Below are 144,179 nucleotides of genomic sequence, written 5' to 3' on the forward strand. Positions count from 1 at the left end.
CTGTACAGAGCCGGGGTCATACAGATGGTCACAGTGTCACTGTGCAGAACTAGGGTCATACAGGGGGTCACAGTGTCTCTGTGCAGAGCTGGGGTCATACAGGTGGTCACAGTGTCACTGTGCAGAGCTGGGATCATACAGCTGGTGACAGTGTCACTGTGCAGAGCTGGGATCATACAGCTGGTCACAGTGTCACTGTGCAGAGCTGGGGTCATGCAGGGCAGTCACAGTGTCCAGGGGAGAGCTGTCCTCATAAAGGTGGTCACAGTGTGTCTGTGTAGAGCTGGGGTCATGCAGGGCAGTCGGAGTGTCACTGTGCAGTGATGGGGTCATGCAGGGCAGTCATATTTTCTACTGTAGAGCTGGGGTCATGCAGGGCAGTCACAGTGTGACTGTGCAGAGCAGAGGAAATGCACTTCAGTCACATTGTCTCTGTATAGAGCTGGGGTCACACATGACAGTCACAGTGTCCTGGGGAGAGCTGGGGTTGTACATGACAGTCACACTGTGTCCGTGTAGAGCTGGGGTCATGCAGGGCAGTCAGCATGTCACTGCGCAGTGATGGGTTCATGCAGGGCAGCACAGTGTATCTGTGTAGAGCTGGGGTCAAGCAGGGCAGTCACAGTGTCACTGTGCAATGATGGGGTTATGCAGGGATGACACAGTGTATGTGTGTAGAGCTGGGGTCATGGAGGGCAGCCATAGTGTCACTGTGCAGAGCTGAAGTCATACAGGACAGTCACATTGTCTCTGGGTAGAGCTGGGGTCATTAAGGCCAGTGACAATGGCCCTGATTCACAAAAGTAATCTGAGACAAAATTCTAACTTTACGACTTTCGGTATTCACAAATGTCATTTAGTTGTAGTAAAGTTAGGATTTTGTCTCAGTTAAACTTAAGTTTTGGTCTTAAGTTAAACTGAAGACCAAAACTTAAACTTAAGACCAAAACTTTGTCTCAGTTAAACTTAAGTTTTGGTCTTCAGTTAAACTTAAGACCAAAACATAAACTTCAGACGAAAGGTTTGCCTCAGTTAAAGCTAGGTTTTGGTCTTAAATTATACTTAAGACCAAAACATAAACTTCAGACCAAAACATTGTCTCAGTTAAATCTAATAGTGTGGGCTTCAAGGCCTCCCATAAAACCAGTCTAGAAGGTGCCGTCTCAGCATTGAAGGATAGGTATTCAGTGACTGACCGATGAAGTGTGAACCTCTATGTTGGGTTACTCAGATGCCAGAGTGATATACGCCATCGTAATGAGGGTCGATTTGTAACGTGGGGCCACAGCAAAATAGCCTGACAACCCTTGTGGCGAAATCACATCCGCCAAGACCCTGTGAATATAGGGGCTGGAAAGAAAGAGATAATCTAATCGCAAGAAGGACCCATGAACCGCAGAGAAAAAGGTATAGCCAAGCTCCGCTGGATGGTAGGCCCGCCACGCGTCTGTCCACATCAAGGAGGATGTCAGTAGGTGTCGCTTAGAGTCACTAGAGCTCTGAACGGGGTCAGTTGTGCTCCATCTGTCCTCTCCCGGCACCATCACATCATTCCAGTCTCCCCCACCACCGATAGTCTGGCCAGCAGTTCCCCCCAAAGTCGTATGATATTATTGACAAATGCCTGGTTCAGGGGAGTGGGGGGGCGTATACACTGCTCAGCATCAGAGACTCCCCATGCAACATCCCTGTCACCAGTGTGTACCTTCCACCGGATCCATTCACAATCTAGTGGTCCTATGGGGAACCCTGCAGTACATGAGAATCATTGTGCTCCGTGAGTCCCACACAAACCGGAGGGGAAAATCTGAGCAAACCATGCCAGGCACGGCCCCCTCGTTCCCTCCTTGTGAGTTACTTGGAGCAGCAGAATGTCTGCCATAAGCCTTTTGGCCTATCGGTCGTAAAATCACCCCACGTTTGATTTTGTCTGCGGCTCATAGTGCATCTGTGTCTGTGCCAGGTAAAACACAACAACAAACCACATAGTAAACGTAACCCCCCAATCCACCAGCCCAGTCCTCAGCAAACAAGAAGTATCTTTTGTAGCGGGCGTGCCCCGGGACCCTAAGAAGAGTCCAGGGGGACCCAATGCCAATGGAGCCCGAACTTACAAACCCCTTACACATGTCCCTAGAAACTTCAGGAGCACACTTCCAAGGGGGCAGTCAGGCCTGGAAGTCCCATGAGAGTAAACCAGTTCATAGTCATGTGCCAAGCACAGAGGCCGAAAGCCAAAGCCAGAATCCATCCGGAGCCAAAAACGTCATCCAAGCTTGTATCTATGTTATGTATCTTCGCCCTGCGTCTGAAAACATCAGTTAGAGCGGGAGCAATGCCAACATTTCGGTGTAGACATCTTTGGACGGTGTCATCAGTCGCTTTGAGAGGAGTCGGACCCCAGCGGAGGTGGTGCATGAGGCCGGAGGTTCACTGTTTTGTCTGTCCTTGCAAAACCGCTTCAGGTGTATCGAAAAACAGGGACTGCCATTTGTATCTGACCCTCATTTGTCCAGGGTATAACAGCATGTACTGAATATTTAGTTCATACAATCTCTCCTTTGCCGCCACAAAGGATTGACGCTGTTGGTGAACTAACCTAGTGTATCCTGGGAAAATACGAATTGCATTCGAGCCACCTGTCAACTTGTCCTGGCCCCAGGAATATTTAAGGATGGTATCCCAGTCTCGATAATTCAGCAACTTAGTGATCACTGGTTAGGCTCTGGCAACTGGGGGGGCTTCTTCACAAGAGCTATGTGCGCCCACTCAACCACACAACACAGAGACAGGGAACCCTCAGGCATAATGGATCGCAGCCATTGTGACAGGATACTCCTCCACTGATGCAACCCTCCGGGATCCCAACAGAGCATAAATTGTTGTGACAGGCGCAAACCTCTGCGTATTCCACACACGCAGCTAACTCTTGTGTAACCACAGTCAATTGATTAACTGTCTGTTGGAGTGATACCAAAGAGTCTTCTACTGACACCCTGGTTTCTGCCTCTGTTATATGATCCACTGCCTCCCGGAGGTCCTGTCGAAGCCGGGAAACTTCTGATCCCACCACTCCGATCTTGGCATTGTGCATGTCATGTGATTAAGTGATGGCCACTAGTAACTTAGCATTATCTGGGGCCCACTGACATCACCGGTTCCAGCGGTCCTGTAATGATCCTTAGTCATGGTGACTCCAGGAGGGCACCTCCAGGCCAATTTGGTATATCCTTCCTGGGCAGGGCTATCCCTGCCGGACATGCCCCACGCTCAGTTCTGCCACTAGCTACTTGGGGCACAGCCCCCGGCGGCCACAGCCTCCATCTGACTCTTCTCCGCAGGTCTTGAACACTGCGTGGCTGGCCCACAGTCAGAGTTTGCTGTGGAGCACCCACAGTCCCGCCTCCATGCTCCGATGGGGCCGCACCTACCCGGTCACACCAGGATCCGACTAGGCCACACTCAAGCACCAGAGAACCTTCAATCCCCAGGGCAGCCATCCATGTAGTCTAGGGGTGACCAGAATTTTAAAGCAAAAAACTGGGACATTTCCCAAAAATAGAAGAAGGACTACAATTTTACTTCAACCCAGTGCACAGAAGGACAGTGCTCCTTAGCAGAAAATTACAGAAAAGGCAGTAAGAAAATACATAAAATGCCATTTTTAAAGCCAGTTTAGTGCCTTTTAATTACATTGTTTTCTTATAACAGCTGCTAACTAGCCATACTTTGTAAAGCAAAAAAAAATACCTCCTACCCTTTTCAGCCGACCCTCTCAATAAAACCTGGACATGGGCTTCATTTCCTGAAATCTGCTGGGACAGCTGTCGGAAAACCGGGACTATCCAGGAAAATCCGGGACGCCTGGTCACCCTAATATAGTCATGGTAAGGATGTCGGGTAGGGACCACCTCCGGCCCGAGAACCAGATTCTCCGGCTGCAGCTTCACCCGGGACTGCTACTCCTGCTCGGCCCACAAGGCGGCACACCGACAATCGCGTCACAGGCCCACACAGCAGAGGCCCCCTCACTGAGTCCACACCGGCACCTATGGCTGCCCTGGCTCCGTCAACCTATACAGGCAAGTCACACCGGTCCTGGGTTCCACTAGGTCTGAAGTGTGGAGAAGTGTGGCTCAAATGGTTAGAGGCTCAATTTCCTCGGACTTGATAATTCTCGCCTCGGTGACTATTCTAATCATGGGTCCCACTCTGCAACTCTGGGCAATAGCTTGCTTAATCTCCACAACGGCCCCAACAGCGCTGGGATGCCTTGCTTCACCTTGGGGGTGTCCAGGAGTGGACATTCCACAGGGAAAAACCAGGAAGGGTTCCTAACCTTTATACGGACAGCGCCGGGACACCTCCGTTGGAGGTAGCTGTGCGCTTTACAAATGGCATTTACATGTTTTAGGTCCATGGCTGATGGGTATAAATGCGGGTGGGCAGGATGATAGCGGATGATTTGGCCTGACTGCATGGAGCACTCTTAGTTAGCTTCCGCCATGCTGGCTCCCCAGGCCACGCCCTCGTCCTTCTTGTTTTCAACAGTTTTATTTATGTCAAATTTGACAAGTAAAGGGTTGACCGATGGACAAAGCAACTCTTAATTTACACAAAAGACAGAGAAGAACAATAAAATATTATGGCTTGGGGGGACTATTACTTCATATTTCACACTCAATACCAACCTCATGTGTATTTGAAACAATCTGCTAGAAATAGCTCAGCTGATACTACGTGGGCACAAAATGCCTCATACATACCTGCTTGAAAGCAAATGGATTTCCTCCTCCCATTCCACACAGCCTTTAACCCGCCCCCACTCTTCCTTCCATATCGTGATCTTGCTTGCGTTTGCTCCAAATTCGGTCCTGTGTGCCCACCCTGTCTATAACAATAGGCATCCATGAGGAGGCTTGGCGGCCACTCATGCAATTCTATTCTATTCTATTCTGTTCAGCTCTCAGTTCTTCTAAGGGCCTGTAGTAAAGGACAGCAGTCATAATGGACACTGCCTAGGGAACAATGACTGTCTAAGGGCCTGTGGTAAAGGGCAGCAGCCATCAAGAACACTGCCCAGGGACCAATGACTGCCTTAGAGCCTGTGTTAAAGGACAGGAGCCATCAAGGGCACTGACCAGGGGCCAATGACTGCATCAGGACCTGTGGTAAAGGACAACACCCATCAAAACACTGTCCAGGGATCAATAACAGCCTTGGATCCTATGCTGAAGGACAGCAGCAATCATGGACACTGCCCAGGGAACAATGACTGTGTCAGGACATGTGGTAAAAGACAACACCCATCAAGAACACTGCCCAGGGACCAATGACTGCCTTAGAGTCTGTGGTAAAGGACAGGAGACATCAAGGGCACTGTCCAAGGACCAATGACTGCATCAGGACCTGTGGTAAAGGACAGCAGCCATCAAGAACACTACACAGGGATCAATACCAGCCTTAGGCTTGTGGTAAAGGACAGCAGCCATCCATCAAGGACACTGCCCAAGGATTAATAACTGCTTTAGAGCCTGTGATGAAGGACAGAAGCAATCATGGATACTTCCCAGGAATAAATGACCGCCACAGGGGCTGTGGTAAACAGCAGTAACCGTCAAGGACACTGACCAGGGATCCATGACTGCCTCAGGGCCTGTGGTAATGAGCAGCAGCCATCAAGGACACAGCCCAGGGATCTATAACTGCCTCGGGACCTGTGAAAAAAAATACAGCAGCCATTAAGGACACTGCCCAGGGATCAATAACTGCTTTTGAGCCTGTTCTGAAGGACAGCAGCAATCATGGACATTACCCAGGGATCAATGACTGCCTCAGGGGCCGTGGTAAAGGGCATCAGCCATTAAGGACACTGCCGAAGGATCCTTAGCTGCCTCAGGGCCTGTGGTAAAGTTCAGCAGCCATCAAGAACACTGCCTGGGGATCAATAACTGCCTCAGGGCATGTGGTAAAGGTCAGCATCCATCAAGAACACTGCCTGGGGATCAATCACTGCCTCAGGGCATGTGGTAAAGGGCAGCAGCCATTAAGGACACTGCCGAAGGATCCATAGCTGCCTCAGGGCCTATGGTAAAGGTCAGCAGCCATCAAGGACACTGCCCGGGGATCAATGACTGCCTCAGGGCCTGTGGTAAAGGTCAGCAGCCAAAAAGGACAACGCCCAGGGACCCATAGCTGCCTCAGGGCATGTGGTAAAGGGCAGCATCCATCAAGGACACTGCCCAGGAATCAATGACTACCTCAGGGCATGTGGTAAAGGGCAGCAACCATCAAGGACAACGCCCAGGGATCCATAGCTGCCTCAGGGCCTGTGGTAAAGGGCTGTGATCTACACACGTACAGAGTGTAGACTCTGAGACAGGCGACCGCTCTTTGCACCTTGTCCGCTCCTCTCCCAGTGAACTTACAGATTACCTCTAGAAGCTTTTTACTTTTGCTCACATTGTAAGACAACAACTGTATATGTAAGTCCTATATATTATATACTACCAGGTTTCCATGATAACATTACATCAGTCAGCGAACAATCCCTGTAAATTCATTCATCTGTTTTTCAGTCATATCTCACCAAATGACAGGATGCTCAGTCTTTCCTCCAGAAGAGAAGACATTGGGGATTTAGTGTCAATTAAATCCATCATTAGCCTTGGGTCGGTGCTCATTGTGGTCATCAGAAGGTACTGGATCGTCAGGAGTTGTTCTGGGAGAAGTGATTAATTTGAGCCTGTGGTTTTAGGTGCTCAGCACCGGCACATAATCATCAACACCAACACTTTTCATGAGCTCCAGTTAAGGACACATTATCATTAATTCATGGTAGGCATGAGGAGATTAAGTGATTTACCCAGAATCACAGGATGTTGAGCCGATGCCCACACTCGAACTTTGGTCTGGTGGATCCGAAGTTGGCAGCTCTGGCTATTATGCCACATCTGCTCCCTTCTTTTATCGTTGGTAGTTAGTTCTTTTTGAGGCGGTTCTAACAGGAGTAATGGGTGGTGCAAGCTTCCGCCTGACGAGAGCCCCAGCATTTATTTTTTACAAAACCCCTTCGCTGCTGATGACGAGCTCAGCTCGTCATCAGCCACGGTGGTCGTGTGCGGATGACGAGCTGAGCTCGTCATGTAACGCCACTTTTGGAAAAAAAACGCACAGCAGAAAAATTACCGCCGCAGCAATGTGGTTAACCCCTGAATGGGAGAAACATGTCCAAGCACAGTATGGTAATACTTTGATTAAGCTAAGGTTTAGGGCAGTCTAACAGCACAGATGTCTGAGGACATTACATATTTTATCCCAGTCCAGCCCATCCAGTAATACTAAAGGGAGAATCTAAACAGGGCCTTAAGTAATCAATGGAAGGCTAAAAGGAGGTTGCGTAGAGTTCCTGAAGTATAACACCACTATCATTGTGGCAACACAAGTCAATTCAAGTCATTTATATAGCGCGCTACATACCCAGAGGGTCTCAAGGCGCTTGAGGAAGGGTGGGGAATTACTTGTCGAATATCCAGGTTTTAAGTTGCTTTCTGAATGTAAGGTGGTTCTGAGTGAGGCGAAGGTGAGTGGGAAGTGAGTTCCAGGTTTTAGCTGCCAGGTAGGAGAAGGATCTGCCTCCCATGGTGGTTTTGTTGATGCGAGGTACAGTTGCAAGGGCTTGGTTGGAGGATCGTAGGTGGCGGGAGGGGGTGTAGAAGGAAAGTCGTGAGTTGAGGCATTCGGGTCCAAGTTCGTAGAGTGCTTTGTGTGCATGGGTTAGGAGGCGGAAAGTAATCCTCTTGTTAACGGGGAGCCAGTGGAGGTTTTTCAGGTGTCCGGAGATGTGGTCTTTACGCGGGATGTCTAGTATGAGTCTGGCTGAGGCGTTCTGGATGCGTTGGAGTTTTTTCTGGAGTTTTGCGGTGGTACCAGTGTATAAGGTGTTTCCGTAGTCCAGGCGGCTCGTGACCAGTGCGTGGGTGACCGTTTTTCTAGTTTCGGTGGGGATCCAGCGAAATGTTTTTTTGAGCATGCGAAGAATATTGAAGCAAGAAGATGAGACGGCGTTGACTTGTCTGTTCATAGAGAGTGAGGAGTCCAGGATGACACCTAAGTTCCGTGAGTGGTCCGTCGGGATGGGTGCTTTTCCAAGGGCCTCTGGCCACCAAGAGTCATCCCAGGCGGAGGGGGAGGTACCAAGGATAAGGAGCAGCTGGGAATGTCCACCCAGGGTTACACACTTTTATTAATGCACAAATGCTATGGAAAAAATGTGTGTCATTGGAAGTGCCTCGAAAATGACTTGATCTGATCATCCTCCTTTATACTGAAACCTGGGAGCAGGTCACGCTGGGGGATGGAACCAGCAGGACACAGCGAATTAAAGCTGCCAATTAGAGCAGGGATGTGAGCCTGGGCCGGGTTTAATTCATCTGTTCATGGCGGATCTAAACCAGCATCTGGAAAATGTTAATGTACACCGCCCCAAATGTCATCAAAAATATCTACAAATCGCCGATGGCACTATATGACTCAGTCGGACCCCCAGAGGCTCTCAGCGATTAATAAAGGATTTTGATTAATACATTTCAATTCATCATCTTGAACTGAATATTAAGAAAACCAAAACAATTACAGTAGGGCATTCTATGGCTAGATATCAATCCTGGCATGTATGGAAAAAGCCTGTCAACTTGGGTAGGAGCTACAGATACTTAGGCATTTTATTTGATAATAACACTTCATTTAGAGGTCATTTTAATCTTTTAAGAGCTCAAATATCTTCCTACCTTGTTGTTTTAAAATGACTATGAGATAAATAGAGGTGCCCTACATATGAACATTTAGTGAAAATCATGGCCGCAAAAATGATCCCACCACTAGCCTCTGGTTTAGTCATGCAGAGGGAAGGACACCAAATTACTGGACCTAATGCAAATCAAGGCTAATAAATCTATTTTTATGATCCCTAAGAACATTTGTCATGCAGCAATTTCGGTTGGAGTTTGGTCTCCAAGGACAAGCTTTAGTGCGACAGGCCGCGTTTTTTAAATGTTTACACTCCTATTTATGGCACCTGGTTCCTTAGAAAATGTGTGCTGGCAAGAAATCAACAACTCTACTTATGCTGGTGCATTGAGAGCCGACCTATCCGTGTACTACTACACTTTCGATTTACAGCTACCCTGCTTCCAGAAACGTTTAGAGTCTGCTTTAAGCACTATCTGATTCGAACAACTAAACAACTCTTCTTTACGGTTGAAAAGTATGCTTAAGCAGCCAAGTTGCATGCTTGAACAGACATAAACTCCTAACAGAATTTGGAAATTCAGCCTTATAAAGTCTACCCCCTTTTCATCATCAAAGCATGTCTCAAGCTAAGATTTGGCAGGAACCCAACCAATTAGGGCACCTCAAAATGGCTGCAAAAATGGGCAACTATCAGCTGTAGACTCTGAGGGTATCTTCAATAAAACTCGACTGCATTTAGTTTGCGTCTGCCCCAACTTGCTATGTGCTCGCCAAATTCCTTTAAACCCATTATTTTTAAAGTAGAAGTGAAAACATATTGCCTAGTACTTATGCTATGTCTATCGGGCACGTCAATCCCCCACATTTGCTGGTTTGTTAGGTTTTTGAGTGAGGCGGGAACACATTTTTACATGTTCATCTTAATTGTCAAATAATTTGTATGTAGTTTACTTTTATTTGTTCTTATACACAATGTAAGTATGCCCTAGGGATGGACATTGATAGTTTATGAAGTTAAAAAAATGACAACTTAATGTTAAGCACTTTAAGCTTCTTACATTGACAGTTGAGAATCTATTGCAAATGCCTAATTAAGAGTTATCAAACGTTAAGTATTTCAGTATTGTTCTCAATGAATTAGTTAGAAGTTAAACACATTAGCATTACCTTGTACATGACCAATCTTGAATTACCTTATATAGGTAAAGTGGCTTAAGCGATTGTTTTATCCATTTGTCTTAATTCTAATGACTGTAATGATCAGACAAGAATTTGTGGCATTGTGCAAAATTAATGGGTTAGAAGTTAAGCATTTAGCCTCCCCTTGCATAGATCTTCCAATATGATTTGCACATGGCTATTCTTGAATTGCCATAAATGTAAAGTAGCTTAAATACTTATTTTACTAACGTGTCTTAATTCTAAAGGTTTAAATGAATCAGACAATAAACTTTAACTTGCAAACTTAATGCACAACACTTTACTAATATCTCAACCTAACAATCTATTTACAGTAACCATGGGAATCAAATAGTAAACAAGACATAAACCAAAATACACAGAATATAGTATTAAAGATTGATAACTTGAATAAGGGGGATGTTTTTCACTGAGGGTTTTGAGTGACGTACAATAGGCAGTGAAAGTGACAAACAAGTTGTCAATGAAGTGACTCAAACTCGAAGTCGAAAATATGCCCTTTATTCCAAGTTTTTCTGCCTATAATTTTATGGTGGATGTGGCCTCCACAAATCATCGGCTCCTGCTTCTGATGGAGCGCATTTATATTCTGGAAATTGTAGGGGTACATTATATTCATGCCGCTCGCAGCCGTGGTGTTTGCTTGCCTGCTGTCGGGACATTTATTGCTGGATACTGGGAGAATCTACCATCACTGAGGGTGAACGCTGACTGTGCATACTGCTTCATGGGACTGCGAGGACCAGCCTGCCTTGCGACGTGCGATTAGCTGCAGCTGGTCCTCTTCCCGCCACACCCCCCTGCAGCTCTTAACGGCTCGCGGCCCCCGCTCTGCGGGAGCCGCTCGCAGCCGTGGTGTTTGCTTGCCTGCTGTCGGGACATTTATCGCTGGATACTGGGAGAATATACCATCACTGAGGGTGAACGCTGACTGTGCCTACTGCTTCACGGGACTGCGAGGACCAGCCTCTCTTGCGGCGTGCGATCAGCCGCAGCTGGTCCTCTTCCCGCCACCCCCCCCTGCAGCTCTTAACGGCTAACGGCCCCCGCTCCGCGGGAGCCGCTCGCAGCCGTGGTGTTTGCTTGCCTGCTTTCGGGACATTTATTGCTGGATACTGGGAGAATCTACCATCACTGAGGGTGAGCGCTGACTGTGCCTACTGCTTCACAGGACTGCGAGGACCAGCCTGCCTTGCGGCGTGCGATCAGCCGCAGCTGGTCCTCTTCCCGCCACACCCCATTTTGACCTTCTATTTATTTACCTTACACTCCAGCGTCTCGCGGGAGAAGCCCAGGCGAAGCTCGGGCCAAGGGCGGGCCCGTTTAAGCCCCTTCAAGCTCGTACAAGGGCGAGGCGGGCCACCCCCTTATATCTCAGTAACGTGTGGTTCCCATTGTCAGTACTGTGTACCCCTGTTTTTGTATCATTGCCTTGTTATCATTGTAAATGGCAGCCAAGGAAGGTATTAGCAAGATGGCTAGTGCAAACTTAATAGGTTCTATGGACAAATTTATCACCAGGGTGAACTCCGCTATCGACCAGAGCATCTCAATAATGGAGAGGCGGGTTTCCCAGGATCTGGCACTTGCCAGAAGATCTTCAATGGGTCCAATAGCTAATGTCAGGACCCCGGCTAATCATTATAGCCCTATTAACCCCAATGTACTACCTCTCCTGGAATCTCTAATTCCCGATCCGGTGGTTTGTGACACTGATTATCTTTCTGAAGGGAACCAAACCACGGCCTCTGACTTGCTTTTGATAACCCCCTATATATTACCAATAGAGCCTAGACCCGCTATGGAGCACAATACCAGACAACTTCGGGAAAGGCGTCAAGGGGCTATCCCAAAATCCAGACAGCGTCTGGTCAGTGCTATTGAACAAAAGAAGGAAAAAGTGACCAAACGCAAGGGAAAAGCTCCTATTGAAAAAGGGCAGGCCCCCCAGAACACTAAGGCAATTGTACACACTCCTAAGGTAATCATGACCCCTGTGAGACTGCCATTGGAGGCTGAGGAGTCAGACAGTAGGGCACCTAATGGGTTGGATGTGGAGGACTCTCTTATAAACAAGATAGGAGATCTATTTAGACTTCTTCTCCGCCCAGTTGTTGAGAGGCTAACCAAGATCGAAGAAAAATTAGATAGGATTGGTATTGTGTCCTCTGATAAGGTTGATCCAATGAAAATGGCGAAAGTACCCAGGGTTGAAGTCCCTCCTACTAACTCTCCGGGAGTGGGAGCTGTCAATGATCATATAACCCCGCTACCCAATTCTTCAGATACACTGGTTGCAGCTGCTTTCTCATTTAAGGCGCAAGCAAAGGTCCCAGTTGCAATACAGAGTAAAATGTCTCGATCAAATCTGGGAGATGGGACCCTGAAGGAACTATCTGCCAGTGAAGGAATTAATATTGACCTTCTCCCGGAAGTAAGTCCTTATCTGGTAGTTCTAGCAGGAGTACTAGTTTTGGAAAAAGATGTTCATGAATCATACTCATCCCTACGGAATAAGGTTGTGGACTGGCTTAACAAATTTAGACCTCTACCTATGTATATCTTGAGTAGAATATTGATGGTTAAAAGGGTCTCATGGGTGGGACACTCAGACAAGGATATTAGGGGGGATTGTGTCTTAGTCAACTTTGACGACCCCAGGACAGTAGGACACATTTGTAATTGGAAAAGCCATGGTCTGGGAACTTCCATTCTAGCCCTCCCATTGTCCTATTTTTATCCCTCTGGTTTTCCTCCTCCTCCTCCAGATGATGATTGGACTTTAATACAGCGGAGAGGTGGGAGATTTAACATGGGGGGAAGTGTGAATCATGGGGGTTGGTTAGGCCCCCAGTTTGTTCCACCTTACATTCCTTGCCAAAACCGGTTCAGCGGATTGGAAGCTGTTGACTGACTTCCGCTACATGTAGGGGTTTCTCCTGTTATGATTGTCCCTCTGAGAACCATTGATGGGAGTCCCCTCAGGCTACCAGATCTCCACGGTATAGCACTCTCAACCCTGGTCATTCCAATACATGGGGGAAATAAGGAGAATGCCCAAGGTTTAGACCACCGATTAGGTATGGCGATTTCCCTGGACTCTACTGCTCTCGTAGGAAGTGGTAATGATTGGCTCATGGAGTCTACAGTGCCTGTACCGGCAGGTCCGCTGATCCCAACTTCGGGAGGTGACAAAGGATCTGGCCAGGGGTTAGTCTCGCTACACGATGATGTTGCTCCCTTTAATGGCTGTAACAAAAAGCTTAAAATCATCTCATGGAACGTAGCGGGCCTGCATAAAAAGTTACTACTCCCAGACTGGAATAACCTTCTTGATAAATATGATCTGTGATTTTTCCAAGAAACTTGGTGCCTTGAGCCAATGTATAAGTCTGGCTATTCTTCTTTTTATGTGCCAACTACCTCTTCTGGGCGGGGCCGCCCGTCCGGCGGATTGTTAATTTGGGTTAAAGTTGCGCTAAATTGTAAAATTATCCACCATCAAAGTGCATCAATGGACCTGATGAGGCTAATGATTGGGGATTCTAAGGCTAGTGTGACCCTGGAGCTTTTTAATATTTATGCCAGAGATCTGCAAGAGGGGCTAAATCTTCGACTATCTCTGCACTGTCAGAATTACTCTTATGCTGCCCTACGGAGTCTCTGCCCCTGATTGCCGGAGATTTTAACTGTACTTTCGAACCACTGGCTGTGGATGGTGCTGGTGGATTTTATGATGAGGATACTAGATGGGGCATACCGCAACTGACGATCGCGCCAATTAAGAAATGGACACCGATTGTCATACAAATGAATGCTTTATTAATGGAGCATGCCCTTGTAGCTGTTAATGGGCGTACGCCATCCGATTACTTGGGAGCCCATACATACAATAGGGTTTCCTGCCCCAGTAGAATAGATTATATCTTGGTTGACAAGAAGCTATGGAAATTTGTGAGTGACATGACTGTCATTCCATCTATCCATAGCGATCATAACCCCCTGTCCCTTTGCATGCGGAATCGGTTGCTTAATAGGGAACCTCAGCTTAGTAGCAGTCCGAGGATGCTGACCAGGGAAATTACACCTTCTAACTGTAAAAGATTTATTAAATGGCAAAAATTCATCTTAGATGAACAAAAAACTAGTGCCCTTGGGAAGATCGTAAGAGATCAGACTGTGAAGCTTTCTGCAATTTGCACCAATGAGCTGGGACCCTGTCAGGCGGATGTAATTTATGCTCAAACAATAGATATGATGGGCGCTCTCCTTCTTGATACTCGGGTTACAAGCCTGCCCAGGAGCAGGAAACCTGCAGTCAAGTGGTATAATCAGGAAGGCAGGGGGGCAAATTCAAAATTAATATCTGCCATTAAAACTCGCGATGCGGTTGAGGTTCGCTTAGCTCGACTCCAGTACAGGCGAGCATTATTGGTGGCAAAGAGGGCATGGGAGGACACTCATTGGGATGAGCTGAAGTTGGCTAGTCAGTCCAAGAACCGTGAGCTGTTTTGGGCACCGGTCAGAAGCTCAAATGGTGGCGACACTGATCCAATACCCAACCATATCACTGATGGGGAATGGTTTGACCACTTTAGGAGTCTGTATGAAGGGGCTGAGGTAACAGATAAAAGCGGGTCCCTTGAACACGATCCATCTCTCATGACAAATATTTTGCCCTCCGTTGACCCTGTAGGGCAAAAAGAGGTCGAGGCTGCCATTAACAAAATTGTATCTGGGAAGGCACCAGGCCAGGATGGCATTCCAGGCGATCTATTCCGTGCCAATATCGAGCAATGGGCTAAGTATTTTTCTCTCTTGATTAATGCCCTTCTTCAGGGTTCACCGGTTCCGAGCTCTTGGAAAGGGGCTGAAATGATCCCCATTTACAAGAAGGGACCAAGGGGAGACCCTGCCAACTATCGTCCAATCAGCCTTATTGATGCTGGTCAGAAGGTGGTTGGCAGGGTTCTTCTGGAGAGGATCCTTTCGTGGGCGGAAGAGAACAACATCATCTCCCAATTCCAGGCAGGCTTTAGGGCATGCACTAGCACTGTCGACCAGGCATTTAGACTGGTTATGTTGCACTGGAAGATAGTAACCATTGGCAAGGGCGGTCTCTATTTAGCCTTTATCGATTTAAAGACCGCGTTTGACTTAGTTACCCGAGAGCGCCTGTGGACGGTTCTGCGGTAGATGGGGTTTCCCTTGCCCATTTTGAATTTGTTGGCCCGTATGCATGATGGAAATTATGCACGTATCCGGTGGGGTACACAGGAACAGAAAACCGATAAAATCCCCGTAAATAGAGGTGTCCACCAGGGATGTGTCTTGGCGCCGACCCTCTTTTCGTTGTTTGTCAATGGGGTTGTCTAATTTTTGTCTGAAATTTACGCTGATGCCCCTACTCTAGCTGGTGTCAAAGTCCCGTCTATGCTTTTTGCGGATGATACGTTATTGGTATCTAAAACACCAGTGGGGCTCCAGAAGCTCTTAGATCGTTTCTGTCTATTTTGTAATCTGGGGTGCTTCGTCATCAATACAACTAAAACCAAGCTCCTTTATTTTAACCCTAGCAGGAAAGCCAAATCTACGCTCACACTTGACGAGGTGCCCATAGAGCGCGTCAAAACTTTTGACTATCTAGGGATAAGGCTATCAGATCAATTGAAATGGAACCCACACATTGAGAAAATGGCCTTAAACCACAGGCGCGTTTTGGGAGTCAATGAGAGGGAACATAGAGCTTTAATATCCAGACCCATTGCACCTGCACTGGAGATTTATGCTGCAAAAGCTGTAGGTTGTGCATTGTATGGAGCTGAGCTCTGGGGTTTTAACAATGTTGATATCCTTGTTACGGCAGAAAATACGTTTTTTAGAGAGCTCGTCTCATTACCTAGGGGTACTCCAACTAAGCCACTCCTGTGCGACATGGGTCGCCGATCAATCAAAGACCTAATCATTTTGCGCCCGCTTCTCTATTTGGCCCGCTTGTGGCGCACACCCGAGCAATCAAGTTATGCAGATGGCCTAAGAGAAATCATAAACATGCAGGGGTCCCACAAAATTGTCTGGCTTGCTAGGGTAAAAAAGTTTCTATTGGCTATTGGTTTTAACATTGCATGGGAGTCAGGTGTTTCGGTGTCAAAAACGGAAATTAAGAGAGCCTATTGGACATGGGTTGATGCCCAAGATCTCAGTTATACCAACATGGGCAGGTTGACAGATGAGTTCCGCTTACACAAGACAGTACATCGTCTTGAACCCTACCTGGACTTCATTAGGAGACCCAGAGATTGGGCACTTTACATTCAGTTAAGACTGGGAACCCTTCTGGTTCGTCAATGTACACGTAAGTGGAAACCACCCAACCAAACTCCTGTTGATTGTCCGTTTTGGACTGATGTACCCGAAACTATCCCGCATTTTTTCTTCGTATGTGGCGCTTATAACAAACCTAGGTCGAAATGGTTAAAACCTGTCTGCCGTCAGCTTGAGACCAAGAATTACTCTTCTGCACTCAGAATTTTGCAGACAGATCCTAACACCACCCTAGTTTGTGGGGTGGCAAAATTCCTTACTTGGGCGTGGGTGATCAGACTGAAAGACTTACGCTAACCTTATAAGGCGACCATTTATTAACTCTGTTCAAAGCTGTAATTGGTTTCATAGATTTTTACTACTGTTGTATTTTTGTTTAAGTGCTTTTTTAATGTACATCTTAAATGAATTGTGTTTTTAACTGTAAATGTGCTTTTTAAGATATTTCATATCGAAATAAAGCTTTGTACTACTACTAATATATTCATGAATAGTCCGTACCTGCATATATTCTTGTGAGTGTTAATTTTAGTTAGTAAATCGTGTTGTAATAATCAATAGTAAATGAAGTGTTAGAATGAGTCGTGCCAGTCGAGAAAAGTAAAATGGCATTTAGAGGGAATTGTGTAATTCTCGATGTTCATTGCAATTGCCTAACAAAGTAGCTCATATGTAACGTAATGCATTAGATTTAAATGTGCACCATATTAATGTCTGCACATGTAGAGATAATTGATTTTGCCTTAAAAGTGATGAAATGTAGTGCTTGCAGATGCAACATTTATAAATGTGTGTTTAAATTGATGTCAAAGGCCTAGATGGAGTATTTACTCTTTCGTGCTATGGAAGGCCTATTCGTATTTCTTATGTTCGCTTATTTGTCTAGGCCTGAAATGCATTTTCCCCTGGTAAAGCTCTCATTTGGAGGAAATCAGCGAAATTCATGTGCGTGCAAGGTTGTTCTGTTCTCATGTTTCTATTGCAGGTACAAGGACACCGTCTCCGTTAGTTAGACTAGCACCTTTTGTTTTAGGAGTTAGGTATGGAGGAGACCTGTTCAAAGTATGCAGGAATGCCGATAATTGGGAGCCGATATTTTTTTCTTGCTGAAGAAGTCTCAGACCCAAGGATACACCAAGCGTTGCTGGACCGAGTACAAGTTTTGGTGGAAAATTACCTACGAGAGCTGCCTGGCCAGAGGAGGTGTTTCAGGGGTGTGATATCAATTGTGCATTTTGTATTCGGGACAGTTTCCCGAGGGAAGAGTGAGCAGAAAGCAGTTAGAGGGCAGAAGCAGGGGATCGATTCTAGCAGGAGGAAGTCTTAGAATGAACTCTGTAGCTTTGGCTACTGACCTTTACAACGTGAGTGTACTTCTTAGGAAGTCTTCACGAGCTGACACCTTCTCTTGATCTTGCACGAAAATGCTAAGTAGGGATGCGTGTAGTGATAGATTAATAGCCACTAATGAAGACTAATATAGATGTTGGGGCAGTTATTGACTGTTTAGTATTTTTGAAGTTGCTCATTATTTTTATGCTCCACCGGATTAGGGGATTCGTAGGGTGGGCTTTGTATTAGTGCCTATGTATTTTTACAACCTTGTCATGAGATGCTTGTATATTCAGTTATTTTTGGCTTCGTATTAAAACCCCTAACTTGGAATTCGGAGTCTGTGATCCTTTCCGAGATTTAATTATTTTGTTCATGTTAAATTGTCATGAATGCATTGCTTCTCCCCTTTACACATCTCAGCAGGTAATAAAGGTCCAGTTGACCGAGGATTCCTAGTAAACTTTTATATTGGAATCCGACTTCATCACTACCAATGTGTACAGGGGCAGAGAAGTATTGGGGGAACCATATATAACTTGTAAAAAAATGTATAAAAGAAACCCGATGCAAAAACAAGAAGGTGATGGAAGAAATGCTTGCATAAATCTCAGCCACTGGTGATTGGTCTGAGATCCATTCTAGGCTATCGCTTTTTTGCTCACAGGGCCATTTTAAGCAGAGACCTGCCTTATGAAAATCGGTCGTGGTCCTTCTCTAATAGGAATAGTCCAGCGCGAACTGCCAAGCCAGGCCAAGTCCCCTCCAGATGGGAACACAAACAACCTCAGACCGCTTTCCACCTACTTAAGTCCCCTCAGTGAGGTATAGCTTGAGTTCTACGGCACAGTGAGCAAGGGACCTACATCCCATTTAAGGTGTCTACTGCAAAAAATAAACAAAGTGATGGAGGAAACGATTGAATTAATGTCAGCCACCTGCAAGCGCTCAGGGTTACATTCCAGACAATTGTGTTTTGCCCACTGTGCCACTCTAGACACCTTCAAGACACAGTCAACGCATACATAAAATCCATAAATAACAAATACATACATAAAATTTGATGACTTCAGTGAGATGAAAGAAGTAGAATAAGAGAAAATTAAAGTTTGCCAAGCAAAGTGCAGTTGGTCAAGTTATGCTGAGGTACAAAATATATCTTTGAACCATGTCTCATATCAAAAGAAGTGAAGAGGGGCCAACAGAGCAAGCCTTGACATCCTTCCTGGGAAAGTTCCAAAGATGACTATGGCAACATAGATCACTTTTTTTGAGCAGAAAGATATGTTAAAAATAAGATGAGGGTCTCAAATTTTTGAAGCAGTAGAAGAACCGATCAGGAGTATTTCAAGGGAAAGCAGGTTGCACAATTTCACAGCCATGTGTTGACATGCAGGTTTGCCTAAAGAAAGTGAATATTTAGATCCCAGATACAGGTTAGGTTGAACAAATCACCCTCAAAGGGCATTTAGTTTCTGAAGACTGTGCTTCTCTTGCTCTCCCAAAATGCACTCTGCCTCATGGCCTGTGTCTGTGTTTCACCAGAAGCACGTGCGGCACACCGGCTTGGCTTTGGACGGCTTTCATCCTCTCCGAATTGGTCTGCAAGAATCATGAGATGCCGGCCAGTAGTACATTACGGAGAATAACGCGAGTCTAGGTGGAAAAAATACCTAAATACGTCAAGGCAGGGAGGAGGCGTTGGCTGCTCTCAAGCCAAGCGTCATGATTTGGTTAAGGCCCTACTCTATTCTCGGTTCACTTGGCTGTGTTACCCTCTAAGCAATTCTAAGAGGATGGCAGTGACTCTTTCATGAGACTGCAGACACTGGAAAGGACCTCACTTCCTATAGCATAGACATAGCTACCAAGGTTTCAGACTGTGTATGTGTGACATTTCCATTGACTATGAGTGACACTTTCTTGCAGGCACAATCAAGCAGTGAAGACGAGGGAAACATATATAAATATCAGAAACTACACCCATTTGATCAACAGGAAACTCTAAGATCTTAAAATTGCTGCAAAGCACCCGAAATGGAAGGGCACAAGGCTAGTGCCCTTATGTAGGGGTGCTGCCTGGAGGCTGAGCATTGGTGTAGCCAGGCCACAGGTTAATGGGTTTTGAGGGAAGGGGGAGGTGTGAGAAAGCTCTATACACATAGCTGCCAGGTATTTAGATTGTGTGACATTTGCATGGTTTCAGTGCACTTATGAGTGACACTCAACTGCCAAATGTGTGACACTTAGTGTGACATTTTCTCACAATTAAAGCCAAGCAATGAAGTGCATGGAAAGAGATAAATATTAGAAATTACACCCGTTTGATCAATGAGAAGCCTTTAAATATCCTGAAACTGCTTTAAACCCCTTAAAATGGGAGGATAAGAAACTGAAACAAAACGCTTTTGTTCCCAGAAGATAAAGTAAATAAATCATCATAAAACGTCTCGCAACCTCGTGCCATTTTATTATGCCCTAACAGTCACACTCGCACGTCATTGCATTTTATTGCCTAACAGGTAAGCATATGCTATGGAGATCAAATGAACACGGGCCAGATATTGTACAAACATAAGCAAAATCACCAAGAGCAGAACAATATGTTTCCCTTTATCTGTACATACTTCAAACAACACGCATAAATAGAAAGCACTTTTAAATGTGTTCTAGAGCAGATCCATGACTAATACTTAAAGTAAACAAATACAGAAATGGCATGTTACAAATGAATAAATACATTTTGTTTTCTGTTCTATTTGGTTCACGTCCAAGCACTCGCAGACTTTTGAAACAACAAGTACACTTCTCTTAGAAAAGTGTCAACACTAGGCAGAGTACTTGACTAACCTAACTGCTGCCATTGCAGCTGATCCAGCGGGCCAGAGGAAATTCTGTCTCGTAAGCACATCTCTACACCACGATACTCACCATTATTCACAATTTCAACACTAGGCCCATAAATGACTGAGACATGAATTGACCAACTAAATCATGTGACCTAATTAATCAAACCACTTAATTGAACATTTAATTAAGACAAAACCTAGGCAATGGATTAACTGATGGTAACTTAATACGAAATAACTAAGACCATCTTCTCATTTCAAAATCTATTTATTATCTTTATTTATCAAGCAAAGAACATTATTCAAAGTATTAATTCTTTAATTTGCATATAATAAGCATAATTTTATTTAGCAAGGCACATTAGACTGTCAGTTCAAATCAAATTAGCACGAGAAATGTTTAAGCAAATTGAATCTCATTCCCTAAACCCTATTTCCCTGACTTAACTAAATGAAACCTAAGGGGAAAAATGTAAAGTTCAAAGTTGTCTTACGTGAGTCAGAAGTCCGACAGCATCTCACGAGTACAGGAACGAGCCAACAAAGCTCCCCCCAAGGGACCAAGTTTTATACCTTTTCTCTATCTAATACTAGCTAAAAGAATACAAATAACAGACCATCTCGCAAAATGATTGGTCGTCAAGCGTCAGTCCATGAAGTCATCGCCTTCTCATTCAAAATCATATTTTTTAAAAGCGGCCTTGTCCATTGTCTACGTGTGACACTAGCTCTTCTGAAGAGCTTCGCAACATTTAATTAAATAACAGTTTGTTGCTTCCTCAGCTCAAGCTTTTCTGCCGCTATGTCCTGTCCTTGGCAATGAAAGTTATACAATGCTAGGCACATCCTGCACAGTTCTGTTTCCACGTATTTGTTTTTAGAAGATTATGAACAAAACACTTTTCATTCATTCTTTGCTGTGCATGGCCCATCTCGACAGGACTTCGGGGACATCCATTTTAGAACAGGCCACAGGCCTCTTTTACCGAGACTCTAGTATGCAAGGAAACACAAGACATTAATTAATTCGAGTAATGATAATTATTCTGTTACCCACCCCCTTCACTAATGTTAACCCATTAGTCTATGTTACCTAGCTTTAAGCACAAGAAATAAACATACTCTGTCACATAAAAGACACAACAAGAACGAGAGCACATTTAAAAATAAGCACATGCTATTATTTTAATCAGCCGCAGTTAATGTTGACAAAACAAAAAGACAAAGTTAATATATTATTCCAACGTACTGACAAATGCAACAAGAACACATATTAATAATCCTGCATGTTTATGAAGGTGCACATTATTCTAGGTTGAATTAATACAAAAACATGCAACACTCATTAATATTATTATTTCATTATGGAAGTTGAAATCTGCGAACAAAAATACAATTAATTCTAAAAGTTCGCTTCATCAACTCCCTCATCTGGTGATTTCAAAATCACCAAACAAAACCCCAAAATTTTACCAAAATTTTAACTTTTGAAATCGTCACGTTATGAACACTCTCTGTGTTAGTAAATCTATACTCCTGTCTCAGCAGTTTGTCTAGAACTCTCATATTGAACCCTACGAAATTCTTCCATTTCTATATCCTTCTCCTGAGCTTTTCTGAGTTTATAAATTCTTCTTTTTTTCCTCATTTGCTTCTTTCTCTTGTGAATCATGCAACTGATTTTTAACAAAAGTGTTACTATAACAATGATTATTACAGGATAAAGTACCCAATGATTGAACTGTCAATTTCAGCAAACCATTTCCTAATTGCCTCAAATCTTTTGCTCAAACGTTGTGAGAAATTGTCACTTTCCATGGGTTCTATTTCTGAGTGAAATTCAGTAATATTCTTTATAAGCAACTCTATGTTCTGGCTTTTGTCTGGGATATAAGTGCAGCAATGCTGAACATGCAAAATCCCACAGACTCTTCCCTCTTTTGCTAGGAGAATGTCTAAAGCAAGACGGTTCTGCATAACCATGCTTCTGGTGGCAATGAGTTCAGTGTTAACTAATTGGAAACCACTTGCAGTATCAGTGGACAATCTGTCAACAATTGTGGAAACCTTTCTAATTTTAATTGCATTCATAGTTATTCCCACCATAGGAATTATTGCACCAAATATATTGCCCATGATTTTAGAGAAGCTTTCTCTCTTGTACCTGTTCAGATGCTTGCCAATTTCAAATGAACCTTCTCCATTTCTGTCCACATGAAAATATTTTGGAAAGACTAGACCAAGGGAGCATGTCCCATAACAATGGTCTGGGAGACTAAAATATGCTTTGTTCCCACAAACAAAATAAATTCCAGGGAAAATTGGATCCTTACCACCTTTAAATCCCCAACGCCCTACAATACGATAAGTGTCCTCACATTGGCTAGCACCGACAAAATAATTTGTTATAAAGCGTGTTGTCTCTTCTAATACAGAATTTCCCACTAACAGGATCATCTATGTGAATAGCAGCATATCTATTTTCACCATTGAGCTTCTCGTCCTCGAGCTGCCAAAACTTGGATTTAGTCTGTTTCAGCATCTCATTTCTTTTGTAAATCGCCCTTCTTTCCTCAACCTACTTGAGAAAAGACCTTTCTTCATCTCTCATTTTGCAGGTTAAATTGTTTTTGTAAGTATACTCGTAGGTGAGTTCATTAGTTACCAAAAAGAATTCCCTCATCTGTTTAGCAGGTCTAACTTTGTTTAGACTATGTACAACTTTCAGATTTGCAAAAATTTCATCAAAGTCTGAGTAATAGTACTCCAGACGAACTGTTTGATAGAACAAGCTAGCTATAACACTGCATGTTATTCCATAAGTAAGGGGAAGCATGTTATATTTGACCCCTTCTGAAACTGAAGTAGGAAGCTTTACACAAATATAACAGTCCTTGACATCCATGTCCCTTACATACTCTGACAAAAGTCTTGAAAAAGAATTAGTAGAAAAATCACCAACAGATCTATCTTGGTGGATCTCTGGCTTGTGATCAATAACCCTGTTAGTTTTGCCTGCAACATCATGAGCAGCTTGTTTAGATTCAGCTTTGCTTGTCATGTTTACCTTATAATCCTCCTTGTCTATACCAAGAGGAAAAATAACTGCCAAAATTAACCAAACTAAAATGATTAAAATCACACAAATAGAAGACATTTTACAACATCTCCTGAGGATAGCACATCTTGAATTGTCAGTATTAGGCATTTTTTTTTTTTTTTTACTCAAACAAAAATTTAAAAATAATTAAAAAATAGTAGTAGTACTAAAAACACCTCCCCTTTTTAAATTTTTCTTTTAGTAACCCTCTAACAGCTTTTCTTTGACCTTGCGTCTTACATAAAAGTGTTTCCACCTAACACAATTTCTTCGACCTTGTGTCACCTAACACAATTTCTTCAGCCTTATGCCAAAAATAAACCTCAACTTAAAGAAAATTAGTTCTAATCATTGTCACTGTTTTCTTCTAGATCTTCCTGACTACTACTACTAATCTCCACTACTGGTGGGATTATAATGTAGGCCCACTCAGGAGACTTGTACTTTTGATTTGGCCTCAATGGTCTTTTGCCCCTTCTTCTAATTACTTCAATTTTCTTTCCTGCTTGATCTTTTTTGTCTGATTCACTTTTCTGACTTGATATCTCATTAATCTGCTCCTTTGATTTGTTCACCAATTTGAACTTTAGATTTTCTTTCGCCCACATATCACCTTTTCTCAAGAGTTTCTTCTTAGGCTTGGTTTCGTTACATTCAGCTTTCCAAGCTCTTTTTCTGAATTTTCTTATTTCAGACTCTTCATCACTTTCGTCCGAGTCAGTTTCAGAGATTTCAATTCTATATCTAGGAACTTCTTTACTCAGCAGCTTCACTCCGTTAGGAACAACATCTCTGTAGCTGGTACTTGGTAATTCGTCCTCCTCCTCTTCTGGAATTACTTCTAACTTCCCAGTTTCAGAATTTTAATTCCTGCTTTCAGAGCTTTCAATCTGCTTTTCAATACTCTCCTGATCTTGATTCTCTTCTGACACAGTTTCTTTTTCAGTTTCTTTTTCTAGAACATTTTCATCATTTTCTGAATCTAGAATCACAATCTCTAGATCTTTTTCATTCGATGCCTGATTCGTATCAGAATCTTCCAGATGTCGACCTTCTTGTCGATCTTCAGAATCTGGATTTTCAGGTTCTTCTTCAGAGTCTGAATCAGTTGTTGTGTCGTCACTATCCTCATCAGGATTATCAGGAGGTGGTACACAAATGGTATGACTCGCATGCACCCACCTCTTCAGACCTTTGCATTTAACTGCATTTGTTGTGACTAGTATCACCTGTCTTGCTTTTTGCCACCTGGGTACTAAACAGTTTCTTCTCCGATGAACTTTTGTTCTGACCCAGTCTCCTGGCAATAGATCATGAGCCTGCTCCTTTTCTTTTGAAATCACATCTGTTCCCACCTGATGGAATACAGAAGTTACCACGTCAGATAACTGTTTGCAATACTCTATAATTGCACTTTCATTTATTGTTAACAATTTTGCAACTGGTATTAAAGCCTGTCTCATTACTCTTCCCATGAGTATATCATGAGGGCTAAGACCTGTCTTTTTATCTGGTGTGCTCCTCAAAGACATCAAAACAAGTGGAAGTGCATCTCTCCACTTCATCCCTGTAGCTAGGCACATTTTTCCAATTCTATTTTTAATTGTGCCATTATTTGCTCAACCACGCCTGATGCTTCTGGTCTGTATGCGCAATGTAACTTTTGCTTTATACTGAAGGCCTCACACATTAATTTTAGCACTCTGTTTTCAAAGTGTGTGCCACGATCACTTTCAATGGTTACTGGAAATCCGTACCTTGGTATGATCTCCCTTAAGAAAACTTTTGCCACAGTAACTGAGTCATTGTGACGAGTTGGGAACGCTTCCACCCATCTTGAAAACAGACAGACAATAACAAGGACATATCTTAGCTTGTTATGGGGCGGCATGTCAATGAAATCCATTTGCAACCTGGTAAAAGGACCACCCTCCCGTCCTATGGTTCCCATGCTCACAACTGTTTTTCTGTTTGGATTGATTTGCTGGCAGACCAAACATCTTTGGCAAAGTGACTCCGCAATAATCCTACATTTTGGATTATACCAAGTCTCCCTGAACATTCAAATCATTGAATCTCTACCTAAATGACCTGGACCATGGTACATCCGTGCCATGTCAGCAATCATGCAATTGGGCATAACAGGTCTGCCATCTTTGTAAACCCAAATGTAATCTTCCTCCCTCTGTCTGCAACCTTCTTTTAGCCATGTGTTCTTCTCCTCATCATTTGCCTCATCTTGTAAATCTTTTACTCCCTGCCATGTTTCAACCACAGATATTAGCATGAGAGAGTTCATAACATGATCATTGTCTTTTTCTCGATTATTTGAAAGATTGTTTTTTGCACAGTAATGTGCAGTTTCGTCTGCAAAGGTATTGCCTTTAGTAATATAGTCCTCACCCTTCTTGTGTGCTCCACATTTGACAACAGCTATTTTCTCAGGTAATTGAATGCCATCGATCAGTCTTTTGATCAATTTTTCATTTCTGATTGGTGTTCCCGCAGAAGTCAAATAACCTCTTTGAGACCAGAGCTGGCCATAGTCATGGACTACGCCATATCCATACTGACTATCAGTCACTATGGTAACCTTTTTTCCTTTTGCTCTTTCACATGCACAAATTAAACCAATTAATTCTGCCACTTGAGCTGAACGAATTCCTTCAAGAGTTGAACCTTCAACTATTTCTGCAACTGTGCAAACTGAATATGCTGCTCTCAGAATGCCTTCGTCTGTTCTTAGACAGGAGCCATCAACAAAGTAAACAATGTCTGACTCTGGTAAAGGCACATTTTTAATGTCTCCTCTAGGTTTAGTACAGTATTCCAAAACATCCAAGCACTCATGATCGACATCAGCTTCATTACCGATTTCAGTAACCACACTATCCGGCAAAAGTGTAAAGGGATTAAGATTAACACACCTTGCAATAGATACATTATCTAATCCCAAAATAACTTTTTCATATTTGGTCAATCTGTTACTCGACAGGTGCTGTGTTTTACTTCTGGTAAGAAGAGTTTCAACTGATTGAGGTACATATACTTTTACAGGAAACCCCATTATGATTCCTTCACTTTGCTCAAGGCTTACACTTGTCGCAGCCACTGCTTTTAAGCAACCTGGCAATGCTTTCGCAACAGGATCAAGAACAGCTGAAAAGTAAGCTATTGGCTTTCTCATTTTTCTATGTTTCTGAATTAGAACTGATAATGCACAACCTTCCCTTTCACTGCAGTACAGCTCAAACTCCTTATCATAGTCTGGCATCCCCAAAGCTGGAGCTTCACACAGACTTCTCTTTAGTTTTTCAAAAGCCTCTAATTCTGTTTTTGTCAAAGTAATTGGGTCTTTAATGTCTGTTTTTGTCAGCCTTTGTAGTGGTTTCGCAATTACTGAAAACCCACAAACCCATTGGCGACAATAACCAACCATTCCTAGAAACATTCTGATCTGTCTTTGTGTTGTTGGAGGTTGTATTGCTCGAATCATTTTTATTCTTTCAATTGTCACTTGTCTGATTCCTTTTGCAATTCTGTGACCAAGGTATTTTACCTCTTGTTTGCAAAACTGTAGTTTCGCAGGTGGCACTTTATGTCCCTCATCTGCTAATCGATTCAAAAGTGTAATGGTGTCTGTCACACAATTTTCTCGTGTTTTTGCAGCCACAAGGAGGTCATCAATGTACTGGACCAATGTTGACTTACCAGGCAATTCTAAATGTTCCAGGGACTTCTTTAACAACTGATTAAAGATAGATGGACTCTCAGTATACCCTTGAGGGATACAACACCATGCTAAAATGCGTTCCTGGAATCTGAATGCAAAAATTTGTTGGCTTTCTGGATGCAGTGGAACTGTAAAGAAGGCATTACATAGGTCAATGACCGTATACCATTCTGCATCATGTGGAATCTGATATAGAATTACCGCTGGGTTTGGTACAACTGGACAGCAAGGAACAACGATTTGGTTAACCTTTCTCAGGTCCTGAACTATTCTGTAAGTACCGTTTGGCTTTTTGATTCCCATAATGGGTGAATTACATGGGCTGCTCTCAATTTCACCCCCTTTTGTAACTCAATTTCTTTTAAAACACCTTGCTTAATGAATTTTTCAATCACAGAAATGACACCCTCAATAGTTTCAGCTTTCATTTTGTACTGGGGAATGTTTGGAAAATATATCCCTTGCTTTACAGTAATCTTTACTGGGTCCACATGTTTCATTAAACCCATTTCATCACCAGTTAAATCCCAAATATTCGGATTAACTGCCTCTTTCAATTCTTCAGGTAAATTGTTTTTATCAAAAGCAGGAAACATTGTGTTTTCTTCTTCAACCATTAGCATTGTTAATTTATACAGACCATCTTCTTCTAAGGTCTGAAGCTCAATACCATCCGGTGAGCAATATATTTTACAGTTCATTTTACACAACAAATCCCGACCTAATAGGTTAACGGGACTGCTGTTACAGACAACAAATCTGTGTTTGTCTTTGTAATTTCCAATTTCTAAATTAACTGGTTTTGTCAAATCTGTCTTTATTTATTGATTAGCTACACCTACAACCTGGATTGTCTCACCCGAGAGAGGAAGATGTTCAATTTCCACTGATCTAACAGTAGAACGGGTAGCACCAGTGTCCACAAGAAAAGTGACATCTACATCATTCACTTTACCATTTACAAATGGACCTGACTGATCTACCTCAAGAGTGGCTCCAAGCACACACTCTTCCTCCTCTCTCAGGCACTGTCATGAGTAATCTTCTGAATCACTGCTCTCATTTTCTTTTAGCCAAAATTGTTGAGAGACATTCAACACATTCACTCTTTGCGATCTGTTTACCTGCTCAGCTCCGCAGAATCCCGTCTCAGGACTGAATCTCTGTGCATTCATACAATTTGGTAGAGGTGGCTGTGGAATTTGGCTCTGCTGATTCAATTGGCTCTGCTGATTCACTAACTGTCGCTGTAGCTGTTGCTGCTGACTTATTTCATTTAACTGTCGCTGTAGCTGTTGCTGCTGATTTATCTCACTCTGCATCTGTGGATTTAATGATGAATTTTTTTAATTTCTGGGCGGATTCTTACACTCTCGCTTCCAGTGTCCAATCTCACAGCAATTAAAACATGGGAGCTTTTGTTTAATCTCTTCAATATTTACATTAAATTTTGGTTTATTTACAAAGTTTCCCTTGAATTTACCTTGATTCTGCTGGACATTTTTATTTTCTAAGGTTGCTATTTGCTGTTCAGCTACCTTCACTTGTGCCCATATTGCCTTTTCTTTAAGCTTCTTCTGCTTAGCATCTATCTCATCAATGCAGTATTTTGCTTTTCTCAGGATATCATCAACTGAAAGTGATTGCCAGCCGACAATTCCGTCTCTAATCATTTCTCCAATTTCAGGTCTTAAGCCATAAACAAATCTGTAAATGAAGTGGCTCGTATCCTTTTCACCTAATTTTTCATAGCCACTGTATTGTTTAAATACCAGGAGTAATCTTTCATAAAAGGAATGAACTGATTCTTTTGGTTCTTGGTTTGTTCTGTCTATTTTAACCCAATCAACTTCTTTTGGAGGAATCTTGTTTTTCAGACACACAATTACTTTGTCATAGAAATCCATGACATCAGCTGAAGGAGCACCTGTTATTTTATGTCGAGCTGGTTCTTCTCTGGGCCAACTAACAGAAATTTTACATTCTGTCCAAAGATCTGATGGAACAACAATGTCAAAGAAACCATCAAGATCAATCCACAGAACTTTTGAAACTTTTATAAATCTGTCTACCTGACGAGACCATTCTACTGGCTTTTCTCTCAGCCGAGGGAAATCATTCGTAAAGAGTAAAATGTCCTTTCTTGTCCATGGAACATGAACATACCCTCCGCTAGCTATTTCCCTCATAGGAAATTCATTTATGACTTCTCCTCTTTCTCTCTTTTCTTCCTCTCTTTTCTTTGTCCATTTAACTCTCCATTTACTTAATTCACCTAATCTTTTTAGAAACACAATTAACTCTTTTACATGGGTTATCCTGCCTGTGGTATTCAGGTTCTCAATGTCTTTCTCAGAAAAATCCACTCTGTAATGTTTTTGCAATTGCTTCTGTCGACTTAAATCAATATCTAATTCAGCAGCCACTTCTTCAAATTGATTAAGCAAAAGGGGGTGGTGATGGACAGAGTTTCTGAATTAAGCAGAATACTCTCACCCAGTCAAGAGATCAGGGCTAGATCCAACACCGTTTTTTAGCTCACTGCACCATCCCAGCTCAGTACCTGGCTATATGCAAATTAGTCTGTCCCTGGCCCAGTGCATCATGGGAACAGGGCAGACCAAACTACCAAGCCAATTCTTTCACTGGGAAGGAAACAAGCTTCCGGGGACCGGTTTCTGGCATTACAGCCGTCTTCGGCCCAGCTTGCTTGAATCCTGATGGTGCAATGAGCAAGGGACTCACGTCTGAGTATACCCTTCCAAGCTTATGGTGGACAAAACAATTAAGCAAAAGGGGGTGGTGATGGACAGAGTTACTGAATTAAGCAGAATACTCTCACCCAGTCAAGAGATCAGGGCTTGATCCAACACCGTTTTTTAGCTCACTGCACCATCCCAGCTCAGAACCTGGCTATATGCAAATTAGTCTGTCCCTGGCCCAGTGCATCATGGGAACAGGGCAGACCAAACTACCAAGCCAATTCTTTCACTGGGAAATAAACAAGCTTCCGGGGACCGGTTTCTGGCATTACAGCCGTCTTCGGCCCGGCTTGCTTTAATCCTGATGGTGCAATGAGCAAGGGACTCACGTGTGAGTATACCCTTCCACGCTTATGTCGGACAAAACAATTAAGCAAAAGGGGGTGGTGATGGACAGAGTTTCTGAATTAAGCAGAATTCTCTCACCCAGTCAAGAGATCAGGGCTTGATCCAACACCGTTTTTTAGCTCACTGCACCATCCCAGCTCAGAACCTGGCTATATGCAAATTAGTCTGTCCCTGGCTCAGTGCATCATGGGAACAGGGCAGACCAAAGTACCAAGCCAATTCTTTCACTGGGAAGGAAACAAGCTTCCGGGGACCGGTTCCTGGCATTACAGCCGTCTTCGGCCCGGCTTGCTTGAATCCTGATGGTGCAATGAGCAAGGGACTCACGTCTGAGTATACCCTTCCACGCTTATGGTAGACAAAACAATTAAGCAAAAGGGGGTGGTGATGGACAGAGTTTCTGAATTAAGCAGAATACTCTCACCCAGTCAAGAGATCAGGGCTTGATCCAACACTGTTTTTTAGCTCACTGCACCATCCCAGCTCAGAACCTGGCTATATGCAAATTAGTCTGTCCCTTGCCCAGTCCATCACGGGAACAGGGCAGACCAAACTACCAAGCCAATTCTTTCACTGGGAAGGAAACAAGCTTCCGGGGACCGGTTTCTGGCATTACAGCCATCTTCGGCCCGGCTTGCTTGAATCCTGATGGTTCAATGAGCAAGGGACTTACGTCTGAGTATACCCTTCCACGCTTATGGTGGACAAAACAATTAAGCAAAAGGGGGTGGTGAGGGACAGAGTTTCTGAATTAAGCAGAATACTCTCACCCAGTCAAGAGATCAGGGCTTGATCCAACACCGTTTTTTAGCTCACTGCACCATCCCAGCTCAGAACCTGGCTATATGCAAATTAGTCTGTCCCTGGACCAGTGCATCATGGGAACAGGGCAGACCAAACTACCAAGCCAATTCTTTCACTGGGAAGGAAACAAGCTTCCGAGGACCGGTTTCTGGCATTACAGCCGTCTTCGGCCCGGCTTGCTTGAATCCTGATGGTGCAATGAGCAAGGGACTCACGTCTGAGTGTACCCTTCCACGCTTATGGTGGACAAAACAATTAAGCAAAAGGGGGTGGTGATGGACAGAGTTTCTGAATTAAGCAGAATACTCTCACCCAGTCAAGAGATCAGGGCTTGATCCAACACTGTTTTTTTAGCTCACCACACCATCCCAGCTCAGAACCTGGCTATATGCAAATTAGTCTGTCCCTGGCCCAGTGCATCATGGGAACAGGGCAGACCAAACTACCAAGCCAATTCTTTCACTGGGAAGGAAACAAGCTTCCGGGGACCGGTTTCTGGCATTACAGCCGTCTTCGGCCCGGCTTGCTTGAATCCTGATGGTGCAATGAGCAAGGGACTCACTTCTGAGTATACCATTCCACGCTTATGGTGGACAAAACAATTAAGCAAAAGGGGTCAGTGCGCTTACTGTGACGTACGTTAACCAATCGCAGCGCGAACCCTTTGATGTATACTGCCGCTGCAGCTTAGCTGTCTCTGCTCCACAAACTCACCCCTCCTTCACAAAATATTTTCACAGCGCCATTTTAAAACAATTCTTTTCAATGAATTTCAGTTAATAACTACGGAAAAACAAACCATTTGTCTGTTTCGCTAAAGAAAGTGATAGTTTTACCAAACATTCAAGTTTTCACTCTTGTGAAATAGACGACGCTATTTTCACAAAATCAATTTTACGCATTCAAACGGAAAACCCTGTCCATGTATACATGAAATCTTTGGCAGGACTCAAACCAACCAGTAGAAATCCACAATCACCATGAAGAATAGACGACGCTACCTTACCCTTCACTCAAGCTCGGAAAAATCTGACTACTCTTTTCACAGCAAGTTTTAAAACGGGCTCCTAGTCCCTATACTCAGAGCTACAATTTCATAAGCAAACCTCACTATACATACAACCTGTCATACCTAAAAATCCCTAAACTTGTGCTGTACGTCCACAACACTAGTGATATATTAAATATCACCAATTTAAAACAGAACAAATCAACTGTGTAACTTCACCTTTCACACTACTCTGCCGGCACATAACCAGGATTTTTCTCACTGCTGGAAAAAACCTTTCGACAACATATAACAACTAGACAAACCTTAACATGTGTTAAACATGTATCCCATGTCAGTTACCATAGTTACCAAACTATGCTACCAAAGAATTGATCCAGCGGGCCAGAGGAAATTCTGTCTCGTAAGCACATCTCTACACAACGATACTCACCATTATTCACAATTTCAACACTATGCCCATAAATGACTGAGACATGAATTGACCAACTGAATCATGTGACCTAATTAATCAAACACGCTTTTGTTCCCAGAAGATAAAGTAAATAAATCATCATAAAACGTCTCGCAACCTCGTGCCATTTTATTATGCCCTAACAGTCACACCTGCATGTCATTGCATTTTATTGCCTAACAGGTAAGCATATGCTATGGAGATCAAATGAACACGGGCCAGATATTGTACAAACATAAGCAAAATCACCAAGAGCAGAACAATATTTTTCCCTTTATCTGTACATACTTCAAACAACACGTATATATAGAAAGCACTTTTAAATGTGTTCTAGAGCAGATCCATGACTAATACTTAAAGTAAACAAATACAGAAATGGCATGTTACAAATGAATAAATATGATTTTGTTTTCTGTTCTATTTGGTTCACGTCCAAGCATTCGCTGACTTTTGAAACAACAAGTACACTTCTCTTAGAAAAGTGTCAACACTAGGCAGAGTACTTGACTAACCTAACTGCTGCCATTGCAGCTGATCCAGCGGGCCAGAGGAAATTCTGTCTCGTAAGGACATCTCTACACCACGATACTCACCATTATTCACAATTTCAACACTAGGCCCATAAATGACTGAGACATGAATTGACCAACTGAATCATGTGACCTAATTAATCAAACTACTTAAATGAACATTTAATTAAGACAAAACCTAGGCAATGGATTAACTGATGGTAACTTTTAATACGAAATAACTAAGACCATCTTGTCATTTCAAAATCTATTTATTATATTTATTTATCAAGGAAAGAACATTATTCAAAGTATTAATTCTTTAATTTGCATTTAACAAGCATCATTTTATTTAGTAAGGCACATTAGACTGTCAGTTCAAATCAAATTAGCACGAGAAATGTTTAAGCAAATTGAATCTCATTCCCTAAACCCTATTTCCCTGACTTAACTAAATGAAACCTAAGGGGAAAATGTAAAGTTCAAAGTTGTCTTACGTGAGTCAGAAGTCCGACAGCATCTCACAAGTACAGGAACGAGCCAACAATGCTCCTCCCAAGGGACTACGTTTTATACCTTTTCTCTATCTAATACTAGCTAAAAGAATACAAATAACAGACCATCTTGCAAAATGATTGGTCGTCAAGCGTCAGTCCATGAAGTCATCGCCTTCTCATTCAAAATCATATTTTTTAAAAGAGGCCTTGTCCATTGTCTACGTGTGACACTAGCTCTTCCGAAGAGCTTTGCAACATTTTATTAAATAGCAGTTCGTTGCTTCCTCAGCTCAAGCTTTTCCGCTGCTATGTCCTGTCCTTGGCAATGAAAGTTATACAATGCTAGGCACATCCTGCACAGTTCTGTTTCAACGTATTTGTTCTTCGAAGATTATGAACACAACGCTTTTCATTCATTCTTTGCTGTGCATGGCCCATCTCGACAGGACATCCATTTTAGAACAGGCCACAGGCCTCTTTTACAGAGACTCTAATATGCAAGGAAACACAAGACATCAATTAATTTGAGGAATGATAATTATTCTGTTACCCACCACTTCACTAATGTTAACCCATTAGTCTATGTTACCTAGCTTTAAGCACAAGAAATGAACAAAACTCTGTCACATAAAAGACACAACAAGAACGAGAGCACATTTAAAAATAAGCACATGCTATTATTTTAATCAGCCGCAGTTAATGTTGACAAAACAAAAAGACAAAGTTAATATATTATTCCAACGTACTGACAAATGCAACAAGAGCACATATAATTAATCCTGCGTGTTTATGAAGGTGCACATTATTCTAGGTTGAATTAATACAAAAACATGCAACACTCATTAATATTATTATTTCATTATAGAAGTTGAAATCTGCGAACAAAAATACAATTAATTCTAAAAGTTCGCTTCATCACAGCGCTTAGGCATGTGTGAGCAGAGCGCTTTCCCAGCTAGCTTTATTTCCACAGAGCTGTGATATGTCTTTAGTATTTTTTCTGTGGAAAGGGGCCGATGGACTATAGCTGAAGTTTAAAGCTGGGTCACACAGAGGTCTCCTACAGAGTGTCCCACTCTGGCTGGTGGCTGTTTTTGATGAATAGAAAAGGCCTGCTATCAAGATACCCTTCCAAAGCAGTATTTAATTATTTATATTGAGTTTAAATGTGCAGCAACAGCAGTGGTGTAACACAGCCCCTTGCAGCACCCATGGTGCGGGGGCCCCCAAGCTTCAGGGGGCCCCCTTCAGCACAGTACAGCTCCTGATACATTGCAGGGGGGCCCCCTCAAATTTCGTTACACCAGTGGCAGGGGCGTAACACAGGCCCCCGCATCCCCAAAGGTGCGGGGACGCGGAGCTCTAGGGGGCCCCCTCAGCACAGTACTCCAGCCTGAGCGCTCCGGGTTAAATCCAGAGAAGGGCCCCTCCTGGTACATTGCAGGGGGGCCACTTAAACGTTTGAAATGCCTTTGGCCTGGTACGGAGCTCCTTAATTTGCTTATGCCATGGCCACCATCCAGGCCACGCCCCCATTATTCGATATGTTTAATGACAATGCTTTTGAGAGCAAACTATTTCCCATGTGTTTCTATACATATGATACATTATGATTTTTGTTACTACAATTCCCATAATGCATTTGCAAGTTAAAGCATCAATTCAAATAAAGTGACTTTTTTGATATACAATAATGTAAGATCTGTATTTCTTATACTATCATGATTTAATGAAAATCTTATTTAATCTTACCTTTCAAACTAGATTTTGAATTTGAGGTATCTAGGTTATAAACCCCAACAACACTCTCCGGCTGAATTGTTGCCTCAATCATGTGTGTTGGTGGTGGCTGCTGAGATGCTCCCCCACCTGTCCCACATGCCTCTGCCAAGCGACTTGCTACCTTCTCTTTTGTACATGATCTTAAGTTGTGACACATTTTCCTAATTTCTGGGATGGTATGTTATGTCACTTCAACTGAATTGATTTTCTCCAAGATGTCACTCCAGATTTTAGTTTTCGGGCTTTCTTGCACAGTGAAAGAGGTCTTACAAACAGCTCCTCATTATGGGCAACACTCTCCTTGATGAGGACCTCTAGCTCCTCTGGAAACCTCAGCTTCTGCTATCTAGCAGAAAGATGTTTATCTGCCTCTTTCCTGGAATAATTGTAGTTGTTTGCAGCCAAACATTCCCACAAAGGTCCGCAGATAAACTCCTGCAACAAAACTCACTTCCTCGGTTACAAAACATTAGAAGGGGCATGCATTTGAACACTTTCTCATAGTGATGTCATCATTCTGTTCCCAAAAAGCGACTGTACCTATCCCTGATTTCCTAAAACCAAATGGAAAATGTTGTGATTCATATTAGGGAATTGCAAAATAGCAAATATGATTCTTACAGATTCGTAAATTGTAGAAAGTGAACCTAGCAATTTTCTAATAGTGATTCAGACGGAATCACTATTTGGAAATCGCTAAGCCAAATGTACGTACATCTCGTCCAGAGTTATCGGAGTAGTAAGTTTGCCAGTAGTCTTCCTACAGAACAAAATAAGCCTTTTCCATCTAGAAATCTAGCATCTACAACAAGGTTTGTGTATCCATCTGGACTACCCAACGCTACTCCAATTTAGCAAAGTATTGAAGAATCGCCTCTTTAAATAACATTACATCATGATACAGTAACAGTCCATGTTGCATTTACCTTGCAAATCATTTGCTGACCGTATCCTTGCCTTTGACTATGTACTGTGTTCCACAGCCTTTTGGCAAGGTTCACCCAATACAAATTCTGTGTACATACACACATAGGGCCCGATTCACAGAACTAACTTAAGACAAAAGCCTAAACTTACTAATTTTGGTATTCACAGAAGTTAGGATTTTGTCTTAAGTTTGTCTTAAGACAGACTTAACACAGACTTAAGTTAGGATGTTGTCTTAAGTCTGTCTTAAGACAAACTTAAGACAAAATCCTAACTTCTGTGAATACCAAAAGTAGTAAGTTTAGGATTTTGTCTGAAGTTAGTTCTGTGAATCGGGCCCATACATTCCTGGTGCAGGCTCATAGGAGAGGTTTATACTTACCTTCTGCCCCTGCTTCAAGAAAGTTTGTCAGCTGTCTTCTCCATATGCAACTACCTCAGAGCCCAAGGAGGTGATTTACAGGCTTTGGGACCCCCTTGAAGACCTTGAGCAGGACAAAGACCTTGGAATCCAAACCCAACAGTCTGGGAGGTCCCTGGACCAGAATACTGACGGACAAGGAACTAGACTCGCCGGGCCTGGCCATGTTGTTGTTACATCTCATAATTAAGAAAGGTTTTTTTTTACTTTTTTGGCTGTTGCAGTTACTTGCTGCCTATCCTATGCACAAGTTGTCTGCTGTGGCGGAAGCAAAATTGCATTTTAAAAAGGAATACAGTGAAATCAGAGACATTTTGAAGACTATGTTTGGACTCAGATGTCATTTATTCAGTAACATTGTAGCAAATAAAATATTACACTTTTCAAACCCACAACACTGTAGTACATTGGAGCGGAGTATAATTTGGCCATATCTATTGTTAAGAGCTAATATTTTAAGTACACCACACATTATGTTGATAATTGTTGTGAAAAGTGGGCAACAAACGTCATCTGAGTTTTTCAAGCTAAGCTGTAGATTACAAATAGCCAACGAAACATGATCACTTGTATCAGGTATGTAACTAGATATGTAGTATTAGATACAATCAGGAGTATTGATGATATGAGCAGACACTGTGGTGCTGAAAGTTTAAATAGCTATGCTGCCACTGGAAAATGTTTGTATAAAACCACTAGTAATATTTATAAAACAATCAACAATCTGATAGCAAAAAATAAACAACAGAACATCAATACAAAAAAAGAGCGCCGGTATTAGATATGTGCTGTCATGCAAAAAGCACAGTAAAGTCAGGACTGGTATGGTTAGTTTTGGGGGGGCGCAGAGTGTAACTGCGTAAGTAAAGTTCTGCAAAAGGTACAGACGTCGCTACTTTATGAACCTGCAAAAGATTACATCTATGCACAAATTCGCCAAACAACCTTTACAACAAAAATTTTACAACACACTACCATTACGACGCAACCACTACAACGCAAACCATTACAACGCATTGCGCTGGGGGGCGCTCTAGGATAGGGAATAGATTTAATTTACTATCCAACACCTTCCCTACTATCCATGGGGACTGGAGTTGGAATAGTAAGTTAAACTATTCACTATCCAGCACCCCAAAGCGCTATGCGTTATAATGGTATGCGTTGTAAAAACTGCGTTGTAACGGCATGCGTGGTAAAAGCATGCGTTGTAACGTCATACATCCATTAAAAACATTCTGCCTTGCAAAGACTGCCCTACATAATCTGCCAGGCCTATTGACTTTTCTAATGCTTGTTTGGTACTACAATCTCTTGTTCCATTAAAGACCAGAGCAGCAAACTATATGAGGGTGTTGGGGGAAGACAAGTGTACGTGTACGGGGTAAAAACAAGGAAACAAACAGAATACAAAATCAAAGGGTAGAGTTGGTAGCAGGAAGAAATGTTGGCAGGAAGCCAGAGAAACAATGTGTTCAGTCACTGGGGCAGGTGGCGGAACAAAACAGAGGAATTCAGTGGTATCCTCCGGAAAAAGAAACACAATTTAAAAAGAATAAAGCTTATATAGGGTAGAGGTGATGCTACCTAACCTATGAAAAAATACAACTTCCTTTTGGAAATGATTTACATCCTGGAGGCTGGACTTAGGTGAAAGTAATTCATTTTTTACAATTTTGAGGGATAAGGTTTCTGAGCATCCGAGATCAAGCCCCCTCATCAGACGTCAGCGTTCACTGACATAGCAAGGGTGATATGGACTCTAATATAAGCTAGTGAAAGTGGTCTCGGTGTCCTCTGATTGGGTAGTACATGATGGCCATCATGAGGTGCAGTGTGTCCCTCACCTACCCGGGCCTCAGCGCTACTGCTGATGCAGGGCTATTACTAGCTATGCCCATCACTGTAAATCTTGCTAATTCACTTTAAGCTTGAGCTTCCGAATAATCAACAGTTCTTTAAGGTATCTGCGTTTATGCGGTGGAGATTAAAAGAAGTCTTTCAGCAGAACAACTCCAACAAGGACAGGGAGGAAGTAGCCATGTTGAAGAAGGATGGCTTCACTGCTGCACTGAATTTTCCCCATTATGGGCACGCCTGCAAAAATGCTAGAATCTTGATCTGCGATACACAAATTTTCAGTTGCACATCCACTCATGGCAATGGAGTACACACCAACATCTGAAAGGAGAAAATAACATGGAATTATATTTGCTGCGTATGATCCTGTATGTACAACCTGTAATTCTAATATCTTGACCTCTGTATCTGAACCCCATTTCATCATATCAATGGCACTCCATGGCATTCTGTTATCTGTACTGAGGAGATTCTGTATTCTTGACCTATTGTGGACCTATTTAGGGGTGGGCAGAACTCGTGGAGTTTTAATCCATAAACTTTCGCAGAGGTACAAAAAATTCTGTCAGATTCCGCAGAGTCCCGCCCACCGCTAATGCTAACGCTGATGTGGAGCTTCTAAGACATGATGCTTTACTAGTTCATTAATGTCCCTCTAAAACTTCATGATGTACTCACCCCTAGGTTGAGAGGAAGAGGAGACCTAATGTCACAAAGTAATAGGCTAATCTATTCTACTATGACTCAAGCTGTTCCTTCTCCACTGGCTCCCTGGAATACAATTATCAATTAGACATTCCCAGATGTGAGCGGATGAGGGCTGGTCACATTGGTTTCTGTGACTGGAGTGCCAGCTCGGTGCTCAACTTCTCTCACTTTTTATGTTTACAGTGTATTTATTATCCAAGTAGCTGGCAGCTTGAAATAGGTAATTGCACAATGCTCATCAACAAGTGAAATTATAAACTTCAATTTTTCAGATGTCAACATTAACAAGCGCACAACTGCAGAGAATGCATAAAATAACCACGCTCTTCTGCAGACATTTTGCTCATGCCGTTAATAATAACAATGTTTTAGCATAAGACAAAAGGCTATGAGCGACCAGACTGTACTCATGACAGCACTTCCAGTAGTGTCCCTAGATTGGTAATGACAGTATTAGAGGTCTCAGTGTAACAGAAACAGCACTGTTAGTGGTTAATAGATAATGAAAAATTGTCTGAAGAGATGTTACATTCTGCCATGCTGCCAGACGATGGGCAAAGGGCTAGGGGTGAGGAGACTGTACCATGGACAGGTTTAGAAATGGAGGAAGGGCTATTCCGGAATTAGTCCAAGATCTGTGCCATCGAAATATTTGATTGGGACTGTCAAACAGCTTGCAAGTGAAGGGCCATAGAAGACAGCGGCCATTGTTGGGAACGTTTTGTTCCAAGCGTCTGTAAGTAGTAAGATCCTAACTTCAGCTCTGGAAAGCCATGTGGCAGCAGCGCAACCTAACCTAGAGGCTGACCTGCGATGTACTGTTGCAGTCCTATCTGTAAGCGTGAGTAATATATATCTCAGGCGCACAGACTACCAATCAAGCACAGCGCACTCCAGACATGTGGGTTCTTGCTGACTGCCGGGGAAGAGTTGGACAAAGACACGTGTTGATACCACAGCGTTATACCACTACAGGATTTTGTGTCTTACACTAAGATTGGTGAAGGCGTATGGAATTATGTAATCGTAGGTCAGTTCAATTAACAATTAGCAGCACCCTCCCACCCCCAGATGACTCCCAGAATATGTTTAAGAGGTGGGATTGGTTGTAATGTAACCCGGAAGTTTCCAAATTACAAACAAATTACATCCGTTGAAAGATCAACAAAAGGCTATGCCGCTTACGGTAAATTCTAGGGGTGGGTGCAAGTAAACTCCCACACCCGGTGGTTGGTGGAGTTTTTACCAGAGTGGTGAAACCCTACAAGCGGAGTTTACCACCAACCCCTAGTCCTATATACAACACATATGAGTCTGTTCTCTACTCTCACTGAGGTCCATTAATCTGCACCTCAAGTTGTCCTGTTATCTGCAACTCGTGTGGGCCCATTATCTGAATCCATTGTGATCCTATTATGTGTACCTCATGTGGCCCTGTTATCTGTACCTCATGTGGTCTCATTGTCTGAATCCCATGTGATCCTATTTTATACACCTCATGTTGTCCTGTCATCAGTTCCTTTCATATTACTGTTCTCTGCATCCTCTGATTTGCACTCCGGTGGTCCAGTTACCTGTACCTCATGCAGTTCTCTTGATCATGCAGTCCTTCTATTTACAGTTATACACCTACTGTCCCGGATCAAACATTAGTTTACATTTACGGGGAGCTGAGGGAGAATATTTTTTCACGGGATATAGTATGCTGTCTCTCAAGTTATTGCATCATAGACATGGGTATCCTATAACCCTTCCTACAGATTCACACTTTTGTACCAGAGTGAAATACATGAAGAGCCCAAGAGAAACCTTTATGTGGGTATCCAATAACCGTTCTTAATGATTCACAGAGTGTTATCAAAGGAAAAAATCAAGGTTTTTCTTGGGTTCTTTATTTCACTCAGATAAAAATTAGTACATCAGAGACAAGTAGGTAACCAAGGCATTTGGCATCAGGAGATGTGAAGTGGCCACTAGACAGCATTCAATAGTGGAGATCAATGGGGCTAGTTGACAACATGAGATCATGTGCAAGAGGAAATGAGGTCCAATGTATACTATGGAGGCGACTCTGAAGTTACTACAATCCACCTGGTAACTGCATGAATCACAGGTTCTTTAAACAGGTTAACTCATAAAGAGACACAGTTTCTAAAGCTGCCCCCAATGCACCACATGAGCTGGAAGTCCTACGTCAATTCCCTAGCAAGAGCCGGAGGTCATCATGTCCGTGTAAAGCAGAAAGTCCTGTGCAAGAGAAGTGCCTAGGCTTTCCACATGAATGGTCTTCCTGGAGCCGGGGATCAATCATAAGAATGGAAAGAAAATCAACATGAAAAACTGATTAGCAACATTGTGGTCTGCTGTTAGTCGAAGGTAAAGATTCAGCAGGGCTTAGACCAGGTGCTCAGGATCATCAGACTGATTTGCAATGAAATCTGGCTAACGATCATTATCTTTTTGTTGTACTACTTTATTCGATATTTACATATCATAAAAGTACAAACAATACAAACATAAAAAAAATATTAAAAATCTACTATTCAATGCATTTCATACCATGATCTAAAAAGATAAATATCAGAATATTTACATTTAAAACAAAGGGTTCAATAATACATTAGCAGGAATCGATGTATACATCAGTTTTACAGCTCATCCTTTCTCTTGTCTTAAGCCAACAGTCTGGCACGGATGAACCACGCACTGGCTAAATATTTAGCGACCCCGCATACAACTAGCATAGATGTAACATCTGACAAGAGCATAGGCAAGGCAGTTCTGGTCTCTCTCACACCCAGCTCTCTACATACCGGTTTTAGCCATTTTGTTCTAGGTCTTTTATAAGCACTGCAAGCGAATAGAAAGTGTAGAAGTGATTCGCTTGTACATGGGCATCCTGGGCAGCTGGTTGAATGGGCATGTGCCCCCCTTCCTTTCCATCCCTCAGTAAAGTTTTTCAGGGGTAGGGTCCCGTATCTCATTTTTAGGAAGCGAGACCTGTCCCTAGGGTTTTGGATAAAATCTAGGAAGGGCTCAAGTTTTTTACTGGGTTTGAATTCCATGAAGTCAGTTGTTAATGCCCCCCCACTTAGCATGTTTTATTTCCTCCTCCTGGACCCAATCCCAATATAATTTTTTGATGATATGCTTGTGGGGAGGGGACTGGATGGTCCAGAATTCTCCCAAACCTAGCTTCAAAACCAGCTGCTTAAGTTTAGTTAACTACGGTATCTTGTTCGCACTGTTCAATGTGATCAGCTCGTCCAAGACCAGCGCATAATTTGCCAGTTCAGGCGTCCTCCGCAGGCGCACCCAGAACAGCAAAGGGCGAAGCCGCAACACATCAGCAGTGGAATGTTTTCCCATATCTAAATAGAGAGGTTTTAGAGGCATGGAGAGGGGGAGAGCAACCAGGCCCCTCACAAACTTGTTCTCTGCCCTTACCAGGTCAGTGGTGTTCTCACCTCCCCACAGCTCTGAACCATAGACTGCTGGAGGCAACAGCCTTGCCCTCATATGCTACCAGAGCAGGGGCTACAAGTCTGCTAGTAGATAGGCGCTGGTTTCTTAGGATCGCTCCTGAGGCTCTTTTGAGGTTTAGGAGCATCTTGGCCACATGGGCTTCCCATTTCATTTGGTTGTTGATCCTAACGCCCAAGTAGTCAAACTCCTCCACCACCTCAAGTGGGTACCCATTTAGTGCTATGTTCAATTTCCTTGCCTTTTTTTGAGCTGACAACACCATCAATTTCCTTTTAGATGTGTTGACAGTGAGCCCCCTCTCATCGCAAAACAGGGTAAATCTATCCAGTAGCGTCTGCAATCCCGAGGGGGTTTTGGACAGAAGGAGGGTGTCGTCTGCATAGAGTAGGGTTTGTGTTTTCTCCCCCGCCAGGACTGGGGCATCCGCAGAGTGCTCCCTCAAATGATCCACCACCCCATTAATAAAGAGGGAGAACAGTGTCAGAGTCATCACACAGCCCTGGCGGACCCCCCTCTGCACAGACACCCTCCCTGTTAATTGCCCTTGGTCTCCCCATCTGATCCTGGCATAATTTCCCTGGTGCATCCTTACAATCAGCTCCAAAAGGAAAGTTGGGAACCCCATGTCAACAAGCACCTTCCACAGCTTTTCACGTGGGACTATGTCGAATGCCGTTTTTAAATCGATGAAAGCCAGGTATAGGCTGCCCTTGGAAACAGACACCGTCTTCCAATATACAGCACAAAACCTAAAGACCTGGTCAATTGTTCCCATGTTCAGTCTAAAACCGGCCTGAAAATGGGAAAGTATCCTACCTTCCTCAGCCCAGGCTCCTATTCTTGTGACAATGACCCTGCCAACTACTTTCTGAATTACATCGATTAGACTTATTGGTCTATAGTTGGCAGGGTGCTCCCTGTTGCCCTTCTTGAATATGGTCACTGCCTCCGCGCCCTTCCACGACACTGGGATAGGATATCCCTGGAGTAACAAATTCATTAGGAGGGCGATGAAGTCCGACCATAATTCAGGTGCATGCAGGAGTAGGTCGCCAGGTAGCACGTCCGGGACAGCTGCTTTGCCCGGGGAAATGTTTAAGATGGCCTCTTGTAGGATATACTAGAGGGCTCTAGTGTAAGGGTGTTTGTTGGCGGTGTGCCTTGCCCTAAGGGTTCTGCCTCACAATACAATTTTGCGAAGTGCAACGATCAGCATTGCTCACCTCATATGGAGAATTATGTGGCAGGCTATAGACTTGAGATATAAGTGCACACAACAAGTTAGACGTGTAGGCCTGAGGGAAACATCCATTACAACGCGGATGTTTCAACGCGGAGCTGTTACGACGCGTCCGTAACAACGCAAGTCGTTACCACGACTTGCGCTGGAGGGCGCTAGAAGATTAAAAATAGTAAATTTACTATTCCAACACCTTCCCTAGTGTCCACGGGGACTGGTGTTAGAATAGTAAATTATACTATTCGATATCCGCGCCCCCAACGCAAGTCGTGGTAACGACTTGCGTTGTAAGGGTCGCGTTGTAACAGCACGCGTTGTGACGGTACGCATTGTACCGTCACCCATCCAGGCCTGAGCTTTATGTGCACATAGTGTGAACCTGCCCTGCCATATAACCTTGGGGAAAGGTATATATTGGTAAGAGATGTAATGACTGCCACATGCAAACAATGGCACAGCAATCTTAGCTCCAGTGTTTAGCAATGGCCTTCATACGACCACTCAACGCATAATTAACTGACAGGGTTTGATGCACAGATCTCGGCGGGATCAAGAATGCTCCTCAATGAACTTCGTACTAATGACTTGTTGCACCTGTTTGGAAGCGTATATGTTCAAAAGAGTTTACCTAGGAGTGACATAGGTCCGACTAGAAGCAGGAACTCACTGGAATGCACTGACTACAGGCAGCCAGGCTAATCACTCTATATTGGATCCTTGTAGCGGGATATTAATACCTCCAACCTGACACTGGCTTTCAATAAATGCCAGTTGCGCCCAGTCCTAAAGGTCACCCCGAAAATTATTTGTATTTATTGTTTATCAGTCCACCCCATTTGTGATTAATTTAATAATGAGTACAAAAGAAAGAAAAATGTGTGAAAGGTCAGAAAGTGCATCACGTAAGCGAAACCAAGGGAGCTGCTGGTAGGTACACACCAGTTCTCATGTTTTTCACCATCAGTGACTTTCTTGACCATGAAAAAGTTAAATCCAGGGTTTAATATATAATAAAGAGTGAAGAAAAAGAAAGATATGTGAAAAATTACACAAGAAGTGCTAGTGTTAAACTAGACCCCGTGGTATGGAGCACACTCTTGAAGTAGAGTGTGACCGTATGGGACGCAGAAATGTAGTAGAACCAGACTCTCATCTGAACATGGTATGGGTGTGCATGCAGACAGAATGGGCAGTGGGAGAGCCTTTATGTTTTACTCTACAAGAGATAAATACGGGCTGAGTCTGTTGGCGGATTCGAAGGGCGGTGAGAGAGCCCAGCTTTGACTCTGCACTAACGAAAATAAGATGAGTGGGTGATTATGGGGAAACGTGTCATGGCTGTCCTCATGCAAATAGAGGAGAGCGGATGCGTGTTAGCGTTTATCGCTTGACCTACAAACCGGTCAATACAAAAATGCAAACAGAGGGGAGCGAATGCGTGTTAGCGTTCATTGCTTCACTTACAAACTGGCCCATACAAATATCCGTACCTGAATGTCAGTATTTACGTACAGATTTGAACCCTTTTTACTTGAGGATTTTACTTGAGGATGTAACTAGTAAGATACTTATGTGCATATAACCACAGGTTTACGGGCGGCAACTGCATGTGCCTGCAGGGGATGTGCAACTTACGAGTGAACGACAGTCCCTAGAAGGTGGGATGCCGGTATGAATTTTGAGGGCAACCACCTGGTGAATATATTATGACTCTCATGCTATGTATGTTACCTTTCGCATCAGTAAGCCAATTGGCTTTTTGAAAGATGTCCTGACTGGTTGGTACCATTTGTCTGTTCTTTTGTTTATCAGTCTCCCTTGGCTTAGGTCGCAAGTCCAGTGAGGTGAAGATTGGCCTGAGTCCTGATGAAACTGCTGTAAAGTATTTTCGGCCATGAAACATGTTGGCTTAACCTAAAGTGGTCTGAAACATGTGTTTGTTTTTAATCTTAAGTCAGCTCACAACAATTAATAAAAATTGGAGCATGGGCATGTGAGTCTTAACTAATTTTTAGTTTGGAGAAACGTAGTTATTCTCTCTCGTACCACAGGGTCTAGCTTGACACTAGTACTTCTTGTGCAATTTTTCAAATATCTTTCTTTTTCTTCATTCTTTATTATATATTAAACACTGGATTTATCTTTTTCATGGTCAAGAAAGTCCCTGATGATGAAAAAGGTGAGCAAGCTGGTGAGTACCTACCAGCAGATCCTTTGGTGACGCTTATGTGAGATATTTTCTGACCTTTCACACATTTTTCTTTCCTTTGTACATATTATTAAATGGGGGTACAAATGGGGTGGACTGATAAAGAAAAAATAACTGCCATTTATTGAAAGCCAGTGTCAGGTTGGAGGTATTAGTATCCCGCCACCAGGATCCAAGAAAGTTGTTGTATGTCCACAACAGTCAGGTCTGTTCAGTATATTTTTTGCTTTTGAGTGGAGGGCGACCTGATTGTGTCATTCCCTCTTATTCTCCTTATTCTGGATAATCACTCTAAATCCCTTGGGGTGACAGAGGCCTACTCAGGAGATACAGAGAAACAACAAAAAGTAATGCAATGGTTATAGGCAGCCAAAGTTTAATCTCTCTAAGGCCCACCCAAGAGCAAAGAGAGAAACCTACAAGAACGTAGAATGTAGACAGCCCTGGTAAAAGCCCTTCAGAGTCCCCCTGGAGTAACAAAAGTCTACCCAGTAGTGACCAAGGCACAACTCATGAGTAGCACTATGGAATACATTGAGGACCGTCTGACGAACAAACCACAGGAATTCACTGGCTACCACCAGACAGGTTAGAAGCTCTATAGAGCAGATTGAGGACTGGCAGAGCAATAAAATGCATCCTCTTCAACGTGCGCTCCCTACACAGACATGCCGTAGAGATCTGGGACCTCCGCAACACCCTCTCACCTGATGTCGCCTTCTTCAAGGAAACCTGGACCAATGTCTTCTCCACCCCCGACATCACCACCGCCATTCCTGATAGCTACAAGATCCAGAGAAAGGACAGCCCCAACCACCCAGGAGGCGGACTCACCAATGCACACAAGAGCTCCCTCTGACTCTCCACCTCCACCACAAGCGACTCCTCCACCACCACTGAACACCTTCACTTCCAGATTCAGACCAGCCCTAGAACCACTCTTTGCTGCACCCTTGCCTACAGACCCTCCCTGGACGTTGCGCTTCATTTGACACTACAATTGCTGTCTTCACTGCACACCATCACCTCCATGGACTACATACTCATCGGAAACCTGAAGTTCCACCTCGACAACCTCAACGACCCCAGCTCCACTATCCTCCTGGACAACCACGCCAACATGTGACTGAAACAGCTTGTCAACACCCCCACCCACAAGGCAGAACACACCCTCGAACCCATCGTGGCAGGTGGGAACAACATCCGCATCAGCCACACCACAAAGCCCCTCTTCATGTACCACCACTGAATACACTTCTCTTTCAACACCGCCCCACTCTCAAACCCACTCCTCACCCTCTGTGAAGGAACTGGAGCAAGGTCACAGAGGAGCACTTCAACTCCACCCTCATTCACGACCCCCCACCTCGACTGACGCCAACTCTGCTGCCAAGGAACAACACTGCTGGATCACCAACTGCACGGACAAGCTCACACCCCTCCGCACCACGGACAGACACCTGTTGAAGGCCACCTGGTTTACCATCGTCCTCCAAGAAGCCAGACTCTCCTGCAGACGTCTCAAAAAATGATGGAGAAACAGCAAAACCATGGAAGACGTAACCACTTACAAGAAAGCCATGGCAGAATACCACCAACGCATAAGATCCACAAAGAAGTCTTTTATCCGGAACAAAATCATCACCAACTACAGCAACTCTAAGGAACGATTCAACATCATCCAACAATTCACCAAACCACTGCGAAGCCATGAATGTCGCCGCCTCCCAGAACCTCTACAACAAGTTCGGCTCCTACTTCCACCTGAAAATCAAGGCCCTCTAAGACAACTTCAGCGAGCAGACTCCAGAAACCACCCTTTCCTCTCTCAACGACAGCCAGCCCTCCATTACCACCGAAGATACCACCACAACCATGAAAAAAACTCACTCAGGACCCCCTACAGACCACTGCCCTCTGCACATCTTCCAGAGAGCCGCTTCCGCCATAGCACCCTAGCTACAATGAACCATCAACGCCTCCTTCGAATCCGGCACTTTCCTCGGTCTGGAAGCGTGCAGGACTCAAGCTCCTCCTCAAGAAACCCTCCGCAGACCCCGACGGACCTGAAGAACTACCGACCCATATCTCTCCTTCCCTTCACTTCCAAAGTCACTGAGAAGATCACCAACGCTCAGCTGACAAACTTCATCGAAGAGAACCACATCCTTGACTCCTCCCAATCTGGATTCGGCAGTAACAACAGCACCACGACCGCCCTTCTCGCTGCCACAGATGACATCTGCACGCTCCCCGACCAAGGCCACACCACAGCCCTCATCCTAGTCGACCTCTCTGTAGCCTTCAACACCTTCTTTCATTGCACTCTCGCAGCCAGACTCCACGACACCGGAATACGGGGAACCGCCCTCGACTGGCTCCGCTCCTTCCTCATTGGCAGAACCCAAAGGATCAGACTCCCGCCTTTCCTCACCGAACCCACAGAGATCAACTGCTGAGTACCACAAGGTTCATCACTCAGTCCCACGCTCTTCAACATCTACATAGCCCCCCTCGTCGCCATCGTCAGACAGCATGGACTCAGCAATGTATCCTACGCCGACTACACCCAGCTCATCCTCTCCCTCATGAAGTACCCCGAAACCATCAGCTTCCAAGAAGGAATAAAAGATGTTTCAGCTTGAAAGAGCAGCAGTTGTCTGAAATTCAACTCGGAGAAGACAGAAGTCCTTGTCCTTGGACCCACCCCCTCAGCTTGGCACAGAGGAACAAACCACAGGAATACATTGTTCACAACCGGACAGGGAAGGAGCACAATAGAGTACATTGAGAATCGTCAGAGGAAGAAACTGCAAGAATGTCCTGTTTACTACCGGACAGAGTAGAAGCTCTATAAAGCACATTGAGGAGTGTCAGGAGAACAAACCACAGGAATGCACTGGTTATCACCAGACAGGGTAGAAGCTCTATAGAGTAGATTGAGGAGCAACAGAGGAACAAACAGCAAGAATGCACTGGTTACTTCCAGACTGGGTTGAAGCTCTACAGAGTACATTGAGGAGCCTCAGAGGAACAAACCACATGCTTTGGTTACAACCTGACAGAGGTTGCACTGGCTGCCACCAGTCAGGGTGGAAGCTCTATAGAGTATATTGAGGAGTGCCAAAGGAACAAACCACAGGAATGCATTGGTTACCATGGGGCAGAGTAGAAGCTCAATAGCAGCAGCGGCCCTGCAGGTAAGAGCGGTGGGGCCAGGTTTGGGGGGGGGATTCAACAGAAGATCATGAGGGAAATTTAAATAAATAATTGATTTTCCCTTGTTGTTGTCTGTCGAAATCCCCACCCACCTGTCCCCGCAGGCCAACCACTCTTACCTGCACAGGCCGCTGCTGCGTTACAGTGTACAGTGAGGTGTGCTAAAGGAACTACAGGAATGCACTGGTTACCACCGGACAGGGTAGGAGCTCTATAGAGTTTATTGAGGAGCGGCAGAGGAACAACCTATTTTCCTCTGTGCTGAAAACTCATTTCTTCTCATATTGGGTACTTTTGACCTTTATTTCACCACGTTGATTCTTTTATTTTGCTCTCTGCTGACTGACTGATTTTTTCGTTGTTACCAACTTTGAGATTCTCCTCATAACTTTCCTGAAAGACTTCTTTTTGTACGTCTCTTCATGGCTACATCTCGAAATCCTTGAGGCACCTCTCTTTCCTCTAAACAAGCTGGTTTGGAAGACTTTAATCCGTTCAATATTCTTCAGGAGACTGTGGATGATTCCACCACAGATTCCCCAGTGTCTAAGGGTTCTGCATCTTCCTCTAGTTCTCGCACCAGCTCGAAACAAAATGCTAAAGCACTCTCGACGTCAACGAATGCATCTGGCAAAAGAGTGAAAGTTAACCTGCCATCCCCCACTAATTCCTCTTCCTCAATATCAATGGAGCTCCTTCTTGAGGAAATTTGTGCCCTTAAGCCACATATGGAAGAGACAAATCCCCGCCTACAAAATTTGGAGTCCTCATGGTCCCTTACTGAACAACGAGTTGGGGATTTGGAAAATCGTATGGACTCAGTTCAAGGACTTGTTACCCAGGTCCCTCATATGTCTAAGGAGATATCTCAGCTTAAACAGCAGATTGAGCAATTGGAAAACCGTAATAGGCGCAACAACCTGCGTATTTATGGTCTGGTTGAAGGTCTTGAAGGTCCGAACCCAATATCCTTTTTTCAGTCCTTCTTGCCAACTCATTTGGGTCTTCCTGATACTCCTCCTTTGAATATTCAACGTGCTCATCATCTTGGTTCAGCTTCTCCATCAGCTTCAGCATCTTCGAAACCCAGAGGTGTTATTCTTTATTTTTTGGAATACACGGAGTTACTCAAAGTATTACATGCTGCGAAACAACGTGAAAACTGACTTGGAAGAGGTCTACTCTCTTTTTTGCCCAAGACTACGCTAAAGTCACTGCAGATCGTCGAAAAAAGTTTTGGGACATGAGGCCTGCTCTGCGCAGTTTGAATGCTAGATATGGCTTGTTCCATCCTTGCCTCTTCAGAGTGACTTATAATATTAAGACGACCACTTACGAAGACCCTGCTCTTTTTCAGAAATTTTTGGACAATTGCAATGGAGAATCCATGGAAGTTCCTCGACCATGAAGACTTATTTTTCTTCACTAACAATTTTCGTCATGTTTTATCATTGTTTCTCTCTCTCTGTTGTATTGTGTGGTGATTTTTATACTGTTCGTTGTTGATTTTTCTTGTCTTTCTCTGCAGTACGTGTTTTAATATTCAACTTGTTCTTTTTTCCTCACATTTCTCTTTTTCAGGTACGATGTATTGTGGTCCCTCCTCAATTTCTACCGCACTTGTTTCTCCTGGCAGTTATCCGTTTCCTCATGATCCCGTTTTGGAGTCTCCTGTTCAGCGTTCCGTTTCCCTTATGTGGTTCCACCACCCCTGTTCTCTCCGTTTCCTTGTGGTATGTCTTTTGTTACATCATTTATTCTTCACGTATGTTCTATTTTCTCTTTGTGTATTTTCTTTTCCTTCGCCTGTTCTTCTGTATTCTTCTCCTATCTCCTTTCTCTATTTCTCTCCTCTTTTCTTCGGTTTTCCTCTCTTATCACTTTTCTTCCTATGCAGACTTTTCTCATTTTTCTCCTCAGTTTATTCTTTCCTTTATGTTTACAATCTTTTCTTATCTCTTTTGCTTATATTATCTTCATTTATTGTGGTTAAATTGTTATTATATGCTTACGTTCTTACTTCATTGTTTTTGCATTTTGAATATGTTTCATATTTTATTTTAAATGTCGATTAATATAGTTACGTGGAATGTTAGAGGTTTTGGGTCTCCTATTAAGAGACAACATGTTTTGTCCCATTTAGCTCATTTGAAAGCAGATATAGCTTTATTACAAGAAATTCATGTTAAAGATGTTGAAATTCCTAAATTGCGTCGTAATTGGGTGGGCCATGTTTTTGCTTCTCCTGGTTCGGGTAAACGTAATGGGATTGCAGTTTTATGTCATAAACGTTTGAATGTTCAACTGATTTCCCAAAATTCAGATACTGAAGGCCGGTGGGTGGTTGTATCTTTGGAGAAGTGTGGCTCAGGGGTTAGAGGCGGCAGACCCGGAAGCTGAGATCGGCCCTGGACCAGGGTTCAATTCCCCGCCTCGACGGGGCTTGGGCTCAATAATTCCACGGACTCGATAATTCTCGCTCCGGTGCCTACTCGACTCACGGGTTCACACTCTGCGACTCTGGGCAATAGCTTGCTTAATCTCCACAACGGCCCCTCGCGGCGGGATGCCTGGCTTTCACCTTGTGGATACCCTGCCGGGGTTATCTCACAGGGGAATACCAGGACGGGTTCCCTAAGCAAGCGCTTAGATGCCTGCGATGTGGGCGGTTTGCGCTATATAAATACATGCACACACACACACATTTATTGGTTGTTAAAATACCTCTCACCATTTTCAATATTTATGCTCCCACTGCTCCTGATAAGTTGTTTTGGCCCCAAATTCTTTCCTCCTCCATGCAATATAGGGATGATTATTTTATTCTTTGTGGGGATTGCAACATGGTTATGGACCAGTTTCTTAACAGGAAATCTTCCTCACGTTTTTCTTCCTCTCAGGCACATACTCAATTTAGAAACACTATTTCCCAACGAGCTTTGGTTGATTCATGGAGGCTTAGTAATCCTACTTTACAAGAATACACTTTTTTCTCTCCCGTTCACTCATCTCAATCTAGAATTGACTACCTTTTTATTTCTAAAGCTTTGACCCAACACATTACTCATTCAGACATTGGTTCTATTCTAATTTCCGACCATGCTCCTGTCTCCCTAGGTCTTGATTTACTCCCTCCTGTTTCAGGTACACGAAGATGGAGATTTAACAATTCTCTTCTTCTAGACCCTTCATTCACTGCTGCTTTCCCGGACTTTGCTTCCCACTTCTTTACTGAAAATGACTCTCCTCACACTTCTCCTCATTTAATTTGGGACACTTTTAAGGCTGCCTCTAGGGACTTCATTATTTCATACGTTGCCAAGAAACGTCGTCTAGTTTCCAAATGTAATATGGTGGGGGCGTGGCTTCGGAGCCTTCGGAGCCTTCGGAGATGGCCGCTGTTCTTGGGAGCTCTGCTGAGACGTGAGGGTTTGGAACGGCTCCAGGACTTATTTCTTGGGTCCGGACCGGAATTTTCTCCTTCCCGGATGTCGGAACCTGAGCTGCTCCTAATGCAGCGAAAATCTGCTCTCATGGTGAACTCAGCGACCTTATTTTCTTCAATTTGTTATTTCACCTTAGCGTAACGTCGCGGCCGCCATTTTGTTTTCGGCGTTCCCACGGACTTTCGCTCCTCTCTGTGTGCGATGATTATTTCACTCAGAAAATTTTTTCCTCTGTGCTGAAAACTCTTTTCTTCTCATATTGGGTACTTTTGACCTTTATTTCACCACGTTGATTTTTTTATTTTGCTCTCTGCTGACTGACTGATTTTTTCGTTGTTACCAACTTTGAGATTCTCCTCATAACTTTCCTGACGGACTTCTTTTTGTACGTCTCTTCATGGCTACATCTCGAAATCCTCGAGGCACGTCTCTTTCCTCTAAACAAGCTGGTTTGGAAGACTTTAATCCGTTCAATATTCTTCAGGAGACTGTGGATGATTCCACCACAGATTCCCCAGTGTCTAAGGGTTCTGCATCTTCCTCTAGTTCTCGCACCAGCTCGAAACAAAATGCTAAAGCACTCTCGATGTCTACGAATGCATCTGGCAAAAGAGTGAAAGTTAACCCGCCATCCCCCACTAATTCCTCTACCTCAATATCAATGGAGCTCCTTCTTGAGGAAATTTGTGCCCTTAAGCCACATATGGAAGAGACAAATCCCCGCCTACAAAATTTGGAGTCCTCATGGTCCCTTACTGAACAACGAGTTGGGGATTTGGAAAATCGTATGGACTCAGTTCAAGGACTTGTTACCCAGGTCCCTCATATGTCTAAGGAGATATCTCAGCTTAAACAGCAGATTGAGCAATTGGAAAACCGTAATAGGCGCAACAACCTGCGTATTTATGGTCTGGTTGAAGGTCTTGAAGGTCCGAACCCAATATCCTTTTTTCAGTCCTTCTTGCCAACTCTTTTGGGTCTTCCTGATACTCCTCCTTTGAATATTCAACGTGCTCATCATCTTGGTTCAGCTTCTCCATCAGCTTCGGCATCTTCGAAACCCAGAGGTGTTATTATTTAATTTTTTGGGAATACAAAGAGTTATTCAAAGTATTACATGCTGTGAAACAACGTGAAAACTGACTTGGAAGAGGTCTACTCTCTTTTTTGCCCAAGACTACGCTAAAGTCACTGCAGATCGTCGAAAAAAGTTTTTGGACATGAGGCCTGCTCTGCGCAGTTTGAATGCTAGATATGGCTTGTTCCATCCTTGCCTCTTCAGAGTGACTTATAATATTAAGACGACCACTTACGAAGACCCTGCTCTTCTTCAGAAATTTTTGGACAATTGCAATGGAGAATCCATGGAAGTTCCTCGACCATGAAGACTTATTTTTCTTCACTAACAATTTTCGTCATGTTTTATCATTGTTTCTCTCTCTCTGTTGTATTGTGTGGTGATTTTTATACTGTTCGTTGTTGATTTTTCTTGTCTTTCTCTGCAGTACGTGTTTTAATATTCAACTTGTTCTTTTTTCCTCACATTTCTCTTTTTCAGGTACGATGTATTGTGGTCCCTCCTCAATTTCTACCGCACTTGTTTCTCCTGGCAGTTATCCGTTTCCTCATGATCCCGTTTTGGAGTCTCCTGTTCAGCGTTCCGTTTCCCTTATGTGGTTCCACCACCCCTGTTCTCTCCGTTTCCTTGTGGTATGTCTTTTGTTACATCATTTATTCTTCACGTATGTTCTATTTTCTCTTTGTGTATTTTCTTTTCCTTCGCCTGTTCTTCTGTATTCTTCTCCTATCTCCTTTCTCTATTTCTCTCCTCTTTTCTTCGGTTTTCCTCTCTTATCACTTTTCTTCCTATGCAGACGTTTCTCATTTTTCTCCTCAGTTTATTCTTTCCTTCATGTTTACCATCTTTTCTTATCTCTTTTGCTTATATTATCTTCATTTATTGTGGTTAAGTTGTTATTATATGCTTATGTTCTTACTTCATTCTTTTTTCATTTTGAATATGTTTCATATTTTATTTTAAATGTCGATTAATATAGTTACGTGGAACGTTAGAGGTTTTGGGTCTCCTATTAAGAGACAACATGTTTTGTCCCATTTAGCTCATTTGAAAGCAGATATAGCTTTATTACAAGAAATTCATGTTAAAGATGTTGAAATTCCTAAATTGCGTCGTAATTGGGTGGGCCATGTTTTTGCTTCTCCTGGTTCGGGTAAACGTAATGGGATTGCAGTTTTATGTCATAAACGTTTGAATGTTCAACTGATTTCCCAAAATTCAGATACTGAAGGCTGGTGGGTGGTTGTATCTTTATTGGTTGATAAAATACCTCTCACCATTTTCAATATTTATGCTCCCACTGCTCCTGATAAGTTGTTTTGGCCCCAAATTCTTTCCTCCTCCATGCAATATACGGATGATTATTTTATTCTTTGTGGGGATTGCAACATGGTTATGGACCAGTTTCTTGACAGGAAATCTTCCTCACGTTTTTCTTCCTCTCAGGCACATACTCAATTTACAAACACTATTTCCCAATGAGCTCTGGTTGATTCATGGAGGCTTAGTAATCCTACTTTACAAGAATACACTTTTTTCTCTCCCGTTCACTCATCTCAATCTAGAATTGACTACCTTTTTATTTCTAAAGCTTTGACCCGACACATTACTCATTCAGACATTGGTTCTATTCTAATTTCCGACCATGCTCCTGTCTCCCTAGGTCTTGATTTACTCCCTCCTGTTTAAGGTACACGAAGATGGAGATTTAACAATTCTCTTCTTCTAGACCCTTCATTCACTGCTGCTTTCCCGGACTTTGCTTCCCACTTTTTTACTGAAAATGACTCTCCTCACACTTCTCCTCATTTAATTTAGGACACTTTTAAGGCTGCCTCTAGGGACTTCATTATTTCATGCGTTGCCAAGAAACGTCGTGTAGTTTCCAAATCTATTTCCTCTTTGACATCTCAAACTAAACATCTTGAACATTCTTATTTTTCATCTAAATCCCCCTCTGCTCTAACTCAACTCATTTCCGCCAAACTTTCCTTTAATAAACTTTCTACCAATTCTGCCAATTTGGTTTTAGTTAAATCTAGTTTCAATTTTATTCTTCGCAAAATAAAGCAGGTAATGTTCTTGCTAATTACCTTAAAGTTAAAAAATATCGTACGAAAATTGATTCAATCGTGTCTTCTTCTAATGTATCTTTACATAAGGATGAAGATATTTTTGGAAGAATTTTCAAAATTTTACCAAAACCTCTATAGTCCTGAATCTCCTCCCACACCTACCCTTATTGACTCTTACCTTTCCTCCGTTCCTCCCCTTCAGTGTTGGATATTGATTTTTCGCCCCTAGATAAAGTTATCCTTCCTAAAGACATACTGGAGGCAATCCAAGTTCTTAAAAGAGGCAAGGCTCCTGGTCCGGATGGATTTTCGATAGAATTTTATTCTCATTTCTCTTCTTTCCTAATACCTAAATTACATCAGTTATTTTCTTCCTTTATTTCCTCCCAAATGTCTGAGGGCACGTTTCAAGAAGCATTAATTTGTATCCTTCCCAAGGAAAATAAGGATCCCACTCTTTGCAAAAACTATCGGCCTATTCCTTCAATTAATTTAGACTATAAAATTTTTGCAAAAATCCTAGCTTTACGTTTAGACAAAATCCTCCCTTAGCTCATTGATCGAGAACAATCTGGTTTCATAAAAGGTCGTCATCTCTCGGACAACACTCGACTTTTCTTTAATGTTCTCAGTAAGTCCTCCTCTTTTCCTCGCTCCTTGGCTGCTATCGCATTGGATGCTGAGAAAGCTTTCGATAGAGTCTACTGGTCTTTTATGCTATCTACTTTATCTTGGTTTGGTTTTGGTCCTAAATTCATTTCCTATATATCGTTATTGTATTCCTTCCCTAGATCTTTTATTTTTGTAAATGGTCTGGTTTCTTCTTCTTTCCCTCTTCTTCGCGGTGTTCGGCAAGGTTGTTCTCTTTCACCTCTTCTTTTTATTTTAGCATTAAAACCCTTTTTATCCCAGATTAGATTAAATAAGGACATCTCTGGGTTCCTATACAGAGACAATCAATTGAATCTCTCTGCTTATGCGGATGATATTCTTTTATCTATCTCCCGACCTCAAACCTCTGTCCCGGCCTTTTTATCCGAAGTTTCGTCTTATGCAAATGTTTCAGGTTATAAGCTTAACGTAGATAAGTGTAAAATTCTCCTGCTCAATAAATATTGTTTTCAAGCTGATTTTTCAACTTCGTCTTTTCATTGGAACTCCTCTAAAATAAAATACTTGGGTCTTTGGTTTACTCCCTCTATTAAAGACACCGTTGCCTTAAATATTAAAAATTTGCTGACTACTTTGACTGACTCCACTAATAGATGGCATCCTTTGTTTCTGTCTTGGTGGGGTAGGTTAGATTCCATTAAAATGATGTTGGTTCCGATAATTTTATTCTTTCTTTCTAATCTTCCCATTAATATTCCTAAAACTTGTTATAAATCTATTTACTCTATTCTGTCAAAATTCTTATGGCAAAATAAAAAAGCTAGGATGTCCTTTGCCAAACTCAAACCTCCTAAATGTTTAGGTGGAATTAATTTCGCAGATTTCTCGTCTTACCATACTTCCTTTTTTCTTTCTCATTCTGTTTCCTTTATATTACCTTCTTCCGCTGATGTTTCCTCTTTTCCTTTATGGGTTTCGGTTGAATCTTCTTTCTTTCATCCCTTTACCTTTAAAGAATTTGTCTCTCTACATCATATTCCACCGAAATTATCTCTTCTGATTCTTAAAAATTCTAAGAAAGTCTTTCTTCCTCTTTTTCCTAATGGTCTTGATGTCTGTGATCGTTTTTTGCAATCCTCTGTTTGGTATAACCCTTTGATTAAAATAAAAAATATAAAAATCTTCTGGAGTGATTGGCATTCTCTTGGTCTCTTTTGGGTTCATCAAATCTTTCAGGATGGCACTTGTCTTCCTTTTTCCTCTTTCCAGTCTCGCTTTTCTCTTCCTGATTCTTTCCCTCCAAAATATAACCAATTGTGTGTGGCTCTTCAATCTGGTTACGACTCCTTCTCTGCTTCTCCTCCTCCTCTTCCATTATCTTCTTCTCTTACTGTTCCCTTTCTTATATCTTCTTCTTCAGCTTCTCAGATCTATACAAAATTACAGAGTGTTTCTCCTCTTCATGATAAATCCAAAACTGAGCTTGCTTGGGAATATGATTTGAATGTTTCTTTTGATATCCCTTTATGGCATGATATATGGAATAAATTACGGAAGTCCTCTAGAGCAGCCAATACCACTCAAACACTATTTTTTGTTTATAATAGACTTCTTATTACTCCCTCCAAATTACATGCTAGGGATTCATCTATCTCCTCATCCTGTTGGTCCTGTCCTTATACTTCTGCTGATCTTAAACATATGCTTTTCACATGCCCTTTGATTCATATTTTTTGGTCTAAAGTTTGGCAACAAATCAACTCGATTTTTTCTATTCAATTTCCGTTTTCCCTCTCCCACATTTTTCTAGGCAGTTTAGCAGATATATAGTCCTCCCACACTTCCAATGTTTCCATCATTGATCTTCTTTTAGCAGTAGCTTTTCAACAGATCACCAAGTCATGGAAGAATGCTGTAAATGTATCTTTTCAGGCTTGGTGGTATGGTATTTGCTACAACCATAGACTTGACAGAGCTTATGTATATCCTGTTCAACTTGCCATCAAACGTGACTTATTATGGTTACCTGTTACTGAATTTTTGAATGTCTCTGCTAAATCTCATCCATTACATACCCCTTCTTGTGAAGAAGTTTTAAAACCCCCATGATATGTTTATATTTTCCAATTTAATATATTACATGGATATTTCTCTTTATTATGTAATAGCCTAAGTTGACTTTCTACTTAGTTTGTATTCTTACTGCATTTTTTATTAGAATTTTGTTCTGTGACTTCCCCTTCTTTTACTCCTCCCTCTTTCTTCTTTTTCCTACTTCCCCTCTTTCTTTCTCCCTTGCTATTTTCCTTTTTTCTTCTCTTTTCTTTTTTCCCTTTATATTGTAACTTCATTCCTATTTTGCCATGATTGCTATTCTTTTGCGTTAAGAATATTATGATTTTATGTATTGCAATCTATTTTTCAATACACTTCTTTTGAAACTTAAAAAAGAAATGTAATATGGTGGAAGGAATATAATTATTAGTTAGAGGAACTAAGGGCAGGAGGTTTTAAAAGAAGACAGATGTGAGAAGAAGCTATTTAGAAAAGGGGGGTGGTGATGAACAGAGTGTCTGAGTTAAACAGACCACTCTTACCCAGTCCAAAGATCAGGGCTTGATCCATCACCGTTATTTATCTCACTGCCCCATCCCAGCTCAGAACCTGGCTATATGCAAATCAGTCTGTCCCTGGCCCAGTGCATCATGGGAACAGGGCAGACTAAACTACCAAGCCAATTCTTCACCAGAAAGGAGACAAGCTACCAGGGACCGGTTTCTGGCATTTCAGCCTTCTTCGGCCCGGCTTGCTTGAATCCTGATGGAGCAGTGAGAAAGGGACTCATATCTGAGTATACCCTGCCACACCTATAGTGGCCAAAAACGATTTAGAAAAGGGGGTGGTGATGAACAGAGTGTCTGAGTTAAACAGACCACTCTTACCCAGTCCAAAGATCAGGGCTTGATCCATCACCGTTATTTATCTCACTGCCCCATCCCAGCTCAGAACCTGGCTATATGCAAATCAGTCTGTCCCTGGCCCAGTGCATCATGGGAACAGGGCTGACTAAACTACCAAGCCAATTCTTCACCAGAAAGGAGACAAGCTACCGGGGACCGGTTTCTGGCATTTCAGCCTTCTTCGGCCCGGCTTGCTTGAATCCTGATGGAGCAGTGAGAAAGGGACTCATGTCTGAGTATACCCTGCCACACCTATAGTGGCCAAAAACGATTTAGAAAAGGGGGTGGTGATGAACAGAGTGTCTGAGTTAAACAGACCACTCTTACCCAGTCCAAAGATCAGGGCTTGATCCATCACCGATATTTATCTCACTGCCCCATCCCAGCTCAGAACCTGGCTATATGCAAATCAGTCTGTCCCTGGCCCAGTGCATCATGGGAACAGGGCAGACTAACACCCACCGCTGTTTGGCGGGTCCGGTTCTGGGGAGGTTGTGGTTGACGGCGGACATCTTGCCTTGGGTAGTGGAGTGTGAGCGCCATCTTGGAGCGTCCAGGTGAGCTGGGACGCGGAGAGCACGCTATTTAGGGCGAGCATTACGAGGGGATTACCTGGTAAGGCATCCTGAGGCTGAGAATTCACTTGGCGCCTCGCTGTTGGTCGCGCTGGTCGCGTTTCCTTGTGCATTGCACTGCTGCATTTTAAAGCCCCGTTTTTGGCATTTATTTTTATTTTATTTGCATTATCCCTCGTTTTTAGCTCCCCTCCTGCCCCCTACCTTGCACATAATTTCTGGAACAACCACCGCTGTTTGGCGGGTCCGGTTCTGGGGAGGTTGTGGTTGACGGCGGACATCTTGCCTTGGGTAGTGGAGTGTGAGCGCCATCTTGGAGCGTCCAGGTGAGCTGGGACGCGGAGAGCACGCTATTTAGGGCGAGCATCATGAGGGGATTACCTGGTAAGGTATCCTGAGGCTGAGAATTCACTTGGCGCCTCGCTGTTGGTCGCGCTGGTCGCGTTTCCTTGTGCATTGCACCGCTGCATTTTAAAGCCCCGTTTTTGGCATTTATTTTTATTTTATTTGCATTATCCCTCGTTTTTAGCTCCCCTCCTGCCCCCTACCTTGCACATAATTTCTGGAACAACCACCGCTGTTTGGGGGGTCCGGTTCTGGGGAGGTTGTGGTTGACGGCGGACATCTTGCCTTGGGTAGTGGAGTGTGAGCGCCATCTTGGAGCGTCCAGGTGAGCTGGGACGCGGAGAGCACGCTATTTAAAGCTCGCTTGAATTCGCGCAGCGGTTACGCGCAGCGGTGGCGCCCTCACTGCGCCAGAGTCGTGCCAGAGTCGTGCCAGAGTCGTGCCAGAGTCGTGCCAGAGTCGTGCCAGAGTCCTGCCCGTCTGCGCCCGTCCGCGATCCGGAGGCGTTTGAGGCGGGACTCTGGAACTCGTCTCATCTATCTAGCAGGTAGGCTTTTCATGATTGTTGAGCCGGCGCTTTGCCCCGCTTTGCCACGATGATCTCCTATAGCGCTGCTGCCTTGTTTGCTCTTCGTCCCCCTCGAGTGGGATGCAATTCTCTTTTCCCCAGAGGTCGCCTTCTGGGTAAAGGCTGTCCCGTCTGTGGGTGGTGCGCTTCGCCTACGCCAACACCTGTCCCCTCTGTCTCCACTCTGTCTTGTCATAGTGCCCTCTTGAACACCAGGTCCCTGGCTTGTCACTCTTCGGATATCTGGGATCTTTTGGCACATTCTAAATTATCATGTCTTTTTCTGACTGAGACGTGGTTAGGGGCAGGCTCGGAACCGGACATTGCCTGTGCCCTGCCTTCTAACTATACCATCTTAAGGAAAGACAGAGTTGGGGGCAGAGGTGGTGGAGTGGCCTTGATAGTAGACAAGGCTTTGGGGTGTTCGTCCTTCCCGGTGGACAATATCACAGGATGTGAAGCCCTTGGCTTCAATCTCCATCTTTCGGCCACTCAGACGTGTACAGGGATTCTCATCTATAGACCACCGGGTCCCATTGGCTCTTTTTTTGAGGACCTGCAGTCTGCTTTAGCTACACCCTGCATGCGAGTAGAGCACTGCATGCTGCTGGGCGACTTAAACTTGCACATGGATTCAATAACAGACGCTGAAGCGTCCAAATTGCGGGACATCACTACACTGCTGGGCCTCGCCCCTTTCATAGATAGTCCCACCCATGTCAAAGGCCACACGCTTGACTTAATTTTTTCTACGGTGCCTATCGAGGTGTCCCCGCCGTTCCCTGTTCTCTGGTCAGACCATTTTATAATAAATTTTGTTATAATACATGAGTCTAGGACCAGCCAAAGATCACAGAGAGAGAAGACTCGACAGTCTAGAGCTTTTCACTTAGTGACAGCTGACATGCTCTCTGATGCGCTATATCAACACCCGTGTCAACTGACAGGGCACCTAGAAGTTGATGTAACCTTGGTACAGAACTGGTTACAAACAAGATTTGAGAAGTTAGCCCCTTTGAAGGCAGCTAGAACAGCCCCTTGCCATGACTCCGCTCCTTGGTTTACCCCCACACTACGTACAATGCGCCAAGATTGCAAAAAGGCGGAAAGACTCTGGCGCCGTATGTACGATCCTGTGGAGAAGACCAAGTATCGTGATGTTATGAAACTGTATCACAAACAGATTGCCGTAGCCAAAAAGGACTACCTCGAACATAGAATAGACCAAGCTGATAACACGAGCAGGGAACTGTTCAGAATTGTGAAGGAGTTTGTAGATCCGGCTGCAGGCGCCCTCTCACACTCTCACACGGAAGATTGGATTAGGCAGCTTGCTGACTTTTTTGTCACAAAAATCATAAAGATTCAGGACTCTTTTCCCCCTGTGGCTCCTTCTGTGGTTGTGGTTGCCCCAGTTTCCAACTGGAGGTCGGCTTCTACCTCAGAGGTAGAGCCAGGGCCCACATTATCGGTTTTTCCCCAGTTGTCCTGTGAAACCTCACTTGAGCTACTATCCCGGCTTCAATCCGGTTCACCTTTGGATGCCTGTCCAGCTAAGTGTCTGGCCAAGGTGGCTTCGGCAGTGAACAGCTTGCTGAACCCCCTGCTCAATTTGTCACTGAGCTCCGGGGTGGTACCTCGAGAATGGAAACATGCACTCATTCTGCCGCTGATCAAAAAACCTTTGTTGGATCCCCTGCAGCTGGCTAACTATAGACCGATCTCCCTCCTCCACGCTCTGGCGAAGGTGGTTGAGAAACATGTTCAACACTCTCTCACCACCTTTATCGAGAATAACAACCTGTTCCACGATTCTCAATCTGGCTTCCGGGCTAATTACAGCACGGAGACAGCCCTCGTGGAGGTGACCGACGCCATCAGGGAGACGCTCGATCTGGGTGGAAAGGCTATGTTAGTCATGCTCGACCTGTCGGCGGCGTTCGACACCGTCCCCCACGCAGGCCTCCTTTTAAGACTCAGGGAGATAGGACTGAGGGGGACGGTGCTGGACTTGTTCCAATCCTTCCTAGCCGACCGTCGGCAGGTGATCTGGGCTCCACCGTTCTCCGCGGAAATGCCATCGCTAGAGGTGGGGGTGCCTCAAGGGTCCATTCTGAGCCCCACCATATTTAACATCTATATGGCCCCTCTGGCGAGGGTAGCGGAGGCTTATGGGGCCCGGGTCATCTCATACGCTGATGACACTCAGCTCCATTTTACATGCAGGAAGGGAGAGGTGTTTGACGGCGACAGAATTAAAGACTGTTTGAGTGCAGTTTTCAAGTGGTTTCAGCGGCACAGCCTGAAATGCAACTCAGATAAGTCTGAGCTGCTCTTTTTCGGCTGTGCCCCTGACCCTGGGTGGAAGTCGTGGTGGCCCCAGGATATGTTTCCTCCTGAGACGTCATCCTCCCAAGTGAAAAACCTTGGAGTTGTATTCGATGACGATCTCTCTTTTCGACCCCACATTTTGGGGCTATCGGGGAAATGCTTCGGCATCCTTAAGATGCTTAGGAAATTCCTTCCACTGCTTTCCCTACAATACCGTAAGACCGTAGTCCAGGCGCTTGTGGGATCTAGATTAGATTACGCTAATGTGCTCTTTGCAGGTCTGCCAAAGTACCTCTTGTCCAGACTGCAAATCATCCAAAACTCGGCGGCTAGAGCCATATTTGGCCTGCCAAGGAGAGCCAGTGCCTCAGTGCTGCTTAAAAGGCTGCACTGGCTACCTATTTCGAGTAGAATTAGGTTCAAAATTCTCACGTTGGCATTTAAAGCCCTTCATTCTATTGGCCCCGGCTACATTAGGAAGCGCATTGCTCCCTATGTTCCGCGGAGGATGTTGCGGTCTGCCGATTTGGCAAAAATGGTAGTTCCTGCTGTGAAACGAGTCCGGATGGGAGGCCGGTCCTTCCAATACGTGGCGGCTCGTTTTTGGAATGAGCTCCCTCTCTCCCTCCGCAAAGCCAATAATCTTCTGGCTTTCAGGAAGGAGCTGAAGACCGTGCTTTTCTCTACATGATCTCTGTGACTGCTGCGTCTCTGCTTTGTTGTTTTCTGAGTTTTTCAGGCCTCTTTGCTAAAGCGCCGGGACACCCCTCAGGGTAGCCGTGCGCTCTAAAAGTACGGCTATAACATAACATAACTACCAAGCCAATTCTTCACCAGAAAGGAGACAAGCTACCGGGGACCGGTTTCTGGCATTTCAGCCTTCTTCGGCCCGGCTTGCTTGAATCCTGATGGAGCAGTGAGAAAGGGACTCATGTCTGAGTATACCCTGGCACACCTATAGTGGCCAAAAACGATTTAGAAAAGGGGGTGGTGATGAACAGAGTGTCTGAGTTAAACAGACCACTCTTACCCAGTCCAAAGATCAGGGCTTGATCCATCACCGTTATTTATCTCACTGCCCCATCCCAGCTCAGAACCTGGCTATATGCAAATCAGTCTGTCCCTGGCCCAGTGCATCATGGGAACAGGGCAGACTAAACTACCAATCCAATTCTTCACCAGAAAGGAGACAAGCTACCAGGGACCGGTTTCTGGCATTTCAGCCTTCTTCGGCCCGGCTTGCTTGAATCCTGATGGAGCAGTGAGAAAGGGACTCATGTCTGAGTATAACCTGCCACACCTATAGTGGCCAAAAACGATTTAGAAAAGGGGGTGGTGATGAACAGAGTGTCTGAGTTAAACAGACCACTCTTACCCAGTCCAAAGATCAGGGCTTGATCCATCACCGTTATTTATCTCACTGCCCCATCCCAGCTCAGAACCTGGCTATATGCAAATCAGTCTGTCCCTGGCCCAGTGCATCATGGGAACAGGGCAGACTAAACTACCAAGCCAATTCTTCACCAGAAAGGAGACAAGCTACCAGGGACCGGTTTCTGGCATTTCAGCCTTCTTCGGCCCGGCTTGCTTGAATCCTGATGGAGCAGTGAGAAAGGGACTCATGTCTGAGTATAACCTGCCACACCTATAGTGGCCAAAAACGATTTAGAAAAGGGGGTGGTGATGAACCGAGTGTCTGAGTTAAACAGACCACTCTTACCCAGTCCAAAGATCAGGGCTTGATCCATCACCGTTATTTATCTCACTGCCCCATCCCAGCTCAGAAGAAGCTAGGCACGCATGAATTCTGGCCACACGCCCTTTTTAGCCCTAATAGGCTCATTCGAAGTGCAAAAGGAGGGAAGAGATAATAAGAAAAGCACAGGTCACAACAGGTGGGCAGAGGAAGGACTTTGGCAGAAAAACACAAACACTAAACCCAAATTAGCCTGGTGACCTGAACAGTCAGGATCTGACTTCTATGCCTCTGGTGAAAGGCAAGGAATGGAAGCTTAGGTATGTCTTTACCTTTGCTAATGCACTTTCACTTGGTTTGTAGACAAGAGGAAAAACATAGCCAGATAGGAGTAAAGAAAGCAAACCACAGGTTACAACAAGGTGGGGAAGAGAGGCCTTTGGCAAGTAAACACAGAAACACAAGTGGGCTTAAACTTGAGCCAATGCAATGCATTAAAATTCAAAGTTTTGCATTTGCAAATTTTCCAAAGAAGTTACCACAGACACAGGGTCCTGGAACTTTCAACCAGATATGTAGACCACTCTGCCTGTCATTTGGATGGAAGGGGGATAATGGAGGGACAGGTGCAGGTCTCCACCCACTGAGGTACTGAACGAAGGAGGTCAGTGAGTAGAAGCAAGACAAAGGGTAAGAACATGTGTCCCAATCGGTGGGAGAAGACGTTCAGCAAGGAGAAATGTAAATGGCTGTAAAAGCAAAAAACAGACAATGCAAAGTAGTGACACTTCAACTTTTTTGCAGATTTTTTGCAGACTAAGGGCCCTGGGCCGGTTGAACTGACAAGTCAGATGTTGGTCACTTTACCAGTGGTTTGCCTGAAATGCAAGGAATTAAGACAAAGGTATGACTCAGAGAGCATTCATGCAGTGTTGCTGCTTTTGTGGTGCAAAAACAAGGTGCACTAGGCATGATCTCAAATGGCAGCCGAAGGTGGGAATCATCTGGGGTGCTAGTCATGAAAAGTAGATGGTAACAATGTCCCTCCATTGAGGTGCATGGGCACTACGTTATCCATGCACTACAATGGAAGCAATCCAGGTGGACTAAAATGCATGCTAGCCAATCAAATGCTGATATACCGTAATGAGGCTAGTGAATAAAAACAAACATCTCTTTCTTTACTTTTTAGGTCTGGTGTAAACCAAGAATTTTGGAATTTACTAAAACAATGTGTATAATATACTTACTTAAAGGGGCTTTCAGCCACCTCTCTTCATCCATTGGTCTGTTATTGGATATTCAAGTTGCAACTACTTCTCTCTCAATGCGTTGACACATATACGCCGCGCGCAAGAGACAGCGCGAGCACCGAGCCTCTCAACAATTGCAGTGCATGGGAGCTGCTGCCGCAGCGGTAGTGCCACAGAATCAGGGACCATGAAGGCGAGCCGGGGCCAAATAAGGGCCACGAAGCCTGCATCAGCCCACAACAGGCAGGGTCCGGCGAGAAGTGCCAGAGGTGAGTGCTGAGGTACATGCAGGGACGACTCCACCCGACCAGTCAGTGGCGTAACGAACCTTGAGGGGGCTCCCCTGCATAGCACATAGAAGGGGCTCCCCAGCGGCACGGCCCGGCACACCACCTACCACGTTGCCCCACCGACAAAAATAAGCAATCACCTAAAGCTGTACTTATCTGTGCATACCTCGAACAGCAAATATAAAGAGAAAGCACTTTAATTATGTTCTAGGGCTGCCTGAATGATGAGATCAAGGACTGATAATTAAAGGGAACAAAGGCAGAAAAGTCACGTTACAAATGAATACATACTTTTTTATTTATAACCCTATTTATTGCCGTCTTTATTGCCAAGACGTGGTCTTTCAATGCTATGTAAGCACATGGCTGCCATTTTTCTTTTGGCAACTCTACTTTATATTTCTTTTCTTGAAATGCAACCTCACACTACAGCAGTAAATGTAAATGTCAAATGCAAGGAATAGACAGAGTGGGGGGCCAGGGGGTACTGGAACTAGACAAAAACCTATCCTTGTTATCCAGTTTACAAAGATATGTTGACTGTGCAAAGCAGACCAAGCACAGCTTACTGTTGTGGTGCACTGTAGCACCCAACAACACTTTCCGATCATTTACATCACACACAGACATGTAATAGCACACACTGGGTACAGCTTATATAGCACAGAGCTCAGAAATACCATATAGCTGGATGGCACGCAGCTCCGCATGAATTCTGGCCACAAGCCCTTTTTAGCCCTAATAGGCTCATTCGAAGTGCAAAAGGAGGGAAGAGATAATAAGAAAAGCACAGGTCACAACAGGTGGGCAGAGGAAGGACTTTGGCAGAAAAACACAAACACTAAACCCAAATTAGCCTGGTGACCTGAACAGTCAGGATCTGACTTCTATGCCTCTGGTGAAAGGCAAGGAATGGAAGCTTAGGTATGTCTTTACCTTTGCTAATGCACTTTCACTTGGTTTGTAGACAAGAGGAAAAACATAGCCAGATAGGAGTAAAGAAAGCAAACCACAGGTTACAACAAGGTGGGGAAGAGAGGCCTTTGGCAAGTAAACACAGAAACACAAGTGGGCTTAAACTTGAGCCAATGCAATGCATTAAAATTCAAAGTTTTGCATTTGCAAATTTTCCAAAGAAGTTACCACAGACACAGGGTCCTGGAACTTTCAACCAGATATGTAGACCACTCTGCCTGTCATTTGGATGGAAGGGGGATAATGGAGGGACAGGTGCAGGTCTCCACCCACTGAGGTACTGAACGAAGGAGGTCAGTGAGTAGAAGCAAGACAAAGGGTAAGAACATGTGTCCCAATCGGTGGGAGAAGACGTTCAGCAAGGAGAAATGTAAATGGCTGTAAAAGCAAAAAACAGACAATGCAAAGTAGTGACACTTCAACTTTTTTGCAGATTTTTTGCAGACTAAGGGCCCTGGGCTGGTTTAACTGACAAGTCAGATGTTGGTCACTTTACCAGTGGTTTGCCTGAAATGCAAGGAATTAAGACAAAGGTATGACTCAGAGATCATTCATGCAGTGTTGCTGCTTTTGTGGTGCAAAAACAAGGTGCACTAGGCATGATCTCAAATGGCAGCCGAAGGTGGGAATCATCTGGGGTGCTAGTCATGAAAAATAGATGGTAACAATGTCCCTCCATTGAGGTGCATGGGCACTACGTTATCCATGCACTACAATGGAAGCAATCCAGGTGGACTACAATGCATGCTAGCCAATCAAATGCTGATATACCGTAATGAGGCTAGTGAATAAAAACAAACATCTCTTTCTTTACTTTTTAGGTCTGGTGTAAACCAAGAATTTTGGAATTTACTAAAACAATGTGTATAATATACTTACTTAAAGGGGCTTTCAGCCACCTCTCTTCATCCATTGGTCTGTTATTGGATATTCAAGTTGCAACTACTTCTCTCTCAGTGCGTTGACACATATACGCCGCGCGCAAGAGACAGCACGAGCACCGAGCCTCTCAACAATTGCAGTGCATGGGAGCTGCTGCCGCAGCTGTAGTGCCACAGAATCAGGGACCATGAAGGCGAGCCGGGGCCAAATAAGGACCACGAACCCTGCATCAGCCCACAACAGGCAGGGTCCAGCGAGAAGTGCCAGAGGTGAGTGCTGAGGTACATACAGGGACGACTCCACCCCACCAGTCAGTGGCGTAACGAACCTTGAGGGGGCTCCCCTGCATAGCACATAGAAGGGGCTCCCCAGCGGCACGGCCCGGCACACCACCTACCACGTTGCCCCACCGACAAAAATAAGCAATCACCTAAAGCTGTACTTATCTGTGCATACCTCGAACAGCAAATATAAAGAGAAATCACTTTAATTATGTTCTAGGGCTGCCTGAATGATGAGATCAAGGACTGATAATTAAAGGGAACAAAGGCAGAAAAGTCACGTTACAAATGAATACATACTTTTTTATTTATAACCCTATTTATTGCCGTCTTTATTGCCAAGACGTGGTCTTTCAATGCTATGTAAGCACATGGCTGCCATTTTTCTTTTGGCAATCCTACTTTATATTTCTTTTCTTGAAATGCATCCTCACACTACAGCAGTAAATGTAAATGTCAAATGCAAGGAATAGACAGAGTGGGGGGCCAGGGGGTACTGGAACTAGACAAAAACCTATCCTTGTTATCCAGTTTACAAAGATATGTTGACTGTGCAAAGCAGACCAAGCACAGCTGACTGTTGTGGTGCACTGTAGCACCCAACAACACTTTTCGATCATTTACATCACACACAGACATGTAATAGCGCACACTGGGTACAGCTTATATAGCACAAAGCTCAGAAATACCATATAGCTGGATGGCACGCAGCTCCCAAGAGCATTGTAAGTAGTTTAAAACACAGGCAAGCATCAAACAGAATGCACTGGACAGACCTTGCATACACCCCACATAGCGCAGACATACTCTAAAGCTGGCTGCAAGGTGGCCCGAAGAGCACTTTTCAATAGCATGGAACACACACAAACTTCCAACACAACACATTAAATCGAACATTTTGCTTTAATCTAACTAAGCACAGACATGGCATTCGTGAGGTGGACCATATTTTCCATAGAATGCCGTATATAAAAATAAATAACGTAACATATCATGTAATCGCTGCCCCAATAGTAGTAGAGCTCTAACTATAACTTGGTCATCAGAATGTGCTACAACAAAGACGATGATGTTGGGCTAGTAAACAGGTGAGAGGGCCAACCCATCTTCACTATTGAGAGGCTCAGAAGTGCACCATTTCATTTATGAAGACAACCAGTATATCGAGAATGTAATGAAAGGGCTTTTTTGTATTTCAAAGCATTAGTAGCATCAATATACATTTATATACATTTATACACATAATATCCAGAAAAAGGGGGTGCAAAGTGTCCCAAGTGTTGTGAGAACCAGAAACAAAAACAACTCAAGGTGAATACATATTGTAGAGTGGTTTCTATGGGATAACCTAAAAGAGGGAAAGGAAAATGACCAAAGCCAATGATACAGGCAATAATCGCACAGAGCCTATCTACAGTCATAGGCAATGTTGTTATGGTTCAATTCCTATGGCGTCGACGGCTTTTCGACCCGTAGGGATAAGGGTCTCATCAGGACAGGGCAATAGAGGACATCTATAAGTGAATTAAGGAAACTGGGATCAGTACTATGCGTAAATGTTGCAATTAAGCATGGGCAAATTTTGCAAATTCGCGATCTGCGAATTTGCGGATTTGCGAATTAGGGATCCACAAAATTCGCGAATTTGTGCGAATTTGCGGATTTTTGTTTTTTTGCGTGTTCGCTGGGTTTTTTGCGTGTTCGCAGGGTTTTTTGCATGTTCACGGGGCTTTTTGCGTCTTCGCGAGCCGCTTGCATAGCGAAGTTACCCATGCAGTCGTTTATGGGAGAGGGTGAGATAGATAGATAGATAGATAGATAGATAGAGAGAGAAAGAGAGGGAAAGAGAGAGGGAGAGAGAGAACGATAGAAAGAGGCCGGATCTCTGAAGGGCCAGATTCCTGAGTTGCCCCTACAGAGCATAGAGCTTTTTATTTTTAGCAAAATGCATATGAAAATTGTGCTGTAAAGGTCTCTTTTAGTTTAACCCCTCCTGACAACTCAAAATTGGTGTATTTGCCATCCTCTCCCTTCTTCCTGTTTGTTATATCTGTAAGTGCTTCCTGATGAGGTTTAATTCCTTGGACAGGTGCCTGGTTGCCTACTTGTAACTATTCTCTGACCCTGCTTCAAGGGTCAGAGCAGTGTCAGAGAATAGTTGCAAGTAGGCAACTAGGCGCCATGAAGCAATAAGCAGCAGGTGTACAAGTTGAAGTTAATTTGTTTGTAACCCTTTTGTGAAAGGTTACAAAGAAATTAGGTTCAACTTTTGCACCTACTGCTGTAACCCTTGCTTGGCTGAAAATTCGTCCCTGCTGATTCGCGGATTTTACCGCGATTTTGCGAGATTCGCGGATCGCGAAATCGCGGAAAATCCGCAAATTCGCCTGCGAAACGGATTTTACGCCCACCCTTAGTTGCAATTATATAGAAAAATGTGTGACCAACGGACTCATGTACCTTGGTTATAGGAAATCGCCACCCATGCGTGGAAAATGAATAAAACTGACTCACAGTTGGCCCAGCCGGAAACTGGCGGCATGTACAGAAACAAAGAAAAAGCATCAGGGACGCTGTATCCACATGAGTTATAAAGTGTGGGCACATTGTGTAATAACCGGTACTCACCACTGTAGTGGTCAGACAATTGCAGTCACTGTTATTTAGGAGCACCCAGATCGGTGCTAACGTAATCAGCAATCGAAACCACACTCTATTGTGCAGCAACCGTCCGCGGGGCAATGCTTAAGGAGGAAGGGCAGCGCCATTAGTTCCGGGCTTAAAAATGGGCGTAATGCGTCTTATCAAGGAGCCTGACTCTGCCTAAGTACCTGATAGTGTGGGCAGATGCGCTCGATAGCGTCATCCTAGTCCTCTTAGTTGGACTGGTACAGGTAGCATAGCCAATCTCGCGATAAGTAGCATGAATTGCAAGGCCAGGCTGAACAGGGGGAGTTCAGAGAGATCGATCCTTGTTAGACTACAGGTAGATCGCCGATTCAAGGATTGTGTATGCGCCGGTTAGGGGCCAGAGTGTATGATTTCTTAACGCAACCATCAGTAGTTAAACAGAATAAATAATACACGCTTGATAAGCGCGTTTCAACAGTTATTCGCGTCTGTGAATAGATATCAAAACCAATTTGTGGCACGTAGTTACAAACAGCCAAGTCTTGTACACTAGTTACATTGATACACGGTTATTTAAAATTGTGCACATGGTGACAGCACAGTCTTATTTGCATTACATAAATAACAATATCACATACTCAATTACAATATTTACATTCGTAGCAACAACCACAGGTCAATATTATGTTTTTGTGTTTTATAGACAGAAAGAGCAAAATCATTATTGTTACATTTACATTTACATTTACATTTACTAAGTAAAAAAGGCCACACATATGTATACGTTTACGTCAATGATAACCATGCAAACCATAATTCTTGTATTACAGCAAGATGAAGAAAACAGTAAGAATTATAGTAAACTGTCATCGTTAGGTTATCAATTATATGTATTCATGAGTACAATTTTAAATTATGAATTTAAAACTAGTAGGCAAGATTAGACACAAAACCCCTCCATTCATCTGCAGAGTTTAGACCCTGATTGATAGAATTGATTTTCTCTATCCAATGACATTCTCTACATTGTAGGATTTGGGCAATGTCTCCTCCACGGTCTGGTATTGTAACATTATCAATGACTTGCCACTTCATTTGGTCAGCCGTGTGGTTTTTGTCTTTGTAATGTTGCACGAGAGGTGCAGTCATAACCAGTTTTCTAATACTGCTACGATGCTGCCCTATCCTTGCTTTTATGGGCTGTTGCGTTTGCCTGATGAAGGGAAGTCCGCAAGGACACCATATGCAATACACAACATTGCGTGTGTTGCTAAAGAAAAAGACCCCAGTGTCTAGATACTGTCTACTTGTTGGAACGTGGTAGTTTTTTCCGTAAAAGGACACGCCACACAAATACCACATGGATGGTGGGCCAGCACAGGTGTTAGACCCCATGCTGATTCAAGCGTCTGCCTTCTATCTCTTGTGGTTTCAGTAGAGGATTTCACGAGGTGATCTTTGAGATTCTTGGCCCTTTTATAGGCAAATAGTGGGACTTCAAGTGACGGATCAATGCTTTTAATAATACGCCAATGTTTGGTTATTAAGTTACGGATCTTGTGGGGGGCGCTAGAGGGTGCACGGCAAGATGGCCGCACATCGGTGAGGCTCTGCCAGACTAAGCTAAATATCCGGTAATAATCCGTTTAATCCTGCTGCTATTGCACACTGCCCCGGCGGAATCTTCTGCCTGATTAACCGAGGAGAGGTTTTAGCCTGGCGTGGGGACCTAAAACCCTGTTTTTCGTCTAATTGCAGCCCTCATTGTGCCGGAGCGGACAGGGCTGAGTGGAAAGGGCGCGAACCTGCTGGAACTGGGAGCGGAGCACCGCCGGCGCCTGGGGCTTGGCCTGCTGATCGGAGTTGTGTTGCTGGGAGCGGAGGTGCAGACTCCGGCTACGAGAGCTGTGATCGGCGAGGGCAGGTGAGCTACGTGCAGGCGGCCTAGGATATTGGTGGCCTGTGGCTCGGGCGGGGAGCGGAGTCGGAGGACGGACCCGGCGCGGCCCTTGAGGTCCCGAGACGCTCCTGCGGGACGATTCAACCGGAGGTGTTGCCTGATGCCGAGGCCGACCTGGTGGAGAACAGCAAGTTCGAGCGCCTGCCCTGGCTGGTTGAGCAAGTTCGAGCGCCTGCCCTGGCTGGTTGTGGTGAGTGGGGCTGGGTCCAGGTGGTAACGGTCGCTGCGGAGGCGGGCTTCGGTTGCCCTGAGCCGGGCCGCGCGATCTGTGGCTGGCTGGGGTTGGCTGTTAGCCGGGCCTGAGGGCGCTGGATTGTGGCGTGCTCGCGTTATCCTGTGGGCCTCTGCTTCTTGCCTGGCGAACACAAGTGCGGCTACCTGGCATGATAATATAGCTGTAGCTGCAGTTTGGAAATCGCATGATGGTGGCCAGGGCTCTATAAGTGGATGGCGTTAGACTGAAATGAATTTGGGCGGCTGACATCTGCTGGCTCTGTGGGGTGTTTTTTTCTTGTTGCCCTCTTGAAACCTGCGCCTGACTGCACCAGCGAGAGAGTGGTTGTGGCATCACTCAGTGCAAGGTGACATTAGTGCGTCTCCCGTGCTAGCGCCGCCATTTTGAGACATACTGTTTTTGCCCCACAGTGGCTTGTGACTTGCAGTAAAGAGAGAATAGCTACAACAGGAGCCATGGGCCGGCCTGAGAGTAATCAGCCCAAATTAAATTTTGAAACGCGTAGAACTGGGGCACCCATGTCGCAAGGCTTGCGGGATACTGAGGCACCAGGAGCTACAGGGGGTGCGCCGACCTTGGAGGTCACATTGGTAGCCATGCAGAAAACGCTGCAATCTATAGAGGGCACTATGGAAGCGGTTAACCACAGGTTGGACCATATGTCCACGTAATTTGAATGGCAAAATGAACGTATGGATGAGGTGGAGCAAAGGGTGTCCGCGACGGAAGATGGCCTCACCACGGTGACTAATAAAGTTTTCAGTATGGAAAGGGTGTTGGCGGTCATACAGGCTAAGAATGAGGAGTTGGAAGGGCAGTCCCGACGCAATAACATCCGCGTTACGGGGCTGTCGGAATCAACAAATGTGGGCAGAATGGAGGAGTTCATGGAGAGACTCTTTGTTGAGATATTTGGTTCTGACCAGCTCTCTAAACTGTTCATTGTTGAGCGAGCGCATCGTTCCTTGGCAAAGCGTCCGGTGCCTGGGGCACCTCCACGCCCCATAATTGCTGGGATTCTGAATTACAGGGACAGGGATACCCTGCTCCGCCTGGCAAGGGAAAAAGGTAGCATAGACTATCAAGGTAACAAATTGGAATTTTTCCCAGACTTCACCATGGCTGTACAAGCGGCACGTAAGGAATTTGCTGGAGTGAAGCAGATTCTTAGGGCAGAAGGAATCCCATATGCTATGTTGTACCCGGCACGGCTGCGGATAGGGGCACCGTCAGATAATAAAATCTTGAATTCACCGAAGGCAGCCATGGAATATGCGAAAAAGCTGAAGAAACGCAAGAAAGACTCTGCCAGGGTGCAGGAGGGGGACATTGAATTGCCTGAGGAGAACTGACTGTGCTCCTATGTTAGGGGGCTACGTAGCTGTAAGTTGCCAGGCCTCTAATGAACTGCCCACTGAAGATGATTCGCTCTTTCTGTATTATTGACTCCTTTTTTCACAGGTGCAGCTTGGTTTTCAACTATACCAGTTTTTCAAGTGAAAGGGGACTGTGTGCTCTGCAGACTTGCATACCTGATGTTGTCATACTGCACATATGGACTGGGTCAACTGTGCATCTAATGAGGTTGCGGTAATTGCAAACTGAACTTGGCAATCTAGGATGCTGTGCTGCAATTTGTGAACCTTGCTTATGTTAAATGTGTTGTTACACTAGCTCTTCTTAATGGTGCTGCGCTGGTGGGACTTGAGCAGTTGAAACTGTGCTGTGTAGTCGAAGAGTTGTGCCAAGACACTTGTTGCTCCTAAGGGGTGGGCATTGACCATTCTTTTCTGATCTATGGATCGGTTACTGTTGGTATGGCCGGGGTGGCATGGGGCGACAGGGCTGGACTGTGTGTCCTGGCGGCTTAGTCACCTCCTGCTTTCCTTGAAAGTGGGAGTTCTGTGCCTCTTAGCCCCCACATATGGGAATACCCCACACTCTGTTTGCATGTTGGTTGGGGGGACGGAGATGGGGGGGCTTGGGATTGCTTTGGCTGGTTGGGGGGCCGAAGTGGGAGGGGGGAGAGTAGGCAAGGACATGGGGAGTTGGGGCGCCTTTGGCTTTGCACTTTGGTCTATTTTTGTGTCTGTAACTGTTGTGGGTGAGATGACACTGAGGGTGGGGGGATGGTCTTGGCAAGTTGGGGCAGCTGTTGTGAGGTGGGAGACTGGATGGAGACGCAGTGGGATCTATTCCGGTGGGCGGGTACACATGGAAGAGCACAAGAGGGTCTCTGTACAATATGATGGAACATGTCACTGGTGGGGCATGGGGATGAATGGAGCCGTCCCTGTTTATTGGATGAAAGGTGGATTAACGGACAGATGGTTGGATGTAAACCCTGCATGCACTTATGGCTAGGGAAGGGACACTCAATTGTCTAACATGGAACGTACAGGGTCTCAATAGACCGCAAAAAGCCAGGCAGTTGATTGCGTACCTGAATAGGCACGAGGTGCAGGTAGTCTTCTTGCAGGAGACGCATCTTAGCGGGCAGGCAGCTGGCGCAGTGGCTAGTCGTTGGGCAGGTACGAGAGTGGCAACTTCATACTCTTCCTCTGCCAGGGGTGTTATGATTCTAATTAAAAGGAATGTCCCCTTTGTGAGTTTACACAAAGAAGTAGATAAAGAAGGTCGCTACATTATATTACTTGGTAAGCTATATGATACACTGATAACGATGGTTAATTTGTATGGACCTAACATTATTATTATTATTATTATTATTAAAACTTTTATAGCGCGCTCTATTACCACGGGGTATCCTGGCGCGGTGAGTAATTTATGACCCGGACTTCTATGTCACGTTGTGGAATAAGGTTTATCAGTTGCCTCCATCTGCGATCATTTGTGGGGGGGATTTGAGTGTGACACTGGACCGGTGTTTGGATAAAAAGGAGGTGCGACAGACTACAATAAAACGTGCATGTGGGGCGGTTCAAGATGGGATGGAGGTATTGGGGTTGGTGGATATGTGGCGTCTCGGGCATCCGGGTGTGAGAGAGGGCACCTGCTATACATCTGCTCATGACACCTGGTCACGCTTGGATTACTGGCTGGTGATGAAAGATGTTAGTGGCTGGGTGGCACGGACGGCGCATTTGGCCCGCACGTTATCTGATCATGCACCTGTGCTGATGGAAGTTAAGCTACCAACGCATGCACATGCCCCGTTCACATGGCGGTTACCTCCCGGGACTTTGACGGATCTGGTGCTGTGTGAGAGACTGAGTGAGACAATTGAAACTTTTTTTGATAAGAATGTTGGGTCAGTGTCAAGTGCAGGCGTGGTGTGGGAGGCTTTCAAAGTGACAGTGCGGGGTGCCTGTATTGGAATGCAAGCTGGAGTGCTCAAATCGCTCAGGGATTCTATGGACCGTTTGGAATGTGAGTTGCTGAGTATGGAGCGACAGTGTGAGCAGCAGCCGTCTGATAGTCTGTTGGCTGAAATACGCGTGAAGGTCACTGAGTACAATGAACTGGCGGACCAGGATGTTAAATATTTATCCAAGCGCACTAGAGCACGCTACTACGGAGAAGGTGGTATACCCGGACGGGGACTGGCGGATAGACTCAAAGATCCCTGGGCTAGGCACTGCGGAGTGCAAGAAATCAGAGATGGTGACAGGACAGTGACAGATGGGGAAGGTATTCTATAATGTTTTACGCAGTACTATACCAACATGTATGAGTATAGGGAAACGGCAGGTGAGGAAGAAATTGCGAAATACCTGGAGGATATAGCGCTGGTCTGGCTCTTGAAGGGGCAGCAGGACTTTCTAATGCATCACATCACGGAGGGGGAACTGAGGGATGTGATTGCAGCGTTGTCTAGCGGCAAGGCTGCTGGCACTGACGGCTTACCCGCCAAATTCTATAAAGAATACGTAGATTTTCTACTGCAGCACTTGGTGATGGTGCTAGAGGAGGCTTTTGAACAAGGACAACTACCGGCGACGATGAGGGAGGCCCTGCTAGTGGTTCTCCCGAAACCGGGTAAACCGCAAGACAGATGTGAGTCGTATCGGCCCTTGTCCCTAATGAACACCAATGTTAAGATGATTGCTAAGGTGCTGGCTACACGCCTGCAACTGCTATTGCCTGTAATGGTATTGCCGGATCAGTCAGGCTTTGTGCCGTTGCGCTCGACGACGCATAACTTAAGAGCACTCTTTGCAGTCCTTCATCTACTCAAGCCTGATTTAGCTGCGGTAGAGGTCCTTTTGGACGCTGCCAATGCGTTTGACTCTGTGGCCTGGAAATACATGGTGGCGGTGCTGCATCGTATGGGTGTGCCGTTTTTTTTCACGTCCTTGATCACTTTATTATATACTAATCCTGTAGCACTGTGCGTGTTAATGGTCCAATATCAGCGCCATTTGCGATAAAGAGAGGCAGGAGGCAAGGATGCCCATTATCGCCTCTATTGTTTGCTATTATTTTAGAGCCCCTAGCCTGTATTTTGCGGCAAAGACACTCAGCCTCTGCTCTGTGTTTTCGTCTCCGCTCCTTGGCTGTGTCCATGTACGCTGATGATATGGTGCTTTATATCCGGGAGCCGGACAGATACTTAGATGGGGTGCTCAGGGAATACGTCAGGTTTGAGTGCTTCTCTGGCCTATCAATAAACTGGGGGAAATCTATCTTGCTCCGTTTAACTGATATTACTCGCCCATTTCCAATAGAATTTCATTTGGAATGGGCTGCGTAACCAGTTCGATATTTAGGGATATGGATCCACAGAGATACCCAAGAAATGATCTGTGCTAACTACGGAGTGGCAATTTCCAAGTTAGAAGACCAGGTCACACGCTGGATACGATTACCTCTGTCGTTTGCGGACTGTGTGGCCCTGATTAAAATGGTAGTGCTCCCCAAATTTCTATATTATTTTATAAATATTCCACTTCCTTTAATGACTAACTTTTTTACAACGCTGCAATCCTTGTTAATTACGTTGGCCTGGGGAGGTAAAAAAACGCGAGTTAAATGGGACACCCTGACCAAACCATATGAGCAAGGTGGGTTTGCTGTATTGGACATGAGATTGTATTATTTGTATGCACAGGCTCACTTTGCGTCTTATTGGATTGCGGCACCACCATACATGCCACATGTGGCGATTGAAGCTGCGGCGACCCATCCTTTGCCCTTAAAGGCAATGATTGTAAACTCACACTCTGTGTACAAGAAGGGCGAGGTGGACACGGTACAGTGTACGGTGAAGGCTTGGCGGGAATTAGGGAAGCGCGCAAATTGTCTGCCACTCTTCGCGCCGGCCATGACTTTGTTGTATCATGCGGACATTTCGGTTTCGAGTGAGGTGGGCGCCCTTCAACTGTTACAGGATGTTGGGATACACACTATGGGGGATATCTTCCCAGCTGGACAATTTATTAACTTGCAGACGATATTGGACCAAACGAATAATGGCACTATGGCTACTTTCACCTATGTGAGGTTGCGCGCTGCAGTGCGCGATCACTATCCGTCCTTCCCGATGGAACCACCTACGCTGACTGCGCTACAGTTGATGTATACGGTGACTTCTCATGTGAAAATGGTTTCGAAATTGTACAAGGTTTCGCAAGATGCTGAGAGTGCTGAGAATGTGGTCGTGAGGGCTAGATGGGATGCATGTCTGTTGTAACCGCTATCGGATGATGACTGGGCGGAGTGCTGTGTTATGACTGGTAAGTTTGCAGCCAATGGGAACTTTAGGCTCATACATTATAAATTCCTACAACAATGGTATTACACCCCGGAGCAACTTTTTTAATTTGGCCTACGTGACACACCTGCGTGTGTGTGCTGCGGGACTGCTGTAGCCAACTTCCTTCATTTGGCCTGGACATGCCCGCGTGTGTCTAGGTTCTGGATGGCTGTGACCGAAGCGCTGACTGATATGACCTCAGTGACAATTGATGTGGAACCGCAAGTGTGTTTGCTGGGCGTGGTGTCTGGTATCCTGTTGAGTGTGGGACGCTTAGTAGCGCTGGCGCTACAGCTGGCCAAGCGTAGAGTGGCAGCCTGCTGGGGAGGGAGGAGGGCGCCTGATGTAAAGACCTGGTTGCAGGAAATGGCATATTGTCGAGATCAGCTGACATGCTATTATGAGGAGCTGCCGGCAGGTTCGCGCCCACGAGATATTTCGGGACCGTACACCACTTACATGTTGGCAAAGCTTTCTGACGATGACTGAGCTTGACCGGTGCCTTTGGTATGCGAGGTTGTTCCATTTGAGGAGGTATCAGTTTGGATGCGGCAGGTTGTTTGGTAATTGGTGTTCCCTTGGTCAAACCCCTGCGCTGCTGCTTTGGACATGCGCCTGCTGTCTAAGCAGTGGAATAACACTACTTGTGCTGGTCTTGATTTGAAATGTCCTCCACTATTGATGTAAATCATGATTGCTCTTAATTACTACCTCAGGTGTTACCATGCTGTGAATCTCCTTGTGCCATGATGATTCCTACCCATCAAGCTTGTTGTATCTTCCATCACTCGAATAGTTGTCCGACTAAGACCTGGGAGGAGGGTTGGGGGGGGGTTCTGTTTCATTGCTAAAGTTTGTCTGCGGTTGATAAAAATCAAGACTACAGGGAGATCCGTCATAGTTGCTGCAAGTTCGATTCTGTTTTATCAATGCTTGCTACGCCGCCGAGCCACTGGCTGTCAGCATTTTGGCTGTGTACTAAGAACTATATGCACATCTGTTTCGATGGTTGCGGCCGTCCCACTGGGTTGTAGGTCAGAAGCTGTGAACTTGCAAGTGAAGTAATAAAGGTATTCCAAAAAAAAAAAAAAAAGTTACAGAACTTGTTGGTGTGTGTACCAAAAGTAGTGACACGTACAATCTTTTGCATTTCCTTTTTGGGACGAGTGACAAGAAGTTCCGCCCGTGGGCAGTACCACGCACGTTTAAGTGATGTTTTTAACTAATTTATTCGGGTAGCCTCTGTTTAGTAATTTCATTTTCTAGATTTCTGCTTCTCTCATATAGTCCTCCCTTCGGGCACAGTTGCCTATGGATGTGCAAAAACTGCCCGAAGGCAAGGCCATCTCTGAGGGCTCTAGGATGGAGGCTTTTGTACGCTAATAAAGGGTTTCTCTCTGTTGGCTTTCTATGCAGAGAGGTAAACAGAGTGTCTTCTTCCTTATGATGTATAGGTCTAGAAAAGCGATGGTGGATTTATGTATTGTAGACGTGAATGTCAGATGGGTTTGGACTTCGTTTAGGTACGTGACAAATGCATTGAAGTTTTCAGTGTTGCCACTCCAAACCAAAAAGATATTGTCTATATATCGATACCAACCTTTTATGCTAGTGTGATACAGGTTACGATCGTTAATGGCAAAGGTCTGTTCTACCTGGTTCATATAAATATTAGCCAGATTAGGAGCAAAAATTGCTCCCATACTGGTCCCACAGCATTGTTGGTAATACTCGCCATTTGACACAAAATAGTTTTTTTGAAAAGCCACTCGTAATAATGAAATTATAAATGAGGTGGGGACAGTCATAGGTCTAGATCTAGTGTCCAGGAGTTGTTCAATACAATGGATACTCTCAGCTTGTGGACTGTTGCTATATAATGAGGAAATATCCAGTGTTGCCAACCAATCGGTATCCTTGTTGAAAGGTATAGTTTAAACCAAGTTAATCATGTGCATAGTGTCCCGGACATAGCTTTGTTGGATGGGTACATACTCACGAATAAAAGAAATACACATACCTGCCAATAGGTTCTAAAATTGACCCACATCCTGATAGGATAGGTCTGCCAGGAGGATGTGTGAGACTCTTATGTATTTTAGGGAGGGTATAGAGGACAGGGGTCTTAGGATTGTCTGAGTTAAGAAATTAAAATTCCTTTTTACTGAGGAAACCTAAGTCTAGTCCTGCGTTGGTGATTTCTTGAATTTCTTTGCGGATGTTAGGAATAGCGCCAGTCCTCTTTCTCTGACCAGGCATGCAGCATCACATGACCTACCTGGCTATGGGTTAAAGTTGTGCACGCCCCTGTTTCAGTGCTTGGTTTCTTTTCCAATGTTGATATTCAACTCCAGGTCTGGTTCCTGTGTTAGCAGAGGTTTTCTGCTTCCTTGTACTCAAGGGCTCGTGAGTCTTGTCTCTACGGCCACCTTCCTTCATGTTTCTTTTCCTTGGACTGGTTCTGTTCCTGCCCTTCTTTTTGTCCCTTCCCTTTCCTTGGCCCATGTTCCGTTTAATGCTGGTTCTGATTGCTCCCTAGCATGGAGCCTTCTGTTAGGGTTATCGGGGCCCCGATACCCTTTGGGATTGCTCCCTTGGATCCCAGTGGTTCGTGGAAGTTTGTCGACGGCTTGTCTGGGAAAGCCGTTCAGCGGTGTGACGAAGACGCGGCTCCCGCTTCTGCGTCTTTTGGAACCTGACCACCTTGTTGTGCAAAAGTTTGGATATATTCCGCGTCTGGAGGTCAACGAAGGTAGCGGCTGCTACTCTTCGGTCCGGTTCTATATCCTCCTTGATTTTAAACTTATCTGGGACTTCAAGACTTATCAATAGGGGGTTTTTATGTCTACACATTGACTTTTTTCCCCCCTGTATTCCTTTGAAGACGCATTTGGGAGCTGCATATTATTACGTTTTCCAATGGATACGTTTAAACCCCATTTACATGAGTGGATTGCATGACTCCCCAGTGGGACTACGCTGACACCATGGACCGGTAAGAGTCATGTTTGTGCTTATTGTTGCTGCATGGTCATTGATAAGGGGATTGGGAGTTCTTTGAGTGAGTCAGAGCAGTTGGGTAATCTGGTGTTTTGTTTTCTAGGTGCAGACTTATTATGAGAGCAACTGTTCTCTGGGGTGGTCCAACTAGCGATCAACAGTCTCCTGGATTCTTTTTCCCTCCCTCTCCCTGTGCTCATCTGCTTGCTTGCTGTGTTGTTTCCAGAGAGCAGCTTAGGGGTGCAGGTGGTGAGTTGGGCCATACTTCGTTCCTGCAGCGTTCTGGGCAAAGGTGAAGCCTAACAGCGGATCTCCGTAAGTGGATTATGACTGAGTTTGGTATAATGTTTTTGCTCAGAAATTTGTTTACTGATTTCTGTATCATAGTCACACCGATTTTGAATAACTATACCCCCACCCTTATCCGCTGGTTTCAGTATTATTGAGGTATCTTGCTTAAATTAATTCAGTGCTTGCCGCTCTGAGAGTGTGATGTTATAGGGGGTAAATTGCTTACTTGTTTTAGGATTCTCTACGTATTCCAAAATAATCTTTTCGAACGTGATAAGCTCTGGGGGCATCATACTGTTGGTTGGGTAAAAAAATAGAAGGAGGTCTGAAGCCAGTGATTGATTCTTTTGCCGTATATTCCCTATCTTTGAAGAAAATTTTGAGGCGGATCTTTCTAAAAAACTGAAATAACTCAAATTTCAGATTGAAGAAGTTGGTCCTCTCAGTGGTGACGAATGAGAGTCGTTTACTTAAAAGAGAAGTCTCTGATGAGGACAAGATATGATCAGATAAATAAAAAATGGGTATTGTTTCTATATTATTGGATAGGCTCAAATTATTTTCTAGTATGGTTGCGGTCCCCACTGATAGTGCTTGTTCCGGGTCTGACGCTCTCCTGGGTATTGATACCATAACTTCTTTTTGCTCTTGCCTCCTCTCTCTAAAAAAGGCTGCCCCTAATGTGGATTGAAATTACTTGGTCCTGCTTGGCTGTTTGAATCACTAGAGCCCCCTGATGACTCGGAGAAAGTTACTGGCTGATTTCTTTTAAAGCAACCCTAAGTCTGTTGTCTATTTGGAGTTTGAAAATTTATGTAAGAGTCTTCTTTGAGATAAGGAAAGGCTCTCTCTTTAGTATAATTTTTGAAGTCTTTAGACACTTTATCCGCCTTCTTCTTGAGTTCAAACACATTGAATTTGTCAATGGTTTTATTAAGTTTATCTAGTAGGGTCTTAGCCACTGCTACTCCGTCCCCATCCAATAGTTCTTTCTCCAAATCCTCTATTTCTTTTAGCTCGGCTTTTGAATGTTCTATGGCAGTTTCCACGCCTGGAACCATCCAATGTCACGAGGAAGTCACAGAGATACCGCAAAAACTCCCTTTAAATTTACGGTCCTCACGGAAAATGCCTGGCACGTTTCTAATTTGCAGACCTTGTGGTATTATCCCAGCTCTAAGATAGTCCGTAAACATATGCGCATGGAGTTCCGTTCTTACGTGTTTCTTTTTAGCTTTTCCTAATTTGTTAATCAGTACCTGTCTCGGGCTGCTTCTATTGGTGGGTAGAAAACAAAGACGGTCCGCAGGTTAGTTTAGTAATGTATTCTTCGGTATACAATGGTGCGTCCTTTTCTGCCATCCCAAACCTCTAGAGCAACAGTTATTACCCTATTTATAGATAGGGAGGTAAAATCCAGTATAGACTAGGATAAAACACCATGTGGAAATGCAACCGCGAGAAAAGTCTCAGGAAAAACAAGGGAACCCTACTCACATAGGAACCAGGGCAAAGGTTTATCAGGAAAACAAAGGTTCCAGTGGTTAATACTCTTTGGATACCGTGTCAATATGTAGCTTAATAGCAATTCAAAAAGAGGGTTTACAGGGGATGCAAAAAAAGGAAGACAATCAGTATATCACGTTTGCAATCAAAGGGCTTTTTTGTATTTCAAAGCATTAGTAGCATCAATATACATTTATATACATTTATACACATAATATCCAGAAAAAGGGGGTGCAAAGTGTCCCAAGTGTTGTTGTGAGAACCAGAAACAAAAACAACTCAAGGTGAATACATATTGTACAGTGGTTTCTATGGGATAACCTAAAAGAGGGAAAGGAAGATGACCAAAGCCAATGATACAGGCAATAATCGCACAGAGCCTATTACAGTCATAGGCACTGTTGTTATGGTTCAATTCCTATGGCGTCGATGGCGTTTCGACCCGTAGGGATAAGGGTCTCATCAGGACAGGGCAATAGAGGACATCTATAAGTGAATTAAGGAAACTGGGATCAGTACTATGCGTAAATGTTGCAATTATATAGAAAAATGTGTGTCCAACGGACTCCTGTATCTTGGTTATAAGAAATCGCCACCCATGCGTGGAAAATGAATAAAAGTGACTCACAGTTGGCACAGCCGGGTACTGGCGGCATGTACAGAAACAAAGAAAAAGCATCAGTGACGCTGTATCCACATGAGTTATGAAGTGTGGGCACATTGTGTAATAACCGGTACTCACCACTGTAGTGGTCAGACAATTGCAGTCACTTATTTGGGAGCACCCAGATTGGGGCTAACGTAACCAGCAATCGAAACCACACTCTATTGTGCATCAACCGTCCGCGGGGCAATGCCTAAGAAGGAAGGGCAGTGCCATTAGTTACGGGCTTAAAAATGGGCGTAATGCGTCTTATCAAGGAGCATGACTCTGCCTAAGTATCTGATAGTGCGGGCCGATGCGCTCGATAGCGTCGTCCAAGTCCTCTTAGTTGGAATGGTGCAGCGAGCATAGCCAATCTCGCGATAAGTAGCGTGAATTGCACCACCAGGCTGAACAGGGGGAGTTCAGAGAGATCGATCCTTGTTAGACTACAGGTAGATTGCTGATTCAAGGATTGTGTATGCGCCGGTTAGGGGCCAGAGGGTATGATTTCTTAAAGCAACCATCAGTAGTTAAACAGAATAAACAATACACGCTTGATAAGCATGTTTTTACAGTTATTCGCGTCTGTGAATAGGTATCAAAACCAATTTGTGGCACATGGTTACAAACAGCCAAGTCTTGTACAGTAGTTACATTAATACACAGTTATTTACAATTGTGCACATGGTGACAGCACAGTCTTATTTGCATTACATAAATAACAATATCACATACTCAATTACAATATTTTTGTATTTTCATTTTTATGTTTTTTACCATGAACCATTTATTTTTTTTAACTTTATTTTGAAATTTAGGTGCATTTATAGTCACACATACAATACATAGTCATCAATGCGCACATGTATCCGGGCCAACAGTAGAATATAAATTGCATGTCAATATAAACCATGGAGCCGCCGGAGCATGCCCTCACTCGCGGACCATGTCCGATCCACATTGCAGAGACCACATGCCAATGACAAGTACTCACTAATACAAGTAATACAAGTTGCTCAGGTCAATCTAGGATAAGGGTATGCCCTCTCACACGCCCAGGAGGGGTCTTTACAGTTAAACAAGCAATCAAAATGATCCGCACTCTGCAGGCTAGTTAGGGCTAGTTAGGGCGCCTGCACTGTATCACCAGTCAGCCAAGGCTCAGGAGTGCCGTTCACCCCCCACCTTAGTGTGGACGTTCAGCTGACGTTTCAGTGGAGCCTCCAGTCTGTGATGGAGGTGGTATGTCTGCATTGTGGGGGTCATCACTCTCCGACAAAAAACACTGCAAAGGGGCCCAAATATCAGCAGGCCTGGAGAAAGCCGGCAGCAGCTCAGAATATGTAGCAATCTGTTCCTGACAATATGTGAGGTCACGTAACCAGTTCTTAAATTTAGGGGCTCTGCCTCTTCCCCATCTGCTAGCTACTCTCCTCTTAGCCACCAAAAAGCGCTCTACATAACCCAACAGAGCAAGTATCGGAGAGGGCACCATATCTGTAATTATCATCTTGGACACCGCCACAAATACTTGACGCCAGTAGGCTTGCACACCCTCACACTCTCATGCCAGATGCAGGAAGTCAGCCCCTGGAGCGTTTCATCTGTCACAAGTGTCGGTGTCCCGCAAGTGACATCTGTGCATACGGACCAGGGTATAATAAAGTCTATGTATGAATTTGTAATGTATGATTCTAAATCTCCTGCTCAATGAAACATGTTCAGTTTGTTGTAAAGAGAATTCCCATTGTTTGTCCGTAATGACCATGCCTAATTCCCGATCACAGTGTGCCTTGGCTGCAAGCAGTGGTGCGTCTCTTAATGTATGTACAGTTCTTTAGATTGTGGATACCAGTTTCTTAGGTGTTTTGACCTGTAGTATGCGCTGCAATGGCGCAAAGGCCGGACGCTCATTAGGAAACTCAGGCGTAATTGCTTTCAGTCCCTGGCACAGCCTAATATAGAGGAAAGTGTCAAGAGAAGACAGGGGGCCATAAGATCCCAGATTATCCAGTGTGCGAAAGATTCCTGCATCATACAGGTCTCCCCATGTTGCAATCTGTAAACGCTGAGCCAATTTATGGAAAACTGCATGCTGTAACAGGGGCATATCTGGATGATAGATAAGTGGCAGAAGCGGTGAGTACAGCATCGGGCGCTCAGCACGTCCTCCAGTCGAGCCCATGCATTCACAGTGCTCATTACCGTGGACGGTGTCCGATCTCTAACCTGTAAGGGGGTATAAAATGCCTCTTCTATTGGAATTGGATGGGCAAAACAGTGTTCTGCCGCAATCTGGGGCATGTAACGAGGTTGGTATATCCCAAAATAGGCATAGTGAGCCTGAGCAGAATAGTAATATAATTAAAAATCGGGAATACCGAAGCCGCCCCGGTTGTACGGTCTAATGAGGATATCCCAACGTAGTAGGGCCGTTTTGCCACCCCATACCAAACGAATAAGCTCCGACCGGAGCTTTTGGAAGAAAGATCTTCCGGGATAGTACGGGACATTCAGAAATAGATAAAGTAATTGTGGCAGCACAACCATTTTTATGAGATACTCTACCCGCCATGGACAGAGGAAGGGTGATCCATCTTGTGATGTGGTCAGTGATACGGGACATAGTTGTACCATTAGTTAATCCGCATTAACTCCTCTCTCTATCTTGCCACTCGGATGCCCAGGTATCTGAAGTCCTCTTCGCACCAGGCAATGGGGTAGTCCAAATTAAATTTCACTGTAAACGCCGTGAGGGGGAACAAGCACGATTTTCCCCAATTTATCTGGATGCCGGAGAGTTCGCCAGAGCGAATAAATTACCTGAGGATGGGGTTCAGATTATGACTAAGATCTCAAATGTATAGAGTGATGTTGTCTGCGTACATTGATATCAAAATCTGCCGCTGATTAGATCGTAACACCTTATTATTATGGTGTTGCTGCAGTCTCGCCGCTAAGGGCTAAGTAGCAATGGCAAATAGCAGGGGAGACAGTGGGCATCCCTGTCTCGTGCCTCTCGTGATGGGGAATTCTCGTGACAACCTGCCATTAATGGTCACTTTGGCCACAGGCGTCTCATATAGTAGTCTGAACCAGGATATAAATATATTCGGGAAGCCCATTCGTTCCAATACTTGGAACAAATAGTCTCATTCTAGGGAATCGAAGGCTTTAGTGGAGTCCAAAAAGATGGCCGCCATAGGCTAGTCTTCATGGACATTATTCATATATAAGCCACCATCCTAGAGCCCTCAGAGACGGCAGTTTTTTGCGCATCCGTCACAACTGCGCCCCAACGGAGGACTATATGAGAGAAGCAGAAATCTTGAAAATGAAATTACTAAACAGAGGCTACCTGAATAAATTAGTGAAAAATCCCTTAAACATGCGTGGTACTGCCCACGGGAGGAACTTCTAGTCACCCGCCCCAAAAAGGAAATGCCAAAGTTGTATGTGTCACTACTTTTGGTACACACACCAACAAGGTCCGTTACTTAATAACCAACTATTGGCATATCATTAAAATCATTGATCCGTCACTTGAAGTCCCACTATTTACTTATAAAAGGGCCAAGAATCTCAAAGATCACCTCGTAAAATCCTCGACTGAAGCCACAAGAGATAGAACGAGGACGCTTGAATCAGCATGGGGTCTACCACCTGTGCTGGGCCACCATCCATGTGATAATTGTGTGGCGTGTCCTTTTACCGAAAAAACTACCATGTTCCAACAAGGAGACAGTATCTACACACTGGGGTCTTTTTCAATTTGCAACACACACAATGTTGTGTATTGCATATGGTGTCCTTGCGGACTTCCCTACATCAGGCAAACGCAACCGCCCATAAAAGCAATAATAGGGCAGCATCGTAGCCGTATTAGAAAACTGGTTATGACTGCACCTCTCGTGAAACATTTTAAAGACAAAAACCCCCGGCAGACCAAATGAAGTGGCAAGTCATTGATAATGTTACAATACCAGACCGTGGAGGAGACATTGCCCAAATCCTACAACGTAGAGAATGTCATTGGATAGAGAAAATCAATTCTATCAGGTTTTAAACTCTGCAGATGAATGGAGAGGTTTTGTGTCTAATCTTGCCTACTAATTTTAAATTCATAATTTAAAATTGAACTTATGAATACCGATAATTGTCAACCTAACCGATGACAGTTTACTGTAATTCTTACTGTTTTCTTCATCTTGCTGTAATACAAGAATTATGGTTTGCATGGTTATCATTGACGTAAATGTATACATGTGTGTGGCCTTTTTTACTTAATAACAATAATAATTGTGTTCTTTCTGTCTATAAAACACAAAAACATAATATTGCCCTGTGGTAGTTGCTACGAATGTAAATATTGTAATTGAGTATGTGATATTGTTATTTATGTAATGCTAATAAGATTGTGCTGTCACCATGTGCACAATTGTAAATAACTGTGTATTAATGTAACTACTGTACAATACTTGGCTGTTTGTAACCACGTGCCACAAATTGGTTTTGATACCTATTCACAGACGTGAATAACTGCTGAAACGCGCTTATCAAGCGTGTATAATTTATTCTGTGTAACTACTGATGGTTGCGTTAAGAAATCATACACTCTGGCCCCTAACCGGCGCATACACAATCCTTGAATCGGCAATCTACCTGTAGTCTAACAAGGATCGATCTCTCTGAACTCCCCCTGTTCAGCCTGGCCATGCAATTCACGATACTTATCGCGAGATTGGCTATGCTGGCTGCACCAGTCCAACTAAGAGAACTTGGACGACGCTATCGAGCGCATCGGCCTGCACTATCAGGCACTTAGGCAGAGTCAGGTTCCTTGATAAGACGCATTACGCCCATTTTTAAGCCCGTAACTAATGGCGCTGCCCTTCCTCCTTAGGCATTGCCCCGCGGACGGTTGCTGCACAATAGAGTGTGGTTTCGATTGTTGATTACGTTAGCACCGATCTGGGTGCTCCTAAATAACAGTGACTGCAATTGTCTGACCACTACAGTGGTGAGTACCGGTTATTACACAATGTGCCCACACTTCATAACTCATGTGGATACAGCGTCACTGATGCTTTTTCTTTGTTGCTGTACATGCCGCCAGTACCCGGCTGGGCCAACTGTGAGTCAGTTTTATTCATTTTCCACGCATGGGTGGAGATTTCCTACAACCAAGGTACATGAGTCTGTTGGTCACACATTTTTCTATATAATTGCAACATTTACGCATAGTACTTATCCCAGTTTCCTTAATTTACTTATAGATGTCCTCTATTGCCCTGTCCTGATGAGACCCTTATCCCTACGGGTCGAAACACCGTCGACGCCATAGGAATTGAACCATAACAACAGTGCCTATGACTGTAGATAGGCTCTGTGCGATTATTGCCTGTATCATTGGCTTTGGTCATTTTCCTTTCCCTCTTTTAGGTTATCCCATAGAAACCACTGTACAATATGTATTCACCTTCAGTTCTTTTTGTTTCTGGTTCTCACAACAACACTTGGGACACTTTGCACCCCCTTTTTCTGGATATTATGTGTATAAATATATATAAACGTATATTGATGCTACAAATGCTTTGAAATACAAAAAAGCCCTTTGATTACAAACTCGATATACTGGTTGTCTTCCTTTTTTTGCATCCCCTGTAAACCCTCTTTTTGAATTGCTATTAAGCTACATATTGACACGGTATCCTAAGAGTATTAACCACTAGAACCTTTGTTTTCCTGATAAACCTTTGCCCTGGTTCCTATGTGAGTAGGGTTCCCTTGTTTTTCCTGAGATTTAATTTATGAGGCAGGCTGCCTAGCCGAAGGACTGATATGAGGCAACTGGTGCACCCATGCTGCAGCTACGCGCTACAACTACTGCGCTGATGGCCCAAAGTCTACGCCATTCTACTGCACTCTACTCCACTGCAGTCTACTCTGCACCACTCCGCACCCCTCTAATCTGCGTCACGCCACTCTACATCACTGCACCAATGCACTCTGCGTTAATGCAGTCTATACCACTTCACTCATAACCAATGCACTCTATGCCAATCTACTCTGCACCACTGTACTTTAATGCCACTTAAGTCTAGGTCACTTTACTCCACTCTACAACACTCCACTCTTTGATGCTCTTATCCACTCTATGTCACTTTATGACACTACCTGCGCCATTCCACTCTACGCACTGCAGTCTACTCTGCACCACTCCACTCTGTTTTGCACCACTTTACACTGCACCACTCTACGCCACTGCACTGTATGCCAATTACTCAAAACCAATGCACTCTAAGCCACTGCACTATATGCCAGTCTACACTTCACCACTATACTTTGTGCCACTTCATTCTAGGCCACTCTAATCCACTCTAAAACACTCCACTCTATGATGCTCTAATCCACTCTATGCAACTCTGCGTCACTACTCCACTCTACGACCCTCTATGCTACTTGCTCTACATCACTTCACTCCACTATATTCTACACCACACTCGTCTACTGCACTACTCTACGCCACTACGCTCCATGCCACTCTATTCTGACACTCCATGCCACTCCACTCTACGACACTACTCCACTCTATGCTATTTCATTCTACTACACTACTCCTCTCTATGACACACTACTCTACAACAATCTAGTCCGCACTACACCACTCTATAACACTGTACTCCACTCTACGCAACACACTCTATGCCTCTCCACTGTGCTCTTCACCACTCCAAAACACTCAATGCCACTCCACTCTATGACACTCTGCTTCACTCTACAATACTCCACTATATGACACTCTTATACACTCTACACCCTTCCAATCCTCAACACTCCACTACCTCCATGACAATCCACAACACTATGCCAGTCCACCTTATGCAACTCCATGACACTCCACTCTACTCTACACCACTCCAGGACTCTACGCCACTCCGTAACAGCCCACTCGACTCGACTACACTGGTCTAAATGCACCTCCCATGCTGTGTAGCAAATGGGGAAGGGTCAAATGTGAACATCAATCCGACCAAGATTATCTAACTTAATCGAATCACTGGTTTAGTGATTTCTCATCAGCTAGAGCTATCACCCATTACCATAGGTGTACTCAAAGGGCATGCTATGTGTTTCTAAATTATTCCTACTGAATACATTTAAGCAACTGATAATGAGCCCTTAAATGCCCATTCACATGTAAAAAACGAAATATTGAATCCAATGCTTAATTTGAGCCTGTGGTTTCTGGTGCTTAGCACCAGAACTAAATTGTCAGCACCTGCACGCATGACCGCCTGCCCCATGGCAAAGCAGGTGGCTGAAATAGGAATGACCACAACAGCAGCCGCCGATTAATTCAATATATGTTAACAATGATTAATAACTGCCACGCAAGCCATTCTTAGAGCTTTGGGGGCCGGGAATAGTATGAATTGTAATACCTGCAAATGTGTGAGGATTAGTAGTTGCCATGGTACTGTCATTGGCAGCAACAATGGATAGTTTAAGTTGCAGAAGCCTTCTGGCAAGTGCCCTGGCACGTAATTGTTTACAAATTAAGCACCGCATGTGAACCATAACTATACGGGGGCCAGATGAGACCAAGCAATACACGAAGGCATATGCCTGAAAACACACACTGCGCTGTACCCACATTTTGTGAAAAAGGCCACCTCGCACATTATAACTTCTTCATGATACTAAATAGTACCTGTAAACAAGTTCGTATTGCTTTATTCATAGAATGACTTCCTGCTCTTTGTGTCATCTAATTACTAATCAGGAATAATTGACGCTGATGTAGAAGCCCGGTAAAAATGCTTTCCATTTGCATTTACTGTTTGACGTATGTGCTGATAATGTACGCTATCAGCCACGGAAAAACGCCTCGCCAGCCATGGGAAAACACCTTGCAATTTCTTTCCATTTAACTTCCTTATTTCCTCACCTGGTGAAGATAATTCCTTCACCAAACTACGAGCGCAGCCATGAGTTTCTATGCTGTGGCCGAGTTTCCATCAGTTTTAATCCAAGAATAGAAGACAATCTAAAGGCGTGCTAGTGGCAGCCAGAAGGTAATGATCATGCCCAAACAATAAAAACAGATAACATTGCATTATAGACAAAAGGGAAAACCTGGGCCGCACAGCTGGAACGGTCCCTCTCAGCCTTCTCACCCCTAACGCGCATTTTAAATTGCGCAAAGTGGCATACACATGAGAATGCTCAGCTGCAAGTCTATCCCTGCAATGTCAGTGTGCAGTGGTCCGGAGTCTGTAGCCGTGGTGCACTGCTTCACGAGCTCTTTTACTTTAATATTAAAACAGCTAAATCTTACTGCCTGTTTTACATTCATCACTACGGCCCTCCTCCGAAGTTAGTGCCCTTCCATTTTTGGTGCTTTGCAGAAGTTTTAAGATCACCTTAGAGTTTCTCGTTACTTCAATGGGTGTAATTTCTGATATTTATGTTTCACTCATCTTCAGTACTTGATTTTTCTCGCAAGAAAGTGTCACTCATAGTCGTTGAATGTCACTCATAATTACAATGAAATTATGAAAATGTCACACATAAACAATCTGAAACCTTAGCAGCTATGTGAACCTCATAATTAATAATACCTACTTGATCAAACTCACTATCAATATAAATCCCCAGGTATACAACATATTTAAAAATGCAGTCTTTAGCATTCATAATAACCTTGCTGGGACTTGTAGATTCATGCGCATAAGAAGTATGGTCGTACAAATCCCAGTAATGCTTGGTGTGGTAGGCTTAAACAGTTAAAACTGGCCTAAACTCACCATCATGATTTGGAACAAGTCGGCAGCTATATTGGTAATATATACTACTATTATAAGAGAGAACTGTGAACCTTTGAGGCGGGTAAACTCAGGAACCACAGCGCTAATCCAAACACCCAATACATCATTGGAATTGTCAGGGTCTGCAGAGTGACATAGGCTGTATACGTTCTTTAAAAAATAAACGTTAAAAAAAAGTAGTCCCTTGGAAGTAGCACCGGCTGTGTGCGCTAACGACGTGCGTGATGACATCATCAGGAGCCCGGGGAGGAACTTTTGCCAACTGCTCTGTGGGCTGAGGTAGGTGAGAGGCGCCCGCAATGGGCTGAGGAGGTGGTTGGGGGCCTGGGTTTGGCGGACTGCAGCCGACACGAGCGCGGGGAGGAAAGGTGAAGTTTAGCGGACAGGAGTGCAGGGAGGCTGTAAGCAAGCCTGATTGCCGGAGGAAAGGTGAAGTTTAGCGGACCGGAGCGCAGGGAGGCTGTAAGCAAGCCTGATTGCCCCCGGACAACGTCAGGACGGACTGCTAGTGTTTGACTAAAGTCAGATGGTTAGTAGTCAAGAACATACACAACCCTTCCTAAAACAAAATAAAAAGTTTTCCGATGTAGTACCAAATAAAATAATGAAAGTCACAGTGTCCTGGGGAGAGCTGGGGTCATACATGCGGTCGCAGTGTCTCTGTGTAGAGCTGGGGTCATGCAGGGCAGTCATATTGTCTCTGTGTAGAGCTGGGGTCATGTAGGGCGGTCACAGTGTCACTGTGCAGAGCAGAGGTCATGCAGGGCAGTCACTGTGTCACCGCTCAGATCTGGGGTCATACAGTCAGCCAAAGTGTCTCTATGTAGAGATGGGGTCATGGAGGGCAGTCACCACCTGGCAGCGCGCCAAATGATTTAGCATATGTTTATGTCCCATGGTCAAGGCAGGACATTAGCAGTTTCAGCAGAGACTTTCCCAGGCTAAGAGAAAAACCGCAAAAGTGGTATGAAGAGCTTAGTAGAATGGCAGCATTAGGAGGTTTACTCTGGAGAGACCTCGACACGTTATTCAATATCATCATCCCAAAGGACCTTTGGGAAGATTGTGAAAGAAAGGTTGATTGGCCAGATGTGGAACCAAGGAGGGGCAAAACAGGGACGCCAGGCCCAGAAGTAGATGAGTTATACAAAAAAGTGGTGGAACACTTGAAGGAGAAGGTACCTGAAGATAGGGTTGATTACAAGTACCAAACAGGAGAAAGATGAAAGTGTGAATACATACTTTGACCGCCTCCTGCAAGTATATAGGCAGAACAGTGGATTGAAAAACCCTATGGGAGATGCGATGCCAGCCCTGGTAACTACATTTGTACAAGGCCTCACACACCTATCAGAACACACTTGCAGACTTCTTTTGTCTGCTGACAACAAGAGCCAATAGAGAAAGTGCTCTCAGCGGCAAAATACTGCGCAGATTTCCAGTCTAGCGCGCAGGCGATGGAGACAGAAAAATTAAAGAAAGAAAAAGTGAGGCTAATGGTAGCACAAGAACGGTTTTACAGCAATAACAGAGGAAGGGAAAGAAACAGAGGAGGGGCGCCAGGCGCAGGAAAACAGCAGACCGGTAGGACACCTTCCTTACCCCGCAGATCAACCTCCCTGCCACCACAAGGAACAGCATGCTTCTATTGTAAGGACCCCAATCATTGGAAAGCAGATTGCCCAATATTGAAGAAAAGAAATGAGGACAGTAGGTACAAACAGAATAGCGGGCAAGAGGGCAGACACCAGCACACCAACTACACTCGGCACACAGGGTACCGAGACAACCCGCAACAGGAAAATGAGTCCCAGCAGCAATGGGCATGGGGAGGAGGGTGGACTCCAGTAACGACTGACTGGCCCCCACCCCCACCCCCAGCATCATTCTAGGGATGCCTGAAAGTGGGAAACTGCGTGATAGCACCAGCATTAGGCATACCAGATTATAGAAAAGACTTTCACTTGTTTTGCCACGAGAAGGGAGGTTGTTCAATGGGGGTCTTGGCTCAGAAACATGGAGCTTTCTACCGCCCCGTGGCATATTACTCTGCCACGCTAGACCCAGTGGTTACAGGGCTCCCACCGTGTCTGAAAGCAGTGGCAGCTGCAGCACTTGCCGTTGAACAGTCAGACAACTTAGTGTTAGAACACACACTAGTACTACACGTTCCACATGCCGTGGACACACTTCTCACATCCACTAAGACACAGCACCTCACCAATGCACGCCTCATCAGGTATGAGTTGGTACTCTTGACACCACACATTATCATCAAGAGATGTACCACTTTGAACCCTGCTTGCTTGCTACCAACTGAACATGAGCTGGAGGTTTTTGATTCAGATGATTCCTTTTATGATTGTGCCTTGGCCATAGATAGGCATACTAAGATACGCCCAGACCTTAAAGATACACCACTCCCAGATGCTCAAGGAGATTTATTTGTAGATGGGTCATGCTTAAGGGATGACACAGGAGTATTACAAGCATCTTATACGGTGGGCACAGCTACTAAAGTATTGGAGGGGGTGTAACGGCCGGATTCTCGGACCAGATAGGATCAGCTCCTCGGAGCATCACCAACCCAGCCGGAACGTAATCACCTCCCTCCTCAGGACGTATTTACAATAGGTATATATGCCTTGTACCTAAGGATGGGGAATTAGCAATATACATGCATAGGTTTTCGACAATATCACACTCACACCAATTAGTCTCGCGGCAACTTAGGCCAAGACTAATCTACCCTAGGGCAGTTCTGATTAGCTACCATTACACACTGATCACAGTCAGTGCCCACCCGACAAGCCGCAATCCTGCGTGTCTAGACACCAGTCTCCTCCCTGGTGTTCTCTCACTTACATTCCGAGCCGCAATGCTGCGGATCTAGCCACCAGTATCCTCCCTGGTGTTCTCATTACTTACATCCCAAGCCGCAATCCTGCGGGTATCGGCACCAGTTTCCCGCCTGGTGGTCTCATTAACGCCTCTTACCAATGACGATCACTTTCCTATGAATACCCTTGGAAGGAATCTCTCATTGGCTACTAAGGATACGATACTACAATATTATAGATCACACAACAGTTTACCAAATTAGATGATGTACAATCTATTCTCCTCCCCAAGGGGCCCCTATCTCACTCATTGCTCAGTCACTACTTACCTGACCGGGAATTACATCCGTTCATGAAAACAATGCCTGACTAGAAGAACAGGTTACCCTGATTGAACAAGAATACGAGGCACATGCTGGTTCACTAAGGACTGGGGTACTTTATTACAATGATCATAAAAACACAATACTATACTATAACATATATCCTACAAAGGAAAGTGAAATATTAGAATGTGCACACTATAAAATATAGACTGACGTCACCTGATTAACGTGAAGTCAGGGTTCAGCAGTCATCTAGGTTTCCTTCTCGTCTGTGTCTTGGCTCGTCTTAAAGTCACCCTTCAGCAGTCACGGGTACAGGTCTGCACCGCTATGCTCGGTTTTCTCTGCTTCCCTCCAAGTCACTGAAACCTTCCTTTTATTGGCTGCTTTCTGTCTGGCTGTTCTGCGCTACTCCTCTCTCCTCTCAATCACGGACCATCTTCACTTCTCGGCTTCGATCTTATAACTCAGTTTCAGCCACTCTGGTATTCGTTCTCTTGACTAACTGCTTCATTCGGAATGCTCTGATCTAATGGGTCAAAGCTCGCCAGCTGCTCCAACTAAAATAACTTCAATCTTTCTCAGAGAGTATCAGCCTCTCGGTCTTTCTCGGACTTCAAAATGGCGATTGTCTGCCTGGAAATAATTAATGGCATTGATGCTAACGGCTAGCTGCCGCCTACAGACTGACTAACTCACTGCCTCATGCTTTCGCCAATATGGAAGCTTGTCCCTTCATGGAAAGTTACGGCCAGTAACCTGCCGCCCACCAAATTCTTGTACCTCCCGTACCAAGGACACGTTCCCAGCCGGCCGGCCTGATGTTGTGTCTTCGGAATGGAGAAAAATACAGTCTTTCGATAAGGGCCAGCCTGAGCCGGTTCTGTCCAAGCGAACAACACTTCGAAACTAAAACATTACACTTGACCTAGAAGCATCTCAAGCTGCCGGGGCAGAAAGCAAGATGGAGTCTCTCCCGTTTGAGGCCTACAAGGCCCGAAATAAGCATAACTCCATAGAAGGTATACTAACACTCTTGCAAAAGGACGGATTATCACTAGTACTAATGAATCTATCCCCTAACATAAGTTTATAAGCCCTGATCTAAGGAAAAGGGTACGAAAGTGCATTACTGTGCCCTGTGAATGGGCCCTGTCTATGGTTCTAATCCTTGCACTAGAATGATAATAGACTGGAGTCACCTCCAATCATCTTCTCTCACAGGAAGGCTGAAAAAGTCAGTCAGAACACTTCACCCTTGACTTTAGTCTATTAATCATTCGTTAAATGGAACTCATGTCTGTGGAAGAATAATATGAAACAAAACTAACTGATCTATTTCTCGTGCTGAATCTACAGTATTGGAGTAGGGAAGGAATGCACTGAATAAAGCAGCAAATAGCCACTAAAATACTAATAGCAATCATAATACCCCCTAATATCTGTCGTAAGGAATGTAAGTCAGGTAACCAATTGAAGAGCCAGTCAAACCTGCCCTGGTCAATGTGTTTTCTCACCTCTTCAGTCAAGTCATGAAGTTTGTCAATATGAGCTCGAATGGAATTAGTATGGTCTGATAGGTTGAAACAGCAAAGACCCTCAAAATCAGAACAGTCATGTCCATGTTTAAGCAAAAGATAATCGCTAGCAGCACGATTTTTCAGAATAGCTCTGCGTTCACCCTGGGCATCTAATAACATATCAGACAAAATTGTATTAGTATGATTGAGTGATTTGACCATCCAACAGGCCATTTTCCCGATGGATTTAGCGTTATAAACAGCCAATGCTGGGACACCAATAATCGAAATAGCTAAACTAAGGTATTCAGACTTGGAATCGAGATGTAAGGAAGAATCACAATCCTCATGTACATCATAGCATTACGAACTATACGGGAATAGGTATTAGGATGTGAAGAAAACATTAATAAACTCAGTCTAGTGATGGCACATGGGCGTCCGGAAATATTTGCGGGAATATAGGGCCAAGAGGTGTTGCCACAGGAAAACAGCCAACCAGAAGGCAACAACATTGTACGATAATGGCTAGGGGCAACTACTATACTCTTACAGGTCATATTATTTTTAACAGAAGTACATGACTTTGGAGGTCTCCGGGAGCACAAAGTTCGTTCATGGGCCGAAAAAGAAGTTGCTGCTTTGAGCTTCAACTTTACACATTCAGTAATTGCATTGGGATCACTAGTAAGAAAGAAACACAGGTCACCCTGTGTGATATTATAGGTAGTGATTTGGGAATGAATCAGGGGCATTGAATCTGAAAGGATAGTACATAAGGGACAGTACTCATGCGCGGCAAGATCACCAAGAATTACATTGGGTCGGGCATTTGATATATTAAAAATATGCTTCAAAGTTTCTAAGGAAGCGGGGACAGCAACCAAACAGGTCGCTAGAATGTCAGTCACTGAACGCATCGGTGTTAGGCAAAAATGTGGAGAATTGGTTACTCGTTTAGCTAAAGTTGTCCAAAAGTTCGATGATGAATCCCATGCAGCGAAGGAACGCGGTACTCGGGTTCTCGAATCAACCAAAGTCTGTGGGTTCCCTCCTCTCCCGACGTAGCAGGCCAAAAGGAGTCCAACGCCGGCACATCCTGCAGCAACAGTCCAGAGAGTGATCTGAAAGAAAATCAAAGAAAGGCATTATTCATTCTCGTAGATAACATTTGTCAGCCGGGACAGCTTCCCAGCTATCTTTCCCTGGTCTCATTACTAAAATGGTATTGTCATGACGGGTTGCAATGATTTCAGCTTGTTCAGGGGGATTTTTAGGCGATTGCACCCATATTCTCGCTCCAGGATTATCCGTAGAGCCAAAGCCTTTCTGGCCTCGCACAGTTAGCAAAGTTGGGGCGGTGCCTTTCTGAATCTCACCACTGAAAACAGGCATAATTAGCAATTGAGCAACTCGGTCAGTCTTTTGAATCGATTAATCAACCTAACTGCTATTCAGCAGGAGAACCTTAATCTCTCCCTGATAATCGCTGTCAATTACTCCTCCGAGTACTTGAATGCCTTTTAAGGCCAGGCCCGATCTAGGGGCAGTCAGTCCAAAATTTCCAGTTGGTATACAGACACCAACACCAGTTTCAATGATGACTCGATCTTTAATCTTAATCACAGTGTCACTCATGGCATGCAGGTCCAAGCCTGCGGAACCTGGTGTTGCTCTGCATGGAGCCAGGGCTCCGGGGGAAATTTCCCAGTACATTACAGTATTACCAATGGAGTTGGGCTTTGCATCAACAACTGGAGGAAATAAACGCATTAAAGGAGATTCAGCATTCAAAGAGGGACGATTGTTCAAAATTAACAGTGCTTGGAACAAATAATCTCTCCAATTCTTATATTTATTGTCAGTCAATTTTTGTAATTGTTCTTTTAGCAAACCATTCATTCTTTCAATAAGGCCTGATGCCTGTGGATAATATGGTATATGAAACACCCATTCAATGTTATTTTCCACACAAAATTCCTGTACCAATCTTCTACGAAAGTGGGATGCATTGTCGGATTGAATTTGAAATGGAACACCATAATAGAGCATAATCAATTCCAATGTTTTAATGGTATTCACTTGGGTAGCTTGTTTACAAGGAAAGGCCACTAAAAGGCCACTATAGGTATCGACAATTGTACAAACATATTGGCAATTTTTACTCATAGGGAGTGGACCAATATAGTCAATCTGCCAAATTTGAACGGGCAATTTTCCTCGATGTAAATGACCTCTAACAATTTGTGGTACTTTTCTTCGTCGGAAATGTTGACAGATGGGAAATGGTGTCTTTAATGAGATCTAAAGGAATATAAATTACTCGATCGGCGGCCCACCTGCTAGTGGTTCTCTCTCCAAAATGTCCTGCTTTCCGGTGGGCCCATTTCGCCAATCCCGCCAAATCAGAATCTTGCATGTCCACCACTGCCTCAGCAATTTTAGATTTCTCATCTGCAATGTTATGAAATAATTTGTCAAGGGAATCTATCGGGGTATGAGCATCCACATGAAAGATTGTCACAGTACTTTGTGGGATCATCTCCCAAATTTCTTCCCATAATTCTTTTCCCCACAGTTCTTTTGAATGCAATTCCCAATTATGAGAATGCCAAGTTGGTAACCAAACTGCCAGTCCATTAGCAATGGACCAGGAGTCAGTAAAAATATGACATGTGGCAGGTAATTCCTGTTTCAAAACTTGGTAAACTGCATATAATTCAGCGAATTGACTACTCTTTCCCTCACCGGTTGTACTCAGTAACTTTTGTGTGATCGGATTATAGGACACTGCCTTCTAATGCCGTTTTTCTCCTATGAACTTTTCTGAACCGTCAGTAAACCACACATGTTTTCTGTCCTCCACTGACAAATCATCAAATGGCTTACCCCACTTAACAGGAGATTCCTGTACTACAGGTACAGAGCAATCACTTCCAGTCTCCATCGATGGCGCCTGCGCCACTTGCTCATGTAAAGATGCTACACCTTTCGGACCCACACGTGCCCTATCTTGAATGTACCATTTCCATTTAATCACACTCGCTTCTTGAGCATGTCCAATTCGATGAGTTTTTGGCGAACTCAAAACCCACTGCATGATAGGAATTTCAGGTCTCAAAATCACATCATGACCCAAAGTCAATTGCTCGGTAGCCACCAGAGCCCAATAGCACGCAGGCAACTGTTTCTCAAAAGGTGTATAACGCTCACCAGCCTCAGGTAACTTTTTGGTCTAAAATCCTAATGGTACTTTTTGTCTGCCTTGTTTTTGCCACAGACTCCAATTTGCATAAAGACTTTGCACGCCTTGAGACCCTACGGGTAGGTAGTGCGCTCTATAAATGTCTTTGATTGATTCAAATCCACATCACCCTCGCACACAGGCCACAGATCCAGAGCATACTGAATCGCTTCTTTTGCTAGATTGAATGCAGCTTGCTGTGGTTCGCCCCATTCAAACACATTCTTTTTGTGAGTGACTCGATATAAAGGGGCCAATATCTGACTCAAATGTGGAATATGCTGACGCCAAAAGCCAAACAAGCCAATGAAGCTCTGGGCTTCCTTCCTGTTTCTTGGGACTGCAAAATCTAAAACTTTTTGTTTAACCTGTGGGATCACCTCTCTGTGACCTTCATGCCAATTGATGCCTAAAAACTTTACACTTTGGGATGGACCTTGTAACTTATCGGGATTAATTTCCCAACCTTTCTCACGTAAGCACTCAAGGGTTTGATCTAATTGGGTCTGAACTTGATCTTGTGTTTCACCTTGAATCAAAATGTCGTCAATATAATGACAGATCTGGATTTGCGGGTGTACAGATACTTCGGACAAATGTTCCACCACCAGCCGGTGACAGATCGTAGGACTGTGTACATAGCCTTGGGGAAGACTTCTAAACGTCATTTGACGTCCATCCCATGTAAAACTGAATTGTTCCTGACACTCGGGGGCAATCGGAATTGAAAAGAAGGCGTTAGCAATATCAATGGATGCATACCATGCACCTGGATGCTTTTGGATTCTTTCAATTAAAGTAATAATATCCGGTACTGCAACAGTCAAAGGGGGTGTATGTTTGTTCAGCTCGCGATAATCAACAGTCATGCGCCAAGAATTATCACTCTTGCGCACGGGCCAAACGGGATTATTCCAAGCAAAAGTAACCGGAGTTATAACTCCTGCATCCACCAAATCCTGAATAGTGGCACTAATCTCTTCATGGCCACCTGGAATACAATATTGTTTCTGAGAAACAACTTTTGTAGCCTGAGGGATTTTTATGGGGGGCATTCTCAAATGACCAACCCGTACGGGTCTGGACGATATATAATGTTTAGTTCCAAATTGATAACAGCCGTCATCTAAATGCAAAATCATTCCTTTTAGAATGTCAATTCCAATTATATACTCCAAAAGTGGTACAACTAATACAGAATATTCTTTTCGGGGAATTCTGCTTATTCTCATTTCAAGTGTAGTTTGTGCTGCGGGAGTTTCCTTTCCACCTAAACCAGTAATTGTGAAAAATTGGCCTTTGAATTTCTTTGATTTTCCATGAATAAGAGTGGCCTCCACTCCTGTATCTACCAATGCTCGGGCCCTTTGGATATTACGATGTTTCCAAAAAATTTCAATATCTACATAGGGTCTATTGTCTTTATGAGCCCACCTGCGTACTGGAGCTTGACCTATTTCCTAGTCATTCTTACTGCGTTCTGTCAACCAGGACAAATCAGGGTAAATGCTCTCATGTTTCTTGGGTATTAAAACATCATGTTCATATCCATCTCCATTACGAAATGGATTCCTGTCATCTGTATGGTACTGTGAATTACGATCGGAAAGTCTGTGTCGATCCTCCCTTCTCCTCAACTCAGGGGACTGATCCCTTTCATCTCTATATCTGTTCTAGACGCGATCATCTCTCCCCCTTTCTCTTTCCCCCTCTTGCCCCCCTCTCCTTCTCGCGACGAGGGGACACATCACGCTCATATCGCCGTTCATCACGACGATCAGAATCCACACGACGCCTGTCGTCACCACTATCATCAGAACAACCGCTATCACAATCATTCTTACGCACACGACGGGCACCCTCCTTTCGATCCAAACCACGCTTGCGAAACATCTCCCATAGGCGATTATTAGGTTCACCATCAATGTCCTCCTTTTTCACACCATCACTCAACAGCGCAAGAAACATATCACGTCTAGAGAATTTATAATCTCCAGCAGTACGACCCTCCGGTCGAGACTGTCTCTCAGGTTTAAACCAGTCACCCAATTCACCAAGCTGACGGACAGATTTAAGCACCATAGATAGAGCATTGCCAGTTTGATTAATTAACAAAGTCATCATAACCTGCTTATAAGCAACAGGGGAAGAACGGATAATGCGATTCCGCACAGAAGATGTCAATAAGCCATCCAACAACCTGTCAGCAGTACTGAGAAAAATCGCAGTTTTCATCACCTCCTCTTTCAACCGCTGCGCCGCATCGCGCAAAGTGTACCACGGCTTGTCATTTACAGGCCAGTCAGATTCAGTAGGATATTTATGGTTACAGCCATCAGTCACCAACTGGAGTAGACTAATCTGGCCAGCACCATTAAAATTTCGAAAATGATCTTGTACAGTAGAATCGGAACTCAAAGAGCAAAATTTCAAGGCATCCCCTGCATCTAACATGATACCTGCAGCGCCCAATTCATAAAGGCGCACCATCCACGTTGCCGAAATCGTTGCAAAATGTCACTAACTTCCTGTTGAGTAAAGTCTTCCAAGCTATCCAAAGCAATACCATTTGGGTTCAATGAGCAGACTGTTCCATTGGCCCTCACATGTAGGACGTGATGGCACGATCAGATTGTTTTCCCAGTGTTGGTATAACTCAAAATTCCACCAGACAGCAGAAAGGCTGTGCAAGCAGTGTTCTGTCTGTGCTCAATATAACACCGGAAAAGGTACCCCAACTGCGCCTGGCCACTTCCCACCTCCCCATGGGCCATTTGAAAGCCTTCAGCTTGATTTTATAGACATGCCCCCAACCCAGTCATATAAATATGTTTTGGACATTGTCAGTATGTTCAGCAAATGGACAGAGGCCTATCCCACCAAACATTGTGATGCACAGAGCGTGGCCAAGTGTCTACGGAAGGAGCTACTGCCAAGGTTTGGTGTACCCTCCCTCCTGGCATCCGACAATAGGCCTGTATTCATTTCGAATGTTATAAAGGGACTATGCAAGGGATTGGCCATAAAACAAAAGTTGCATTGTGCTTACCACCCACCAGCAGCAGGCGCTGTCGAAAGGAAGAATGGAGTTTTGAAAAATAAGATAGCTAAAATTTGTGCGTCAACAGACCTCTCATGGGTAGATGCGCTGCCTTTAGCGCTTCTAGCAATGAGATGTACACCAGACAGAGTAACAAAGCTGAGCCCACATGACATCGTATTTGGAAGGCCAATGAACATACCTGGGCACATCTCAACAGCCCCCCTGTCAGTAACGGATGACTTATTATTGTGTTACCTTAAGAAGTTAACCGATATTTTACGTTACCTCCATTGTCAGGTGCTGAAGTCCCTTCCAGAGGCCGCAACGCCACCAGCCCACGATCTGCTACCAGGGGACTGCATTTGGGTAAAGGCCCACGAATCACTGACAAAATTTCGACCTCCAAAATATCGACCTACAGAAATATTGAGTCTAAAATATTGAGGGCAAGAATATCGACATCCTATCTACAACATGGTACAAGTACAAAAATATCGAAAAAATAATATAGATGTTAAAAATATCGATGTTAAAAATCTTTTTTTTTCTTTTAAAATATAATTGTAAAATAAATTAAATAACACTAATAAATATAATATACATAGTTGTAAGTATCTAATAATGTTCAAAATTAATAAATAATACATATATAATAATAATGTACTAATTAAATATATACTGTAAATATATAATATATATGTTCTGAACAATATGTTGTAATAATTATTTTACAAACTTATAAATTATTAAAATATATTCTAATTTACTAATACATTTACAAACATAAAACTATAACATAAATAAAATGTACAAAACATAAAAAATTAAATATACTTTTAATATTTTTACAATTAATTATATAAAATGTTGGATAGCGTAGGGGTAAAAATTACTATTCCCACTCCAGAGAGTGCAACAGTAGGGAAAGCTTTGGATAGCGTAGAGGTAAAAATTACTATTCCCACTACAGAGAATGCAACAGTAGGGAAAGTGTTGGATAGCGTTGGAATATAAATTACTATTCCCACTCCACAGAGTGCAACAGTAGGGAAAGCGTTGGATAGCATAGGAGTAAAAATTACTCTTCCCACTCCAGAGAGTGCAAAAGTAGGGAAAACATTGGATAGCGTAGGGGTAAACATTACTATTCCCACTCCAGAGAGTGCAACAGTAGGGAAAGCGTTGGATAGCGTAGGAGTAAAAATTACTATTCCCACTCCAGAGAGTGCAACAGTAGGGAAAGCATTGGATAGCGTAGGGTAAAAATTACTATTCCAACTCCGGAGAGTGCAACAGTAGGGAAAACATTGAATAGCGTAGGAGTAAAAATTACTATTCCCACTCCAGAGAGTGCAACAGTAGGGAAAGCGTTGGATTACTATTCCCACTCCAGAGAGGGCAACAGTAGGGAAAGCGTTGGATAGCGTAGGGGTAAAAATTACTATTCCCACTCCAGAGAGTGCAACAGTAGGGAAAGCGTTGGATAGCGTAGGAGTAAAACTTACTATTCCCACTCCAGACAGTGCATCAGTAGGGAAAGAGTTGGATAGCGTAGGAGTAAAAAATACTATTCCCACTCCAGAGAGTGCAACAGTAGGGAAAGCGTTGGATAGCGTAGGGGTAAAAATTACTATTCCCGCTCCAGAGAGTGCCACAGTAGGGAAAGCATTGGATAGCGTAGGGGAAAAATTACTATTCCAACTCCAGAGAGTGCAACAGTAGGGAAAGCATTGGATAGCGTAGGAGTAAAAAATTACTATTCCCACTCCAGAGAGTGCAACAGTAGGGAAAGCATTGGATAGCGTAGGAGTAAAAATATCTATTCCCACTCCAGAGAGTGCAAAAGTAGGGAAAGCATTGGATAGCGTAGGGGTAAAAATTACTATTCCCACTCCAGAGAGTGCAAGAGTAGGGAAAGCGTTGGATAGCGTAGAGGTAAAAATTACTATTCCCACTCCAGAGAGTGCAACAGTAGGGAAAGCGTTGGATAGCGTAGTAGTAAAAATTACAAGTCCCACTCCAGAGAGTGCATCAGTAGGGAAAGCGTTGGATAGCGTAGGAGTAAAAATTACTATTCCCACTCCAGAGAGTGCAACAGTAGGGAAAGTGTTGGATAGCGTAGGGGTAACAATTACTATTCCAACTCCAGAGAGTGCAACAGTAGGGAAAGCATTGGATAGCGTAGGAGTAAAAACTGCTATTCCCACTCCAGAGAGTGCAACAGTAGGGAAAGCGCTGGATAGCATAGGGGTCAAAATTACTATTCCCACTCCAGAAAGTGCAACAGTAGGGAAAGCGTTGGATAGCGTAGGGGTAAAAATTACTATTTCCACTCCAGAGAGTGCAACAGTAGGGAAAGCGTTGGATAGCGTAGAGGTAAAAAGTACTATTCCCTCTCCAGAGAGTGCAACAGTAGGGAAAGCGTTGGATAGTGTAGGAGTAAAAATTACTATTCCCACTCCAGAGAGTGCATCAGTAGGGAAAGCGTTGGATAGCATAGGAGTAAAAATTACTATTCCCACTCCAGAGAGTGCAACAGTAGGGAAAGCGTTGGATAGCGTAGGGGTAAAAATTACTATTCCCACTCCAGAGAGTACAACAGTAGGGTAAGTGTTGGATAGTGTAGGGGTAACAATTACTATTCCAACTCCAGAGAATGCAACAGTAGGGAAAATGTTGGATAGCATAGGGGTTAAAATAACATACTTATAAATAAATGCTTTTTATTTAAATAATGATATAAAGTATTAAAATGTTTTAAACCATATACAATACCTATACATAATTATAAAATACATGATTACCTAAATATATTTAAGCAAAAATAAATATTAAAAAAATATCTTTTTATAATATTTAATTACCAATTAATAATTATTTAACAATTATATTATTTACAAACCAATCATTTTAAAATAATTATTACTTAATTACATTTACATTACTTCCCACCATATTCCCCTATAAACCCACTACCCACAACAGAACACATTTATCTATTTATGAATTAATTAAAATTATTTACCAATCAATTAAAATTAATTACCAATTAATTAAAAATAATTACCAATTATTTAAATTTAATTTAAAATTCCTACTAATTAATAATTAATTATACATAATTAAATAACTTCCCACCCTATTCCCCTACAAACCCACAACCCACTACAGAACATATATATCGATTAATCAATTATTTATAATGAGATATTATGCAGCGGACCGGGTGAAATACAGACACTGGGGTGCATGGAGGCTTGGCGGAGCCAGATGCTAAAAGACATCCGCGAGGGCTAAAACATACTTTAAGCTCTAACAAGGTATTTATTTGAATTTGCCACTACACATTTTTAACTCTCCATTGTTCAAAATGGCGGGGGCCCAAAAGCTAAAGCAATAAATCACCTCCTGTGTCCACGAGGCTCCTGCAAGATAAGACTCCCACACAGCAACTTAGAAGCTGGGCTAGCATGAAAGTGAAACTGCCCTCCCTGATCACAAAGCATCCACAATAAACAGAGGACTACTGACTCTTTCCCACCTATGTGGCGGCCATTTTGTCCAGTCTCTCTCTCGGGTGGCCATCTTGGACTAGTCATTGTCGCTGGACTGTTCATTTATTCTCACTATATGAACTGACACTAAGAACTCACCACCCCTAGACCAAACTCAACTACCGTATTGTGGTACACACCTATCTGTCTCATGTAACTGATTGCTTTGCATATGTGTTCTGCTCTTGTATTTTATCAGAATTATACCTACAATTGTATTCTGCACTACTCTGCAAAACTCTGCAACCTGCACCCATTTCACACTTTCCTCTCCTGTATTTTACCAACTGCTACCTCAAGTATTCTGGTCGCTCACTAGTGTCACATAGGCGCATTAGTGTCACGGTGGCGCCCTAAGGGCACTTTGGAGCCGTGTAACCTGCTGTTGGCATTTGTCGCGTGCATTCAGCACATTTATTTTATTTAACCTGCAACATGGATCTCAGCGGCAAGCACACATACAAAATCAACTACCCACCCATGCTCACCAAAAAAGCCGCTAAACGCTTCAAACACGACTTCCTTAAGTCCCACCCAGAAACCCCCTTTGCCGACACCTACTTCTCATCCGTCAATGGACCCTTAAACACCGATATCATCTTCCACACTACACGCAGAGCTCAATGGAAAAAAGCGTTCCTCTCCCTGCTCAACGTATCCACCACCAGGAAATCCACACATGGCCTAACACTCTCCATCACACAATCCCAACTCTTCCCAGGCAAAACCACCATCACTATTTACAACAATGGGAATATCCTATTTCAAGCGACAGACAGGAACCTGGAACTACTTGACAACCTGTTCCCCACTTTCAAAGAGCACCTATCCAATCCTCGGACTCTCACTCATACCACCCCCTGTCCTACCACCCCTGACGGCACGGCACCCACCCTTAACACCCCAAACCCAGTTCAGCACCAGAACGACACTCACCTCACCTTCACACCCAGCACCACAGGCAATTACCCACCTGCTGCAGTTACCCCGCCCCACCCCTCAATCTCAGACAGAGACCCCGCCCCCCCACACACCACCCACTCCCCCATCCCCCCTACCTACCCTCGTCTCGCCACTCATCATCCCATACCTCCCCCCACCCCTTGCACTCCTGTCCCGTCCTCCACCCCAATCTTCTCTGAATACCCTCCTTTCCCCAACTGCACTACACACAACAGGTCTCTCTCCCCGCCTATCTTCCTCTCCACACTTAGCATTCCCGCCCCGTCTTCCACATCAATCTTATCAGAACACCCTTCCTTCCCCAACTGCTCCCCACACAACATTACTCTCTATCCGCCTATCTCGCCCCCCATTCTTAGCACTCATGTCACGCCTAGCCTTCTCCCTCCTTCAATCTCTCACCCCCCACTATCCCACCTCCTCCCCCGCTACCACCAGCCTCCACACCACCCCACACCACACACAGAACACCCTCACTTCCCCCGTTCCTCCCCCCCTCCCTAGCACTGATGCCCTTCCCGATAACGGCAACACCATCCCTAACAACTACCCTCTCTCTAACACTTCCAACCCCTTGACCAGCTCCACTTCCCCACACCGATCCCCACCTGTCACCAGCAACCTATTCGCCGGTTCTACGCCTGTACCCCTCCCCAACTCCGCGACCAACATCACGCTGGACATGATTATGTCCTCCCTCCTCCAATTGAAAGAAGAAATACACTCCATCAAAGAGTTGCTCATCACACACCCCAGACACCCCCCTCCCACCACCACCTCTACACCTAATAACACTTCACCCGCGCCTCCTACTCACCTTGTATGTATGTATGTATTGGCATTTATATAGCGCACTACTTACCCGTAGGGTCCCAAGGCGCTTCGACCGCTGCGAAACCCTTCCTGGCTTCCCTGAGAGATGGTCCCTTAATGGGTATCTCCAGGGTGAGACCAGGCATCCCCGGCGGTCTGGTGGGGCCGTTAGTGAAGATGAGGCAAGCTAATGCCCAGAGTTGCCGAGTGTGATCGCTGATCAGAGTGGGCACCGAGGCGAGAGAATTATCGAGTCCGCTGACCCTGGTGCAGAAACCTGCCGCGCCGGGAATCGAACCCTGGTCCCGGGCCGTCCTCTGCTCTCGGGTCTGCCGCCTCTAACCAGCGAGCCACACTACTTCACAACACGCCCCACACCGGACTTCTATCCCTTCTCGCAATACTAACAATCACAATACCAATCGCAATCGCATTACCACCAATCGTAATACTCCCCCTACACCTAACAACACTTCCTCCTCACCGCCTACTCGCCTTACCACACAACACGCCCCACACCGGACTTCTATCCCCTCTCGCAATACCAACCATCACAATACCAATCGCAATCGCATTACCACCAATCGTAATACTCCCCCTACACCTAACAACACTTCCTCCTCACCGCCTACTCGCCTTATCACACAACTCCCCCCACACTGGACCTCTATCCCCGCTCGCAATACCACCAACCGCCCCAGACGCACTACCAATACGGTCTCAGACCATGACACACACGCCCTTCTCCAATCTTACGTCCCGGCCCCCCAAAATCACCTAGCCACCAACCGCCTGTCCATCCCAACGATTATCTCTAACCCCCTCAGGCACCAAAAGGATAACAACAGAGGCGCCGTCCCCAACAACCTCACTAATGTGCCCATCGCTATAGAACCTTCCTCCACCCTCTGCGCCCCTAGCCTAAAATGCATACTTCTCAATTGCAGATCGGCCCAAAGGCATTCTGCGGGGTTCGCCGAGCTCATCATGTCTCAGGAACCGGATCTGGCCATTCTGACTGAAACATGGTTGTCTGATTCCTCTACACCTATCCTGGATATCTTAGTCCCCCCCAACTACTGTATCATTAGACTTGACAGGCCCAAAAAGACAGGCGGGGGAATTGCCTGTATCTACAGAAGCAACCTCTCAGTTACTAAAGCGTCCGCCCCCTCTCTTACTTCCTGTGAATACTTCTGCCTTGATGTCATCAGCGAAAGCAAACCGGTCTGCTCACTTCACATCATATACCACGCACCTGGGGACAAGCTCTCCTTCTGCCAACAACTCATGGACACAATATCATCCAATTCAGGACGGCAAGACACCCAAATTTTCCTTGGCGACTGCAATCTTCATTGGAATGACAGCAGTGACAAAGTGGTAAATAGCCTCAAAAGCTTCCTCAACGCCCTTGATCTCACCCAAATATGCAATAGCCCGACCAATGTGAAAGGCTCTATCCTCGACCTTATCATCTCCAAAGAGGATGCTATTCAACTGGAGTCAATCCAACCTTGTGACTGGTCAGATCATCATATTGTCTCCTTCCTTATCAAAGAAAAAATCAAATTTAACTCAGTGCAACCCTCTAAGCCCAAAGTCTGGAAAAGGGACATGAAGAATCTCAACGCAAACTCCTTACCGCCTAACAGCTGCAATCTCCTACTTCCTCCGTCCGACGCTACGGACGTTCAACACCTGACTGACCATTATCTAAATGCTATGTCCACAATAATCAATGAGGCTGCACCCTTGCAACTGAAAAGAGTCTCGTCCAAGATCTCCAACCCCTGGTATGACGGGAGCCTCAATGAGGATAGACGGGCCATGCGAATGGCAGAGCGCACTTGGAGGTCAGCCCCCTCTGCACTGCACCTAAAAAGCCTGAAGAAACAGAGAAACGCCTACTTCAGAAAAATAAAACGCTCAAAAAGAGATTTCTTCAGCCTCCAGCTCGCCCAAGCAAAAAAACGCCCAAGGAAACTGTTTGAGTTAATCAGAACACAATCCAAAGAACAACCCCAGACAATCAACACAATGAGCATCACACCTTCCTGTGAAGACTTCTCTGCTTTCTTTAATCAAAAAACTGACAACATAAGAAGCGATCTCCTCAATGACGCAATCCTTTACTCCAACCCCCAACTCACAGCAGCGCCTGAACCAAAGAACAACGCTACATGGTCATCCTTTGGCACCTACTCCGAAGAAGAAATTGGCAGACTGCCCAGCACCCTGAAACCTTCCAATCACCTCACTGACCCCCTTCCTGCAAACGCGGTAAAAGATTTTACCCCATTGCTCCTCCCACTCTGGACTAAAATTATCAATAGCTCTCTTCAACAAGGATCCATCCCTGACGCCCTCAAAGTCGGACAAGTCACACCTCTTCTAAAAAAAACAACAGCAGACCCCACTGATCTAAACAACTACCGCCCTATTACAAATATTCCCACCCTCGCTAAACTGTTGGATAAATGCGTCCAGCTACAACTGACTAAACACATAGACAAGTTTGATCTCCTCAATGCTCATCAGTCAGGCTTCCGTGCAGGGCACAGTACCGAAACAGCCATGACTCACATTGTGGACGACGCCCTCCAAATCCTAGACCATAATGATACCTGCCTCCTCATACTTCTGGATCTCTCCTCAGCATTCGACACAGTTAAACATGAGAACTTACTCGAACTGCTAAACACAAGAATGGGCATATCAGGGACTGTTCTCAAGTGGTTCACATTCTTTCTACACAACCGCTCACAAAGATTTAAAAGCAACAACCTGATGTCCTCTCCGGTACCTGTATCGCTAGGCGTCCCCCAAGGATCCTCCCTCTCCCCAACACTGTTCAACCTAGTTATGGAACCTCTCACTACTTTGCTACAGACATCCAATGTTCACTTTCACATGTATGCCGACGACACCCAACTCTATCTCAAAATACAATCCCCCAAGGACATCATGCTTCTGAACACCACGATCAGAAACACCCAATCCTGCTTGCAGAGAATCACCTCAAACTCAATGCACTGAAGACTGAGTTCCTCCTAATCTCACCTCCCGCAAAAATCTCTACGGCTCAAGCATGGCTTAAGAACTTAACGGCTTTAAATGTACAACCTACTGTCGTAGACTCAGCAAAATCCTTAGGCATAACACTTGACGCCAATCTCAACATGCAGCAGCACATCAGCAAGGCAACCAAAGGAGCGAACTTCCAAATCAATACCTTGAGAAAACTTAAAGCCTTCCTTCCAGCCAAAGACTTCCAAACTGCAGTACAATCTATAGTCATCCCGCACATAGAATACGGAAGCACCGCCCTCTGTGGGCTCCCCCTAACTACAACGGCACCCCTAAGAGCGTCCCTTAACGCTGCAGCAAAACTCATCACTGGCTCAAAAAAACACTCGCATATTTCCCCTGACTTTAAATCCCTGAACTGGCTACCTTTTGAAGCCAGAATACATCTGAAAATCGCCTGCATGACTCACAAGGCTGTACACATGAACTCACCCGCCTACCTCACTCAAAAGCTGACTATCTCGGGTGGCTCTAGAACTACTAAAAGCACAAACAATCTTTTGCTGAAACCTCGAAGATTCAGGAAGGAAAAAACCTATAAACGGTCCTTTTCAGGAATGGCACCCAGGATCTGGAACTCACTCCCTCCAGAAACGAGGCTCATCTCCTCCAACAAACTGTTTAAGAAAGAAGTAAAAGCGATCCTCATGGCTAAATACACATGATCTATTATCCTGTAGCTCTCATGAATCCGCTCCGTAATACCTGCCTGACCCCTTGGTCTACCTGTACTACTTGTATCATGACTTATTTGATTGTATATGTTCCCTCTTTGTATTTTGATGTATTGTTAATGCACCTTTCTGACTTTGCACACTGTACCTACACCACCTCAACATCCCTATTTTTGTACTACTGATGCACCTCAACCATCCCTACTTTTGTACTACTGATGCACCTGTGTGACTATACATCCTGCACGCATCTACTTCAACTATGCCCACCTTGATGTTATCTCCAAAAACACTTGTAGCACGCTTAAACAAGTATATGCTTATTTTTGTACTTTTATATTATTGGCGCAACTGTTTGACTATGCACCCTGTACTACCTCACCTATTATCTACCTCCTGTTTTTTGACCTACCTATGTAACTATGCACCTTGTACCTAACTACCTCAACTATTACATGCTATTACTCCATACCCCCCGAGCCCTTGTAAAGCGCTCTGATATCTGCAAAGATCTTGTTCGCGCTATATAAAACTTTCAAAATAAATAAATAAAATAATGAGATAACCATTAATTACATTTATTTACCAATTATTTAAAATTATTTAGTAATAACTACTAATTATTTTTTAATTTAACATAATTAAATTACTACCCACCCTATTCCCCTATAAACCCACAACCCGCTATAACACATATTTATCAATTAATCAATTAATTAAAATGATTAACCAATTAATTACATTTAATTACCAATTATTTATAATTAATTAATATTAACTACTAATTATTAATTAATTTAACATATTTATATTACTTCCCAATCTATTTCCCTATAAACCCATAACCCGCTACAGAACATATTTATCAATTAATCAATTAATTAAAATTATATTCCAATTATTTAAAAATAATTACCAATTATTACAATGTATTAATAAATCCTACTAATTATTAATCATTTTAACATAATTAAATTGCTTCCCACCCTATTCCCCTATAAACCCACAACCCGCTCCGGTACTAAAACATATAATTAACTTATAAATAAATGTATTAATATATGTATATGTAATACACATATAATATTACTTATTTTAATTACTTAAGTAAAACATATAACACATACATAATGAAAAACAACAGAAATAATACAAATATCGATATTAGTGTATTCGAAATTAGTAACATCGATATATATGCTATCGATATTACTAACTTCGATATTACTTACATCGATATTAAGTATTTCGATATTACTTACCTTAGGGTTGATATTCTGTCCAACGACATTCTTGTCTTCGATATTCTGCACCTTCGAAATTATTGACACGATATTTTGGTACATCGATATTTCAAACTCGATATTTTGACTGTGTACCAAGGCCCACACACGGAGGAATTGTTTGCAGCCCAGATGGAGGGGGCCAATGCAGGTCATTCTTACAACGGCTACAGCAGTGAAATGTGATGGTCTAACTTCGTGGATCCACGCGTCCCACACGAAAAAAGTGACCCCCGGGGACGGAGAACAGATCCCACCGATGCAGATACCAGCAGCAGAGCCTAGCCGAGGATACAACCTTTGCTCCTCCAGCAAACAGAAAGCTGAAGAAGTGGATTAATAATTAACGGACTGCTGGCTAAATGCAAAGGCTCCGGACAAATAGACTTCGATCTTTGTCAATACAAGCCTGCGGACAACGGTCCAGGATACAATTAACCAATTTGTGCCCAGGAAGAGACATAACTGCAACTTTAACATTATTTGTCCTGAGGGCACTATTGCTCAGTGAGCTAATAAGATTAATTTTTAATGAGATTGCCTTTCCAACGGGCCCAGAGCAAGTCCCTGAGCAAGAATTAACAGACCTACGTTTTGACATTCTCAATGCTGCCATTTTTGCGATAGAAAGTACTGGTTTCTAGCATTATTCAAAACTTAGAACATTCTCCATTGTGCTGTTTTTGCAACAGAGGTCACTGGTCCTAGACCTATTCGAGACATTAAAAACAAGAGAAGAACAGTGGTTAAATGCTTGACTCTAAGGGACAGTTAGCATAGCACCAAGAGGAAGAAGAACAAATTAGGGCCTATTCACGAGCCCGAGTGGACCAAGAATAAACTTAGGGCCTATTCACAAGAAGATTGCATAGCATAGGGAAGGGCAAGGTTTGTACAGAGTCATGCAGTCAAATGAAAGACACACATGTAACTGGAGAGCAGTGATTCTTGCAAATTGTTACCAGTTCCAGCAATAATAGTAACAGCAATATTAATAATGTATTCTGCTGAGCTTGAAATACCACATCTTAACGGAAGGGTGGGGGATGGTAGTGATGGAGCTGAGCCAACAAAACCCCCAAGAGACTATGAACAGAATATAACAACGAACATTACTGATGTGGGGGTGGATGTGAATAAAGGGGACCAAGAAGGATTGTGGGATACATATGAAGGAAACCAGTATATAGAAATGCTGAAACTGTATGTGACAATTTTGAATATATCAGACTGCTATGTTTGCACACACCTGCCCACGTGCTGCCAGTATCCAAATATGTAGGCTGTGTCTTGTTGTGTGACATGTTACAAAGTCAACACTGCATGTCTGTGTCAGTATTGATAGGTATGACCTCATCTGAAATACTGACTGCTGATCCCAGCGGTAGTAATGGCTATAGCTATAGCAGAAGAACAACAGGCCCTCCTCTCAGACCTAAACGGATCCCTTGTATGAATATGCTGCCAAGTAAGGGAGACTTAGCGATGCTAAAAGGATTTGAGAGGGCTTCTAGGAATGAGGAATGGAAAGGGCGAGCAGGCTGGGATGACATAGAAACAGGCCACTTGAACATACCAAGGTTCAGGGTAGGGGAAGTTTCAGCCCCCTCCTGCATCCTCAGGGATGAAATGGTAACACCAAAAAGAATACCGGTTTTGCCGAAAGGAGCTACCAGAACATGCACTTTTTCGGAACTGCTGTCCAAAGACAACTGGAAGGAATGCATTTCATTTGGTTGCACCTTCGAAGAAGTGGCTAAAGGGGAGCAGGGTTTGTTTGATTGTGAGGACAGGATAAAAAGGATAAAAGGCATACTACCTACCAAGGCAGTCCCCCAGATTTACATGGGGACGAGCAGTTGTAACCATACAACCAGACTAACTCGAGTTAGGAGTTGTGACAAGCCGTTACCAGGTCTGGTAGGTTACAGGGGCCTTTTCTTTGTCTGTGGTCCATGGGCATATTTCTACCTGCCCCTAGGATGGTATGGGAGTTGCTACCTAGCATCCATCATCCCGCAGATGACCCACTTCACAAAATTAGTGCCAGCAGAGAAGAAAGAGCTGACACTAGTTAGGGCCAAGAGAACAGCCGCATGGGTAGACCACATGTTAAGAGGTGTTGGGGCAATGATCCCACTACTAGGCAATATCTATACCTCAGAAAGGATACACCAGTTATCCAGGATGATTGAGGATCTAGCGGACTCTACCACTGATGCCTTAGGAAATATAACAGAAGAGCTCACCTCCATGAGGGCTGTCGTAATTCAAAACAGGATTGCCCTCGATATCATTCTGGCCAAGGAAGGAGGAGTCTGTTCCGTCCTCCATGAGGCATCTTCCCCAGCATCTTCCCTGGCTCAGACCCAATGCTGTGTATTTATTCCGGATAACAGTGGGAATATAAACAAAGCTATAAAAAAGATTAAATACATTAGAGATGAGGCCCACGGTATACACACAGGTGGCCTATGGGAAGATGTGATGAACTGGTTCACAGACTGGGGCTCTTGGATACTTGAGGCAATTATAATAGTGGTAGCAGCCTTTTTGATACTGTGCCTCCTGATAAAAATATGCCAATCTTGTTGTGCAGCAATTTCCAGCTCCTGTGCCAACTTCATATTCAGGAAAGGTGATTCACCACACCACACCCATAAGGATGAGAATGAGGGACTGGAGATGATAAGAATGGATGACTTCTGATTAACATATAATTTAGTGTCAGATTTGGGGATGACGAAGCGGACATTTCTATGATACCAAATACATATGTTTTCAGGCCTAAAGTCTTCTTTGAGCTACTAAAGAAAGACACCAGCAGAAATCCACAAAATGGTTGAACGCTCCATTTTGTGTGTCAGTGAGCTGCAACGTGCAAGCAACGCAAGGCTTTTCCGAGAATAAACATGCCAGCTTCCAGCTAGCTATTGCAAAACCTCACATTTTCAGTAAATCATGTCTACATGACCTGCAGGCCTGGCCGGTCAAGTACGTGCCAAGTCCACGTATATCAGAGGCACAGATTTCACTTTTAGGGGGAAACCCAAATCTGCTCTTGTAGATGACACGTGGGCAGCAACACCAGGGTATAGACATATTTCGAGACTTAAAAGGGTATCACACCACATTTGCACTTCACTGATTGGTCCAGCAGGACATAGTCTGATCTAGATTACGTATGCTATAATGCCCATCCGGTGCGGGCTTATCCCTATAAAATGTCTCTGCACTGTCATACCAATTGGGCACTCAGTGAGCTTTGCTGAGGTCTCCGTGTGCACGTATATATGATTGCATTCTGATTGGGTTCCCAATAAACCTTGCAAACAAATGTGCTGAGAGCGAATTTTTTATTTCAGTGTTGTCATTGACCTTTTTATTTTCACAGTTAAATACTGAGCTTCTACAATCACAGTGTATTTTGCAAAGCTAGGGCTACACAGGTGGTCACAGTAACTCTGTGCAGAGCTGGGGTCATACAGGTGGTCACAGTGTCTCTATGCGGAGCTGGGGTCATGCATGGCAGTCATATTTTTTCTTTTAGAGCTGGGGTCATGCAGGACAGTCACAGTGCCTCTGTCTAGAGTTAGGGTCATGCAGGGCAGTCACAGTGTCCTGGGGCGAGCTAGGTCATGTAGGGCAGTCACAGTGTCCTGGGGAGAGCTGGGTTCATGCAGGGCGGTCACAGTGTCAGGGGGAGAGCTGGGGTCATACAGGTCGGCACACTGTCACTATGCAGAGCTGGGGTCATACATGAGAGTCACAGTGTTCTGGGGAGAGCTGGGGTCATACAGGTGGTCACAGTGTCTCTATGTAGAGCTGGGGTCATACAGGCAGGCACAGTGTCTCTATGTAGAGCTGGGGTCATGGAGGGCAGTCACAGTGTCACTGTGCAGAGTTGGGGTCATACAGGTGGTCACTGTGTCACTGTGTAGAGCTGGGGTCATACAGGGCAGTCACTGTGTCACTGCTCAGATCTGGGGTCATACAGTCAGCCACAGTGTCTCTATGTAGCGCAGGGTTCATGCATGGCAGTCACAGTGTCACTGTGCAGATCTGGGGTCATACAGGCGGTCACAGTGTCTCTGTGTAGAGCTGTGGTGCTACAGGGCAGTCACAGTGTCACTGTGGAGAGCTGAGGTCATGCAGGGCTGTCACAGTGTCACTGTGCAGATCTGGGATCATACGGGTGATCATAGTGTTATCAACACAAGGTTATGGGTTTGTGTATTTCGATCCGCACATCCGATTACTGTCCTTAATTCAAAAAAGAACCCATCATTATTGAACACAACTCAGGTCGAGGTGCTCTATTAAGGTGTGTGACACCTACCCACTAAGGTGTCAAACTGTCCACAGATTCAAAAGAACCCAGGTCACAAAATTATAAGCATTACACCTGAGCACACATAATCATTATTTCTATAATCCAATGTATTTGTATTGCACTTCAAACAATATCGCAGTGTCTCTCCACCCTATAGTCCAAAGTCCATATTTTTTCCAAGAGAGATGCAATAGTCTTCTGTTGAATATATGTATTTAATTTTTCAGTTTGACAGTACGTAGCACCGCAGCAGCCGATGCGCGTTTCGCCCACAGGGCTTTTTCAAGGCTGCACCAAGATTTTATGATTGTCTGTTAGACAAGGTGCTTACATTAATCCCATTCAGAGAACTGTAAATACAATTTCTACAAAAGGTTAACCTAGTCATTTAAAAAATAACCTTGTTCAATTCACATAAACATGTTTGCATATCGCCCGTTGGCCTATATGCATTACAATAGACAGTGTCTCCTAGAGACATTCTATTTATGTTGGTGGAAATAGAACAGTTATGTGATTTCAAGCCACCCTGGGTACCTAAAATATCCGTGGGCAGAGTGAACAAAACGTAGTCTATCCCATACTATAATGTGACTGTGCGTGTAACCTAATGTGCACAACCACTATCATTCCCATTACCCAGTGCGTAAATCATGCACACATTTGTGCACTTGTCTCATCTTAGTTTCTGATCTCAAAATGCAAATTTGATACATCTCAGAGAGACATCTTTCTGTTAACTTGTTATTGACCCAGACGTCTACGAATATGCTCTCAGTACAGTGGAAACTGGTTTCACTTTGTAACAATCTGATAGATAAATGATGCCATATATATTAACATTCGCCACTTTTTATTATTCTAAGGTCATCTTTGTCTCGTTTCCCTCCAGGCAATAACAACCATAAGCTTCATCCTTTGTTTATTCAAGCCATCATAAGGTCGGATCTTGATGAATCCAATATGCCTTGGGACTGTCACTGGATAAATGCACGACGTAATTCGTCACCGGTGAAAAGGAAAAATACATGTCGCCGTGTCAAAACAAACTAGTGCAAACACAATTCTGGAGAAGTGTGGCTCAGGGGTTAGAGGCGGCAGACCTGGAAACTGAGATCGGCCCTGGACCAGGGTTCAATTCCCTGCCTCGGTGGGTCTTGGGCTCAAAAATTCCACGGACTCGATAATTCTCGCTCCGGTGCCTTCTGAACTCACGGGTTCACACTCTGCGACTCTGGGTAATAGCTTGCTTAATCTCCACAACGGCCCCTCGCGGCGGGATGCCTGGCTTTCACCTTGTGGATACCCAGACGGGGTTATCTCACAGGGGAATACCAGGACGGGTTCCCTAAGCAAGCGCCGGGAAACCCTTTGTGGGTAGCTGTGCGCTATATAAGCTCAAATACATTTACATTTACATACAATTCTTGTCCCACCCACTGATATCGCACGCTGTCTCTCATGTTAGCTGCTTTAATGTAAACCAAAATTCATCGTATAAGTCGAGGGAGGTAAAGTAACATTGCTTACCCCACCCACTTTTAACGAGACTGAATTTAATATGAGCCGCTCTATTGTTCACATTATTACGCATTCTCATTCTTACCTCAAGGCTAAGTACTGCAGCTCCTCATTTTCTGTCTTCTATATCGTGTTCCTTGTGGACCCTAAGCCACGTTTGCCCCTCTCCTTTGAACCGGTCAAATTGACTACTTCCTGATTAGACAAGGAAAGCGGACTTGTTCGCCAGAACTTTACTTTATTACAGTAACACATGGTCGCCTTTTCTTAAAGGGGTACACAGATCCCCAGTTATTGCCCAAATTTATGAAAAAAGGTTTACATTTTTATGCAGTGCGATACGCTCTAACAGGGGTTATGGAAACCAATATCACCCGTGCATTGAGATTTCACATTCACTGGAACCTATCGCGTTTCTGCGCATTTAAGCATGGGTGCGTCGTATTGCGGGCACTTATTGTTACATCATAAGGGTATTCACCGTCACTTTGCTAGACGGAAAATCACATTTTACTCGTATTAAAAAGTATACTAACCATGCAGAGCCTATCCAGGCCTGCATGCTAACTCTCGTCTCTAATCCACCAACATAAAAGACGGACTCTAGTCTTCTGTCCACAAATTCAAGATAAGTAGAAAAGCATTATCTACCGGAAAAGAGAGAGAAACCATCATTTGGCATTATCCTTTACACTTTCATTGTAGACTACATCCACCACACTTCATATCAATTTCTACAGCCTGAGGTCACAAAAATCATTTCTCATTGTTACTGTATTCGTGATCATAGTGTATTGTGCACAGCTAGGGCCATAAAGGTGTTCAAAGTATCTCTGTGCAGAGCTAGGGTCATACAGGTGGTCACAGTGTCAGTGTGCAGAGCTGGGGGTCATACAGGTGGTCACAGTTTCACTGTACTGAGCTGGGGGTCATACAGGTGGTCACAGTGTCTCTGTGCGGAGCTGGGTTCATGCAGGGCAGTCATATTTATTTATTATTTATTTGAAGGTTTTATAGAGTGCGAACAAGATCCTTGCGGATATCAAAGCGCTTTCCAGTATTCAGAATTGCATAATACATATTGAGAAGTATGACAAATCAAACTGATAATGACGGAGGGCTGAGTTGCGCAAGGGATAATAATATGGGTGCAACATACAAAACGAGGTGACAAGAAACATGGGATAACATTAAAAACAGAGATCAGGAACAGTAGTAGAAAACTTAGTGTGAATGTCTCGATTTCTTAAGTTCCATGGCAGGATATCGCTCCTAGGGAGAGTGGAAGGACCTCCCAATGTGGGCAGAATTATTCTTCAGATATGCTTAGCGTCTAGTCAAGTAATTTTTGCCATGAGCATCGCTTTTACTTTCTTTTTGAAGTAGACGGCGATGCTTTTAGAGCTGGAGTCATGCAGGACAGAGACAGTGCCTCTGTGTAGAGTTGGGGTCTTGCAGGGCAGTCACAGTGTCTCTGTGCAGAGCTGGGGTCATGCAGGGCAGTCACAGTGTCTCTGTGCAGAGCTGGGGTCAAGCAGGGCAGTCACAGTGTCCGGGGAGCGCTGGAGTCATACAGGGCAGTCACAGTGTCACTGTGTAGTGATGGGATCATACTGGGCAGTCACAGTGTCCTGGGGAGAGCTGGGTCATGCAGGGCAGTCACAGTGTCACTGTGCAGCGATGGGATCATACTAGCGGTCATACAGCCTGATTCATGAAAACCAGATTCTGCGATTCTCAATTAGCGATTAACTGCGAATCGCAATTGAGAAATCGCAGAATGGTATTCATGATGTTTAGCGAGAAAAAAAAGCAAATCGCACACGGCCGCAAAAACCGTTAGCGATTATCGAAAATCGCCGAAAAATCGCATTTTCCGGCTACATCCGTATCGGATTTGCGATATCGCAAATAGCGATAGCGCTAATTGCGAGATCGCAAAAAGCGAGATCGCAAAATCGCGAGATCGGGAAAACGGGAAGTCGCATTTCGAGCACAGTGATGACATCACAACCAGGAAGCAGCCAGTTCCCACCCCCATTCACCACAGTGAGGCAGACCTCGAGGCAGCCACAGAGACAGCTCCTGCAAGGACACCTTGGATTACCACTTCCAACTACACTGCAGCTATGGCCCCAGCAACACCACCGGGTGCAAGAGAAAAGTTCTCCGAGCAGGAGTGGGAGCACTTAATTGAAGGGGTGGTGGAGAACCACTCCAAACTGTTCGGGAAGGACTCAAGGAGGGTGCCCGAGCAGGAGAAGCGCAGGATATGGGTGGGGATAGCGGCCGCTGTGAACTCTGTGGGTGTGGCCGACAGGTCACTCGATAAACTGAAGAAACGGTGGTACGACCTCCGAGGTCGTGCCAAAGAGAAGGTAGCCGAGAGGCTTGGAGAGTCCTTGGGCACTGGAGGGGGAGGACCTACAGTCCCTCCAAACACCCCCATGGAGGATCGAGTAGAAGACACGCTGGAGGCTGAGGCATGCATCGGAGTCACCCGATTGGACTCTTCCTGCCCCACCCAAGAGATCCAAGGTAAGTGGCAAGCGACTGCGACCCTGTCCCCTATGAATGGCCATGACCATATAGCCTCCCATAATGTTCCATAGTCATGCCATCGGTGCACATCAGGTAATGCCCTAAAGCATTGTGGGACATGTAGTGTGGCCACAATGTAGAAGTACCCTAATGCAGCCAGACAGGTTCAAAAGTACGCAAAGCCATAGGCAGTCAGGGAATGTCACCCAGCATGCATGTAGCAACTGCACGTGTGACAGATACATGCAACTAATGAACGTCCACTTCCCCTCACAGGTGGCGCAGACAGCAGCGACAGCGAGAGGCTGCACATAGATGAGGAAGCACAGGATGACGAGGAGGTGCCGTTCCAAACACAGCCTCCTGCGTCTGCCGCAGCAACAACCCCTGCAGCCAGGCCCACTACCACTGTGCCTCCAGCCCCTGCCGCAGCAACAACCCCTGCAGCCAGGCCCACTACCACTGTGCCTCCAGCCTCTGCCGCAGCAACAACCCCTGCAGCCAGGCCCACTACCACTGTGCCTCCAGCCTCTGCCGCAGCAACAACCCCTGCAGCCAGGCACACTACCACTGGGCCTCCAGCCTCTGCCGCACCAGCAATGCATAGCTTGACTCCACCAGCAGCTGGCGCAACAACATCAGGTCTCGCGACAGCGGCGACACAGCGGCCGCCCACTGTGTCAGGCCAGCAGAGCAGGCGTGGCAGGGCTCGCCTGCAGACCAATGCTCCCAGCACCAGGAGGGGGAATGGACAGCGGCTGCCGAGCATGAGTCTCGAACGATGAATGCTCCGGATTCACCAGCTGTAGGCACGCCGGCAAGGGGCCATACAGCTACAGCTTTATAACATTGGCCGCAATGTGGCAGGTGTGGGGGACCGGATGGACCGCATGACGGCAGCCATGGCAGGTGTGGGGGAGGGGATGGCCCGCATGACTGCAGCCATGGAGGCCAACACAGCTGCAATGATTTCGCAGCGCAACACAGCCCGCCGCCGCCACCGTCAGCTACTGACCCGGCTGACGGCTTACACCCGGTCAAACTAAGTTATTGGCAATGCCACCTCGCAGCTATCGCGCCGGTCCCTGGCGCAGCAGCTCATTCAGTGCTGCGAGGATGTGGCCAGGGAACTTGAGCACCTGACCACTGCCGTGACGGCACTTCACCCTGCTCTACCTGCCACTGTTGGGGGTGATGATGCCAGTGAGGGGACATCAAGTGTGAGCAGCCACTCTGCCTCACACATAGGGGCGCTGAGACGCAGCACCAGGCACACTGCACGGACACGTGCGTTGGCTGAGGAGGAGCCAGAGAGGCGCTTGGGTGCTTTGCGCCGGAGGCGCACCTGACTGAATAGTACTTGTACAGGCACAGGCTGAACATAAGCCTGCCCTGTGTATTGGACGCAGCAGTATGCTGAAATACTGTTTGCAATGGAAGGATGGAAACTGGAACCATTATTGTGATTCAAACAATAATATTTAATTTAGCATCACACATTGGCGTTGTGTCATTATTAAATTTTGCATGCAATTGTGATTTGTGGGGTGAGGGGAGAGGGTGCACTAGAAACTGTTCATTGTGATGTGGTTGCGACGTCTGTGGCCTTCAGCTGGGTTCTCCCTGTGTGCATGGCGCGCATGTGCAGGTGGCCGGTCTTCCCCTTCCGATTCACTGCCAGAGATGTCAACAGGTATCGGGCGCTTGGTAGCAATGTTGTGTAGTATAGCACACACAGCCACAATGCGGCAGCACACTTCAGGACTGTAGTACATGGCCCCACCTGTCTTGTGAAGAATGCAGAATCTGCTCTTCAGTAGCCCAAAAGTTCTCTCAATGCAAATCCTTGTGCGTATGTGTGCTACGTTGTAACGCCATTGCTGTGGTGTAGCAGGGTTGAGGTATGGGGTGAGGAGGTATTCATGCAGGGCGTAGCCACTGTCACCTGAATGAGAGGAGCAGAGGGTGAGTGCCTGTGCAGCGCAGCTACTTCATCTCACTGTGACATTGTGGGCAAAGTGTACTTACCAAGTAGGTGTCCTTCCCCAAAGTCTCCCCTTGCCAGTCATGTGTGGAGGCCGCTGTGCCAGAATATGAATGAGTCATGTGTACTCCCCGGGTACTGTGCCACTATGTCCGTGATGTATGTCTTTGCATTGCAGACCATCTGGATGTTGAGGGAGTGGTAGGACTTGCGATTGCGGTATATGTACTCCGTTGCAGCTGGTGGGCAAATCTGGATGTGGGTACAGTCAATGCATCCTATCACGTGTGGGAAATGCGCAACATTGTAGAATTGAAGCTTGGTCTCATCCAATTCCTGTTGGATTGTTGGAAATTTGATGTGGTGGTGTAGCTGGCTCAGCATTGCGTCAAGGAAACTCCCTAGGCAGCGGGACATGGTGGGCTGGGATATCCCCCCAGCAGCCGCAACTATCCCCTGGAAGCTCCCGGAGGCCAGGAGGTGCAGGCTACACAATACCTGGACATGTGTTGGCACGGCATTGGTCCGCCTTGTTGGGTGCTGCATCAGGGGGTCAAGGTCCTGAATTAGCTTGATGATCATTGCCCCATTCAGGCGGTACTTTGCCTAAATTTGCTCTCTGGTTTGGCCCAGCAGGGTGACCCGCTGGCGGAAGATCCTGGCCTGGATTCTGCGTCTCCTCCATGCTGCTCGCTGTAGCCTTTGCCGCCTGACCACCATGTACATTCCTGGCATTGTGACGCTCCTTATGCTGATGCTGCTTCTCCTTAAGTGTGTTTGGGCAGGCCAGCACCAGTTGCTGATAGGCCAACGGTTTTTCAAAAAAAAATTTACTATGGGTTTGATGGTTACCACCTGCTTTGGGTTGTCCTTAAATTGCGCCTCGCAAAATGCGATTTTGGGTTTTTTCGCTAATTGCGATTTGTTATGAATCCCGATTGCGAGGAATTTGTGATTTCGCTATTATTTTCGCAGAATCCGTGATTTTTCGCTATTTCCGATTCGCTAATGGTCTACTGCCGGGATTCTGCGAATCTTTTAGCGATTTCGCAATTCTGTGTTAGTGAATTCGCATTTTGTATGGTGAATTCCGATTATGGGAATTGCGCCTGCGATAGCATTTTCGCAGCTATTGCGAGCGCAATTGAGCTTCATGAATCAGGCTGATAGTGTCTCTCTGCAGAGCTGGGGTCATACATGTGGTCACAGTGTCTCTGTACAGAGCCGGGGTCATACAGATGGTCACAGTGTCACTGTGCAGAACTAGGGTCATACAGGGGGTCACAGTGTCTCTGTGCAGAGCTGGGGTCATACAGCTGGTGACAGTGTCACTGTGCAAAGCTGGGATCATACAGCTGGTCACAGTGTCTCTGTGCAGAGCTGGGGTCATGCAGGGCAGTCACAGTGTCCAGGGGAGAGCTGTCCTCATAAAGGTGGTCACAGTGTGTCTGTGTAGAGCTGGGGTCATGCAGGGCAGTCGGAGTGTCACTGTGCAGTGATGGGGTCATGCAGGGCAGTCATATTTTCTACTGTAGAGCTGGGGTCATGCAGGGCAGTCACAGTGTGACTGTGCAGAACAGAGGAAATGTAGTTCAGTCACATTGTCTCTGTATAGAGCTGGGGTCACACATGAGAGTCACAGTGTCCTGGGGAGAGCTGGGGTTGTACATGACAGTCACACTGTGTCCGTGTAGAGCTGGGGTCATGCAGGGCAGTCAGCATGTCACTGCGCAGTGATGGGTTCCTGCAGGGCAGCACAGTGTATCTGTGTAGAGCTGGGGTCAAGCAGGGCAGTCACAGTGTTACTGTGCAATGATGGGGTTATGCAGGGATGACACAGTGTATGTGTGTAGAGCTGGGGTCATGGAGGGCAGCCATAGTGTCACTGTGCAGAGCTGAAGTCATACAGGACAGTCACATTGTCTCTGGGTAGAGCTGGGGTCATTAAGGCCAGTGACAATGGCCCTGATTCACAAAAGTAATCTGAGACAAAATTCTAACTTTACGACTTTCGGTATTCACAAATGTCATTTAGTTGTAGTAAAGTTAGGATTTTGTCTCAGTTAAACTTAAGTTTTGGTCTTAAGTTAAACTGAAGACCAAAACTTAAACTTAAGACCAAAACTTTGTCTCAGTTATTTATTGTGGTACCCTAGTTTATTATCCTTATTGCTGCTGTTGTATTTCATGTTGCTCTTTGTAATGACAATTTTGTTTACCCTAATAAAATTCTACTTAAACTTAAGTTTTGGTCTTCAGTTAAACTTAAGACCAAAACATAAACTTCAGACGAAAGGTTTGCCTCAGTTAAAGCTAGGTTTTGGTCTTAAATTATACTTAAGACCAAAACATAAACTTCAGACCAAAACATTGTCTCAGTTAAATCTAATAGTGTGGGCTTCAAGGCCTCCCATAAAACCACTCTAGAAGGTGGTGTCTCAGCATTAAAGGATAGGTATTCAGTGACTGACCGATGAAGTGTGAACCTCTATGTTGGGTTACTCAGATGCCATAGTGATATACGCCATTGTAATGAGGGTCGATTTGTAACGTGGGGCCACAGCAAAATAGCCTGACAACCCTTGTGGCGAAATCACATCCTCCAAGACCCTGTGAATATAGGGGCTGGAAAGAAAGAGATAATCTAATCGGGAGAAGGACCCATGAACCGCAGAGAAAAAGGTATAGCCAAGCTCCGCTGGATGGTAGGCCCGCCACGCGTCTGTCCACCCCAAGGAGGATGTCAGTAGGTGTAGCTTAGAGTCACTAGAGCTCTGAGCAGGGATAGTTGTGCTCCATCTGTCCTCTCCCGGCACCATCACATCATTCCAGTCTCCCCCACCACCGATAGTCTGGCCAGCAGTTCCACCAAAGTCGTATGATACTATTGACATATGCCTGGCTCAGGGGATTGGGGGGGGCATATACACTGCTCAATGTCAGAGACTCCCCATGCAACATCCCTGTCACCAGTGTGTACGTTCCGCCGGATCCATCCACAATCTAGTGGTCCTATGGGGAACCCTGCAGTACATGAGAATCATGGTGCTCCGTGAGTCCCAAACAAACCCAGAATGGAAAATCTGAGCAAACCATGCCAGACACGGCCCCCACGTTCCCTCCATGTGAGTTACTTGGATCAGCAGAACGTCTGCCATAAGCCTTTTGGCCTATCAGTCGTAAAATCACCCCACGTTTGATTTTGTCTGCGGTTCATAGTGCATCTGTGTCTGTGCCAGGTAAAACACAACAACAAACCTCATAGTAAACGTAACCCCCAATCCACCAGCCCTGTCCTCAGCAAACAAGAAGTATCTTTTGTAGCGTGCGTGCCCCGGGGACCCTAATGAGAGCCCAGGGGGACCCAATGCCAATGGAGCCCCAAACTTACAAACCCCTTACACATGTCCCTAGAAACTTCAGGAGCACACTTCCAAGGGGGCAGTCAGGCCTGGAAGTCCAATGAGAGTAAACCAGTTCAGAGTCATGTCCCAAGCACAGAGACCGAAAGCCAAAGCCAGAATCCATCCGGAGCCAAAAACGTCATCCAAGCTTGTATCTATGTTATGTATCTTTGCCCTGCGTCTTAAATCATCAGTTAGAGCGGGAGCAATGCCAACATTTCGGTGTAGACATCTTTGGACGGTGTCATCAGTCGCTTTGAGAGGAGTCGGTGCATGAGGCCGGAGGTGCACTGTTTTGTCTGTCCTTGCAAAACCGCTTCAGGTGTATCGAAAACAGGGACTGCCATTTGTATCTGACCCTCATTTGTCCAGGGTATAACAGCATGTACTCAATATTTAGTTCATACAATCTCTCCTTTGCCGCCACAAAGGATTGACGCTGTTGGTGAACTAACCTAGTGTATCCTGGGAAAATACGAATTGCATGCGAGTCACGTGTCAACTTGTCCTGGCCCCAGGAATATTTAAGGATGGCATCCCAGTCTCGATAATTCAGCAACTTAGTGATCACTGGTTAGGCTCTGGCAACTGGGGGGGCTTCTTCACAAGAGCTATGTGCGCCCACTCAACCACACAACACAGAGACAGGGAACCCTCAGGCATAATGGATGGCAGCCATTGTGACAGGATACTCCTCCACTGATGCAACCCTCTGGGATCCCAACACAGCATAAATTGTTGTGACAGGCGCAAACTTCTGCGTATTCCACACACGCAGCTAACTCTTGTGTAACCACAGTCAATTTATTAACTGTCTGTTGGAGTGATACCAAAGAGTCTTCTACTGACACCCTGGTTTCTGCCTCTGTTATATGATCCACTGCCTCCCGGAGGCCCTGTCGAAGCCGGGAAACTTCTGATCCCACCACCCCGATCTTGGCATTGCGCATGTCATGTGATTAAGTGATGGCCACTAGTAACTTAGCATTATCTGGGGCCCACTGACATCACCGGTTCCAGCGGTCCTGTAATGATCCTTAGTCATGGTGACTCAAGGAGGGCACATCCAGGCCAATTTGGTATATCCTTCCTGGGCATGGCTATACCTGTCGGACATGCCCCACGCTCAGTTCTGCCACTAGCTACTTGGGGCACAGCCCCCGGCGGCCACAGCCTCCATCTGACTCTTCTCCGCAGGTCTTGAACACTGCGCGGATGGCCCACAGTCAGAGTTTGCTGTGGAGCACCCACAGTCCCGCCTCCATGCTCCGATGGGGCCGCACCTACCCGGTCACACCAGGATCTGACTAGGCCACACTCAAGCACCGGAGAACCTTCAATCCCCAGGGCAGCCATCCATATAGTCTAGGGTGACCAGAATTTTAAAGCAAAAAACTGGGACAGCCCCCAAAAATAGAAGAAGGACTACAATTTTACTTCAACCCAGTGCACAGAAGGACAGTGCTCCTTAGCAGAAAATTACAGAAAAGGCAGTAAGAAAATACATAAAATGCCATTTTTTAAGCCAGTTTAGTGCCTTTTAATTACATTGCTTTCTTATAACAGCTGCTAACTAGCCATACTTTGTAAAGCAAAAAAAAATACCTCCTACCTTTTTCAGCCGACCCTCTCAATAAAACCTGGACATGAGCTTCATTTCCTGAAATCTGCTGGGACAGCTGTCGGAAAACCGGGACTATCCAGGAAAATCCGGGACGCCTGGTCACCCTAATATAATCATGGTAAGGATGTCGGGTAGGGACCACCTCCGGCCCGAGAACCAGATTCTCCGGCTGCAGCTTCACCCGGGACTGCTACTCCTGCTCGGCCCACAAGGCGGCACACCGACAATCGCGCTACAGGCCCACACAGCAGAGGCCCCCTCACTGAGTCCACACCGGCACCTATGGCTTCCCTGGCTCCGTCAACCTATACAGGCAAGTCACACCGGTCCTGGGTTCCACTAGGTCTGAAGTGTGGAGAAGTGTGGCTCAAATGGTTAGAGGCTCAATTTCCTCGGACTTGATCATTCTCGCCTCGGTGACTGTTCTAATCATGGGTCCCACTGTGCAACTCTGGGCAATAGCTTGCTTAATCTCCACAACGGCCCCAATAGCGCTGGGATGCCTTGCTTAACCTTGGGGGTGTCCAGGAGTGGACATTCCACAGGGAAAAACCAGGAAGGGTTCCTAACCTTTATACGGACAGCGCCGGAACACCTCCGTTGGAGGTAGCTGTGCGCTTTACAAATGGCATTTACATGTTTTAGGTCCATGGCTGATGGGTATAAATGCGGGTGGGCAGGATGATAGCGGATGATTTGGCCTGACTGCATGGAGCACTCTTAGTTAGCTTCCGCCATGCTGGCTCCCCAGCCCACGCCCTCGTCCTTCTTGTTTTCAACAGTTTTATTTATGTCAAATTTGACAAGTAAAGGGTTGACCGATGGACAAAGCAACTCTTAATTTACACAAAAGACAGAGAAGAACAATAAAATATTATGGCTTGGGGGGACTATTACTTCATATTTCACACTGAATACCAACCTCATGTGTATTTGAAACAATCTGCTAGAAATAGCTCAGCTGATACTACGTGGGCGCAAAATGCCTCATACATACCTGCTTGAAAGCAAATGGATTTCCTCCTCCCATTCCACACAGCCTTTAACCCGCCCCCACTCTTCCTTCCATATCCTGATCTTGCTTGCGTTTGCTCCAAATTCGGTCCTGTGTGCCCACCCTGTCTATAACAATAGGCATCCATGAGGAGGCTTGGCGGCCACTCATGCAATTCTATTCTATTCTATTCTGTTCTGCTCTCAGTTCTTCTAAGGGCCTGTAGTAAAGGACAGCAGTCATAATGGACACTGCCTAGGGAACAATGACTGTCTAAGGGCCTGTGGTAAAGGGCAGCAGCCATCAAGAACACTGCCCAGGGACCAATGACTGCCTTAGAGCCTGTGTTAAAGGACAGGAGCCATCAAGGGCACTGACCAGGGGCCAATGACTGCATCAGGACCTGTGGTAAAGGACAACACCCATCAAAACACTGTCCAGGGATCAATAACAGCCTTGGATCCTATGCTGAAGGACAGCAGCAATCATGGACACTGCCCAGGGAACAATGACTGTGTCAGGACCTGTGGTAAAAGACAACACCCATCAAGAACACTGCCCAGGGACCAATGACTGCCTTAGAGTCTGTGGTAAAGGACAGGAGACATCAAGGGCACTGTCCAAGGACCAATGACTGCATCAGGACCTGTGGTAAAGGACAGCAGCCATCAAGAACACTACACAGGGATCAATACCAGCCTCAGGCTTGTGGTAAAGGACGATTTACAAAAAGGGGGTGGTGATGAACAGAGTGTCTGAGTTAAACAGACCACTCTTACCCAGTCCAAAGATCAGGGTTGATCCATCACCGTTATTTATCTCACTGCCCCATCCCAGCTCAGAACCTGGCTATATGCAAATCAGTCTGTCCCTGGCCCAGTGTATCATGGGAACAGGGCAGACTAAACTACCAAGCCAATTCTTCACCAGAAAGGAGACAAGCTACCGGGGACCGGTTTCTGGCATTTCAGCCTTCTTCGGCCCGGCTTGCTTGAATCCTGATGGAGCAGTGAGAAAGGGACTCATGTCTGAGTATACCCTGCCACACCTATAGTGGCCAAAAACGATTTACAAAAAGGGGGTGGTGATGAACAGAGTGTCTGAGTTAAACAGACCACTCTTACCCAGTCCAAAGATGTGGTAAAGGACAGCAGCCATCCATCAAGGACACTGCCCAAGGATTAATAACTGCTTTAGAGCCTGTGATGAAGGACAGAAGCAATCATGGATACTTCCCAGGAATAAATGACCGCCACAGGGGCTGTGGTAAACAGCAGTAACCGTCAAGGACACTGACCAGGGATCCATGACTGCCTCAGGGCCTGTGGTAATGAGCAGCAGCCATCAAGGACACAGCCCAGGGATCTATAACTGCCTCAGGACCTGTGATAAAATACAGCAGCCATTAAGGACACTGCCCAGGGATCAATAACTGCTTTTGAGCCTGTGCTGAAGGACAGCAGCAATCATGGACATTACCCAGGGATCAATGACTGCCTCAGGGGCTGTGGTAAAGGGCATCAGCCATTAAGGACACTGCCGAAGGATCCTTAGCTGCCTCAGGGCCTGTGGTAAAGGTCAGCAGCCATCAAGAACACTGCCTGGGGATCAATAACTGCCTCAGGGCATGTGGTAAAGGGCAGCAGCCATTAAGGACACCGCCGAAGGATCCATAGCTGCCTCAGGGCCTATGGTAAAGGTCAGCAGCCATCAAGGACACTGCCCGGGGATCAATGACTGCCTCAGGGCCTGTGGTAAAGGGCATCAGCCATTAAGGACACTGCCGAAGGATCCATAGCTGCCTCAGGGCCTATGGTAAAGGGCAGCAGCCATTAAGGACACTGCCGAAGGATCCATAGCTGCCTCAGGGCCTATGGTAAGGGTCAGCAGCCATCAGGGACACTGCCCGGGGATCAATGACTGCCTCAGGGCCTGTGGTAAAGGTCAGCAGCCATCAAGAACACGGCCTGGGGATCAATCACTGCCTCAGGGCCTGTGGTAAAGGGCAGCAACCATAAAGGACAACGCCCCGGGACCCATAGCTGCCTCAGGGCATGTGGTAAAGGTCAGCATCCATCAAGAACACTGCCTGGGGATCAATCACTGCCTCAGGGCATGTGGTAAAGGGCAGCAGCCATTAAGGACACTGCCGAAGGATCCATAGCTGCCTCAGGGCCTATGGTAAAGGTCAGCAGCCATCAAGGACACTGCCCGGGGATCAATGACTGCCTCAGGGCCTGTGGTAAAGGTCAGCAGCCATCAAGAACACTGCCTGGGGATCAATCACAGCCTCAGGGCATGTGGTAAAGGGCAGCAGCCATTAAGGACACTGCCGAAGGATCCATAGCTGCCTCAGGGCCTATGGTAAAAGTCAGCAGCCATCAAGGACACTGCCCAGGGATCAATGACTGCCTCAGGGCATGTGGTAAAGGGCTGTGATCTACACACGTACAGAGTGTAGACTCTGAGACAGGCGACCGCTCTTTGCACCTTGTCCGCTCCTCTCCCAGTGAACTTACAGATTACCTCTAGAAGCTTTTTACTTTTGCTCACATTGTAAGACAACAACTGTATATGTAAGTCCTATATATTATATACTACCAGGTTTCCTTGATAACACAACATCAGTCAGCGAACAATCCCTGTAAATTCATTCATCTGTTTTTCAGTCATATCTCACCAAATGACAGGATGCTCAGTCTTTCCTCCAGAAGAGAAGATATTGGGGATTTAGTGTCAATTAAATCCATCATTAGCCTTGGGTCGGTGCTCATTGTGGTCATCAGAAGGTACTGGATCGTCAGGAGTTGTTCTGGGAGAAGTGATTAATTTGAGCCTGTGGTTTTAGGTGCTCAGCACCGGCACATAATCATCAACACCGACACTTTTCATGAGGACCAGTTAAGGACACATTATCATTAATTCATGGTAGGCATGAGGAGATTAAGTGATTTACCCAGAATCACAGGATGTTGAGCCGATGCCCAGACTCGAACTTTGGTCTGGTGGATCCGAAGTTGGCAGCTCTGGCTATTATGCCACATCTGCTCCCTTCTTTTATCGTTGGTAGTTAGTTCTTTTTGAGGCGGTTCTAACAGGAGTAATGGGTGGTGCAAGCTTCCGCCTGACGAGAGCCCCAGCATTTATTTTTTACAAATTAACCCCTTCGCTGCTGATGACGAGCTCAGCTCGTCATCAGCCACGGTGGTCGTGTGCGGATGACGAGCTGAGCTCGTCATGTAACGCCACTTTTGGAAAAAAGCCGCACAGCAGAAAAATTACCGCCGCAGCAATGTGGTTAACCCCTGAATGGGAGAAACATGTCCAAGCACAGTATGGTAATACTTTGATTAAGCTAAGGTTTAGGGCAGTCTAACAGCACAGATGTCTGTGGACATTACATATTTTATCCCAGTCCAGCCCATCCAGTAATACTAAAGGGAGAATCTAAACAGGGCCTTAAGTAATCAATGGAAGGCTAAAAGGAGGTTGCGTAGAGTTCCTGAAGTATAACACCACTATCATTGTGGCAACACAAGTCAATTCAAGTCATTTATATAGCGCGCTACATACCCAGAGGGTCTCAAGGCGCTTGAGGAAGGGTGGGGAATTACTTGTCGAATATCCAGGTTTTAAGTTGCTTTCTGAATGTAAGGTGGTTCTGAGTGAGGCGAAGGTGAGTGGGAAGTGAGTTCCAGGTTTTAGCTGCTAGGTAGGAGAAGGATCTGCCTCCCATGGTGGTTTTGTTGATGCGAGGTACAGTTGCAAGGGCTTGGTTGGAGGATCGTAGGTGGCGGGAGGGGGTGTAGAAGGAAAGTCGTGAGTTGAGGCATTCGGGTCCAAGTTCGTAGAGTGCTTTGTGTGCATGGGTTAGGAGGCAGAAAGTAATCCTCTTGTTAACGTGGAGCCAGTGGAGGTTTTTCAGGTGTCCGGAGATGTGGGCTTTACGCGGGATGTCTAGTATGAGTCTGGCTGAGGCGTTCTGGATGCGTTAGAGTTTTTTCTGGAGTTTTGCGGTGGTACCGGCGTATAAGGTGTTTCCGTAGTCCAGGCGGCTCGTGACCAGTGCGTGGGTGACCGTTTTTCTAGTTTCGGTGGGGATCCAGCAAAATGTTTTTTTGAGCATGCGAAGAATATTGAAGCAAGAAGATGAGACGGCGTTGACTTGTCTGTTCATAGAGAGTGAGGAGTCCAGGATGACACCTAAGTTCCGTGCGTGGTCCGTCGGGATGGGTGCTTTTCCAAGGGCCTCTGGCCACCAAGAGTCATCCCAGGCGGAGGGGGAGGTACCAAGGATAAGGAGCAGCTGGGAATGTCCACCCAGGGTTACACACTTTTATTAATGCACAAATGCTATGGAAAAAATGTGTGTCATTGGAAGTGCCTCGAAAATGACTTGATCTGATCATCCTCCTTTATACTGAAACCTGGGAGCAGGTCACGCTGGGGGATGGAACCAGCAGGACACAGCGAATTAAAGCTGCCAATGAATTAGAGCAGGGATGTGAGCCTGGGCCGGGTTTAATTCATCTGTTCATGGCGGATCTAAACCAGCATCTGGAAAATGTTAATGTACACCGCCCCAAATGTCATCAAAAATATCTACAAATCGCCGATGGCACTATATGACTCAGTCGGACCCCCAGAGGCTCTCAGCGATTAATAAAGGATTTTGATGAATACATTTCAATTCATCATCTTGAACTGAATATTAAGAAAACCAAAACAATTACAGTAGGGCATTCTATGGCTAGACATCAATCCTGGCATGTATGGAAAAAGCCTGTCGACTTGGGTAGGAGCTACAGATACCTAGGCATTTTATTTGATAATAACACTTCATTTAGAGGTCATTTTAATCTTTTAAGAGCTAAAATATCTTCCTACCTTGTTGTTTTAAAATCACTATGAGATAAATAGAGGTGCCCTACATATGAATATTTAGTGAAAATCATGGCCGCTAAAATGATCCCACCACTAGCCTCTGGTTTAGTCATGCAGAGGGAAGGACACCAAATTACTGGACCTAATGCAAATCAAGGCTAATAAATATATTTTTATGATCCCTAAGAACATTTGTCATGCAGCAATTTCGGTTGGAGTTTGGTCTTCAAGGACAAGCTCTAGTGCGACAGGCCGCCTTTTTAAATGTTTACACTCCTATTTATGGCACCTGGTTCCTTAGCAAATATGTGCTGGCAAGAAATCAGCAACTCTATTTATGCTGGTGCATTGAGAGCCGACCTATCCACACTTTCGATTTACAGCTATCCTGCTTCCAGAAATGTTAGAGTCTGCTTTAAGCACTATCTGAATCGAGCAACTAAACAACTCTTTTCACGTTTGAAAAGTATGCCTAAGCAGCCAAGTTGCATGCTTGAACAGACATAAACTCCTAACAGAATTTGGAAATTCAGCCTTATAAAGTCTACCCCCTTTTCATCACGTATGAGAAATGCATGTCTCAAGCTAAGATTTGGCAGGAACCCAACCAATTAGGGCACCTCAAAATGGCTGCAAAAATGGGCAACTAGCAGCTGTAGACTCTGAGGGTATCATCAAAAAACTCTACTGCATTTAGATTGCGTCTGCCCCAACTTGCTATGTGCTCGCCAAATTCCTTTAAACCCATTATTTTTAAAGTAGAAGTGAAAACATATTGCCTCGTACTTATGCTATGTCTATCGGGCACGTCAATGGGGAACACATTTTTACATGTTCATCTTAATTGTCAAATAATTTGTATGTAGTTTACTTTTACTTGTTCTTATACACAATGTAAGTAGGAATGGACATTGATAGTTTATGAAGGTAAAAGATGACAACTTAATGTTAAGCACTTTAAGCTTCTTACATTGACAGTTGAGAATGAATTGCAAATGCCTAATTAAGAGTTATCAAACGTTAAGTATTTCAGTATTGTTCTCAATGAATTGGTTAGAAGTTAAACATATTAGCATTACCTTGTACATGACCAATCTTGAATTACCTTATATAGGTAAAGTGGCTTAAGCGATTATTTAATCCATTTGTCTTAATTCTAATAACTGTAATGATCAGACAAGAATTTGTAGCATTGTGCAAAATGAATTGGTTAGAAGTTAAGCATTTAGCCTCCCCTTGCACAGATCTTCCAATATGATTTGCACATGGCTATTCTTGAATTGCCATAAATGTAAAGTAGCTTAAATATTTATTTTACTAATGTGTCTTAATTCTAAAGGTTTTAATGAATCAGACAATAAACTTTAACTTTCAAACTTAATGCACAACACTTTACTAATATCTCAACTTAACAATCTATTTACAGTAACCATGGGAATCAAATAGTAAACAAGACATAAACCAAAATACACAGCATATAGTATTACAGATTGAGAACTTGAATAACGGGGATGTTTTTCACTGAGGGTTTTGAGTAACGTACGATAGGCAGTGAAAGTGACATAACAAGTTGTCAATGAAGTGACTCAAACTCGAAGTCGAAAATATGCCCTTTATTCCAAGTTTTTCTGCCTATAATTTTATGGTGGATGTGGCCTCCACATATCATCGGCTCCTGCTTCTGATGGAGCGCATTTATATTCTGGAAATTGTAGGGGTACATTATATTCATGCCGCTCGCAGCCGTGGTGTTTGCTTGCCTGCTGTCGGGACATTTATTGCTGGATACTGGGAGAATCTACCACCACTGAGGGTGAACGCTGACTGTGCCTATTGCTTCACGGGACTGCGAGGACCAGCCTGCCTTGCGACGCGCGATCAGCCGCAGCTGGTCCTATTCCCGCCACACCCCCTGCAGCTCTTAACGGCTCGCTGCCCCCGCTCCGCGGGAGCCGCTCGCAGCCGTGGTGTTTGCTTGCCTGCTGTCGGGACATTTATCGCTAGATACTGGGAGAATCTACCATCACTGAGGGTGAACGCTGACTGTGCCTACTGATGCACAGGACTGCGAGGACGAGCCTGCCTTGCGGCGTGCAATCAGTCGCAGCTGGTCCTCTTCCCGCCACACCCCCTGCAGCTCTTAACGGCTCGCGGCCCCCGCTCCGCGGGAGCCGCTCGCAGCTGTGGTGTTTGCTTGCCTGCTGTCGGGACATTTATTGCTAGATACTGGGAGAATCTACCATCACTGAGGGTGAACGCTGACTGTGCCTACTGCTGCACAGGACTGCGAGGACGAGCCTGCCTTGCGGCGTGCAATCAGTCGCAGCTGGTCCTCTTCCCGCCACACCCCCTGCAGCTCTTAACGGCTCGCGGCCCCCGCTCCGCGGGAGCCGCTCGCAGCTGTGGTGTTTGCTTGCCTGCTGTCGGGACATTTATTGCTAGATACTGGGAGAATCTACCATCACTGAGGGTGAACGCTGACTGTACCTACTGCTTCACGGGACTGCGAGGACCAGCCTGCCTTGCGGCGTGCGATCAGCCGCAGCTGGTCCTCTTCCCGCCACACCCCCCTGCAGCTCTTAACGGCTCGCGGCCCCCGCTCTGCGGGAGCCGCTCCCAGCCGTGAGGTTTGCTTGCCTGCTCTCGGGACATTTATCGCTGGATACTGGGAGAATCTACCATCACTGAGGGTGAACGCTGACTGTGCCTACTACTTCACAGGACTGCGAGGACCAGCCTGCCTTGCGGCGTGCGATCAGCCCCAGCTGGTCCTCTTCCCGCCACACCCTCTGCAGCTCTTAACGGCTCGCGGCCACCGCTCCGCGGGAGCCGCTCGCAGCCGTGGTGTTTGCTTGCCTGCTGTTGGGACATTTATAGCTGAATACTGGGAGAATCTACCATCGCTGAGGGTGAACGCTGATTGTGCCTACTGCTTCACAGGACTGTGAGGACCAGCCTACCTTGCGGCATGTGATCAGCCGCAGATGGTCCTCTTCCCGCCACACCCCATTTTGACCTTCTATTTATTTACATTACACTCCTGTGTCTCGCGGGAGAAGCCCAGGCGAAGCCCGGGCCAAGGGCGGGCCCGTTTAAGCCTGTTCAAGCTCGTACAAGGGCGAGGCGGGCCACCCCAACATGTGGTTCCCATTGTCAGTACTGTGTACCCCTGGTTTTGTATCATTGCCTTGTTATCATTGTAAATGGCAGCCAAGGAAGGTAGTAGCAAGATGGCTAGTGCAAACTTGAAAGGTTCTATGGACAAATTTATCACCAGGGTGAACTCTGCTATCGACCAGAGCGTCTCAATAATGGAGAGGCGGGTTTCCCAGGATCTGGCACTTGCCAGAAGATCTTCAATGGGTCCAATAGCTAATGTCAGGACCCCGGCTAATCATTATAGCCCTATTAACCCCGATGTACTACCTCTCCTGGAATCTCTAATTCCCGATCCGGTGGTTTGTGACACTGATTATCTTTCTGAAGGGAACCAAGGCATGGCCTCTGACTTGCTTTTGATAACCCCCTATATATTACCAATAGAGCCTAGACCCGCTATAGAGCACAATACCAGACAACTTCGGGAAAGGCGTCAAGGGTCTATCCCAAAAACCACACAGCGTCTGGTCAGTGCTATTGAACAAAAGAAGGAAAAAGTGACCAAACGCAAGCGGAAAGCTCCTATTGAAAAAGGGCAGGCCCCCCAGAACACTAATGCAATTGTACACACTCCTAAGGTAATCATGACACCTGTGAGACTGCCATTGGAGGCCGAGGAGTCAGACAGGAGTCAGACAGTAGGGCACCTAATGGGTTGGATGTGGAGGACTTTCTTATAAACAAGATAGGAGATCTATTTAGACTTCTTCTCCGCCCAGTTGTTGAGAGGCTAACCAAGATCGAAGAAAAATTAGATAGGATTGGTATTGTGTCCTCTGATAAGGTTGATCCAATGGAAATGGCGAAAGTACCCAGGGTTGAAGTCCCTCCTACTAACTCTCCGGGAGCAGGAGCTGTCAATGATCATATAACCCCGCTACCCAAGTCTTCAGATACACTGGTTGCAGCTGCTTTCTCATTTAAGGCGCAAGCAAAGGTCCCAGTTGCAATACAGAGTAAAATGTCTCGATCAAATCTGGGAGATGGGACCCTGAAGGAACTATCTGCCAGTGAAGGAATTAATATTGACATCCCCCGGAAGTAAGTCCTTATCTGGTAGTTCTAGCAGGAGTACCAGTTTTGGAAAAAGATGTTCATGAATCATACGCATCCAAACGGAATAAGGTTGTGGACTGGCTTAACAAATTTATACCGCTACCTATGTATATCTTGAGTAGAATATTGCTGGTTAAAAGGGTCTCATGGGTGGGACACTCAGACAAGGATATTAGGGGGGATTGTGTCTTAGTCAACTTTGACGACCCCAGTACAGTAGGACACATTTGTATTTGGAAAAACCATGGTCTGGGAACTTCAATTCTAGCCCTCCCATTGTCCTATTTTTATCCCTCTGGTTTTCCTCCTCCAACAGATAATGGTTGGACTTTAATACAGCGGAGAGGTGGGAAATTTAACATGGGGGGAAGTGTGAATCATGGAGGTTGGTTAGGCCCCCAGTTTGTTCCACCTTACATTCCTTGCCAAAACCGGTACAGCGGATTGGAAGCCGTTGACTGACTTCCGCTACATGTAGGGGTTTCTCCTGTTATGATTGTCCCTCTGAGAACCATTGATGGGAGTCTCTCCAGGCTACGGTATTGCACTCTCAACCCTAGTCATTTCAACACATGGGGGAAATAAGGAGAATGCCCAAGGTTTAGACCACCGATTAGGTATGGCGATTTCCCTGGACTCTACTGCTCTCATAGGAAGTGGTAAGGATGGGCTCATGGAGTCTGCAGTGCCTGTACCGGCAGGTCCGCTGATCCCAACTTCGGGAGGTGACAAAGGATCTGGCCAGGGGTTAGTCTCGCTACACGACAATGTTGCTCCCTTTAATGGCTGTAACAAAAACCTTAATATCATCTCATGGAACGTAGCGGGCCTGCGTAAAAAGTTACTACTCCCAGACTGGAATAACCTTATTGATAAATATGATCTGTGATTTTTCCAAGAAACTTGGTGCCTTGAGCCAATGTATAAGTCTGGCTATTCTTCTTTTTGTGTGCCAGCTACCTCTTCTGGGCGGGGCCGCCCATCCGGCGGATTGTTAAAGTTGCGCTAAATTGTAAAATTATCCACCATCAAAGTGCATCAATGGACCTGATGAGGCTAACGATTAGGGATTCTAGGGCTGGTGTGACCCTGGAGCTTTTTAATATTTATGCCAGAGGTCTGCAAGGGGGGGCTAAATCACCGACTATCTTTGCGCTGTCAGAATTAATCTTATGCTGCCCTACGGAGTCTCTGCCCCTGATTGCCGGCGATTTTAACTGTACTTTCGAACCACTGGCTGTGGATGGTGCTGGTGGATTTTACGATGAGGATGCTAGATGGGGCATACCGCAACTGACGATCGCGCCAATTAAGAAATGGACATCGATTGTCATACAAAATGAATGCTTTATCAATGGATCATGCCCTTGTAGCTGTTAATGGGCGTACGCATCCGATTACTTGGGAGCCCATACATACAATAGGGTTTCCTGCCCCAGTAGAATAGATTATATCTTGGTTGACAAGAGGCTATTGAAATTTGTGAGTGACATGACTGTCATTCCATCTATCCATAGCGATCATAACCCCCTGTCCCTGTGCAAGCAGAATTGGTTGCTTAATAGGGAACCTCAGCTTAGTAGCAGTCCGAGGATGCTGACCAGGGAAATGACACCTTCTAACTGTAAAAGATTTATTAAATGGCAAAAATTCATCTTAGATGAACAAAAAACTAGTGCCCTTGGGAAGATCGTAAGAGATCAGACTGTGAAGCTTTCTGCAATTTGCACCAATGAGCTGGGACCCTGTCAGGCGGATGTAATTTATGCTGAAACAATTGATATGATGGACGCTCTCCTCCTTGATACTCGGGTTACAAGCCTGCCCAGGAGCAGGAAACCTGCAGTCAAGTGGTATAATCAGGATGTCAGGGGGGCAAATTAAAAACTAATATCTGCCATTAAAACTCACGATGCTGTTGAGGTTCGCTTAGCTTGACTCCAGTACAGGCGAGCATTATTGGTGGCAAAGAGGGCTTGGGAGGACACTCATTGGGATGAGCTGAAGTTGGCTAGTCAGTCCAAGAACGGTGAGCTGTTTTGGGCACCGGTCAGAAGCTCAAATGGTGGCGACACTGATCCAATACCCAACCATATCACTGATGGGGAATGGTTTGACCACTTTAGGAGTGTGTATGAAGGGGCTGAGGTAACAGATAAAAGCGGGTCCCTTGAACACGATCTATCTCTCATGACAAATATTTTGCCCTCTGTTGACCCAGTAGGGCAAAAAGAGGTCGAGGCTGCCATTAACAAAATTGTATCTGGGAAGGCACCGGGCCAGGATGGCATTCCAGGCGATCTATTCCGTGCCAATATCGAGCAATGGGCTAAGTATTTTTCTCTCTTGATTAATGCCCTTCTTCAGGGTTCACCGATTCCGAGCTCTTGGAAAGGGGCTGAAATGATCCCCATTTACAAGAAGGGACCAAGGGGAGACCCTGCCAACTATCGTCCAATCAGCCTTATTGATGCTGGTCAGAAGGTGGTTGGCAGGGTTCTTCTGGAGAGGATCCTTTCGTGGGTGGAAGAGAACAATATCATCTCCCAATTCCAGGCAGGCTTCAGGGCGTGCACTAGCACTGTCGACCAGGCATTTAGACTGGTTACGTTGCACTGGACGATAGTAACCATTGGCAAGGGCGGTCTCTATTTAGCCTTTATCGATTTAAAGACCGCGTTTCACTTGGTTACCCGAGAGCGCCTGTGGGCGGTTCTGCGGGAGATGGGGTTTCCCTTGCCCATTTTGAATTTGTTGGCCCGTATGCATGATGGAAATTATGCACGTATCCGGTGGGGTACACAGGAACAGAAAACCGATAAAATCCCCGTAAATAGAGGTGTCCACTAGGGATGTGTCCTGGCGCCGACCCTCTTTTCGTTGTTTGTCAATGGGGTTGTCTCATTTTTGTCTGAAATCGACGCTGATGCCCCTACTCTAGCTGGTGTCAATGTCCCTTCTATGCTTTTTGCGGATGATACGTTATTGGTATCTAAAACACCAGTGGGGCTCCAGAAGCTCTTAGATCGTTTCTGTCTATTTTGTAATCTGAGGGGCTTGGTCATCAACACAACTAAAACCAAGCTCCTTTATTTTAACCCTAGCAGGAAAGCCAAATCTACGCTTACACTTGATGAGGTGCCCCTAGAGTGCGTCAAAACTTTTGACTATCTAGGGATAAGGCTATCAGATCAATTTATTTATTTATTTATTTATGGGCTTATATAGCGCTATGAATAAACTCCCTAGGGAGTATCTCCGCGCTGTAACTGCCGGTGCAGAGCTGAAAAAGGGGCAAATAGTTAAAAAGTACTGTGAACAAGGAAACAGTTTAAAATGAACCAAACAAAAACGTTTTTAAATGTTTTCTGAATTGACAGTGGTCATTACATTGCCTTAATGACAACGGAAGTGAGTTCCACAATTTGGGACCTACGACAGATAATGCTCTACCACCCAACCTGGTTTTCGTGATCTTAGGAACATTTAGTAGCAATTGGTCACTAGATCTAAGGGCACGGATGGGAACATAAGGAATAAATTTGTTCGCCAAATACTCAGGACCCAATTGGTTGAGGCCCTTGTGTATAGTACAGCAAGTCTTAAACTTCATTCGTTGAC

General features: G+C 44.9%; 1 long non-coding RNA gene across 1 annotated transcript; it reads right to left on the minus strand.

Moving 5' to 3' along the window:
* Nucleotides 1–37,128: 37,128 nt before the first annotated feature.
* Nucleotides 37,129–115,345, minus strand: LOC147700994 (uncharacterized). Its single transcript, XR_015297422.1, has 3 exons — nt 115,165–115,345; nt 104,967–105,065; nt 37,129–38,983 (listed from the first exon to the last, which is right to left on the minus strand). It is a non-coding gene; the product is annotated as an uncharacterized LOC147700994 (long non-coding RNA).
* Between the last annotated feature and the right edge of the window lie 28,834 nt (nt 115,346–144,179).

This window comes from Lissotriton vulgaris, chromosome 7, assembly GCF_964263255.1.
Source record: "Lissotriton vulgaris chromosome 7, aLisVul1.2, whole genome shotgun sequence".
NCBI lineage: Eukaryota > Metazoa > Chordata > Amphibia > Caudata > Salamandridae > Lissotriton > Lissotriton vulgaris.